The following is a 144,179-nucleotide window of genomic DNA, read 5'->3' on the forward strand; positions in this document are numbered from 1 at the left end:
TCCTGGACATCATTCAGATCTCAGCTTAAATGGCACCTCTCCAGAGTGACCTTCCTAGATGACCTGCCCATCTCAAATATTTCCCTCCTACCCTATGCTAATTTTTTGCACCGTTCAATTCACTAGCTTGTACTTTTCTCATGTACTTATTTTCTGTCTCACCCTCCTAGAATGTAAGCTTCACGAGAACAGGGATCTTTTGTGTCTTCTTCTTGCTGTGTCCCAGGACCTGAGTTGGAGCTTGGCATCTGGTGTGTATTCATTAAAGATTAGTTGGATGGTTGAGTCCCAAACTTACTGTCTTTTGCTCCATGTGTTCTGATATCTTCTTTATTATGGTCTGCTTTGTTGAGTAATGTGTTATGATCATCGAGATTTACTCATAGGCACTGAGTTTCAAAAGATGATGCATATTTAGTGTATGATTCATTTATTTAAAATTCTAGACTTTTGACTGCAGCCTGTGACTCAAATACTGTATTGGTGGAAAAACTTTCAAATCATCAACCACACATATTTGGGTTTTACCAGCTCCATGGCACATACGAAAAATAGCCAGTACTTAGAGAGTGTTCTTATTATCATCCTAGACATTTGTGGATATTAATTTTTAATTCTTATATAACCCTATGAGTATGAAACTCTTATCCCCATTTTGTAAATTGGCTGAATGTGTCAGTTCTCTAATGCTGTGTAACAAATTCCTGCAAATGGAGTGACTTTAAAACAAACCCCATCTATGAGTTCACAGTTCTGTGGGTCAGAAGTCTGGGCAGACTCCACTGGGTTCTCTGCTCAGGGTCACACAAACCAAAATCAAGATGTCAAAGGGGTTGGGTTCATGTCTGGAGGCTTTAGGGGAAAATTGACTTGCAAGCTCATCAGGGTTGTTGGTGGAATCCAATTCCTTCTGGCTATAACCTTGAGGTCTCTGTTTTACTGCTGGCTGTCAGCTGGGGGTTGCTCTTAGTGCTTAAAGACCTTCCGAATTCCTGACACATGACCTTCTCCTGCTTTGAGTCTCTGACTTCCTCTTCTGCTTTCAGCCAGAGAAAACGTGCTGCAACTTTTTTTTTTTTTTTTTTTTTGAGACAAGGTCTCATTCTGTCACCCATGCTGGAGTGCAGTGGCATGATCACAGCTCACTGCAGCCTCTCTGAGTAGCTGGGACTACAGGCATGCACCACCATGTCTGGCTAAATTTTTAATTTTTTTTATAGGTAAGATCTCACCATGTTGCTAGCTGGTCTTGAGCTCCTAGATTCAAGTGATTCTTCCGCCTCAGGCTTCCAAAGTGTTGGGATTTCTGGTGTGAGCCACCACGCCTGGCCAATGCCTTGCTTTTAAAGGGCTCACCTGACTGGGTCAGGCCTACTCATCTATTCTCCTTATTTTGTGGTCAATTAACTTGGACTTTATTATACTTACAAAATCCTCTCACAGTATTACCTATTATTAGTGTTTGACTGAAAAAGCAGAGACAGGAATCTTGGGGAAGTATCTTTAGAATTCTGCCCACTGCCCTGAGGTTCAGAGAAGTTAGGTGATTTATCCAAGGTCATACAACCAGCAGTGGAAACCAGATTCAAATCAAGGCATTCTGGCCCCCAGAGTCTATGACCTTGAATAATACCCTGCAGTGTGACGAGAATCCAGTGCTGCATTGGAAATTCTGCTGGGCAGATTTTCTGACAATCTGATGTAGCCATGCAGGTGAGATGCACTGGGCTACTGTGTTCATAAGGACCGGAACTATCCATGGTGCCTTATCTACTCACTCCCATCACCTCCGATGTAACTGAAGACAGACATGACCAAAGAAGTCAGGACTCTGCTTTTCAATGGATTGAACCCATGGATGCTGCACCATTTTCCACGAGTCAGCAGCACCATTTCCAGGTTTTTGCTGCCCCCAGAACTTGGTTACCCCTCAAATCCTTTCATCATCAGCATGAGTGAAATCAATGTGACTCCCATTAACAAGAATATTATCATTGTGCACATGAGAATTAAGCCCAAAATGCAATCTGTGCTCACACAGGTTTGATGATGGATGGATGCAGTGGTGTGCTGGCAGTGACTTGTTCTGGGTTTTGGAACTAATTTGCTCATCTCTGCCCAACTCACTTTCAGTGAGAGCATGCTGGTAGTTTGCAATTGGCAATTGGGGAGAATTTACACTAGAGAAATCAGCAAACACTACAAATTAGGGTTTGCTTTATTCATTTATATTTGGAGACGTGATTGCTAAACATTTGCCAGCACACCTCTGGATGGATGGATGGTAGATGGAAGCGGTGAGAGCCAAGAGAGCTTGGGGATTCCAGCTTTCATAATCAGAAGCATGGACATTCTTGGAATGCTTATGGGGGTGTGGAGGGAGGACCCCCAGCATCAGCCCAGGAGAATGAGTCTTGTGAGCTGGGAGATGAAGTCTCTAAATAAGTGAGAAGGGAGGTGATTTGAGCTAGGAATCTTGGCAAATAGCCCCAGGGCAGAGGCAGAGGGGAGGAGAAAAAAGAACCATCAGAGCCAGGAAGATCAGTGGAAAACTGGAGCCCTCACAGAAAGCAAGGGGCTTGCTTGAGCAGAATGATGCCTCTTGAGTTTCTTAAAAAGGAAAAGGTAGGGGAAAGGGGCTGTTTAATCTATTAATACTTCAGCCCACTCTCAGCACCCAAATAATAGGGTGGGTGCATCAAATCTTGGTAGCCATATATATAAGAATACTTGTAGGGGTTGTTTAATTTAGGGCCTTATAAAGGCAATAAAATGACTTATTGAGAATCACTAAACCAACACCCAAGTATTTAATGAAAATACTTTTTAGCTCATATAGCTTGAGACACCAAACTATGACTATATAAATAGAGAGCTATACCATGTTTATAGATTGGAAGACTTAATGTAGTAAAGAAGTAGATTCTACCCAAATTCATTGATAGGTTTACTGCAGTTCCTTTCAAAATCCAAGGGGGGGACATTTTGTAGATACAAATGAACTGATACTAGAATTTATATAGAAAAAAACCAAGAATAGCCAAAATAATTTTGAAAAAAGAAGAATAAAGTTGGAGGAAACATACTACCTGATTTTAAGATTTAACATATAGCTGTATTAATCAAGATTGTGGTGTTGGGAAAGGAATAGACTGGTAGATTAATGGAACAGAATTGAAAGTCCAAATATAAATGCACATAATATGGCCAAGTGATTTCTTTTTTTTTTTTTTAGACGGAGTCTTACTCTGTCGCCCAGGTTGGAGCGCAGCGGTACAATCTTGGCTCACTGAAACCTCCCTCTTCCAAGTTCAAGCAATTCTCCTGCCTTGGCCTCCCGAGTAGTTGGGACTACAGGCGTGCACCACCATGCCTGTGTAATTTTTTCTGTTTTAGTAGAGATGGGGTTTCACCATGTTGCCCAGGCTGGTGTCGAACTCCTGACCTCAGGTGATCTGCTTGTCTTGGCCTCCCAAAGTGCTAGGATTACAGGTGTAAGCCACCATGCCCAGCCAGCCAAGTGATTTTTTTTTACAAAGTCCCAAAAACAATTCAATGGAGGAAAGATAGACTTTTTAACAAATGGTGTTTTATTGGATATCCTCAGTCAGAAAACTCCTCAATCTAAACCTCACATATTGTGAAAAATTAACTTAGAATTGATAATATGCCTAAATATAAAATGTAAAACTCTAAAACTTTTAGAATAAAACAGGAGAAAAATCTTCATTACTAGAGTTAGGCAAATATTCCTTAGAAGACCTAAAGCACTATCCATAAAAGAAAGATAACATCAATTGGATTTCATCAAAATACTTTCTGCAAAAGATATTGTTAAAGAGGATGAAAAGACCAGATATAGACTGGGAGAAAATATTTGCAAATTACATATTTGATCTAAAAAGTTGTACCTAGAATGTATAAAGGTGGCTCTAAACTCAACAGTAAGAAAACAAAGAATCCGATTAAAAAGTGGAGAAAAGAATGAGCACACGAAAAGATGCTCAGCATCATTAGTCATTAGGGACATGCAAATTAAAGCTATGAGGAGACACCATGACTCACATGTTAGAGCAGCTAAACTAAAAATACTGACAATACCAGCAGGGGAAAGGATGAGGATCAACTGGTCTCTCATGCATACATTGCTGGCGGAAATGCAAAATGGATTGTATGGTCACTTTGGAGAAAGTTTGACAGTTTCTTATAAGGGTAAGCATACAGTTACCATATCACCCAGCAGTAAATTAGCTATTTACTTTAGACAAAAGAAAAACTTACATCCATACAAAAACATGTACACAAATGTTTACAGCAGTTGTGTTTGTCACAGCCAATGTGGAAAACAAAACAAATTTCCCTCAACAGGTGAATGGATGAACAACCTATGGTATATCCATACAATGGAATAGTTCTCAGACATCAAAATAAATAAAATCCCACAACATCACCAAAGGAGACTTTAATTTCATCTGTAATGTTTTAAGGTTTTAAGTAGACAGACTATTTTCATGTTCTATTTGTTGTTGAGTTTTTAAAATTGATGTTTCTTTTATTACAAAGTATGAAAACTACAAGAGCATACCTCCGTGCCTGGTCAATGTCCTGCCATGTAGATAGATTCTCCCTCACCATAGCCAAACCCTCTCCTTGAGCAGTAGGTTCTAGCCTTCTTTCTACCCCACCAAATTCCTTCTCATTCTCTCTTGCATCATCAATTTTTCTCTTTCTACCAAATTATTTCTATCAACAAGTACACGGATGGGCTATTATTTTTCCCATCTTAACAAATAAGGAAATCTCTCTTGACCTCATTTCCCCCTCCAGCTATAGCTTTATTTCTAGAAAGCAGTGTCTGTTCTGTCTTCAATTTCTTTCCCCTTTCTCTCCTCACTCAATTCAGAGTTTCACCCCCTCTTCCCCAGCAAATCCTTTTTTTGCCAAATCCACGTATGCTTTTCTGTCTCCACCTTACATGACCTTTCAGCAGTGATTATGCAGGTTATCAGTCTCTCCTCCTTGAAGCACCTTCTTCACTTGCCCTTGAGGGTCCTACACTCTCCAGGCTTCCCTCCCACCTCACCAGCCCTTACTTCCCCCACTCCCATCTTTGCTGGCTCCTCCTCACTCCCTGACCTCTTAAAGCTGCAGGGCAGGGCTCAGTTCTTGCTTTCTTTTTCTACATTCATTTCTGTGGTGAACTCATGCAATTTCCTAACTTTACAGACTACATTAGATCCAATTTAAGATGTCCTCAATTATAAGATGCACCATTAAGTTAAAGTTCCACTAAGGAAGAAGAAAGCACTGCCAATTAAACTCTTTTCAAACTTTTTTTTTTTTTTTTTTGATATGGCTCTGTCACCCAGGCTGGAGTGCAGTGACAGTCTTGGGTCACTGCAACCTCCACCTCTCAGGTTCAAGCGATTCTCCTGCCTCAGCCTCCCCAGTAGCTGGGATTACAGGTACTCACCACCATGCCCGGCAAATATTTGTATTTTTAAGTAGAGACAGGGTTTCACCATGTTGGCCAGGCTGGTCTCGATCACCTGACCTTGTGATCCACCCACCTCGGCCTCCCAAAGTGCTGAGATTACAGGTGTGAGCCACTGAGCCCAGCTGCCAATCAAACTCTTACATCCTATCATCCCAATTTCAGATGTCTCTTTGTTCTCAGAGTTCCTAAACTGCTCTGGAGTGAGTGATGATGCTTCTCCTTCCCAGCACCCCTCTTGGGGAACAGGGTTCGCACCCTTCCTTCTATCTCTTTCCTTCTAACTCTCTTCATCACCCAGCCTGTGGAATCCTTATGTGAGCTTGGGATGGTATCGCCTGTTTCTACACCTAGCTTTGCCACATATGGTTGGGCACATCACAACTTGTATGGATTTACTCCATTGGGTTGTGCACTATATAATCTGTACAACTATACATTGTTGCCTGACTTCACCCATTCCTCCAAGGTTTTTTATTTTTCTCTTTATAATACTGTCTTAGTCCATTTTTTGTTGCTATAACTGAACACCTGAGGCTGACTAGTTTATAAAGAAGATAAATTTATTTTTAGCAATTCTGGAGTCTGGGAAGTCCAAGGTTGAGGGGCTGCAACTGGTGAGGGGCTTCTTACTGGTAGGGACTCTCTGCAGAGTCCTGAGATGGCTCAGGGCAACACACGGTGAGAGGACCCACCAGAGACGGCCAAAGTGGCTTTCATATGAGACCCAGTTTTGTGATAACCCATTAATCCATTAATTTATGAATGGGTCCATTCATGAGAGCAGAGCCCTCATGACCCAATCATCTCCGAAAGGCCCCACCTCTCATATTGCTCCATTGGGATCCAAGTTTCCAACACATGAACTTCTGAGGAACACATTTAAACTACAGCAAATACCTTGTCCTGGACTTTTGAAACTTTAAAGCAAGAAGGAGACTCTTTAGTTCTGTGCATTCTTCCCTGTTATTTCTTGCCTGAGGCAATCGCTGTAGCCTTGGGGTTTTTGCTCCAGTTGGGCACCCCTGAGCTTACCACGGTGGCTAGAAAAAACATGCCCTCACTGACATAGGCCTGGGAGCCCATCTAGGAGCCATTCACAGTGGCAAGGGGTGGCCCTTATTTTGCGTAGCCAATGAGAAGGCTCCCCTGGCTATGAGGGTGGAGTCCATCTTAACCAAATGTCAAGGTTGCTGCCAATGGGGGAGGAATGGAATGAATGTGGGGGAACCCATTGGGTCTACTCCACAGGGTCAAAGGCAGGGATAGTGTTACTGGGATGAAAGAGACTTGAGCCTGTGTTTAGGTCTACAGACAGGAAGCGATTAAAGATGTTGGAGGAAAGAGCCTAAATTTGGTTAGGAGCAAAATCCTAGAGAACAAATGAGGTGTAGGGGGGAGGGTCTAGATTTGAAATGAGGGCATGAAACTTCTCCCGGATGGAGGATGATGAAGAGACCTGCTATGAAGGTGTGAGTGAAGGAAGGGATGTGAGGGCCTCTAACAGTCTTGTGTCCTCCAGGTAGGAGGAGCAGCGCAGCTGGAGATATTGGTAGTGTGGACAGCTTCATGGTACTTTCTGGGAAGTGTCCAATGTGTAATTTTAATTGGCTCTTTTCATTAAATCGAATTGATATTATTTTAAGAGATAGATCACTTGAAAATTAGGATTTTGATTCACTTCTCAAATGAAGAGAAAGTGCCTTTGCCTCATGTATGTCTGCAGAATTTGGGAAATACATCATGAGCTCAGGGAATGTGTGTGCGAAGATGTTTGAAAAGTCACTTGTGGGAATTCGCCTGGCTTGGTGGTTAGGAATGTGGACTCTGAAGCCAGGAGGCCTGGGCTCACATCCAGGCTCTGCAACCTTGGGCAGGCTCCTGAACACCTCTGTTTCTTTGCTAAAAAGTGGGCAGGATATCACTATTTTTGGTATAGACCTACCGGAAGGATCAGAAGACTTAATACCTGTGTGTGTTTTGGAGAGTTATTGGCACATATTAGATAGTTTTACTGTGAATCATCATTATTTATAATAATTCTCTGACATGCTGGAATGTACACTGTCTTTAGAAATGAAATTTGTTTTGTTTTCCTAATTTCGTGAAACCTACATTTTTCCAGTGCTATTTTCTTTGGGGAAAGAGCATGCAGATGTTCCGTGTTTTCAATGTAGCGGTGTATAAAATGTCATCATTGTTTCCTTTCTGGTGGAATATTCAGAGCCAGCTTAAAGATAATCTACTCCAGAAAGTTCCATATTAGCAATTATGTGGGGGCTGGTGCTCATATGCCTCAATGAATGATTTATTTATTAGTATATTGGGAATGGCCTCCCTCTTCTCACACTGGCACCTCTTCCCCACTTTCCAGCCCATTTCCAAATGAGAAGGGCTGAAGTCAATCAGGAATTAAGATTTAGCATTTGTGGGATTATCTTCGAATGCGACACTGGTGGGGGGGGACACAGTTTCACTCACTCTCCATGGTGGCAGTCCAAATTGCTCTTTCGGGACCCTGGCTGTGTCTAAAGCCTCAGAATGATCCAGAAGGCTCCTATAACAGTGCCACTGTGGAAGAAACCACTTCTAATATGGCAGGAAGGTGTGGCCCTGCTTGGAGCCCATGTTTTCTAACTATTTCACATTTCTTTCTTTCATCCCTGGTGTTATTTTTTGAAATTAATTTTTATTTTCAGTTCTCCTAGGAATTAATGAGTTAATAAAAGTAAAAGTCTTCATAAAGAAGGTAAAGGCTGGCTTTCCACATAGAGAACAAACATAACAACCCACATCCTCTGCAGAGCTCCTGGTCAATGCATTCTTCTAGTGGGGCTGCCACACCCCTGGGGCCTCAGGCAAGCCCCTTGTGGATGACAGGGGCTGGGCTCAAAGCAGTCTCTGGGGCTGTGCCTCCTTCCTGTTCTCCACTCTTTTCTCTAAAGGAAATGCACTGCAATGAATTGCACAATACAGACATTCCTAAATTCTGGAAAACCAGCAGGCTTTGAACTCTCCTGGGGGAAAAAAACCATAAAAAACAAAACTGCAAGGAATGAGACTACTTGGCCAAATGGCCAATATGCTACAACTTTCATAGGGAACTCACCGCACTTGGTATTGCCTGATGGAAAAAAATGCCCTGAATTTCCCGATAAAAGATTTGAGATGTGGCAAAGGAATAAATATTTTTTCCCTAAGATAAATCTAGCTGTAAATGAAAACTGGGTCTCATGCCTCGGACAAAATATTATTTCCTTATTTACTCTAAGTCTATATCAGAATATAGCCTACATAGCATCAGGTACTAAGCCAAAAAAGGCTCCAAGGGCACCATTGTTCATCCATGACTTTGACTGTGTCACCCCCCAGAAACCTTGAGTTGGGCAAATGCAATCACAGCAGCCTTTGGTGGCTTCTTGAGCAGCTGCTAAGGATCACATGGATTCTGCTCACACCCAGTGCTTCTCATAATTTAAAAATGCTTGAAGCTGTGGGAGGCTGCCCAGCCCTCTGCATTATTCAAAAGAAAACCAGGAGGCAGCGACAATTCTTGATTCTTGCAGATAAACATTCTCCAACAACTATTAAGAGTTGGATTGCTCTACCTTCATTTAATTCCTTGGTGCTTTACTATTTGAATCTAGAATATTCTTGAAGTCTGAAAGATGGATAGAAAAGAGGTAAGTCATGTAAACTTATAAACAAGGCACCAACCCCACTAACAGACAGCTTTGAAGAGATGATGATTTTAGATCTTGTGAATTGTTATGTCAGAGGAATACATGCAGAAGAAAACAGGCACCGAAATAGTTATTACCAGAGCAAAGTAAATCTGAACACCTAAAAGAATAAGAAAATATATTATGCTTCTCTCTACTCTGAACTGCCTTGAAAAGAGCAAGAATTTCATACATGAGCCTGTAGCACATTACAAAATCTGAGTATGTATTTGAAATTCAAATGCACACAAAGTTCATGCATTTTATTTTCCAGTTGTTCTCAAGACTCCTAAATAAAGCATTTCCCCTGTGTGGGCGACCCCTGGGTCCCATGTGGGGTCAGTGTTTGGGTCTCTCTGAGAGGATCAGGAAGGCTGCTCTTCCAGGAAGAGCTGCAGGGACCCTGGGAACCGGACCAGTCCAGCTCACAAGTATGAAGAGAATGTCGGGAGAGGAAGTGGTGGCTATGAGTCAGCATGAGTCATCTCGTTCCAATGAGAATGAAGGCTGAGGTGTGCGCCTTTTTTTTTTTTTCCTTCTTAGTCGTGTGTACATCATTGGGAATGGAGGGAAATAAATGACTGGATGGTCGCTGCTTTTTGAGTTTCAAATTGACATTCTAGACAAGCGGTGCCTGAGCCCGTGCCTGTCTTCAGATCTTCACAGCACAGTTCCTGGGAAGGTGGAGCCACCAGCCTCTCCCTGGTGAGTATGTTTCTGTCATTTTTAGGGTTGCTTCTGCAGTTTGCCTTGGAGTCTGGGCTGTGGGAAAGGCTGCTGCGTCCTGGTGAGGACACTGCGTTTCTTTCAGACTTTGAAGATCTGTCGTTTTAGAAAAGTGGCTGCCTCTGTCACCAGCCCCATGGTTACTGTTCTGTAGTGTGACTGTCAGGAGGTGTTTCTCAGTCCTTCGTTGTAAGAATGTAGATGCCGATTGCACCTTCTGTTGTCTTGGAAGAGACTGCAGTGCTTGGCTGGAAAATAAGCTGCTCGGGACCCCTCTGAGAAGCCAAAGTGAAGCTCAGAGATGGAAGTGGGTATACTTGTGCTAACCCAGGGTTGCTGAGGTTGGGTGAGCTTCCGCTTCTCAGAGGTGGAGGAGAGGCAGCTCCTGAGCCATTTCTGGCCTCGTGGTCAGAGCTGCCCAATTTCAGTGTGAGAAATACCAGAGAGGCAGAACTTTGGCTGCCTTCTCTAAAAGCATATGAATGATTGCAGGAGCGTATTTTACGTCCTTTCCCTTTCCTTAACGTTGAAAGTCACAAACTGTAGTAAAATCAGGAAGAACGTAAAAATGCTGGGGGCTAGCGCTGGGGGTGGGGGACTGGGGAGGACTGAGGAGGGGGCCACTCAGTCTTTGAGGCCTGACTTGATCTTGATAGGTATTTCTCAGGCTGTTAGTATTCCGATGAAGCTTAGCTTTACTGTCAAGTAAAATACAGGAAACATTTTTTTTAATGTTGTTCTAGTTACTGTAAATGAAACGGTTAAAATGTCATAAATACCTTATGATAAACATTTTTCAAATTTGCTTAAAAAGCAACACATCAGTAGGCAGGGTATGACAGGGAGCTTTTTCAGTACAGTCATTTGAGTGTGTGGGCTTCCTGGGTTAATAATGAGTCAGCACCCAATTCTAAAATTGGAGCAGCTAAGAGAATGTTCAATCTGCTCCTCAGCACAGCACGGTGGCTGGCCGGCCCCCCGTAGGAAGGCTTGGCTGGTGGATCTCAGGTTAAAATCGACTTAGGATGCCCCCCTTATGTAAGTGACCAGCTCCCAGCTTGGGTCCCAGCTCCTCTGGGCTACTGCTGAGAGACCCCCCTCTGCTAAGGGATCTGTCTCTGAGGCAGGAGCTAACACATTTGGCTTCCAACCTTTGGCTAATGTTGACGATTTTTAGGTTGTCTTGAGGCAACAGGTTGAACATAGTTTCTGAAATGAGAAATCTAGTGTTTATTAAGGCTAGGGCAGCTGAGGGCTGAGCCTGCATCTGGAGCCTTGAGATGTTCCGCTTGCACGTCACCCTCGCCGAGGGATTGGGCGGGAGAGTCGGTCACCGAGTGAACTTCAAAGTTGGCGCTCTGCATGTGACGTGTAGCGTGGGAAGATTAAGTCAGCTTAAAATGAGAGAACAAGATTCCAAGGAAGAAAACCTCCCCAGAACCTTACTCGTTTATAGATAAAAGAAGATAAATATTGAGAAAATTAAAAAAATAAAACGAAATAGTTGGGCTGCAAACCAGCAGCTCTGGGACCAGATGCAGCCCTGGTGAAGGCATCCCCCGCCAGGTTCTGTTTGGCCTGCTCAGGATTGTTTTTTTGTGTTGAGATAACTGTGGGTGGGGACCACACTCTCCGGATCTCAGGCCCTGCCACACCCTAATGCCACAAAGCTTGGAGAGTGCGATTACAGCGAGGCTCAGAAGCCAGGCTGAGGGCCTGCCAGCCTCGTGGGGCTGCTGTGTGGTCCCCATGGGTTAGCATCTGCCCGGCCGCCGGAACAGGGCCTGGATGGAGAAGGAACTCCATCAGCACTAACTCTGCTAGACTCTCTTATTAATCTGCCCTCTGAAGGCATTTGGGCTTGTGGCCCTTGAGTTAGTTCCATGGCTTTTTCAAGAAAGATCCTGCAGTTCCAATGTGAGCAGCAGTTGTTTCCAAGGCTAACAATTTCACGCCAACTAGAAGCCTCCACAAGTCAGGTGCCAGGCATTTCTAAGCCAGTAGAGCAGCTCCGCTTGTTTCTCTGGGTGAGTCCTCTCAGGGTGAGACCCTGTCTCCTTGTAAGCACTCGGAGACGTGCCACCTTCATGGAGACGGGAGCCAATCAAAGGCAAACTGCATTAGACAGCTCTTCCATGCGGTACGGACACCAACATTCGATCATCCTTGTTTCAGAGAAGGTGCCGGGCCCCAGACATGTGCTTATCACTGGGTCCCCTGGCCTTCAATCCTTTAAAGGGTTTTAAGGTGGCTGATTTTTATCCCAGACATTGATCATGTTTTTTTTCATGCAGAATTTGGGCAGTTGTCTGGACATTAGGAGTTGAGTCACCTCCTACCCATGAGGAACAAGCCTGTGGGGGGACTGATATTATCACTTCTGTCATCAAGAAATAAGGCCACAGGCATCCCTGAATATAGAGCATTTATTAATCGAACTGTGAAAATGAAACACAGACAGTGATGACAGCTGGAAGTTGGCCAATGTCCTGTTGTCATGTTGCCCTTAGCCTAGGGACTGGCCTGTGGCTCACTGACCCTGTCTCCCACTCTCCACCTCTCATCAGCACCTGGACCTGGTGCACCTGGTCTACCTCATGTCCAGTGTTTTCCGCAGTACCTGACTGGTATCCCCACCCTTGGTTGTTGTGTGGTGAGCTCGTCCCTATGTTGGCAAGTTACTTAATTCCTAGGTGTCCCGCCTTCCTCATTGTGAAAAGAGAATAGTCATAGCACGAATGTCATGAGTCCTTGTGAAGATTTTATGATTAGCACACAAGTTACAAGGAGACACGATAACTGTTATGTACATACTCATTCATTCGGAAGTATAACAGACAGCTTAGTATCTCCACCTGGGTCCCTCTGCCCTGTGGGAATCCATAAAGAATTGATTCTCATCCCCCAGAAGTGAGATCCCGCTTGTGTCATCAATTACATGGCATGTTCTGCATTTACAGGACATTTATTTATTAGGTAAGTGGGGAATCCTCCTTGGTTCTCTCCAGGAAAACCTGGAGTTCTAGATATCATCATCATCATCATCATCACTGTCATCATCATTGACATCATCACAATAAGAACTCCCATTGTATTCAGCCCTAACCGTATGGTAGCAACTTTATGGTATTCCCTTTAACCTCCCCCCACCCCAATATCCATCCTGGAAGATGGGAAGGATGATAGGTTTATTGACTCACTCAAGGCGGTGGGACTCTCCAGCAGGTATCAGGCACAGCATCTGCTTCAAAGAACACATCGGCGACAGGGGAGCCCCTTGCACTCACTCAGGACAGGAGAATCAGGAAAAGCAGCAGATCTGCAGGGCTTTGTGTGTAATCCAACCAGACTGATGCCACAGGCCAGGAAACCGAGGACGGTTGGCTTCAGACCTACCCTGGAGTGGAAGCAGCTGGATTCTGTCCTCACGCTTCCTGTCTAAAGCCAGCTAGAGTAAATTTCTAGTCATCTAGATTCTGGTTATTTGGAAATCATCACAGTATCTGGAGATGACTCATATTGAAAAAAATTAAATAAGATACACTTAAAACTTAACCCAGGGTGAACATAACATGGCCTTTCCTTGTCAATTCTGAAGAAGATCATTCAAGTTTGTGCAGTGCCTTAGAAGCCAGATGCTCTCTTCCATTCTGCCAGGGTCCTAAAGAAGTACTACTGTGTCCTTTAGATCACTCTGCCTTGATCACTCTGTCCCGTCACTCTGCTATTTCACCTGTCAGTGAAATACCTGGTATCGTCCTGCCAACGTGAAGCATTGAATGCTTTATACGTCTCCATCCTGATTGTTTAGGCTTTGAATGCTGAGAAGTATCTGCACTTTGTTGGTCAATTGTAGATGGTGCTAATTTGTGGGGAGTTTTTCCTGCAACTTCCCCCTGTGCCATAATCCAGAGGACCTCCCTCTGCCTCCAGTGCTGTAGGCTAGGCAGCTATGGGCCTGGCTCAGGGCTGTCGGGCAAGGATTGGACTCTCTATAGGTTCCGTTGGGTTCTGGTTAGATCACAGAGCTCAGGCAAGGAAAAGCCGACAATAGATCAGAAGGAAGTTGAGCGCTCAGGAAGGAGGAGTGGGCAGGATGCTTGGTGGTGTCAGAGGATTCCTTCGGATTAAAAAAATAGATGTTATTGCACTTTGTGTAATCAGAAAAGCTAAGGTTGACAGCAGATCTTATCCACTGTGGTTTTCCTGCTTATCTTTTGTTTTAGGAGTGATAACCCTGCGAGTGAGGGCTTCTGCTACAGGGTCTTGTAGCTCTTCTCTTCATCCTGCCCTTTAAAACATTTATTGGACTAAAAATCACAGGATTTTTAATGATGACAGAAAATGTATTATTTTAGCTGTTCTCACTGGACAAATCACTTACGGAGTGTTGATTAATACATTGATAAGTTTCTATCAATTCAGCTAGATACAAGGGAAAATGTATAAAATAGCAAGGGCTCCGAAAAGAGTCAGGCTTAATTTCTCTTGCACAGAAAAAGGATTCTATTGCTCTTTCTGTTCCGTCCTCAAACAGGAAGCAGGTTTTCTGGGACAAGGGTCAACAGGCAGCCAGTTCATCCATCTGCCTACTCTGCCATCCTTAGCACTGGCTTCCTTCCTCCAAGTTATCTTATGCTTCAAGAAGGCTGCTGGAGCTCCTGCCATCACTTCTGCATTCCAGACAGAAGAGAGGAAGGAAGTGGGGGGCAAAAGGCAAAACCTCCTAGATGTCAGACTCCTCTGCAGGCCTTTCCTTGAATTCCCAGCTAACCCTTTCAGCCTAGTCTTTCACTGGCCACCCTATCTGTAAAGGAGCTGGAGGAGGAAGATGGAGGAGTGAGGCAAGGCCCTGAGATGATGCAGAGCAAGGGGCACACAAGAGGGGACTCAGGTCCAAGGTGAAATAGCAGCAAGCACTCTCCCTCCAAAACCCACCGCCTCCTTATGAATCCCTTTGGCCTTGATTATGCCAGTAGATAATGGGTATGTGACAGTTTTAGCTTCTCTGGCCTTTGATCAGGTTGATTTATGTGAATAGACTCCATGTCCTTGGAGATGAACCTGTTCTAAAAATTCTAAGCAACCAGCCATTTGGCTCTTTGCTGGAAAGTAGCCTGGCTTTTGAAGCCAAGTCTGGACAGTTTCCTTGCTGCACCTCAGGACTCAAAGGACATGGTCCTGACTCAGGGAGAGCTGGCTTTGAGGGAAGGGGTGAGTCATGAACCCAAGCACAGCAGAGATTCTTGGTGTGTGCTGCAGAAGGTGAGAGTAGCCCCCATCTCCCTGTGCCAGTCTCCTGGGGGAAATTTATGATGGCCTTACATAATTGGGCTTATATGTATTTCACTAGAAAGACAAAAAAAGGTGAGACCTTGTCTGCCAATTCGCTACCACCTCCTTGGGGTCTAAGAGCTAGGCTGTTTGTTCAAAGCTAGGCTCCTTTGTGTATTAACAGTGTGACCCCGGGCATCATCCTTAACCCCTCTCTGTCCCAATTCCACATCTGAATGATGGGGATGATAATGGTAGACTCTGCCACATATGGTTCTGAGGACTAAGGGAGGCCACATGTGCAAAGGATCTGGAACAGTGCCTGGCCCCAAGTCAGCCCTCAGTCAACAGAACAGTGTTTGGATTGTCCTTATTACTTTATTGGATACATGATAAATACTGGTGAAATGCATGAATGAAAAGAAATCCTACTTGATTTTCATACAAAAATCAAACAAGTGACTTCTGTCCCTTTGAATACCCTCCTCCAAGTGGTCCAAAGTCCTTGAAGCTACCATCTCCTTGGTACCCTTCCTGATGCTTCTGGTGTGGGCAATGTGGTTACTTCATCAAGTAGACCCTAGTTACAGAGAAGTTAAATGATTTGTCCCCAGGCCCACTCACAGGAGAGAGTACTATACAATATCAATCTGGTTGTCTTCAGCACTCTGTTGTAGAGACTTCCAGTATGCATTCTCTTCTGCTTCCTCTGTTGTCAACCACAACTCCATGTTGTTAGGGACAACAGTGTGCTCAGTTAAAAAACGGTATTTCCTAGTCTCCTTTACAGATACAGTGGCCAATGAAAGATATAGGCTGAAAGGGTTAGCTAGGGATTCTAGAAAAGCTCTCTAAAGGAGACTGACGTGTAATAGGCTTAGCATTTTGCACCTGAATTCTCTCCTTCCCCCTGTCTGGAATGCAGACGTGATGGCTGGAGGTCCAGCAGCCTTCATGAAGCCATAAGACAATGTGGAGGAAAGAAACCAGTGCTACGGATGGCAGAGCAGGCAGATGGTCACAGGTCTTTGGGTGACCAGCTATTTTGCCTGCCTGGAGATTTGACTATTTTTGAAGCCGGATGCAGAGGGAGGTGGGAAAAATATTCCTGCTGAAATTCAACCTGTAGGAGTATTTTTCAGGGTGTCAGGGTCACCTCTGTGTGGAGCTGTCTTTCAGGTCTCCGGTATAGGGGGCAAGGGTCATGGCCTCATGGTGATGCCCAGGGACCCCAGGTGCTTTGGTCTTTGCAGACCACTTTCTTATGAAAAAGCAGAGTGTGACTGTTCTGGCAGAAAGATAAATGTCATTCAGGCTGATTCATTATTATACATTCATTTTCATTTATTTGTGGTTTTCCTCTGATTTTAAAATAAATCAAAATTAAAACACTTTTGCAGGCCCCTAACAGTATCATGGGCCCCATGCACTGTGCCCAGCATGCCCCATGGACATGTAGGCCCCAAGAGGGCAGAGAGCAATCACAGAAGGACTTGCCCTGGCCAACATAGGCTGGTCTCTCTAGGGGCAGCTTCGGAATTGTGAATTACCCAGAGCTGCGTGCCAGGAAATGTGGACCTAACTCTTGCCTCTGAGGAAGGCAGGCAGGCTTGGTTTCATGTACTGTTGATGAGCCCGACATCCTCAATGCTCACTCGAGCTTTGGAAATGACAAGCAGGATTTTCAGAACAGGATTCTCTGTCCTGTCCCTGTTTTAATTTCAGCCTCCTTATTCCCCATCTAATAATTCCCCATACTGGCTCAATTATTTGTTTAGCGGGTATGAATTCCAGTCTATAATGCCAAGGTATCAAAATGTGACATACCTTTACTCTAGAAATCTCTAAATTATATTAAATCTGCTCCAAGATCGCCCTGCCCTACCTCACCCTCTCTGCCTGGTTATTGGGAGATTCAAATTCTGTCATTATTGGGGATCCTTGCTTGTCATAATGCTCCAGATGTCATCAAACAAACTTGGGCTTAGGTGATGCCAGGAAACCTGGGCGGGAGCATCCATTGTCTGCGGTGGCTGCTACCGTTGCAACTTCGACACCTGCAGTCTCAGTGTGTGGGGGGCTCTGGGAGCTGCTCAGGGCCTGCTCCAGTTGGGGTGGACCCCACACCTCTCGTGATCTGTCCTCTAACCGTAGGCTCTGCTGCTGGAAATGTGTCGCTGCTCTCACGGCCACGGTGTGAGCTCCCAGTCTCAGCAAATGCACCCAGCAATGTCTGATTGATAGGGCACCCTCTGTGGGCCTTGTCCTGCTTGCTGCTAGCTGCTGCTGGGCCTCTCCCAGCCTGGGCCTCTCCCAGCCTGGGCCTCCTGTCTCAGTCTGAAGGCCAAGAGACAGCAGCAACAGCAGAGGAGGCAGAAACAGAAAACTCTCCGAGGACCCGGGGAAGTCACAAGGTGGCTTCCCAAACTCTCTAGTGCAGCACTGTCTGATAGAACCTTCTGCAAGGATGGAAAAGTTCTGTATCTGTGCTGGTCAAAGCAGCGGCCACAAGCCACATGTGGCTCCTAAGCAACTGAAATGTGGCTACTGTGACTAGGAACTGGATTGAAAGTTTTATCTAATTTCAGTTAATTTTAATTTAAATGCCCACAACTGCATGTGGCTACCAGGTTGGACAGCACACATGTGGAACACAGACTCCTGATCTGGGAGCCTTGAAAGATGAGCCGTCACTCTGATGAGGTGGAGGGCCTGAATTGAGCCCTGCGGTGGCACTCGGCAGGTCTTCAGAGGGGCTGGTGACCCCTCCAAGGTGCACAGCCCCTGGGCTACGAGCAGTGGCTAGTCAGGTTGGGGTCCCTGGCCTCTGCCACGAGTGGCCACTAGTGGAAGCCTCAATGTCTCCACCTCCAGTGGGCTCTCAGGCCTCACATGCCCATGCCAGAGTAGGGGTCCTATCGAGGAGGATGCCCTGGCACCCAGAGCTTCTCTGCTGTTTGTCCTGAGGGTTCCCTTGGGCTGGGGGCCTCAGGTGCAGGGCACGTGCAGCCGGACTGTCCAGCCTTGTGGTATTTGCACATGAACTTTGCTGCGTGGGGATAGAGAGCCTTATTCTTGTTTGTGTAAAGCCATTCCAGGAACTATTAATAGTTAGATTGGCATAAATAAGCCTCAGGTTTGGTTCTTGTTAGTGTCCTACAAATCCCTCAAACTTTACTCTTTTGGCTTTTTAAGGGAGAAGCTTTACAGTATGTTCAGGCACAATTGACAAGAAACATACAAGTTGTGCGGAGATGAGCAGACCCAGGGCCCCAGGCCTGAGCCTCTTTTCTCTCCCATGCCCTGCCTGCTCAAGTTACCTTGAGCACAAATGATGTCCTTCTGTGTGTGGGATCACAGACTGAGACATGGGGCTGTTCCTCCCCTGAAGTCACCCCTCAAGTTCCCCACATGATTTTACTCCTGGCTACTCCCCAGTTTGCTGTAGTTTGCTGGACCATGTGACCTTGGAGGGGCTCACAAGGCACAATGATGAAGCCACCGCCAGGGCTGAGCCTCAGCTCAGCCAGCTACTTAATGCATGCATAGCAAGTTACTTAACACCTACTGACCTCAGTTTCCTCACCCGTAAACTAGAAATAGAGGAACAATTACCACAGAGAGTTGTTCTGAGGATGCAAAGAGTTCTTGCATGAAAAATTCTTAGGAAAGTGCTGCACATAGTAGGTATTCAATAGCATTAGCTATTTAGATTGGAATTAGTGGCTTTTTGCCATTTACTCCTGACTGTAGGAGCTGTTCTCTGGGCCCCAGATCTCCATTCCAGCAATGATCTCTCTCCTCCAACTCTGGCATTGGAGGAGTACCACAATCCTGCCTCCACGTTTCATTTGCTGACACCCAGGGGCAGCATTAGGTGTAGAGTGCTGGACATCTAAAGGAAGAGGTTCAAGTGTCCATCTGTTTAGTTATTTACTCATTATTCAATGAATGTTGATTGAGACCAGTCAGGGCAGCTGAGAAGCAGTGCGGTTGTGAGGAGGGCTGTTAGCAGGGGAGATGCAGGTGCTGGTGTGCTTCCCTGTATGAATATGGCAGCTAGTGCAGGGTCATGAAGAGGGAATCAGGGACACTCTGGGGATGTTAAAAACTCTGTTGATGTGGAATCAGAATCCCTGGGCCAGTCCTGCCTTCCTCTTGCTAGCTGTGTGGCCATGATCGAGGGTCCTCTTTGATCCTCCATGATACATGGGCAAGGTGACCCACAGTGGCGGATGCTTAACCATCCAACATGGAGTCATCATCATTACTTAGACACCCTTCATTTGGAATCACGATTCTCAGTGTGAAGGGCACTTCCCACCATAGAAGCCCCTCTCTGTGAGCCCTCAGAGGGCTGTCTAATCCATAAGCCCTTTCCCTCCCAAAGAGGCAGCCCAGCACATCACTGCAAAGCGCCAGCTGAGAAGACGTTCTATACATTATCCAAAGCCTATTCTCTGGCACATCCATATTTTGGACCTAGCTCTGCCCCCGAAGTCATATAAGCATAGCCACGATGGGAAGGATGGTCATAACTCAACATGCCCATTCATATACCTTGAGCACATATCCTGTCCCAGAAACTGCTGAATTATTGCATGAGCCCCAGCTCCTTCCACACCAAAGCCCTTCCGACTGCATGGACCTCACCACTTCTGTTCAAGCTCTTCCTTCTTCTCATGGTTCCTGGAAAGATTCTTTATGTGCTGAGGTGTTCAGCTACCCTTGATCTTGTGCTGCCTTCCACAGCATCTACTTGGCAACTTTCCAATGTCCCACTTCAGGTGGGCACAGTGACCTCCTTTGTCTGGTTTTGGCAACCATACCTATCTGTTGGACCTGGGCACTGCACTGACAGCCAGCTGACCTTCCTGCCTCTCTGTGTGGGAACGTGGTGCAAAGCCACATCTCTCTAATTCTGTGTGTGTGTGTGTATATATATATATATGTATATACATATATGTATGTATATACATATATATATATATCTTTTAGAGACAAGATCTCACTCTGTCACTCAGGCTGGAGTACAGTGAAGCAATCATAGCTCACTGCAGCCTTGAACTTCTGAGCTCAAGTGACCCTTGACCTCAGCCTCCTGAAGAGCTGGGACTACAGGCACGTGGCACCATGCCTGGCTAATTTTAAAATCTTTTTTTTTGGTAGAGACGAGGGTCTCACTGTGTTGTCCAGGCTGGTCTCAAACTCCTGTCCTCCAGTGATCCTCCCACCTCTGCCTCTCAAAGTGCTGGGATCATTCTGAATATGAGGTGGTGACTTTTTTTAAAAAAACTTTTTTTTTAACCTAAGTAGAACTTTGCATTATCGTTGGTGTTGTCTTTTAGATTTAGCCCATGTATTCTCTAATATAAAACATGAAGCTTCATGTCATCTATAACTTGGAGTGGTATCCCCTTTACATCTTCACCAGAAGACCACTTGGATCAGTGAAGACCAAGAGCAGAGACCTGTGACATCCACTAGCGATTGTCTTCACTGTTGCCACTATCCCAGTGCTCTCGGGCACTGCATTGAACACAAATAGCTCCCCTTGCTGCACAAGTTTCACTGATGGGGGTAAAGGGGGTTATGAAACGTATCATATGATCAAATATGTGATAGTGATCGCACAGACAAATGGAGCGTGTGGGGATGATTTAGACGCTCAGCCAGCCTTGTCTTGATGGATACCCATCCTTCTTGCTGTTCCCTCTTTCCTCCATCCTCAAGCACAGGGAGCTTTTGGCGAGGTTAGCTAACTTCAGGGCAGCTGTGAGTTAGATACTGGCTGTAAGTTACCTCCAACATCCAGAGCATTTAAACGCTCGGCTGTCAATGATTGTCATTTTCATTGTTTACACATAGTCACATCCTCAGTTTGTGGGGTGGATGCATTTGATTCAATTCAGATATGCCTTTCAAGCTGGCCCTGCTGAGCTGGGCCTGAAAGGCACATGGCTCATCTCATCTGCATGTGACACAGTCTCTTTGAAGTCCCCAGAAGTGCCTGCTCAGAGTCATGCTCGGGAGGGAAGAGGTAAGGCACAGAATGAGTACAGACTGCCACCCAGCCGCAGGAAAGGTGACTGCACACCAGAGGTTCCTGGTAAGGAGGTGATTCACCCGCGACTGTCTCACCTGTCCAAAGTGTGTGTCACCTGCTCTGTGTTCACCCACTGGGTTCATCAGAGGGGCACTTGAACAAAACAGGAATGTCACTGGAGAGGGGAACAAATGCTGTCCCCAAGTCCTTCCCTGCCCTTTAAAGCAACGCAGCCCCTGTCCGCACATCCTCACCCCCATCTGCCCTCTGCTTGCCAGAATTATCAGAATCTCTCAATTCTAATTTCAGCCATTCTCTGTGAAAATGAAAAGTTAGTGGCAGGCAATGGACACCCTATTGAAATAGAAATTGTTCTTCATATGTCAGAAAAGTCCCAGAGTAATCTGGGAGTAATCTGAGCAAACTGATTCAAAGGATTATTACAATTTCTTAGTCTTCTACTGCTGCAAAAGTGGCACTCTTTGATTCTCATGTTTGAGGTTCTAATTGCTACCTCATGCAGGACTTAGGAGAGATCAGCCATGCTGCTTACACTGTGTGTAGTGAATCAATGTTATTCTGAAGGGCCTCCTGGAAGCAGTAGGGATTGGAGAATGTATGTCTTTTAACATGATCATTCCCATCCTATGGGGGTTGGGCACTCTTAACTCATGTTGCAGATGAGTAAACTGAGGCTTTTGAGAGTTTGAGGGTGCACAGCTTGCTTGAGGCAGAGGTGGAATTCCCAGCTTCATCCAAGAAACCACGAATCTCCAATGGCTTGCACACATCCAGGTTTGCTGGATCCTATTTGCCAAGACCACATGCAGATTAGGAGCCTTCAAACAAATTATTTCCAAGGGAGGGCATCTTTCTCTGTAACCCCTACCCTGGCAATTCTCCATGGCCTCAGGGAGTCCAGCCGGAAGCGCTGCGATGAGTCCTGGGGAACTCTCTTGCCAAGGCAGGTGCTGTAGGTACTCATCTGGAAAAAGGCGCTCATGACAGGTGGTGCCAACCTTCCACGGATGCTTTTCAGCATCTCTTGGGATGAGGATATAGAATTTCTCTTTCACCCTGTAAATGTGGTAAATGAGGGAATAGAATTTCCAGCTTTAATTTTTCTGAATAGGATTCAAAAATGAAATTGTATAAAAAGGTATCCAGTGAAAAACACACACCCATCCCCATCTCCCATCCAGTTCCCTCCGTAACCCTTTTCTTAGTTTCTTATATGTCCTTTCAGAGTTTCTTTATGCAAATACAGCATAAGCAAAAAAGAATGGGCCTTTTTCTTTTCTTCCTTATTTCCCACAAAATCTATCAAAATGGGTTTTTTTTTGTTTTGTTTTGTTTGAGACAGGGTCTCACTCTGTTGCCCAGGCTGGAGTGCAGTGGCACGATCATGGTTCACTGCAGCCTCGACCTCCTCAGGCTCAGGTGATCCTCCCATCTCAGCCCTCTGAGTTGCTGGGACTACAAGCATGCATCACCAGGCCTGGCTAATTTTTCTATTTTTTGTAGGGACAGGGTTTTGCTGTGTTGCCCAGGCTGGTCTCAATCTCCTGGACACAAGCAATCTGCCTGCCTCAGCCTCATAATGTTTTTTTTAATGTTAAACCTCTTCTTGTGTTGAGAGGCCTGGCTTGTGTGTTTGAGCGCAGCTGCCTACCTTTGCAGCTGTAAATGTCAGGGCTCCAGAAGGGCTGGCTGGGTCTCCCCTCCTCCCCTGTTGGGTGGGTGGGGCCCTGAGCTTATCCAGGCATCCCCAGGGGAAGTGTGGATGGATGGGTGGATGGGCAGGCCCTGGCCTTTAGGGAATGCACTGTGTGTGGTCTTCCAGCCCCAGCAAAGTCTCAGGGGGCCCGAGCGGGAAGTCGCCATCCTCAGGGGGTCCGAGTGGGGAGTCGCCATCCTCACGGTCAGCCGTGGTTTCGAATTGAGCTCCCAGGGGCGGAGACTCCATTCCCCCGGGGAACAATCTGATAGCCAGAAATGAGAGCAGTGAGTGACTTGGACGCTGTGTGATTCAGGAGGGTCCCAGTCCCTCAGAGTCGCCTGGACACCAGATTGTATTTACAAAACAGATGGATGAGGAAATGGAGATTGGGTCTTCAAAAGAATTAACCTCAGATTTTATTTATTTATTTATTTTAAAATTTTTAATTTTTCCCAAGGACCCTTTCCAAGTCAACAATTGTTTTAAAAAGAAGCCTGGTGAAGGCAAATGCTGTCTGTGGCAGAAGGCACCGTGAGGAGCTGAGGCTGACTTATGTTTCCCCTCTGGGCTAGGTGCACCTCTAAGGAGTTCACACACTTTAACCCCCTTAGGAACCCTACATGATCATCCTCGTTTCTTAAAGAGGAAGCAGAGCCAGCAAACAAGTGGGGGAGCCACAGTTCCAGCCCAGGTATCACTGGGCCCTGCCTGCCCCAGCCGGCTCCTCGGGAGCACACAGCACCCCACGCGTATGCAGGGGACAGCTGTCCTCACAGGAACAGCCCTGGGACCTACAGGACTTCCTGGGGTTTACCCTCAGAGCACCCATGAGGTTAGAATCACAAAGCCCGGGAGTCAGGAGACACAGGGCAGCTGGAGGGAGGTCTTTACTGAGGCACAGCAGCCCCGTCTAGAGGCCTCCCTGAGAGGCACTTCCTGAGGAGTCTGGTGGATTTTGAGCTGCTTTTTAAACAACCTTCTCCTTAGCATAGACACTGACACTGAAGGGAAAGAAAGCAAATGGTCCGTTCTTAGTGGGAAGGCAACTTGCTTTCAGGGGAACGAGTCTGGGGGAAGAGGACTGGTAGAAGACACGACTAAGAAAGTGAGTAGGAGTCCAGACGTGTGTGATTCATCCTTTAGGGCCTCTGTGTGTGATGGGTTGACTTGTGTCTCCCAAAATTCACATGTGGACGTCCTTGCCCCTGGCAGCTCAGGCGTGACCTTATTTGGAAATAGTGCCATTGCCGATGTAATTAGTTCAAATGAGGTCAGCTGGAGTCGGGTGGGCCCCTCATCCCATACCACTGGTGTCCTTATAAGAAGGGGAAATTTCAAGACAGACACACACTCAGGGAGTACACCATGTGAAGACTGGACTTAAACAGCTACACCACCAGAAGCCGAGAGAGAGGCTGGAACATAGCCTTCCCTTTGGAGGTAGCCTGGCCCGGTGGGCACTGTGATCTCAGACTTCCAGCCTTCAGAACTGTGAGACAATATTTTATTGTTTAAGCCACTTATTTTTTGGTACTTTCTTACGGCAGCCCTAGCAGATGCTAATCCAGCGTGCGTCCTGACAGAGGTTGAAGGGGGCTCCTCAAGTCCCAGGTCCAGCTTGGTGTGGTTCAGCTACTCGAGAGACATCTGCTGCTAATGGATGAGCAGTCAACCTGGACGCAGGAAATCATTTTTTATTTGGGTGAATACAATATTCTCCTTTTGTTTTCACTTTTCCTAAAAGTTAAATCGAGGTTCAAAAGAAAATCGAGGTTCAAAAGAAAAATTTGGTCTTTACATGTGCTAAAAAGAAAAAAAACAAAAAGACTCATTTCATCTTTATATGGGATGGGATCCGTGCTCTGGTGGGCTACAGAGCGTGTCTCTGTGTGGGTCCCTGTACTCCGTGCGAGGTTGGCGGCCGAGCCACGGTTCCCATGTGAGCAGGACAGCACAGTCTCACCTCACACAGAGAACCTCGCCCGAACATGGAACTTTCACCCACGTTGCCATTTTCCCGCTCCCTTTCCCTCCTTTGAGGTTCACACTCGTCTCTCCAAATTAAAATTTACAAAGAGAGGAGATGGAGGCTCCCAAGTGGCCACAAAGTCACATTTTATGTGAGACCTTTTTGCCTCATTTGCTAGTTATTGAACAAAGGTGACTCTGAACCTAGCAGAAGCACGGGTTCAACACACAGTTCAGAAAAACAGGAACCATCAATTCATAAGAACTTCAAGAAAAAAATAGTTTAAAGAACTGAGAAGTTGCCACATTATAGTGAAAGAATGTTGGGTTTTGGAAATGACAAAAACGAGCAATCTTCACCTCGAAAATCCGGTGGAGTCAGTTACACAAGACATAACCGCACACAAACATGGCATTTCTGATAATATAATGGCATTTACAGTCAAGAAGCTTCTTTCAGAGTATTTCATGGAAAGTTATTTTAGTAGCAAGGGTAGCCTTAAGCAGTGAGTATTCGTCAAGAGAGTGAAACCTTGACTTCAAAGTCAAGAGGCGGAGGAGTGAGGACTCAGATCTGGAGGCGACCTGCAGGGCGGGTGCCCACGCACAGGTGTCCCAGCTGTGGACATCCCACGTGCACGGGAGTGGGCCAAAGAGAGGCCCATGGATCCCTGCCCACCTCAGAAATGTGAGCAGGCAGCTGGGGGGCATTTGGACTCTAGCCGGGACAACCTAGTGGCCGGGCAGGGGATGCAGGCACCACAGGTCACAGTAGTTTGCTACGAGCATCAGCTTTTAAAATTTTAAATAATCCTCTTATTGTAAAATTGAGGACATTATTTGAAGCAACGCAAAAACCATGTAAAAAAAATGTCTGTAGGATGTGAATAGCATGTTTCTTTAAGGTAATATCTGAAGAAAATATAAAAGCCCCAGGTGAAAGGCACCCTGGGAGCAGAGGTGCCCCTGAGGGTCGGCTGCCCCAGGACAGAGGAGGGCTCTGCTGGTGCCCAGGTGGCACTGCCTGTCTTGTTGCCAGGTGCAGGGGTTTAAAAGAAAAGACAAGGAAGAAAATAAAACTCACCACCGACATTCCTACCACTAGAGTTACCCACTGTTCCCAATCAGGCATATTTCCTCCCAGTCCTGTCCTCTGTGTGTATTTGGTAATTGCGTAAATCATCTCTCCCATAATTAATCTCCTTTAAAATTTGGAATAATATAGTTGTTAGAATAATATAATAATCATGCAGAATAATTTAGAATAATGTTGTTTAGAACAATTTTTGTAGTCATGTTACCTTGCAGTCATTCATAACTCAGAAGAGCTCTGCATTTAGAAGGTCTATTTAAAATGTGCCCTCTTTGCTGAAGAGTTAGTTTTATGGTAAAAATCCAATAAAATTGTAGCTAAGCACTGAAAAAAAGTAAAGGATTAAGCTCAGCCTCCAGAAATACTGATTTTATATATATTTGCTCTGGGGAAGATTGGTTTAAGAAGACCTATAGCCTGTTAATTGCTCTTTTATAAATTGCCTCCTTATATTTTTTGCCCTCTTTCCCCTTCCCTCCCTCCTTTATTCCCTCTGTCTCTTCCTTTTCCCCTCCCTCCCTTCATTCCTTTCTTCCTTCTCCTTTTCTTCCTTTTTTTTCATTGTTGTTCTGGGGGAACTTTTCTAATATCCTGGATTTTAAGACTTTGATATATATGCTGCAAATACTTTCTCTCAACCTGTCTTAACTTTCTTTACTGTGTCGTTTATATTATGGAACTATTTAACTTTTAAGTAGTTATTATTTTCCTTTTAACACCCAGGTTTTGTCTTGCTTAGAAAGTCTGTTCCTACCCCTAGATTCGAAAAATATCCTCACATTTTTTTCTTCTGATACTTAGTAATTTTATTTTTGGTTTAAAATGTCAAGTCAAGTAGAACTTATTTTTGTTTATGATTTGAAGTAAGGGAGTTTCATTTTACCCTAAATGTGTAGCAAATTTTCCCAGACTATTTATTAAGTCATTCACTTTTTTCCTGCTGAAATTATGATATTTAAGTTGATAAGTTTTATGTGTTGGGGAGGTGTCAAATGGGCAGTTTCCAGTTGGAATGTGGGATTGGGTAGAGCTTTGACACAACGTCTGTGTCTTTCCGACTCCCATGTGACTTCAGCAGAGGAATGGAGCTCAGAGCTTTTAGAGAATATGGGCCAGAAACAGGAAGGAGTCAGGGCCTGATAACGGGAACCAGCGGACAGTGAACGCAGTGGAGGGCCACTGGAGCCGGAGCAGCCGAGAGATTTCAGGAGGTGAGCTTCAGAGAGCCTCGGCATAAATGGATCCAGGGTGAGGTCAGCTCAGGGAAAGACAGACAACCAGGGCTGAGCACAGGCCAGGCCAGGCCAGGCAGGGCCCCCGGAGAATCATGTTTTAGTATCTGCATATTGAGAAAGTTTGACCTTGAGTGTGAAATGTAGACAAGCAACCCAAATAAAAAATAGGCCTGATTGGGGCCAAAAATAAAACAGATTGATGAAAATAATCTCAAGAGTAGGAATGGACACAACCTACAAGAAGGAGACTGAACCCAGCAAGTGTGGAGCTTGAGTCAAATCAAACGATTAGAGGCTGCCAAGTCGGCCCAAACCCCAAGAGCGTGGGAATTTGGGAGGGCACCGAGGGCTGGGCTGAGAGCCTCCTTTCAAGGAAGTCTTTCCAGGATGCTGTACTTCTGTCTTGCCACCTTGCAGGCCTTACAGTGAGACCATGGAGTCCCTGGCACTCTCCCTGCCGGACCCGTGGCCGACGTTGAGATCTGCTCGGCCGGCCTCACAGGTGTGCGCGCCGTGCAGTCGCTTAGGGCCTCCCCTGCGCAGAAGGGCCTGGCTTGGTTTAATGCCCTGCTGTTACCATCTTAAAATTCTTAATGGTTTTTGAACAAAGGCCGCACATGTTCATTTTGCACCGCTTTGTAATTACATAATTAAAAACTCTGTGCTTTTCTCTTCCTTTTTATTAAAAACAAGAATGTCAGAAATCGCCCCTTTAAAACTGTAAAACAAGAAGGCATTAAACTCTTAATATTTCAGGTCAAATTTGACACTGTCTCTGGACATGCAGGTCTGGGTATTGGTGGGCCTTAGCCCCTTTCCTGCTGAGCCCAGAAGATGCTTCTAGTCACCTAGCATAGGTCTCTAGGGGGCCCCTGCCACAAGGCAGGGCCAACGCCAAATGACATGCAGTTGCCTTTGATGAATGGGACTCTCCACCACTGCTTTATGTAAACAGCAGGTCCTGATATATGAAATGTGGCTTAAAAGCAACTTAAAGAAATGAAGGGTCAAGGATAGAATATGTGATGAGATTCTGATCCCATGGAGCCTCCAGCCCCATGGCTTGCTGTGCTTGGGCTGTGTTCTCTGTCCTGGAAGGGTCCACAGAGAGGGCAGGCTGCCAGCAGGAGGCCTGTCTGCTCCACCAGACTGATGACACTTATCCCACTTGGTTCCCAGAACTAAGAGGTCAGGGGCCATGAAGGACTAGTTGCAGGAGAACTCTCTGTCTTAATTTAAGGCATGCTCTGTGGAGTGGGGCTGTTGGGCAGCCTTTTCAATTTATCCACCCATCCCTGGGATCTCTTGGGATTGAGAAACTGAGTTTCTCCAGGGTTCTTCTCTCACCACTCATATCCTGCAACCTTAGGGTCCTCCCTGTGCTGGGTATCAGCCTGGTCTCAGCATTCAGGGACTCAGAGAGAATAATCAGAGGTGCATTTCTATCACTATGAGGACCTTAGGCTCAGGCCTGTAATGCGAAGAAGCACCCTACTTGGGGGAAACGTACTGTCTAGTTGTAAAGAAAGCACCAGGGGGCCATGATGCCCACCCACCCATGTTCCCACCCAAACTCTCCTAAACCCACAGCTCCCAAACAAGTTCTGGATTGCACAGATCAGGCTCCAGCCAAGGTGAGCTCACTGAGGTCAGAGCTTACAGAATCTGGGAGCTCAACCAACATGGTGGCTTCAGAGATGAAATACCCAGCACATCCAGCTGCAGTTGCCCCATAAGGAGCAGAAAGTTTGCTATCACTTCCTCTGTACTGTTTTTATGTTCAGGTGACCTTTGGGTCAGTTGTTCCTAATGTGGTGATGCCTGTAAAGGGAGCACTGGAGGTCAGGGGGTGCCAGTGAGTGGAGGAGACCATTATAAATACTGTGTCCCCAAAGGGTGTACAGTCAAATAAATATAGCATGGGAAAAGCCAGGTTGACCCAAGAGAAACATCTTTTTCTAAAAATCTGCTAGACTTCTCAGAGCCTTTGGTCATGCATTTTAAATATCCAAATATGTGTTTTGAAAATATGTGAAACAGCATAACGTTTGTGGTATATGTTAAATGTAGATGATGGTGGAACTTTCTGTTTTTTTCTTAGAGAATTTCATGGGACCAGGCTTCCAAAAAACACAAATGTTTTGAGGACAAAACATATGAATATTGTAGAAGATTAGAAGCAATAAATTACTATAGGCAGAAGATAAGTGACATTGGATTGAAATTTTTAAAATGGGAAAATAATTACAAATGGAGGAGTGGCATGGTCAGAGGCGGAGTGCAGGTGCCTGTGGCACATCTGGGCTCACTGGCTCAGGCAAGCTGCGGTGGAGCAGGAGGCTGGGGACATGTGTGTAGAGTCCCAACTGTCAGATCGCAGTGTTGGGTTGGGTCTTTCACCTGCAGGGGTGTGTGTGTGTGTGTGTGTGTGTGTGTGTGTGTGTGTGTGTCTGTGTGTCTGTGCACATGTGTGTGTGTGCTGCTTAGAGTTTTTGAGCAAAGTATGGAATGATCAATGTGCAGCTTTAGAATAATGACTTGGTGGGAAGAATTGAAGTGAAGAAACACTGGAGATTTGTAGCCCTCCTAGAAGTCACTTTCAGCATGGATCTTGGTGTGGCGTGGAAGGAAAGGACCTGGCTTGTGGGAGGCAGCAGCAGAATGGACACATGAGAGCCACAATCAAGACAGACGTGGCAGGGTGAATAACTGGCTGAATTGTGAAACTCTAGGCTGCCCATATCACACTGACATTTTGAGAATTCAGAACAGATGGCAACACCTGGGCCCCTGCCTGTGCAGATGGGCCAGAAAAACGTGACACGTGTGAGGGTGGGCATGGGGTGGCAGCAGTTTCTCTCGCCCAAGCATTAAGAGTGTTACAGAGCAGAACTGTTATTACGGAATTGGTGAAGCACCTCTGGGGGACTCCCCCTCCTTCCCCCCAAGTATATGTTGGCTAAGTAGCCACCAATAACAAATGGAGACACCTGCATGCTCCTGCAGCCACTGCAGTGTGGCCAGCTTCTCTGCTGGGCTGTACACGTGGAGATCATGTAAGTGACCAGGGCCAATGTCTCTGGCAGCCATGGAGAAACAGGTGGCCCAGCCAGGCCCTTTCACTGCCCGTGATGGACAGCTTGCCATCGCTGGTCAATAGCTGCACTCCCAGATAGTATTAGGTAATATATAATTAATAAAGAATATTCTAGTTGATCTGGTTCTTTTAAAACAAGGAAACTTCTTGCTATTTGGTACCCACAAATTCCACTACTCCCTGAATTGTATATCCTGAAATCTCACAAATTTGCATGCTGACATTGTTAATAAAGGAACAGGAGATAATTTAAACAGCCCTGTGGTTTGGAAGTCACAGGTTCTGCTGCTTCATGTTCATGCACGAGACTAAGAGCCTTTGAAGAAGATCACTTCCTAGACCAAGGCTTTATGTTTGGATTAAATGCAGCTCCTCCAGATCATCTCCCAAGGAGATTCAGCCAGCCTCTGTTCTCTCTACTATCCCCGTCTTCTTGCCTCATCCCATGCACACATTTATATGTGTTCACATTTATGCATGGACGTGCTCTAGTGTGCCCTCTAGTGCAGACATTTTATGCTTGAAACTTTAACCCCTCTTGCATCAAGGCATATAAGCAGAAGAGATGAGTGGAAAGATTTTAGGGCTTGGAAGGGCAAACGTGATAGTCACTGTACATTATAAAGAACACCAAATGACAGTGTGCTTTGGAATATACTACTAGGAATGTTTCTGCTTTGCAATTAGAAAGTAATGACATTGAAAGGAAGTGAAAAAAATCACAGGTATATAATTCAGCACCGAATTGATGAGGACACAGAGGTGAACTAGAAAGGCATCCCAGTGGAAACCACTTACAGCCCCATAAAAGCAAGATCTAAGCAATGGGGATATAAAAAAGGAAGGGAAATTGATGAAGATGACTTGGGGTGACGTGACCTGGAGTTTAGGGAGGGACAGGGACTTGCCTCGGACTCACTATGGGTGCTCATGAAGGAGGCAGCATTTGGACAAGGCCCTGAGAGGCAGGTGGATTTGGATGTGCAGTGGTGGTCCGGGTGTGTGGAGGGGGGGTCAGCATGTGCAAAGGCATGGGGGTCAGCAAACCAAGGCTGAGAGCACAAGAGGTTCGCTGTGTGTCTTCCAGCTGGCCAGTGAGCACATGGAGGTAAAGGTGCACAACTCGGTAAGCGACAGGAGTTTGTGTGGATCAGGCCTGCTGTGACATAAATATGCAAATGATGTGGTCCCTCGTGGTAGCACCCTCAGGATGACGCACTCTTCTACCAAAACATGGCTGAAAATTTTTGGTGAGGGGGGGTGTACCCTGGGAGCCCATTTAGAAGCTACAGTGAAAAGAGCCCTCATTGCTTCAGCTTTGAGCCATCTGGGCCCTCCCACCTGGCTCATTTCACCTGACAGTTTCTAAAACTTCTCACAAGGAATTTGTCGGTTTATTACACATCCATAGAATGCCCTGAAGAGCTATTCCAAAAGAAGAGCTTGCAAGTCGAACGCTAAGCAGAAAAACAGTGACTTCCAAACCACAGGGTTTGTTCGAATTATCAACTTAGTCCTTTATTAACAACTTCAAGGTGCAAATTTGTGAGATTCCAGACAGGCAGTTCAATGAGCAGCTGGATTTTGCTGGTTCCCAAGAGCAAGGAAAATTCCCTTGTTTTAAAGAGCCAGATCCATTTGGAATAGCCTTTCTTCCCCACATATTACAGCATGAACGTGACTCTAAAGTACCTGCCGAGGGTCTTTCTTTTTGTGACGGTGGGCGCTGTTCCCCACTGTCGTGGACTTCTCACAGCGCCCAGTGCGCATTCGGTTGCTTCTCTCCATAACGCCTCTCAGCTAACTGTGCTGTTTCTGTGCTCCTGGGTTGTTAATGTTCAAGTCTTGGCTCTATACCATTTTCCTTATCATTTAGGATTCCACTGGGAAGACATCACTAAGTTTTGTGAAATCAAACTTCATGAGTTGGCTGAGATCATAGGGTTGGGTGTCCTCTGAGCACTTGCAGGCTGGGGGAAGACAGAAAACCTGGACACCTTGCAATTGTTTGCAACAAAGTGGAAAAACTAAAGTAGTTTTGATATGTGCATTAGTTTGCTTGGACTGCTATAACGAAATACTACTTGGTGGCTTAAACAACAGAAATTTCTTTTCTTACAGTCCTGGAGGCTGGAAGTGCAAGAGGAAGGTGTCGGCAAGATCGTTTTTTTCTGAGAGCTCTCTCCTTGGCTTGCAGATGGCAGCCTTCTCCTGGCACAGTCTTTTCTCTGTACGTGCTCATGTCTGTGTCCTGATTTCCTTTTCCTAGTAGGGCCAGTCAAATTGGATTAGGGCCTAAAGTAATTACGTCATTTTACTTTACTTCTTTAAAGGCCATATGTCCAAATACAGTCACATTCTGGGGTGCTAGAGGTTAAGATTTCAACATATGAATTTGCAGGGGACACAGCTCCACCCATAACAATTTGTTTTTCGTAATACGTTTAAAATACCCATTTCTGGGCTGGACGCAGTGGCTCATGCCTATAATCCCAGCACTGTGGGAGGATCACTTGAGCCCAGGAGTTTGAGACCAGCCTGGGCAACATAGCCAGACTCTATCTATAAAAAAAAAAATACACACACACACAAACTTGGCCAGATACGGCAGTGCACACCTGTAGTCCTAGCTGCTTGGGGGACTGAGGTGGGAGGGTCGCTTGAGCCCAGAAGTTTGAGGTTACAGTGCGCTATGATCATGCCACTGCCCTCCAGCCTGGGCAACAGAGCAAGACTGTGTTACTTAAAAAATAAAATAAAACAAAAAGACCCACTTCCATTTATTTCACCCATGGATAAATTGTGCAGCAAGTGGTTAGGTGAAATGTGAAATGTCTGGCCAATTATTGTCATCATGCTCAATTATAGAGACACAGTATGCTTCCCTTTGCATTCTTCATTGCTGATTCTGTGCTTTACATCTGGCAGCTACAAAAATTTAGTATTTTGCTAGCAGGTGCATCAAACCTATTTTTGGTTTCAAACAATACACTTTTTGTTTTCAACGATTCTGACCAGTAGTCAACAATTGCCAGTATGTGGAATGTGATTCTCCTGCTTTGGGAACAAGGGAGCTCCCAGTTTTCTGGGCGGGATCCGACATTCCCATCATAAGGGCGGCCTCACCTGTCTGTACCTCTGACACCTCAGTCAGAGCCCTTGGAGTCGGCTAGGCCAGTTTTGGCCCTCCTCACGGAGACCTAGTCATTCTGTAGACATACTTCATTGTCCCAGGCTTGGGCTTCTGGTTCAACCCGTGGCTCTGTCATTATCACCAGAAGATATCCATCTGGCCCACCTTCTGTGGCTTTTTTCCCATGCACCTTTCAGACTAAATTGTATACGCTCATCCTCCAAAGGGTTGGCTGTCTTTGGTGGTATTTTGGCCTGAGTTCTGCCTTGGATTTATGTTTTTTGTTACATATATATATATATATATATATATATATATATATATTTTTTTTTTTTTTTTTTTTTTTTTTTTTTTTTTTTTTGAGATGGAGTCTCACTCTGTTGCCCAGGCTGGAGTACAGTGGTGTGATCTAGATTCACTGCTACCTCTGCCTCCTGGGTTCAAGCGATTCTCCTGTCTCAGCCTCCAGAGTAGCTGGGATTACAGGCATGCACCGTCATGCCTGGCTAATTTTTGTATTTTCAGTAGAGACGGGGTTTCACCATGTTGGCCAGGTTGGTCTCAAACTCCTGACCTCAGGCGATCCACTCGCCTAGGCCTCCCAAAGTGCTGGGATTACAGGCGTGAGCCTACCGCGCCCAGCCTTATTTCATAATTTTTGATCGTAATTCCACCCACATGTTCTATTCATGTGAAATTTACTAAGGTGAGACCAAGTGGAGATAAAAACTATCTGAACGAACAACTTAGGTCTCTCTTTCAGACTTTTTTTTGGTTTTATGGTGGTAAATACAACCCACTTGGCCTTTCCCCTGAGACTACTGGTTCTTTTGTCACTGGAGTCCCAGAGATCAGGGTTTGAACTAGCCCACCACTTACTGGTCATGTAACTTTGGGCAATTCAGTTTGCATCCCTAAGCCTCAATGTCTTCATCTGTAGGATGGAGGTAACCATAATGCCTGTCTCAGAGGCTGCTGCTAGTGTTAACTGTGGGACACAACACAGAGTGAGGCACAGACGAGGTGTGCAGAAAACATCAGCTTCGTGGTTTGTTACTCTTCTGCACTTGCTGTAGCATTCTGCAAAGCTATTATTCCTTTCCTAGACTCACGCCCAAAGTTACGGAGGACCCAGCAACCGTCTCCTGCAGCCCCTGGAAACCTCTTGACTCTTCTGTGATGTCCCCAGTGATCCAGCAGCCCCGGCCTTCTTTTGATGGCTGGAACATTTGGTCTTCATTGAACAGTTTGTATATTGGAAACTTGCCAGCCTCCATCCACGTTCCAACCTCCATCTGCATCCCTCGGTACAAAATGGTTCAATCTGTCTACCTCCTTTCACATTCCACCAAGATATTCCAAGGCCCAGGGTTCCTTTGACCACCTCACACCTAACAAGTTCCCTCACCGTCTCACTCTCCCCTGAAGATTCTAAGCTGCCTCTGTCCTGCTAAAACTGTAGACCTGAGAATGAAGTAAGGTGCTTCAGGTGAGGCTTGATCAGCCCAGAGCAGAAAGGGGCCACCTCCTCCCACCCTATAAGACCCTATTAGTGCACCTTGGAGCCCTTTGCTTGGCTGGTGGCTACAATACACTTCTGTTAATGACGGAATTCCATAACATTTTTCCCCATTAATTTCTGCTACAAAACACAAAAGTCTTAGCCAGGTGTGGTGGTGCGCACCTGTTGTCCCAGCTACTCAGGAGTCTGAGGTGAGAGGATCGCTGAGCCTGGGAGGCAGAGGTTACAGTGAGCCAAGATGGCGCCGTTGTACTCCAACCTGGGTGACAGAGGGAGACCCTGTCTCAAAAACAAAAAAACAAACCAAAAAAACAAACCAAATACACACACACCCCCACACATACACACACACACACATAGAAGTCTCATATTTTACACTTATGAAGTTAGGTGGGGTTTTTTTTGTTTGTTTCTTTGTTTTGTTTTGTTTTGTTTGTACCCAAAAGTACATAACCTACTACTACCTACCTTTTTGGTTTTTTTTTTTTGAGATGGAGTCTTGCTCTGTCACCCAGGCTGGAGTGCAATGGCGCTATCTCGGCTTACTGCAACCTCTGCCTCCCAGGTTCAAGCGATTCTCCTGCCTCAGCCTCCCGAGTAGCTGGGATTACAGGCACCTGTCACCACACCTGGCTAGCTTTGTATTTTTAGTAGAGACAGGATTTCACCATGTTGGCCAGGCTGGTTTTGAACTCCTGACCTCAGATGATCCACCTGCCTCAGCCTCCCAAAGTGCTGGGATTACAGGTGTGAGCCACTGCGCCCGGCCCCTTTCCTAAGGTTTTCTAAAGCATGTTTGTGGCAATCTATCTTAGAATCTTGTCAAAGGTAAATACAAGGTTCAGGGTTTACGGAGCCACCTTCTAGCCCTTTAAGCCACCAGAATTGCTGGTGTCTTATGGACTCCTGAGAAGTTTGTGGCGGTGATTCTTAGAGCTCAGCTCCCGACTGCTGGACTGCCAGTCACTGGGCAGAAACAGAACTCAGTTCTCATCACCTGGATGCCGTTTCATACTCTCCACCCTCTCCTGGGCTTCAGTTGCCTCACACAATGTCAGTCTCTTTGTGATGGTTATTTTTATGTGCCAACTTTGCTAGGGCATGGTACCCAGATATTTGGTCAAACATTATCCTGGATGTTTCTGTGAAGGCACTTTTTAGCAGATTAACATTTAAATCAGTAGATTTTGGCAAAGCAGAGTCATAATGTGGGTGGGCCTCATCCAGTCAGTTGAAGGCCTTAATAGAAAATGATGGGCTGGGCGCGGTGGCTCACGCCTGTAATCCCAGTGCTTTGGGAGGCCGAGGCAGGCGGATCATGAGGTCAGGAGATTGAGACCTTCCTGATTAACATGGTGAAACCCCGTCTCTACTAAAAATACAAAAATTAGCCAGGCGTGGTGGCAGGCGCCTGTAGTCCCAGCTACTCGGGAGGCTGAGGCAGGAGAATGGCGTGAACCCGGGAGGCGGAGCTTGCAGTGAGCTGAGATGGCACCACTGCACTCCAGCCTGGGCGACAGAACGAGACTCCGTCTCAAAAAAAAAAAAGAAAAGAAAAGAAAATGACAAACCTCCCCAAAGAAGATTGGATTCTGTCAGCTGACCCGAACTGCAACAGGGACTCCTGGGGTCTCTGCCTGCCAGCCTGCCCTGTGGATTTTGGACTTGCCAGCCCTTACCATTGTGGGAACCTAATCCTTAAACAACTCAATCTCCACTACCCTCCTCGCCCTTCTCTCTCTCTGTCTCTCTCACCCACACACACCCACCCACACACACACACACACACACATACATCCAATTGATTCTGTTTCTTTGGAGAACTCTGACTAACAGAGTCTCCTTCTCAGTATTAATGTTTTTTTCTTGGACAGAAAATATAGATAAAATAGAAGTCTAGAAGTTCTGTTTTCTCTCACGACCAAATTCTGCTATTTCTCTTTTAACCCATTCAGATTTGTGAGTCCCGGAGCGTGCTTTGCCAGGGCTCTGTTGAGTTCCACAGTACACTGAGCACCACTATGTGGGAGGCACTGGCTCCCAACAGGCAGCAGGCACCTTTTCCCTAATGAACTGTCTTTCCAGGTTTCACTCAAGCCCTTTCTATCAGACTTCTACCATGCAGCTCTGCCAATTTCTTTAAGCATCTCTCCCTTCTTCCTGAGTGTCCTGACCAAGAAACTCCCTAATCTCTAATATCTAAAGTCATGAAGCCAATTGCATCATTAGATGTGCAGTATATATAAATAACATTTACTTACAAGAATATTTTTATAGAAATGTATGTAAACATACTTACATACATTTCTATAAATACATTTAAATTCCTAAAGACTTGTTTGAGCAATTTAAAAAAAATGCTCCAGTTTAACTTCCTACTACAATTAGGAATTTGGGGCAGGGTGCAAAATTGCCTAGTGTACTCACAGTGACTGCAATTAGAACGTGCGGCGGAGTCAGAGGAACTGCCTGACAGTGCCAGGCAGTTGACCCTGGGCTGGGTTCAGAGCTCTCCAGTGGCCACTGAGAAGTAGGAGAGTGTTTCCTGCACAATCCTGATTTCTTGGGTGGGGAGGTACTGTTGCACAGTGCTGGGTGGAGCCTCTGAAACTCTCCTGGGCCAGGTCTCCTCCCGTGCTTCCTCTCCCTGAGGCAGCCTCACCTCTTGACGCCTGTCCCCAGCACACCCTTCTGTAGCTTTCCTCTGACTCACCCCTCTGTGTGTCTTTCTCTCCAGCTCGGGGTCCTGTCACCTAGGCCTCTCTCCTTTTTCCTAGGTGGCTGGCAGTTGCTCTTCCCTTGGTTTTCTCTAATTTGATCTCTTTCCCACCCTTCCAGTCTGCCACAGTCACCCTTGACATCCGCAGAATCCACCCTCCTTGGAAGGGATGAGGAAGGGGGTTTATATAACTCAATTTCATTTGTAATGTTTCAAATGGTATTTTTTTTCTGGGAATAATTGGGGCTGGATTCTGAACTATCTTTCCTGTTGCAAAGAATGAAATCCCTTCTAGGTGATGGGGCTTGATCTGCAGCGATGTCCAAAACAATCAACCAGAGGCATTTTCTACCGTACCTGAGCCATTCAGTGGTTTCGACCTCTGCTCCAGATTACCCTGGGTTATCCAGATGGGTTAATGCGAGTCCTTAGAATGGTGTTTCCCACCTTGAGAGTGGGTTGTTGGCTAGGTGTGTGGGGGAGCTGTTTGTCTACACCTCAGAAACGCTCACAACAGCAGGTTCCAGGGAAAGTCCCTGGGTGTCCAGTAAAAGCTGGGTCGCCCTCCCTAGGGGGCTCTGAGACTAGCAGAACTGATGGCCCCATAATTTGAGCACAGGTAATGCATATTTCATAGGGGTTGGTGGGCAGACTCATTCATGTTCCCATCCCAGGGGTGCAGGGGACCCTTCTCCCTTCCCCACATCAGCCCAGGGCTACAGAAGCTCCTCAGGAGGCAAGGAAGGGAATGGAGAGGACAAGAGTGCCTACAGAGTGGGAAGGAGACAAGCATTCTCAGGTATTTATCCAGGGTAAGGGCAAGGGCTTTTCTGCAGTCCAGGACATTAGAAGAGTCCTGAACCAAGAACTCCACCCCTGCCCCGATATCAGCTGTTTTTATTGACTGAGCTGTTGGAGAACAGTTTTGGTGTGCGGAAACAGTGAGATCCCTAACCCTACACCCCTGAACCCAGCAGATATATCCACACTGACCAGAAAGGACTGGCTAACCACAAGCCTGCCTGTGCATGGCAGGGAAAGGAAAGCCATTCTTGAGTAAATGGTGTTCAAAGGTTGGGCAATATATGTATATGGTGTTCTCCTGTGGACATAATTGTGCACAAGGGTCAGAAGAAATTGCTTTCATTGGGCAAGCTGCTTAACCTGTCTAAAGCTTTGTTTTTTTATGATCTATAAATGAAGACAGATCCTATCTCACGGCTCTGCACGTCACACAGCAATAGCAGACAGGTAATTAGGATGCAGGTAGTTAGCAGACAGCCCGGGTGTACTTTAGCTGTTCAAGTTTCCTCAACCTGGCCTCCTAGCCATGACCTTTCACAGAGGTGCAAATCATCTATGAGTTTGCACAGAATCCCCTGCAAGGAAATATGTTCTTGTTCTTGACTTACATTTGAGTTGGTTGGTCTTACAGTTAAGGCGGAGGTCATCACTCTTAATAAAGGCCATTTTAAGTGGAGTGACAAGTCACTAAGGGACTTGTTGGCATTGTTTACTTCTTATCCAGGGCTTTCCGAGAAGGGACAGTGTGTCTGAGTTTTTATCTTATGAAGGTTTCCCACCTGCAGTTTAGTTTACTATTATTTTAAGGGCTGTTCATAAATGAACTAGCTTGTCTTTGCACTCAGGGTAATTCACAGATTTGTCAGTGACTTCATTGCAGCTGTGAGCTTTACACGAACCTTGCAATCTGCCTTGAAAAATGAAACTGAGTATAAGTAGGGACCAAGGAAGAATGTTTTTGAGGGAAATAGAAATTACCATCCTAAAAATGGTTCCTTCTGTGTGTCTGCTGATAGAAACCCTTGACCTCTTTAGAAACACTGCAAAATTATTCACTACGATTATCTGAATCTCATAAATAAAATAATGATTACAGCTGCATGGAATTATTCAGGTCTAAATTCATATAAACATATCCCTAATGAATTTATTTATCATGACAGGAAAGGAAAGCATAGCTTTGTGCACCCCATCCCACACCCTCCACCCCCTACAGATTTTACTAACACTGTTTCTGGGTTCGGAATTTTTTTGCCTGAGTTGGTACCTCAAATCACTTGAGTTAAACTGCAAATGAATCACACATAATGCAGATAAAATGACTTTATGCCCTAATTTCTAGAACGTGACCTGAATGTGAACTAGACATTCGTTTTCCTAAACCCCATGAGACCCAGGTATTCTTGACATGTGTAGCGAGGATTGAAGGGGCCCGAGGCTGTCTGTCCACTCTCCGTGGGCCTGGCTCTCCTTGGACCAAATCCAATGCATGGGAACACGCCCCCCAGTTGTCTTTTTCCTTCGGTTTATATAATTCCTGGCATGTGCCTTTCAACACTCCATTTATGTTAGAAGTTTGGTATTAGCCTCGGGGCTTTACTCTTGACACTGCTACTAATTCTCTACTTTATATTCGTGATTGCCCTTCTGAAAGGAGAATCTTGTTTCAAAATTGCACCTGGGCATTTTAAAGTAAATAGGATGCAAATCCTTAGTTGGCCTCTTGTGTACATTAACTTCAGAGTGAAGAATGAATATGTAAGACAGTGATGGGGGATGGGGAGTTGAGCAAGGAAAATAATTTGCATAATGGTGTTTGCTGCCTGGTGAAACTGAAACCCAGCCTGTGTGGGTGGGGCCTTGTTTCCAAACGTCAGCGCTGCTGCCCACGAAGGCCTGCACCAACGCACGGTGCCCTCCGGGCCACCCACAGAGGCCGGCGTCTGGCCAGGGGCAGGGGCTGGGGACAGCAAGTGTGAAACCAGCTGAAGCACCTGCAGCTCAGGCGGGCTGCAGGCTCCCTGCTCTCCCCCTGTGAAGAAGCACACATTGTTCTTTCTTCCCGCACATTTGAATCTCTCAGTGGGGTCTCATTTTCTGTGACATGGCAAACCTAAAAAAATGGGAGTAAATCATTTCTAAAGAGCTTAGCTAGGCATGGTGGCTCACGCCTGTAATCCCAGCACTTTGGAAGGTCGAAGTGGGATGATTGCTTGAGCCCAGAAGTTTGAGACCGGCCTGGGCAACATAGTGAGACCTCATCTCCACACACACACACGCGCGTACACACACACACGTGTGCATGTGCCTGCACACACACACAAATTAGCCAGGTGTGGTGGCATGGTAATTCCAGCTACTCTGGGGGCTGAGGTTGGGAGGATGGTTTGAGCCAGGGAGGTCGAGGTTGCAGTGAGCTGTGATGGCACTGCTGCCCTCCAGCCTGGGTGACACAGTGAGATCTTATCTCAAGAAAAATAAAAAAATCAAGAATAAAGAGCTCCTGATTTCCATCCCCCACTGAGAATCATTTTCTGAGTCAGCTGGAGTGTTTCAGAGCCCAACACCCAAGGAGCAGTGCAGGGATGGTGCCCAGTTACAGGGGACAGCTCAGCTCTGAATGTTACAAAGGGCACTTCATGGACCACCACCTTCTCTCTGCTTGCTCTGTACCCTAACGTACTACAAGGCATTTTTGGTTAATAATAATTTGAATACTATGTGATCTTGTAGATTCTACTGCGTTTGGCTAGCTAATGTCTCTAAGTAGCAAGATGATTTATTTTTTCTGGACAATACCAGGACTATATGCTGATACAGGACTGGCTTGCTCTAAGGATCAGATTTTCCAGTGTAAAATATATACTCCTTATAGGGTTGTAAGAGCAGAAGCCCTTCATAGCCATGTTTCTTTTTGCTCTCTCTTCAGCCAGCAGTTGGCCTGGATCTTTGCTGGTAGACACAGGGAATGTTCTCCTTGAGGAGTGGTTCCCACCCTGGCAGCCTCAGATCCCACCATGTTGGCAGGGATGCTGAAATCCACCTGCCTATCAGCCTTTGTAAATAACAAAAATCACAAGTGGCTCTAGCATTTATGTATTCTATGATATTGGGACTCTTGTGATATAAATAATACAAATGCTTTTACATGCATAATTCAATTTATACTATGTTTTATCTTTAATTACCAGATAATAAAAACATAACTACTCTCAGGGAGTGTGGGGGATGGTGACTCAGGCTAAGGTGAGCCTCACAGCCTGGAGGCTGGCTTTAGTGCTGGCTGGGAGAGCCACAAGGAGATGGCATATGCTGCCGATGAAGGTGTTCTCCAGGAATTTTCAGTTAGAAGTTTTGATCATCGTTCATTTGGCCTCAGGATGAACATCATGGTACTGCTTTTCATTCTCTATAATTAATATACTTTTCACAGTCAACTTTGCATTTGAAAGTATTTATTTTATGGGAAACAGTGAAAAGTAGATAATTAGCACATGTGCAAATCTGTTTGGCATTTGTGGGGTGTTTGCCCTGAAAACCTATGGATGAAGCCCAAAGACAGGAGCTGGGGGGTTTCATTTAGTTAACTTAAAAGTTTTAATTGGTCTGTGTTACTCTTCTTGTTACATATTTTTTTAAGCCCCTAAGGTGAGCAAGTTACATTTTAAAATAAGGAGGAAAAGCCAGTTTTAAAAGTAGAATTGAGTCATTGCATGTGTTTTTTTTTCCACAAACATTAGCTGTGTGATTATTATGTCCCAGGCACCTAAGGAATAGTGCCCTTGTCCTGGGGAAGTTCACAGTTTGGAAGGGGAGATAGTTGGGAAAGGTAATGTGAATATTAACACTCGTGTTTCCTGGGGGCCAAAAAGTTCCAGCTTCTGGGCCAGGTTAATTATCTGAATTATCTTATTTCATCCTTACATTGGGAACCAGATGCCCCCAATGCCCTTCAGTGATTTTTTTGGTGGCTTTGAGGAAAAATGAGGCCCAGAGAGGTTATATAACTTGTCCAAAGTCACACAGCAGGTAGATTTAAAAGTCAAACAGTTAGCTCCCAATGTGCACACTCTTAATTACCATGCCACTAAACCAGACTCTGAACAAAGCACTCTGGGAGCACAGAGAAGACCTCTGAGAGTCTGTCTGTGTGAGTCTAGGGCATGTTCAAAGTTAAGAGCTGATGTTTAGCTCAGCAGGAAAGGGCTGGGGCACAGTGTTGGATACACATATCAGGTGGCATTTATTGCTGATGACAGTAAAAGTATAAAACAAGATAATTTGTTTACATTTCAAGATACATTAAGTTTTTTTTTTTTTTTTTTTTTTTTTTTTTTTTTTTTTGAGATAAGAGTCTTGCTCGGTTGCCCAGGCTGGAGTGCAGTGGTGCAATCTCAGCTCACTGCAATCTCCGCCTCTCGGGTTCAAGCGATTCTCGTGCCTCAGCCTCCCGAATAGCTGGGACTACAGGCGTGTACCACCACGCCCGGCTAATTTTTGTATTTTTAGTAGAGATGGGGTTTTACCATATCGGTCAGTCTGGTCTTGAACTCCTGGCCTCAAGTGATCCACCCACCTCGGTCTCCCAAAGTGCTGGGATTACAGGCGTGAGCCACTGTGCCCGGCCTCAAGATGCATTAAGTTTTAAAGGCCCCTGGTTATTTCTCGTCTTCTGAGATGTCATTCCAGTGTGACATGGTTAACATCAGTGAGGATGGCATTCCTGTCCCACACAGTAAAATGTCACCTCTCACACACGTAACTCTGGGCGTAAAGCGAGTAAAAATATGAGACTTAGAAGAATATTTCATCATGGTATGCTGATTGGGGATTTCACTTACTGATACTAGAAAGGTTTTGCATTTCAGAACACGATGAAACAGGTCATATTTATCTGAAAGACGCAGACAAGCGGTGGAGGAACCAGACACCCCCAGTGCCGTTTGCTGGCTTTTATCAGACAGAAAGCAGAAAGGAGAAACGTGTTTTATCCCATGTGAAGGAAATATTGGCTTGACGCCTACCATGCCCAGCCTTGCACTAGACATCCAGGTAGCTGCTCCATGGAGAAGTTCACAGGGTGGTCAGGATAGCACAGGGAGGAGGTAATAGCTTGAGGGAAGTCCAGGAGGGACTCAGGGAGTGTAAGCCAGTAGGGGGGTGCTCCTGAGAAAGGGAATGAGGCTGTACCTTGAAAGACTGGTTAGATAGAGGAGGAAGTGAAGCATCAGAGGCCGCCCAACAGAGGCAGGAGCCGGGGCTGGGGTGGGCAAGGAGAAAATCACGCCATCCTCCTGTGTGAACAGTAGAGTTTCATCTGCTGAGGGTAGAGGCCATGTTTTATCCATCTCTGTCCCCTTCTATGTCCCTTTTTCTCCTCCCTTCCCCATTCCCTGGCATCATATTGGGACTTGTTAAGGGCTGAATTGTGTCCCATCCCAAATTCGTATGGTGCCACCCCAACTCCAGTACCTTGGAATGTGACCGTATTTGGAGAAAGGGTCTCTGAAGAGGTAATTAAGGTAAAATGAGGTCATATGGGTGGCCTCTAATTCAATATGACTGGTGTCCTTATAAAAGGAGATTAAGAGTACACCAACATGGTACACGTATACATATGTAACAAACCTGCACATTGTGCACATGTACCCTAGAACTTAAAGTATAATAAAAGAAAAAGAAAAAAAAAGGAGATTAGGATATAGACATACACAGAGGGAAGACCCACGTGACAACATAGCAAGTAGGCGGTCATCTACAAGCCAAGGAGAGAGGGAGGCCTCAGAAGAAACCACCCTGCCAACAACTTGGTCTCAGACTTCCAGCCGTCAGAGCTGTGAGGCAATACATTTCTGTTGTCAGTCTCTAATACTTTGTTATAGTAGCTCAAGCAAACTAATAATCCAGTGCTCAACATATTTTTGTTGAATAAAAGCACAAAGAGATTCATGAGAAGAGGGAAATGTTGCATACTTAGGGTAGGAGCAAACCACAGAGGTCTTTCTCAGCCTTGGCAAAGAATGTCAACTCTGTGTTGGAGCCAGTAGGGAGCTCTGTGGGTCCTCGAGCAGGAAAATCCCATGGCTTAAGCAATGTTTCAGGAAGACTGGGATGTTAGGCTCCGGAGCTCTGAGCAAGTCAGATGGGACTGGGAGTCATAAGAAGGCTTGACTGTGGCTAGTGATAACCAATGGGCACTGGAAACATGGAGGGGAACCTTTCCTCCCTTTTATATCAGGGTTCTCTCCTAGAGGAGCAGATGAGGACCTCTGATGGACCAGGAAATTGGAATTCTGCCTGGGAGGCAAGCCCATGGACGCCCTGATCTGCTTGAACAGAGAGTAGCTCCCTTCACCTGTAAAATGAGAGTGAACGAGCTGGTGTCTAAGGAATTCAGAATCCACACCCATGGAGTTCCACAGGGTATGTGGGATTTTAGGGAGACCACGGTGTCCCCAGTGCAAGAAGGAGGCTCCCACCAAGGGGCTGCAGCACTGCAGATAACCCCCAGGGGTATGAAAAGAGGCTGAACTGGGGGCCTCCACGGTCAGAATCCATCCATTGACCCAGGATGCCAGGAAGGGGGAGGCCCATGGGCAGCAGAGGCTCAACGAACTCCGTGGCCTGACTTGGCCACTAGGTTTCTTCAGCTCTTCAGCCACTGCCTGTAGGAGGCTAGCTGGCATTCCTTCCTTGGCCCTTAGCTTGCATGGATCGGGGTTTCACGTTGAATTCTAAGCCCAATAACATGGCTCTTTTTATTTAAACTCAGTGCTGCACAATGATGAATGAATGAATGAAAGATCAGGGCAGATGAACTGTCAAACCTCAGCAGTTGCCCTTATAGTTAGAGGTGTTTCTGTGAAGCAAATCAAAGCTTATAGTATCAAGAACTTTTTTAAAAAGTACACTTTGATCCAAGTTGGATGTTATTTCTAAGTGTACTCAGGGTGAACACCTCTTAAAACCCCTTATTATGTATGCTGAGCTATTCTGAACCTCAGTGAGAAATCAGTAATGTCAAGAAACCTATACATAATTATTTGTTATAATATAAAAATCCAGAGCTCTTCAAGCATTATTCTATCCTAGTTGGTCATATTCTGCAGGAAAGAACACTGAGCCTGAAGCAAAATAAATTCCTTGAGTTGAAGAAATTTGTGTCTTATAGAAAAGCTGAATGAGAAATAACGTTAAAAATGGAAGGAGGCCTAATGATGATATTATGCCATCTCTTGTCATTACTTAGTACTCTGTTGTTTCAGTCATTTAATCTGGTTTCCTTTCTGGATGCTTTAACTTCCACTTTAATTTTCCTTATAATTGTTGTGCAATTATAAAAGACAATCTGAGGGACCCGCCTTGACAGCCTGGGGTAATATCACTGGGAGTAGGATCTCTCAGAATGCTAAGGAGCAGAGGCACTAAGAGAGCTGCATTTCACTCCATTTTATTGGATCTTTTGGTATATACGTTTCTGTGACTTCAGTTAAATGGGATGGACTGTTGCATAATACTGAGGGCTATATGAAGGAGTCGTCATCTACACTTGTAAAAACCTTCTTCTTTAGGGGTGGGTAGTATATAATTGCAAAGGCATTTCTGATTTAATTAAGAGTTGTTTGGTTGGCCGGGCGTGGTGGCTCACGCTTGTAATCCCAGCACTTTGGGAGGCTGAGGTGGGAGGATCATGAGGTCAGGAGATCGAGACCATCCTGGCTAACACGGTGAAACCCCGTCTCTACTGAAAACACAAAAAATTAGCCAGGCGTGGTGTTGGGTGCCTGTAGTCCCAGCTACTTGGGAGGCTGAGGCAGGAGAATGGCGTGAACCCGGGAGGCGGAGCTTGCAGCGAGCCCAGATCGTGCCACTGCCCTCCAGCCTGGGCGACAGAGCGAGACTCCGTCTCAGAAAAAAAAAAAAAAAAAAAAAAAGAGTTTTTTGATTACAAGTGACGGAAAACTCAATTCAAAGTGGTTTAAGCAAAATCCAGAGTTTTACCATCTCATGTAAGTGAACAATCTAGGAAAAGGGCGTCATACATACAGCTCAAAATAAAGTCAAGATATTTCAGCTCTGTCTTCTCCTCCTGGCCCAGTTTTTAATGCTTTGACCCCATTCTCAAATAAACTCAACCCTCATGATCCCGAGGTGGCTGCCATTTGTCCTTTCAGTTCCAAATCCAGCAGGAAAAACTTTTGTCACAGCATTCCTGTAAAAGGTATGAGGTTCGCCCTGATTGGACCAGCCGAGGTCACATGCCTACACATGAGCCAATCACAGTGGATAAAGGACTGTGATGTACTCATTAATTTACCCGCCATTATCTCCACTCCTGTCCTGAGGGTGGAGTTATGAAGCTTGCTAATGGGGCACTAGGATGTCCACTAGGTTTTACTCAGTGACATAGGTGACCCACTAAATTTAAGCATATTGGTGTGCAAAGGAGGCATTTGTTGACTTGCAAGTAGACACCTCTCACTTATTTGTCACACTCGCTCTTCCTTTTGTAAGCTTCCTGGGAGAGGGATCTCAGTGGCTTTCAAGATCACGCCTTGCAAATTAGGCATCATGCCCATCATTCCATCCCCTGTGTGAGATGGTGGCAGAACAGTTCCTATTCAGACACCTGCCCTCATGCCTCTTCCCCCGTCCTCCCAGCAGCCCCAGCTCCTGGTTCCCAGCATCTAGCTCCTTCCTTATCAGCACAGGGAGTTGCTTTTTGTTTGTTTGTGTTTGAGAAAGACTTCTTATTTCGTGCATGCACATTTCCTTTCTGTGAAGCAGACTCGGGAGCTTTGCCTTTCTGACTTATTCTGTGCATCCTATCAGTGAAGTCAGTGAGTGGCTTCAAAAATGCTTTCTTTCTTTTTCTTTTCTTTTCTTTTCTTTTTTTTTTTTTTGAGACGGAGTTTCGCTCTTGTTGCCCTGGCTGGAGTGCAATGGTGCGACCTCGGCTCACTGCAACCTCCGCCTCCCGGGTTCAAGCGATTCTCTTGCCTCAGCCTCCCGAGTAGCTGGGATTACAGGTGCCTGCCACTGTGCCCAGCTAATTTTTGGTATTTTTAGTAGAGACAGGATTTCACCATGTTGGCCAGGCTGGTCTGGAACTCCTGACCTCAGGTGATCCACCCGCCTCGGTCTCCCAAAGTGTTGGGATTACAGGCGTGAGCCACCGCTCCTGGCCCAAAATACCTTTTTTTTTTTTTTTTTTTTTTTTTTTTTTTTGAGACGGAGTCTCGTTCTGTCGCCCAGGCAGGAGTGCAGTGGCTCGATCTGGGCTCACTGCAAGCTCCGCCTCCTGGGTTCACGCCATTCTCCTGCCTCAGCCTCCCGAGTAGCTGGGACTACAGGCGTCCGCCACCACACCCGGCTAATTTTTTTTTGTATTTTTAGTAGAGACGGGGTTTCACCGTGTTAGCCAGGATGGTCTCGATCTCCTGACCTCGTGATCCACCTGCCTCAGCCTCCCGAAGTGCTGGGATTACAGGTGTGAGCCACTGCTCCCGGCCCCAAAATACTTTCTGATGCTGATAAAATGTTTTGTCTACTCTTATGCCCAAGGAACAGTTCCTCCCTTAGCAGAAGTTAGTGGTTAAAGCTTCCTCTATGTTTGCCAGTCAAGAATGCCACAGGGCCAGCCTAAGTGTCCATGAGTGGATGAGTGGATAAAGAAATGCAGCACACACACGTATATACACAATGGAATACTATTCAGCTTTTAAAATGAGGAAATCCTGACATTTGCAACAACATGGATGAACCTGGAGGACATCATGTTAAGTGAAATAAATTAGGCACAGAAAGACAACACATGATCTCACTTATACGTGATATAGAAAAAAGTTGAACTTACAGAAGTAGAGAGTCGAATCGTGGTTACCAGGCATTGGCAGGGATAGGGTAATGGGGAGATATTGTTCAAAGGATACAAAAGTTCAGATAGATAGGCGAAATAAACTTAAGAGATCTACTGTACAACATGTGACTCTAGTTAATAGCAATGTATTGTATTCTGAAATTATTGAGAGTAAATTTTAATTGTCTTCACCATAAAAGATAAGTATATGTGAATTAGCTCAGTTGAGCCATTCCTTAATGCTTATTTCCAAACATCATGTTACACAGTAAATGTAATAGAGTTTTTGTCAATTAAAAAAATTACCAAAAAATAAAAAATGAATTCCATAGAGACGTTCTCTCCAGGAAGGGTCCCCTTCCTAGATCTGACTGCTGGTTAGGGTTAATCAATGCCCCTTGGCAAAACAAAACCAACCCCACATTTCTTCATCTCCCATGTCCAAGACACATGCAGTGAGTTCTCAGAGTGTTTACTACCAGCACACAAATGATGGCTGCTTTATTATTTGGTGACCTTTGTTGTTTGTTGTGATTGTTCTGTTCAGTTTTAATCCCTCACAGCACTTTCGGCCATTTAGAAAGACAGTATTTGTTCTGCTAGAGCATTTGCAATCTGTTTCTGATTAGCTTAACTGGTCTTGACCAGTGCTAAGTTCACATTTCAGCTTTGATTTATGCCGTCTCTATCTGCAGATATGTTTCTTGTTACGCTATACAAGAGGAGGCCTCTTCTTATTGACTTCTTATTTTCATGTGAACGAGGTAATAGGTATCAGGAATAATTAGACAAGGCCATACGCGCTAATGTCATAGGAGACTGAGATATGGAGGGTAAATAATAACAAAATTCCTGATTACTAGGGCATAGAAAAAAAATCTTAGGCAATTCCCCAAGTTGATAATCCCAAATGTCTAGGTGTCCTTCTCAAATAGGGAAACATGACGTTAAAACTACTCAAAATAAATGAGACTCAGTGGTATTTATAACCATAGATAAAAAAGAGCAAGGGTCCTAGGGAACTGTGCCAAGGCCCAGCCCTTTGATTCACAAGTATCCACAAAAACAGACTGTACGGGCTGCTTTCAAGAGAAAATGTGGCCATCAAGGTCAACACTGGAAGCCCTGTGGCCACTCATTCATTCCGTCTCATTGGCCCTGAGCCTTTCGAAAAGTAGGCAGAGAAGAAGCCCAAAGAACAACATGGCCGGCAGGTTAAGGAAGAAAAGCAGAGTTCACAGACATCACTAACAATTTCGTAATGACCTCATGACTTCGCTGGAAGGATTCCAGTGGAGGCGTCACCAGCCCTTTGTCCACCTCTTAGGCTGAGAACCTCAAAGGTTGCCCACACCTTGACCACATACTTTCTTCCTTTTCTTACACAATCAAGCTCTGCACCAAACATTAGGGGGACATTTGCATTTTCATGATATTCATGCGTATTTCTAGCAAAATACAAATTCTTACTGATAAGATGTTGACTTGTACAGTGTAGCAAGGAATACTGTCATACAGTTGTGCCGAAAACAAGCCCATTTACTTATTTTTTTAAAAATTAATTATATATAATTCTTATAACAAATTCCATTTATTTCCTCTTGATCTCTGTCATCAGAGACATTTGAAGGTCTGAGGTGGGTTCAATTAAAGGACATAATGCACTTGACAAGTTGTTGTATGTGTGCATTGTGAATAGGCCTTAACAGTGCATTCATTTGTTTTATTTTCTCCCATTTATACAGACTTTTGTTCTGCTCTTAGATAAAATACTAATAAACAGGAAGTTGAAAAAAAAAATGTGGTGCAATTGTTCTGAATGTTGTTTTTCTTGCAAGGCTTTATGGGCCACACCACACCATCCTATTCAAAGCAGTCCCTGTAGGTGGTGGTGTTAATAAAGAAATGAGGCTGCCCAGGGCCGCCTGCCTGAGCCTCTCTGCAGCTGCTCACCTCCTGCTGAGGCCTCTGCCTTCAGAGCTAGTGGGGCCTGCTCACACATTCCAGTAGTTTCCTCTTTATTTGTCCTGAAGCAAGTTGTAGAATTTAAAGGAGGTGAAGTAAGGCGATTTCTATGGAAAATATATTTTTCTTCTTTACTCCTCATGCTGAGTGCATAAGAATTTATTATTTCCCCTGAATGTTCAAAGTGGTGTGTGTGTGTGTGTAAAAGAACCAGGAGCAAACAATCTTAATAGGAATGTGCGATCTTGTGTTTATCTTTAGCACACTTAATTAGCTACAACCCGGGACTGTTGCCATTTGAACAAGTTGTTAAGAAAATCTGCCATGTTTTGCTCTTTTTTAAAAGGAATGACTTTAATAACCATAGCAACACTTACTCAGTTTTGTGATCCACTCCAAGATTATGGGAGCAAGAACAGATACTCCTGAAAGCAACCCTCACCTCCTCCCCCGCCCCCTGCCCTCAGCAAGTCCTGGCCTGTGTGAACTGAAGGGTTTTGAAGCTCTGGTTTCTAGGAGTGCCCAGAAGCTAGAAAGACTAGGGTGTACTAGTTATTGAGGGGTAGTTGTCAGTGGCAGTGTGGGGGCACCCCAGTTGTTATTCGAGGCACTGCGTTGCTTTTTTGTCTCCTCTGTAAGCATCCTGCCTCTGTGTCAGGGCTCGCAGAACTAGGCCTGGAGTTATGCCCCCTACCCAACCAAGGCTTTGCCTTTTGCCCCCCACTATGGTGCCACCTACTTGGGTTTCCCACAGTTGGTAGTGCCAGGCAGGAAGCAGGAGTGCAGGTTGCAGGAAGGGAGAGCAGAGGAAACAGAAGTTGCTTAGGAGGGAGTTGGGCAGGCTCTGTCCCCAGCAGATCCAAGGGTCCCTGACAAAGAGAACACCTCACCTCCGCCCCTCCCCAGAGGCACACAGAATGCCCCCTCCCACCACCTCCAGGCTGTTAATTCACACCCACCCAGGCTGCCCCCAGGCTCCCCAGACCTGTGCCAGTCAAGCCTGGCCTGTGGCTGTGACACCTGCATTACCCCAGACGGTTGCCTGACCTAGGCCTGTCCTTCTATCTGCTTTGTTTTTATGTTGATTACTAGGTGAAGCACAGTGTTAAAAACGGGAAGAAAAGGCTAGGAATGCAGTTATGGGAGTGTGAGGCTGGGTTGGAATAGGTGGGAGAAAGTCCAGGGCTGAGTGTGTGGACCCTGCTCCAGGGATCTGACCGGCTCAAGCTCCCAGGCCATTAAACAAAGTTGTTAATGTCAAAAAAAAAAGGGAGAGAGTAAACAAATCTCTCCTCTGTTATTCTGCACCTGGAGAAAAGTAAACCCCTTGGGCATAATAGGCTGTCACCAATTAGACATCCAGGAAAGGCTTTTCTGGGTTTAGCCCTTTTGGGGAAGCATGGGGGTAGATGTAAGTGTGTGAACCTTCACCCAAGTTCTGGAGAAGGATTCCGGAGTGAAAGAGGTTTCCATGCTGAGTCTTGCGTTTAAGGGACCTTCCATGGCATAGCTGCAAAGAAACCTGAATTGCCCAGGATTAACCACCTTTCCTTTAGACGGTGAGCAGTGCGTTTCATGAACACATGACACATTTTAGGGTTGTCTATGGAGGTATCGGCACTCTCATTACTATTTTTAACATTTTATTCTCTGTTCAGGGTTAAGAACTTCACCCACCTAAGTCAGCTCCTGATACAACATGGAATATTCCAGCAATGAAATGTGAACTTAAGATATTTGGATTAAAACCCCAAAGTTGAGTCAGGTTTAAATATTCTGCAAGAAGCAGTGAGCTCCTTTTGTCTATTTGGGCACAGTTTTCGTGAATTATTTAGGCTTTTCTTAGATGCCTGAGCTCCGTGGTTAGACAGCAGATAAGTTATTTTTCCCTTTAATGCTGAGGCATTTTCACTGATTTCAGTCTTACTCATTAGAAAATTCTGTGCTCACCCACAGCTGCCAGGGTTTCTAGAACACAACACCCTACCTTCTCCTGTAGACATTTTAGTCCGTCCTTGCTCCTGCACTGTGGCTTTCACAGTCAAATGTGAGTTGACCAGCCGTCATTTGTGAGCTGTGAGCGGTATTTTTGGAACTTGCCCACCCCCATTCCCCCAGAGTCCTGTGGAGGTCATGCTCATGGGTTCTGCCACCGGGACAGGAAAGTTTGGACATTACTACCAAAAAAATGCAACGTGACTAAGCACCGTTTAAAATAGCCTTTCTTATTCTCTTGTAAAATTGCAGGGATTTCCATGACAGATGTCGTTTTAGTCATTTTAAAACTTCAGCGCGCTGAGCCTCATCAGCATATTTTTATTTTTGACATTTCATATTTTAGAGTGGATTGAAAACTAATTTGATCCGTTTCAATTTGGAACATCCCTCAAGGTCATTTTTACCAGCATTTAGGCCAGTGTTGATCTTGCTTTCATTTTAAACATAGTTATTTTCTCTCTGTGAAGTGATTACTCCTTGCTTGGTGTGTGGTCTGGTGGCTTGTTAATTTCAAAATTCTACGATGCAAGCGGGTTTGGACGTGGAGCCTGGCCCGGTGTGGCCAGGCTGTGGCTTTGCCCATCGCAACGGCTGCCTTTGCCTCAAATGGCTCGAGGCTGGCACCTGGTCAATATTTGCTTTTGTCCAAAAGAAGGAAACAGTAGAGGACTTGGGTGGTGTAATTTTAGAACTTCAGTGTTGGGTTGTTGGCTTGAAAGATCCATTCTCTTCTATAAATACAGATATTTATATTTACTCCTCCAACCTTTCCCTCCACACAGTTAAGAAACCCTACAATTAATTATGCCAAATCAAGATTTGCTTTTCTACATGATTTTTTCCCTTTTCCCTAGGAAGTCTGTAATGAATTTTCTTCTTTATTGTAATATTTTATGTTTTTATATACACTTGTATATTCTTATAGCATATATATGTACATATGCAAACTTTCTGAGGCTTCTAAAAAAGAGAAATAATATTGGTTGATTAACCTCAATTTCTTTTCAATATCAAATGTGTAACAATAACCCCAAAAGGAGAGGTTTCAGAAATTAAAACAAGTTGACATTTGCCCACTTCTGAATTAAAATGCAGCATTTGACTTTTGTACTGTTGTGGCTGTCAAGCCTTAGTTTTTTCACACTATCAGGTATTTTCAGATCAAAGGTAAATATGATTTAGAATTATATTTCAAATTAGAACTGTCATATGCCCACACATACATTTTGCTGATATACTTACAAACTGGTAAACAATGCTCTTTAATCAACAATTCATAATCTGGGTCAGCAATTTTTATCTCCATATTTGCTCATACTGTATGACATCAATATTTTATATTGGCTTGCCCATAACTTAATATTTTATAAAAGCCTACCTATGAAATTCATATTTCATATTTGCTTGGCTATGAAATTAATTTTTGTGATGCTGCAGTTCAGCTTGTAGCATACAAATTGAGGAAATTAGCAAGCTGCATGCAGTTCCTTGCTGTACAAAAACAAATGACACATGGTGTCTTTATCACTTGTTTTGTATTTACAGATAAATTTTAAAAATAAAACTTGCCATTTCTGTTAACATGGAAAACTCCCCACCCCACTCCCATTCTTGTTGACTCTTTTTTATTTTTAAACAACAAATACATAATCAACTTCAGTCATCTCATTTTCAGGGGAATTACTCATTGTATTTTCTACTTACAGTCACCGGGGCTGATGTTGGGATCTGTGATCAGTTTCCTGTTGTTACGCATAGCTTTTCTCAGTGGTGAGAGAGACATCATGTACAGAGTACACACGGAGGGTTGAGATAGCAGCCTGGTTTATCTTACTTCTGATATGACTTTTAAAATATTGATTTTAAAAGTGTGTCTTTGAGTGTACCAAAATAGTATGTCCCTGATGCTTCTCACTGGATGCAATCCCTGCTCAAATGCTTTCTATGCAATTAGATTTTGGGGCTCAGCTTCCATTTTTTAAATCTGTGAAAGCATTGCTCATGCCAACGGCCCTGGAGAGGGCCACTCTGTTTTAGTGCCATTTACATGTATCAGGACAGGACAGAAAAGGGACAGCATATTACAAACAAAATAAAACTGTAATCTTGTTCAATCCTTGTCATGCTGAGGATGTTTGTAAACATAAAAAAAATTGTATGGATTCCACTTACATGAGATAACTGGAGGGGTTAGATTCATAGAGAAAGAAATTAGAGTAGTGGTTACTAGTGGCTGGAGGCAAGGGGGAATGAAGAGTTATTGTTTAATGGGAACAGAGTTTCTGTTTGGGAAGATGAAAAAGCTCTGGAGATGGATGGTGGTGATAGCTACACCACAGTGAGTGTACTTAATACCACTGAAGAGTACACTTAAAAAATGGTTAAAATAGTAAATTTTATGCTATGCCTATTTTAGCACAATAAAAGAATACACATTCATGGAAACAGGGCTTTTAAATCATTATGCGTAATAAAGTGAGAAGCTAGTTGTGATTTGCAAAGAATTATAGAAATTATAGGGAGAAACACAATCTCAAGAGCCACCCTGGAGTCCAGAGCTCTCGTTTTACAGATTCAGGAGTGGAGGCTCAAAGAATATGTGCTTTCTTAATGACTGGAACCCAGACGGCAGGACCCCCACACAGGGCTCCTTGCTGACCCTTTGCTGCCTTCCCCCCTCCCTTAGAGGGGCCATTCTTTATTCTGAGTAAACGTGCCACTGATTAGATGGACTTCATGATAAAGACCTGCAGTAAGGACGTTTTAATCCTTTAATCTAGACGGTTCACGAGTTCCACTGGTGTGTCTCTGGGGGCAGGCTCCCAGATCACAGACTGGTTCCACCGTGCCCCGTGACCTCAGCGTGCCATTAGATGGGAGGCCTTTATTTCAGGGGAAAAATCATGTTTGAAACTAAGTGGGTCCCCGGCAGTTTGCAGCAACACTGGCTGCTCAAAAGGACAGCACGAGGCTTTTCACAGCATGTAGATACCGTGGCTTTATGAGAGCTTTGAGCTTGGGAGGTTCTACTTGTGCTTTTGCAACCTTAGTTCAGATTTCATTTGCATCTACTATTTGTAAGTGCACCATTTTTCTAAGGGAAGTATGTATGTGAGAATTATCTACATGATTTTTGTAGGTGGCTCACAAAACAAATGTCAGCAGCCATTCTATGGCCTTGGAGTATCATTTCCCACACCTTTTCTGTGGGCTGTCTTTATTTTTGACTCTAATACGTATCCCTTATCATACAAAAAGTTCTTGAGCATATTTGATGTATTTTAAAACTTCCACCCCGGTGGAATTAACACTAATTATATTTAATTCCACACAAACTTCTGTCCCAGTTGTAGACCATTTACCTACTTCCTGACAGCAAACACTACACCGCTGTGAAATTTTATTTTAACACATTTGTGCCCATTTTCAGCATTAATAATCGTGTGTGGAAGTGGCAGCAAAATGAAGATATCGCCTGAGCATGGAACCACAAATGCCTGAACGTGTGATGGCATCTCAGTGAAACAAAAGCATGACATACTTTTTCTTTCCAAATGAGGCAGTGCCACAACTAAAAAAGCCAGTTCGCCTTTCACTTTCTAAAATCATCTTGCTGGAGAAAACGGTTATCAAATCCCATCCACTGCCCACGTAAAATAAATACCATTCAGAAAAGCGTGGCATGGATGGCCATATTTCTGATGGGTTTATAACTGTAGATTGCATGCGATCCCAACGTGAAGCCTGAAATACGACATTCAACGTCAGGCTTATTCCAGGCTATTGCTGTGGCTACTTTTGTAATTCAACCAGTGGGGCATTTTAGGCTAACGTATATTTCCTCTAAGCTGATAAGCATTTTCCTGATCCCAGGTCCCTTCTAAAATTGAACACACACGTTCAGCTGGGGACACCTAGATGGAAGGAAGGGAAAGAGGAGAACCCGAAGTGAAGGAGAAGTCACCAAGAACAGTTTCGTGGAAAAAAAAAAAGCTCTCAAGAATTAAGAATGTTGAGTTGCTTGAGTGGAGCTTGAGCAGGAAAAAGACCATAACTCTCACACATGTGAAGGTTACTGATACCCAGGAGGTAAAAGAAGTATCTAACATGCTCTAAAGAAGGGTAACCAGAGTAATGGGGCGAAACCAAGAGAGGACGTCCTGGAATGTAATATTAGAAATAAACTTCCAGACAGGGAAGTGTCCATCCCAGTGTGAAATGGGTGTATCGGAAACAAGCTGCATGCCAGTTTCATCGACATTGCAAAGAAGGTTAGAATAAAAAGCTAATGAACAGAAAGAAGAAAGAGGCAAACAGGGTGTGTGTTGAGAGTGGTGGAATATGAAGGATGGTGCATTTGTCCAGGCTGGGGCTGCTGGCCTGAGGAATGGTGGTGGAGTTTTTTTACAGAGCATCTTCTGAGCACCAGGAGAGTCCCGGAAGCTGAGTTTGACACTAGCAAGACCTGCCCTGAACTGGGGACTGCTGGATGCCCGGAAGCTCCCCTACACTTATGTTCCTGAAGTTGGGCTTTTTATCACCTTAGGGCTATGGCTTCCCAAACTTGGCAGTCAGTGTCCCGGCAAAAGCCTCTCTATTACTGCGAGGTAGTGTTTATGGAGTCACAGCTAAGAAATACAGAGAAAATCATAATAGGTGAATCTTTTTTTAAAAAAAAAACATTTTTTGACTTTGCAAATAAATTGCAGAATTATCACCATTGTTGAAATATTTTCCATTAAAACTAGAGTTTATTACAAGTGCCTGGAAGGATGCCCCCTGCTGCCTCCCTGAGTCATCGCTTTGGATTTGTTCTTCAGAGGCAGAGATTTATTTCCATAGCAGGGGTTTTCAGTTTTGTGCTTACAGTCCTGCAGAAAGTCATACTGGCTTCATCTTCTGACCTGCTTTTAAAACAGTCCTCCACCCTGCTAGGTACACAAAGCGATACTTTTTGGGTTTTTTCGAGACAAAGTCTCGCTCTGTCACCCGGGCTGGAGTGCAGTGGTGTGATCTCAGCTCACTGCAACTTCTGCCTCCCGGGTTCAAACAATTCTAGTGCCTCAGTCTCCCGAGTAGCTAGGACTACAGGTACGCATCACCACACCTGACTAAATTTTTTTTTTTTTTGTATTTTTGGTAGAAACAGGGTTTTGCCATGTTGGCCAGACTGGCCTCAAACTCCTGACCTCAGGTGATCTGCCTGTCTCGGCCTCCCAAAGTGCTGGGATTATAGGCGTGAACCACTGTGCTGGGCCCAAAGTGAAACTATTATAACAAGGTAAGAGCAACTTTTCCCAGAGTTAAAGGATGGTGCTCCATGGAATAGTGAAAGTCTGGGACCAAAGCACCTTTTCCCTTTAATTTCTCCAATTGCTTTTAAAATATTCTATGCAATAAGCATCTGAGTCCAAAGGGAGGCTGTGTCTTTCTCTAGGGTCTCTCTGAATGAGGTCAGTTTCTACGTTAACTTTTACCCTGCCTTTTTTGTCTCATCCCAAACCATTTCTCCTCTTGTCATCCTCTTTTTCCTCTTCCTTTTCCTTCTTATTTCTCCTGTTGCCTTTTTTCTACCTTTTTATTTTTTGCCAATATACATAAAATTGCTTGTTAAAAAAAGATCAAAGACAGCATTTTTATATTTTTTTCTTAAAAAACAATATGAAGGGCTGGGCATGGTGGCTCATGCCTGTAATCCCAGCACTTTGGGAGGCCAAGGCAGGTGGATCATGAGCTCAGGGGTTCAAGACCAGCCTGGCCAACATACTGAAACCCCGTCTCTACTAAAAATAAAAAAATTAGCTGGGCATGGTGGCGCACACCTGTAGTCCCAGCTACTCGGGAGGCTGAGGCAGGAGAATTGCTTGAACCTGGGAGGCGGAGGTTGCAGTGAGCTGAGATCGCTCCACTGCACTCCAGTTTGGGCAACAGAGCGAGACTTCGTCTCAAAAAAAAAAAAAAAGAAGTTACACAATGAAACCACCCATAATATATTAGTCTTCAGAAAGAAAAGAAAACCAAGGTAAGATGCAAATAACAGAAGTACAACTTTTATTTTTCTAATTGTGGAGTGACTCCAAGAGGATTCTGCTCCCACCAGGTGGGCGATAGGCGTCCTGTTGGTGGCGTGTAAAGGAATGGAAAGCTACAACGACCTGGGGGGCCCAAGAGGGGCTGCTGCAGGTAGCCCACCCACCCAGCCTTCCCCATGACCACGGCCACCCACTCCCTCAAAGTGGGACTTCAGGCCAAGCAGGGGAAGATCTCAGGCGAGGAGAAACAGTCCATCCGAGAGCTCCCTGGGAGAATCTTGTAGGCTACACGCTAATGAGATAGGCCTGTCGCCAAAGGTCACCTCCGCACTGCCTTGGCCAGAATTGAGGCCTGAAATCCTGCTATTAGAGTTGCACACACACAGGAGCCCCCTCTGGGAGTTCTGTTAACCACTGGTCTGGGAGAAGAGACGGCTCAGATGGCCTCCCCAGTCTTTCCAGGGCAGAGCGGTGGGGGCGGGAAGGAAAGGAAGTGCCGAGTAGTTCAGGAGAGGGGGTGGGCATGGGGTTGGGGGGCAGCCTGGGGACACTATGGCCCCATCCTAGCCTGGTGGGAGCTAGAGGAACAGGGAAAGTAAGTCTAAAGTAAGCTAGACTCAGGAAAGGGAAAGAAAACTCTGCGTGTCTTTTCTTCTTTCTTTCTTTTCCTGACACACATAGTCTTGTGCTCTCTCTGGGCTGGTTCCACTAGTGCAGCGATGCTATGGGGGAGGGGCCCAGGGCCCTGATAACAGGTGGGCGTGTGTCAAATAGCAACTCAACCAATGAATGAATGAATCTGCCTCTCCTACCTTTCCGGACAGTTTTGAAGTTTAGGTGAAACCATGTGTACAAAAGCTCCTGTGAACTGGGAGACACTTTGCAATCCCAAAGTGGTTAATAATAAAAATAGTAATACTTTTAAAAAATCATAACAAATAATAATAATGCTATTGGAACCATCAATCTAATACACTTTTTTTCTGTGAAAGACTTATTGGATTATTTCCTTGGCATGAAAGCCTTGCTTCTCCCAACACAGGCAGGCTCCCTCTGGCACAGGGTGATTGCATCATAGACCTGACCCAACGTGACAGAGAAGCGGTTCTTTCTGAGTTACCAATGGCCATCCATCTTTCAGCAGGCGTGCCTTCCCATTTTCCTTGCTCTGCCCATGAGAATTTTCAGCAGAACCTTGGATTAGGTGTGCCAGACATGTTCTACTCTTGATTGTGAAGATTATACACACTCTCACCTTCTGAGATAAATGTTATTAAATTGGATAAACAACCTTGTGTAGTTTTGCTTTTCTGTTTTATCTCAAGATCCTGCTGACACGGCTAACAGGGCAACTGTGAAAAGATTTTTATTCGTGTCTACATCAGTGTGAAAGGCTTCATCCTGGTGTGTACTAATCACTCAGACAGTGGTATGAATAAATGAAGGAATGCATTGACAAACTAATATACAAGGTGATTCCAGAAAGGCGTACCTCCTGGGATAAATATGGTGACAGTGGTGAGTCTGCTCTAGGTCTACGAAGGTCTTGCTCTTAGTAGAGATCCAGACACCCAATGTTGAAGACAGTTCCTCTTTGCTTTAGAAAGCTTTGTGTGCAAGAGATGGCAAACTACATATTAAAAACTGAGAGTCCCGTAAACATATGCCAAGGTCCACGGTGCTCCAGGCAGGGTGCTTGGTGCCAGAGAGACAGAGTGAACTGAGCTGGCCATGGCATCTGTCCTGGAGAAATCACACTCCAATCAGGAAGGCAGGAATGTGGGCCAGACCTACAGCCTCTGGGGAAGGGTGTCCATAAGCTGTGAGGTGGTGGCCACTGACTCCAATGGCAGAGAAGGTGTGGTAAAAAGGCAAGGACATCTGCAGTCCTTCTCTAACTCTTGACTTATTGTTATCTGCAGCAGGTTAACCACCCCTCTGTTAACTTCCTTCTCTCTAATGAGGATATTAAGAGTAGTTGCCTCAGAAGGTTGAGCAAATTTGGTAATTTACACAATGTGTAGTTGTCCCTTGGTATCCATGGGGAATTGATTCTAGGATCTCCTATGGATATCAAACTCCAAGGATGCTCAAGTCTCTGATACAAACTGGCATAATATTTGCCTGTAACCTACACAGATCCTCTTGTGTACTTTAAATAATCTCTAGATTACTTATAATATCTAATGCAACATAAATACTATGTAAACACTTGTTATGATATTTTTATTGGCATTATTTTTATTGTTTTATTATTTTTAAATATTTCAATCCTTAGTGGGTTGAATCCAGTAATGTGGAACCCACAGATATAGAGGCCAAGATACCTCAATGAGTGGCAGTTCCAGCATTGCCCATCTCCCTGTACCAATCTGTGCCAACCTCGGAACTGTGGTTGAGTCCCAAGCTAGGGGGTCGGTTCACACCATCCATCCCACCACTGCAGCAGATGCTCACCCAGCGTCAACTCTGAACCAAACACCATTCTGGGCAGGGGCGAAGGTGAGAAGCACAGACGTTGGCCCTGCCCTCCCCTCCTTGGGAGCCCAGCAGAGCCAGTCCCCACAGGTGGGACTCCACTACCCAAGGGAAGCCTGAGGCATGAGGCCTGTGTGTTGCTCAGTGACCGGGTCCATCCTCCCAGTGCCAGAGGAAAGGAGGTGCCCCTCGAACCACAAAGTAACCCTTGGACTTCTCTTTAGCTGGGGTGGTGGCTGCTGGAGAGGGCCCTGCTTGCTCATCTCTGCCAGCTTCCCAGTCCCTGCAACCAGCAGTGGCCAGCCTCTGGCCACCCCCATGAAAGCACATAAAAGGGTTGGGGAAGCCGCAACCCCAGAATTGAGGTGAACTGGAGTTTGAGGACATAGGTTGCTTTTCACTTATCTCCAGCAAGCACCATGTTATAGATCATTGGTACAGTGACGATTTTATGCTTCTAATTGAACACTGATGAAAAATGGCAATGGTTTCTCAGTTACTTCTTGGAAATAAATTGTGGGTAAATAACATCTGCTTAAAGCTTGGAAACCCAGTTTCCTTTGGTTTGTGTTTTTAAATGCTTTGACGATGCGGTTTGCTTTTTTACTCCAAGAAAAGAAAAAAAAAAACAATTAAATAGAGGCTGACAACTAGGTGAGATCCACAGCCAAGCTATTGTAAGAGCCCGAAGTCACCCTGGACACCCAGCTTGATGACAAAGGGCAGAAATTCAATATGGAAATAGGATCCACTCCAAATGCACCATCTCCGACATTATGATGAAGAGAATATGTATTTCATGACAGGGCAAATGTTGCCATCCTTCTGAGGGAAGATGTAAATGAGGATGCTTTTAGGGATGATTTCTACATTGTCACTAAACTGAGACATTTGTGCTTGCTCGTGCCAAGTGAAGATTGCTGTTGCTGTTGTTCTCTCGCAGTGATTAGGGTTCATTCCCTAGCAACAGGCAGCAGCAGAAAGGAAGCTTTGCAGGCAGAGTCACCGAATAAACGCAGTGGGAACAGTATCAACAACAAACCCAGTGATGAAGGGAGGGGCATGTGGGGCACACCACATTGCCTCTCTGGCTTCTTGTCTGCACCTGGGGCCAGAGGCAGGTGGGAAGGAGACCTTGACAATGTGGGAAGTCCCTTTGATTTGCTGAAATGGAGGAGTTCACATTTTACTGTGCAGTCTAACATTGCCCATTCTGGATTAGCTCCATCAGACACGCTTTTGTGCTTTACTGTAACTCTTTCTTTATTTGTCCTCCTCGAAACTGATCCATAATGCCAATTTGCTGATCAGCTGTCCCTGGGACTTCGGTGTACTGGGCTAGAACCTCAGTCTAGTGTTCAAAGGAGCTGGCAGAATGGGTTGTCTCGGCATGGAGGACCCAAAAGCAGAGCTCCCTGGTGCTTTGGGGGAGAGTGAAGCCCTTCATTCCACTCCTCATTGCAGACCAGCTTTCCTGGTATTCATGCACTGCTTTTTGTAACGCCTCAAATGAAAGCCACAGCTCAGCCAAGTAGAAGAGAGCTCCTAATAAATGAAGTCTGGTTGCCTTTGAATTTATAAAATAATCAAAGTTGCTATTTCCTGCTAAGGAGACAGGTACAGAACAGGTGATAGGCCACAGTCCTTACTGTCCCCTGCTTGTTCCCTGAGCCCCTGGCCTTCTACCTTTTCTAACTGCTGTCAGAACCCTGGTTGGGGACTTCCTTTTGCCTGGTTCTCCTGGGCTTGAATGGCAACCTATATCGACAGATTTCATGCCACAGTTTTTTTTCAAACAAGATGATTAACAATGGAATAATTGGGTTTGGGAAGAAGGCCTTTTTAAAGCAAACTATGGAAAATAATTGATGAGTAGCGCAGTTTTATAAAACTTTTTTTTCTATTACCCTTTAAAAACTATGTTGCTAACTGCACATCACACTGCATTCATATCCTGGGACTAATACCCCTTGACCTCTGCCATATGAATTAAGGTGGAAGAAGGGTCATAAGTAACAAAGTTTCGAAGTTGAATGAACCTTTTTTTCCTGTAACTTTACTGACCATTTCCCTTTCTGTTTGAGAGATCTGTGCGGTCCTGTTGCTGAGGTTCTGTGGTTCAGGGGTGTTATCGGCGACAGAGTGCTGATTTCACTTGGGTCTGTTCTGGTTTGTCTTAATTTCTCTTTTAGAGCTTAATTTTCATTTCCAACGAATTAGGCAAGACAGAAAGTGACATTTGGAAAAGAGTGAATGGATGACTAAACATTCACCAGACGTCATTCTTGTAACAGTTCAATGGTAGTGATTCATGTCTCCATCTCTTGATAAAATATAAAGCATTAAATCTTGATTGCTAAACACACTGACAAAACTACCGAACCATGTTCCTGGTTGAGGATACCTGAAGGTCGACATTTATCTGGGATCTTTTGCTGCTGCTTTGGTATGACTTCTATCAAGATAGCTTTCGACGAGGTAGAACGTTTGCTTTCACTCTGGGTTTTCCTTGGTTTCGACAATTTTTAAGTGTTAACTGAAGGAAATCCCGTCTTGTCAGAATGTTCTTTTCAATACAAATCGCAGTGAAATAACGGGCTAGAAAGATGTGGATCCTTCTTGATTTTAGGAAGCACACACCTATCGGCAACTCTCTCTGCCTGGCCTGTGTTCACGGCGGTATTTTTGCCTCTGTCACCATCCTTGGGACTAGGTACAAAAATAGGCTTATGTTCCACGTGTCACCCACCACTTCACTTCCTTTTTAATAGATCATGGGTAAGGAGGTGAGAGGACATCAGAAGGATTGGTATGAAGTAAATAACAGTTAAATCTTTTCAGCCAGGGGTGGTGGCTCACGCCTGTAATCCTGGCACTTTGGGAGGCCGAGGCGGGCGGATCACCTGAGGTCAGGAGTGCGAGCCCACCCTAGCCAACGTGGTGAGACCCCGTCTCTACTGAAAAATACAAAAATTAGCCGGGTGTGGTGGTGGATGCCTGTAATCCCAGCTACTCAGGAGGCTGAGACAGGAGAATTGCTTGAACCTGGGAGGCAGAGGTTGCGGTGAGCTGAGATCGCGCTATTGCACTCCAGCCTGGGCGACAGAGTGAGACTCCGTCTCAAAAAAAAAAAAAAAGAGTTAAATCTTTTCAGATTTCTAGGCTGGAAATCAACAGAACAAGATCTGCTAGCAGAAGTTGTTACATCTCAACTAAGTATAGACTGGAGATGAATCTGACAACCTGTGACATCTTTAAATGTCAAACCCACCGCACATCACAGATGACATCGTACCTAATGATCAAACTCCCTTTAAAATATACTTCATGTAAATACATTTTTGCGAAACCACAAGCTGTTTCTCTCAGTTTTGTTTTCAGCTGGCTTTGATAAGGAGATTGGTTGGCAGCCTACAGCTAATTAAGCAGCTTTCAAGCCAACATCAATGAAAGGTTTTAGGTGACTATCAGAAATACATTCCACTCTTCATGGTCCACCGGTATCCACTATGCCTTTTAACTGTGCCAACAGATCCTGTCAGAAGAGAATGGTTTTGCACTAATCCAAGTTTACAGCCAAAATCATCCTGTTTTCAGTGGTGTAGATCCAGTGTCTGCATCTGTCTTGTCAACTCACAATAGCATTAGCACAGGGGGCTGGATGTATGCTCTAAGAAATGCAATTTACCTTTCTAAGCTCACTTATATATATTTGTATCTAGCATATTGTAAATTTCTTAAACTTGTTACACATTTAATTTTATAACTAGAAATCAATTTTTAGTTATTTATATTTATTTATTTATTTATTTAGTGGAAAACAGAAAATGAAGTGCAAGAGACCCTCATTTCCGGGGCAAGAATTCTGAGTTCCTTGGCTTCTTTCATTCTTGTCTGACTTTCCCCCCTCCAGTTGCAGTTATTTCTAGATTTTGGTAAATTATTCATTGCTTTTAAAAGAGAAAAAGCTCGATTTTCTAAATCTACAGTTAGCTAGCCCTAACCTCTAAAGCCAGATTGCTTTAACAAAATTGTCATCATTTTATACATGACAGATTGGCTTCAAATAAAATGGTAAATGGGAGGAAAAGTATATTTTGCTTACACTTAGGAATGCCTGTAAATGTAACAGAGTTTAAAAAAATATCTTGGTGTTTTAACAAATGCATATTGTGAAAAAGAGGAAGAAAAAATTAGCTGGTTGCCTGTGAAGTAATTGTGCTAAAAACATTCATTTTTAATATATAAGAGTTCACATTTTAATTCATGTACTTGCAAAAGAAAAGTGGGGTTTTTTTTCTTAATGCTTTGACTATTTAAGGAAAGCTTTTGTGCTGTGCCAGTCTGCTTTTAAGAAATTCCAGAGTTACAGATACAATTGAGGGTGAACTTGAATTTGTTCCGTGGGCACGGCCTTTTCTGTTGTGGTAAAACAAAGTTAAAATGACAACGGTTCTGAAGAAAGTGCTTCAAGACCATGTCCTGTTTCACTCTTTCCAGATGACTAAAATCACCCTCATTTCCCAAGTCTTACATCGGAGGATATGTGGTTTAAAAGAGTGGCAAGTACTAGTTAAGGTCAGGCTTTTTCTGAATGTGAACATTCAGTTATGCTGCATGAAGATAGGGGCAGGTATTGCAGAGTAAAATTCTCATACAGAAAATGTCTGAAAGTAACAAATTAGGTGATTACCACGGTCTCCTTATCCACTGTCATCTTTAATCGTCGTGGTTTTTTTTCAAGGCTGTTTTGTCTGTTTTTAAATGCTGTTGTCTTATATAAATCAGGCTATTTGCTTTAAAGTACCAGAAGAATCCTATAATACTGAAAAAATTGAAATATAAAAAAGTGAAGTAAGAATTCTGAGTCACGTGTTTTAGATACGGTGTTAAACAACATAACACATTATCTTGAATGGAAGATGTTATTACCTTGGTGCTCTCATCAGTTCAGCTTGCCCAGAAGCAATGCCAACCTTTCACTGAGAATCTTTTAAACTGACCACAAATGTCCCTATTCTTCTCAATGATTTAAAATGTCCTGTGCTAACTTTTCTATCAGTCAATATGTATTTTTCAGTGTTCTTACTGAGTTTTGTTATTTGCTTTTAGTTCTTTTCACTGTTTATTTGCTGGTTTATGTTTTATGAAGAAATCCACTTTCAGAAGAAATGATGACTTATTTTCTGTGGGTGTTTCCTTTCTTCACTACTTTAAGAATTTTCAAGTATAAATAAATTGTGAGAATACATATGTGTGCAAGGAGTGTGGGGAAGAGTTAACTAATTTTTAAATTGAAATGAGGGAAATACTGGGCTGACTCTACTGGTGTTTTTCAGAGTGTTCCTCAATTTAACAAAGCAAAGCACTGAGTAGTATTTCTTTCTAATATAGATGTTTAAAAACATCTTCCAAAGTAAGTAGCAAGAACTAATGCTCAAAGTGTTGTCTGAAAAATCTAGAAATATCTGCATGCTGTTATGAACAATTCTGTTTCTTTATGGAGAGTTGTTTGGGCTTTTTAGAAACTCATTAATTTGATTGTAAGCGCCTCACTGTTATCAGGAAAAGAAGCTTTAGAAAATGGTTTCAGAATGTGTCATTTTCTCCTTGTTTTAATCTGAGACAGTGTGTGGGCATGCTGGTATTTTAAAAGGCTAAAAATGTTGTACATATTGCTGTGTCTTCAAATATGAGGGAAGATTACAAACAGAAGTTTTCTTCAAGCCTCTGTCTGAAATTCTGCTTTTCTTCTCAGTAGTGATTCTTAAATTTTTACAGAGAGATCTTTCATTCTTTTTTTTTTCATTTTCAATCTGTTGTTGAAATTCAGCAAAACAAATATTTTAAAAGCCAAGTCAGCTTTCTACCGTTTTGATCTGAATATTTAATGCTTTATAAAATAAAACCCTGTGTTTTAATTTTAACTAGTTTCATTCTTTTTTTTATGAAATGATTTGCGGTATTAGCCTGTCATTTGGTTTCAATATTAATATATAACATGAACTACGTGGGTGTCACTTATTTTCAGTAGTAAATAACTGCTTAACCGATTACTTTACTTTAACATAGTTCTACTGTTCTCCTTGAGCCTCGTGATCTGCATCTTCAAACAATATTTGGTGTGTGTTTTTGCAAAATAGCATTTACATACTGTGTCATTAAAAACTAGTTTCATGGTGTCATGGTGGTCGGAATCAGGGAATGTCGTGTAGTTGGTTTCAAAATCCATCAGTAGGTTAATCATTAATTATTCTTTTTCCAGGAAAAAACTGATGAGGTTGTTTCAGAATTTGAGTTTACTAGAATTCCTTTTTTTTTGCATTAAAAAAAAACTTTTGCATTTTAAGCTTAAAGGGGGTTAATTTGGTAAGAAAAGTTACCTTTTCTGTTTGTATTGTGGCTTGTTCATTTTCTCATAAACTGTATTTGGTAGCTAAAATGTTGAAAGCAGTTTGGGAACAAAATGTCTGCTCAAACCATGACAAAATTGGCCACAATTTGCCGATTGGGCTGATAACAAAAGCCAGCAACACAAAATAGGTAGAAAAACAGTTTGTTCGGTGATGTGAGACCACTGAAGCTCTTTTTTGCATGTTTTTTTTTTTTCATTCTGATGCTTATGTTGTGATGGAAATACATGAAGTCTCTGCTTACCCATTGTTTCTGATTAACTATTTCATCTTTGGATTTCTTTTAAAACTTCAGAAAACAAGCTGCCCCCTGGGCATCTGAGACAAATTTGAAATAAGAGCCAGCTCTGCACCTAAACATTGTGTTTTCTCTAGACCCCACTTGGTTGTAAATGTCCCAAAGCTCTTGTTTTGATCGTTTAAAGCAGCATTTAAATTCCATTTCCCCCACCACCCCAATGTTCAACATTGAATTGTATGGCTTTTACTACACTTTTGCAAGTGTAAAACAAAAATTCTAGTTTGCAGTTTAAAAGAAAAGTTCTCCACCTGGGTATAGAGTTGACAAAAATGTCAACAGCTAAAAGTACACATTGACTCTCATATTATCTTCGCAGACTGTAAGCAACTATTAATGTTTTACATGAGACAATACATTTTTTTCAAATGACAGAACGAGATAACAGCCTCCTCTCCCTTGCCTCTGCTGTTGTAACTTCTCATACCTTGTGTTGCCTCTGTGTGTGTGATGGTCTTATTTTTTTGGTCTTAAAAATCAGATCCTCCAGGACAATAATTAGGATGAGGTTTATGTTTCTACTTATCTAATCTTTGTTTTCACAAATAAATACAAATAACTCAAACTGAAACTTGATGGCTTTGGTGATAATATAATAGCAGCCACGGGGAAATTTTCTTCATTTTAATGTTCTTTCACAACCCACATTCAGTTTCGGTAGGAAAATTATTAACCTTTTCAACAGCATGCTGAAATATGGGTTCACAATAGACTCCTGAGTATGATTTGCAGGTTTTGGTTCTATTTTGAGATTTTGGTGTACAGTTTTTCTCTTTTTTTCTCTCTTTCTTTCGTTCGTTCATTCTCTCATACCAATTGCTTTCTTTGACACCAATCGCAATGACTTAAAATCCTTCAGTTGATATCTTTTTAATGTGTGCACGTTATACAGTGTTTGCATTTATTTTTTTATTATGAGAAGGGAGAATTCCTATTTCCTTCTCTCCTACTGATTGGTTCTATGAAAGAGGACATACTCTTTATTCTCACTGTTTTTCTCCACTCTAATCCTCACGTGGAGGTTGTGAGTCCTCCAGCCCCATTTAAAAAAATCCAGTTGAGCCACATTTCCCCGAGGGCACCTGGCTCCATGTCAGGCATCAGATCTGACTCCTGTCTGCCTCCAGTTGCCTCGTGTCTGTGTCCATCACACCAAAGCAAGTCCGCCCGTTTGGGCTTGCTGTCCTGAAGGTCTGCACGGCCTCAGGCTTCCAAGGAAGGCCTGGGTGGCAGTGTCTCCATAGCTGACTGCTGCTGGGGCTGCAGGTCTGGAAGGGCTATTGGAGGGAGGTGATCATGATTTTGTAACTCTGGCTTCTTCACCTGAAACACACACGAGGGCAGGACCTGGGGCCAGAGAGGCAGGTGAGTAGGAGGATCTCGGATAACAGTTTCTGTTTTAGGCATCCCCTTCTCCAAATCTGGCTGGGACAGCCACACCTGCAGAGAGGGCCCTGATTGGGGTCGTGGTCCTGCCCCACATCTGGCAAGCCTGTGCCTCATGTACTCACAGTCACCTTTTTTATTTGATCCCCATCCATCCTAAGTGCCCACCCCCCCGCAGTGCCCTACCCTACCTGTTCCCACCGTCCCTGCAAAGTTGAATATGGAAACTGAGAAACACATATTTTATCTGTAACAAATGTGGACATTTCCAGTATTTTAGCCTGGGTTTTTTTCTTCTTCTTCTTCTGCTTCTCATACTTCCTGTATGAGGTTAGTTTTTTTAAAATGATAAACAAACTATTTTTTTTTCAACTTTTTTGGGAGGCCTGGTTGTCTAGTGCCTCCTACCTGTGTTGTTGTGAGCCTTTTGCTGGTGCTCTCTACCTGGGCACAGAGGTCGGTGTGAGCAGAGCCTGAAAGTGGGAGTGGGGGATGTGGTGTTTTGCACAGGGTTGCAGTGAGGAGGGTTGAGCTGGTGAAAACACTTCTGCTCTCCTATTTGAGAGAGATGCAGCAGAATTCATGGCTGTCGTGTTCTGTGCAGGCAAAATGAGCAGAAGGATGGAAGGCAAGGGAGCAGGGGTGGAGCATGGCTAGAAGAGACATTTGATGTTTAGGGAGAGAACACTGGTGCAGATTGAATATCCCACAGTGCTCAGTCCCACGCTGTGCAGATGAGCAACATCTGGAAAAGAAGATTAAGGGATGAAGCATGCCAACATTTCTCCCCAGGTCACCCCAAAAATGAGTTGAAAATTCTGGATGGCTTCTGAGCTGCTTGCTCTTTCCGCCCCCAGTCGGGATCTCAGGAGAGAGCGTCCGGCAAGTAGCTTGGGTACAGTTGACTAAGTGTGAACATCAGTAGCCAGCCGCATAGCCAACCTGCAGTCACCCATGGCCCTGCATACAAGAGTGTCACTAGGAGCAGATATCACTTGCCACTGGTGGTTGTGTGTATCTGAATCACCTGGGCACTGTGAAACACACATTCCTAGGCCCCAGCCCCAGGGTTTCCTTCTTAGAATATGTGAGGTGAGGCCGGAGAATTTGCATTTCTAACAACTCTCAGGTAATGAGAGCTGCCAGTGCTGAGACTCCCATTGAGAACCGCAGCCTAGAGACAGGGTGCTTGAAATGCCTAAAAACCATGTCTACTGGAGTCTGCAAGTTGTCTCCACTTTTTTCCTAATGTCCCTTTGTGTGTCCTACCACAAACTTAAAATCCACACCAGCCTCTCAGAAGGCCTTTTGCATTTCTCAGTAACTGCACAGCAAGGTTACCTGTCATCTTGGCCTTTTACCGTGTCCATCAGACTATAAAGTGGCTAAAATGTTTTTGAGGTTTGGTTCTCTGAAAAATGGGTTGTATTTTACAGATAGTGAAAGGGTCAAGCTGTAGTGTATGGTATCACTAGACTAGGAAACAATCTACCAAGGGCCAACCCTTGGGTTGCTGCCCCTTGACAATTTCTGCCTTTATTATAAACTAAGGGAGCTGTCATAGGTTCTTCCCTATATAGAGCACTCTTGACGTAAGTGACACCATCTTAGAAAAAGACTCCATCTTACATGTCAAAAGGCATCATGCCAACAGGGAACAGATGGCCACCTAATCAATAAAGACCACACCCAACCAGACAGGGACATCACCAGCCCTCTTCTCCTATCAGTCCTTGCCAGAGGTCTCAGGGCTATAAGAAGAGCAGGATTTCACCAGCTTGAGATGGTCGTCTTAACAGAGCCTTGCTCTGTTGTTGCTCGTGATCAGCACCCGGCATCTGCTGCCAAAGACTCTGCCCACATCAAAGACTCTTGATGTCTGTCCGGAACAGGCCAGGACACTCTCATCCACGTTGCTCTCATTGGATTGGCTCATTAACCCTTTCTTCTATCCCCTTCTCACTCTTTTTTTTTTCAAAGCCACACTTATGCTCTGTTATCCCCTTTGTCTCGATGTTAAATGTTACTGTTCCATGTGGAATGTTTAATATAGCATTTATATATTGATTAAGTTAAGGACACTGCTGTGTATGGTTTGCAATATTGACTGACTTGCAGAGTGGCTTGAGCCTGAGTGCTCACAGCTCTGACTACCAGTTGAACAGGACGTACTAAGGAGAATCACTTCCTTGGGAACTCCATGTAACTTGTGGCTTTTGTGATTGAAATAGCATCAGTAAAAGTCTGACCCTGTGGAAAGACACAAATGTGCGTGGACCCGGCTATGTCTGACTTTGTGCTGCTCAGGACACTCTCTGTAACCAAAAGTGAGAGAGCCTGGAAGACCTCAGGGGGTCAGATGTTTGAAGGGGCTGCTGAGTATCCTGGCAGGCAGCAGAGCCTCACCATCAGTTTGCTGCATGGAAGGCTGTGTGCCTCTATTTCCCTGCTATTTGTTGAACTCCCTTGAGCTCCAGTCCTTCCTAAGTGAGAGAGATGATCCCAACAGCACCAACCTGAGAGGGCTGGGGAGATGTTTGAAGGAACGCTTGGCTGGGGAGCTGTAGCTGGCCTGTGGTACATGCTCGGTAAATGGTGGCCAGGAGACCCGGGTGTGTGTCCTGGGACTGTCACACTCTGCTGACGGGGGTATTGAAAGTCCCCACTCAAAGACACAGACTCTTCCTGACCAAGTGTAGGTCTGTAATGACGTGTGGAGCACTTTGCAGAAATTGCTTCTCAGGGGGGGTCCCCTTGAAAAGGTGCTAAGTCTGCTCAGAGATACGTGGCTGAAGCTCTAGACGCGGGAGCCTCTGTCAGAGACACGGGCAGGGGGACTCAAGTGCTGCTGCCTGGCTCCCCTGCCCTGACAGCTCTAGCAGCACACGAGTCTGATTTATACAAAGAACCCATCTCATATCTCCCTAAAATTAGTCTGTGATAAGCAATATACATTTCCTGAGTGTGCGGTCTAGGTTTTAATATTCTGAAAAATAAAAACAGTGGACTCTTGAGAGCTGAACAGTTTGGTAGTTACTGAGCAGGCTCCATCCTCCTTGGCAATTCTTTTGAAATCTCAAAAAGTTGGCTTCCTATACTGTTAGAATCTGATGTGAGTCAAGAATGGACAGGGTGTGAGTTCCTCACTCGTCCCTTTTCTATGCATTGAGGAAGACCTCGGTGCTGCCATGGGGCAGAGGAAGCTCAAGTGTGTTTTTGCATGAGGCTGGCTGGAAGCTCTGGCTTGGGCTCTCAGCAGTGAGGTACTGGCAGTTCCTTGGATGTCACAGCAAATCGAAGCTTGTGGTCTTCACTTCCTCCTACCTTGAGACTTACTGCGCAGAAAGTAGAGGCTTGGATGGTTCAACTTCAGGGGCAAAACAGCCTGCCTTGGGGGTGGGACTGGGGGTATGCATCTGTGCCACTGCTTCTCTCCCTTTGTCAGTTTACCATGCCAGCAGCCTTCTGTCTGCTATCAGGAACAGAAAGAGCATGATTTGGGAGCTAGCTGGGGAGCTTCCTGAAGGTTGCCTGAGCTGCATTTGGGGCCCCTGATGAGGGCTTCTATTCAGGGTGATGTGTGTGACCCTGAGGCCATCTCTCAGATCTGGGGGGAAGTGAGGTTGTGTACCCACAGTGGGGAGACCTGCCTGGCGGCTCATCAATATTAGACACCTGCAGGAACAGCAGGTCAGCCAAGCCAAAGAGTAAGAGTGGCCCTGTCTGTGACTAGACGCTTCTTCAGGGTTGCCTCAACACTGGAGTGGCGCTGGTGGTCTCCACCCACTCCCAGTGTGCGCTGGCGTCTAGGAAGCCATGTGTGTGATCGGCTCTGAATTAGGGGCAAAACTTTTAGTTCTCAGATGAACTGTCGTGCGTTTCTTCAGTGATAGCTAGACAGCCAGGCCAACATAGAGTTGATTCATCCATGCAAAACCTCCCAGACAAGGCCTTGCAGTGGAGAACTGGAATTCACAGTCTTCTCAGCTTTGGCCAGAAGCCAAAGGTAGGAGAGGTAGGAGAGACCCAGGTCCTGGTCCCAGCTGTGTCCCATCCAGAGTGACCTTGGGAAGGTTGCCAACTTCCTTTTTCGGTGAGCCTTGCTTTCTTCACCTGCAAGGTGAAGGGTTGGTTGGATGATCCGTAAGGGCCGGCCACCTCTCACTCTGTGACTTTGGCCCAAGGTCCACATGGCTGGGTGTTCCATACTGTAGCCCTCCTGGGCTATTACATTTTGGTTTTTCATTGCACTCAAAAATGGGGGTAACTGGTGAGGGGCACGGGTTGGTAAACCACCTCTCTATTTCAGTGATGAAACTAAAGAAACCAGGTTTCCCCTTCCACCCCTACAGGCCACTGATGCATTACTTAGTTCCTGTTTCTCTTTGCCCACCCAGGAAGACACTGCGTATGAAATCCTGGGCCCAGATGCTGGACTTTAAGCCACATTAGAAAATGCTAGCTCATAGGACTCAAAACGGGAAGCTGGCTTTCCCAACAGATTCATCTGGGCAGTGTTCTTCCCAGAATGTGTAGGAATCATGGGGCCAGGTTCGTCAAGGCTCAGGAAGCTCGTTTTTTCACTGTCACTAGCCAATGAGGCCTTTAAGGAAAAAACAGATAAGACTGTAGGAGTTTATATGGATCCGTTAACTCACTTGTACAAGACATTGGGAAAGATACTGGGGGTGGGGGGGAAACAATACAGAGTTTCAAAAGATAAATAGAGACTCTCATAATCACCACATGTCCTGGCAGCCAGGGCTACGGGGTCAGGAGAAGCTTTATTCCCTGGCCTGCAGCACTGCAAGAGACCCTAGGAGGAGGAGAGCTCCGCCAGGCCCTGCAGGCTGGGCAGCCTGCATTCGGCCACATTTCCTAACACCACTCAGCAGAACCCTGCCAGCAAAGGCCAGTGTGCGAAAAATGTTATGCCCCATATATGTTCGGGAAGTGCACAATAATTTAAACAGCTTTCTTATTTCTTAACTTCTCTGGGTATTTTGTGTGCTACTGTATCTTGTGAATGAATCTCAAGAGGAAGGACGAAGCTTTTCCAAAATCACATGCCTTCATCTCATTTTACAGAAAAATTTGTGCCTAATATTAACCAAAGGAAATGGGGAGCGGCAGGGCCAGTGGGTTTTCATGGTGAACTGAGGGTTGCATCTTGGACAGGTTGCATGTGGAAGGGACAGCAGGGTTCCCAAGGAAGCTTTGCACGGTCATGGGTAGAGCCATCTCTTCTTCATCCATAGTGAATATGGCTGGAAATAGCGGGTAGTCTTGGATTTGACCTCCCTCCCGTGGAAGTGCTGTCTCCAGCTCACTCCTGGAAAAACTGCTTTCTCCCCAAAGTGTGTCTGAGCAACAGATTTAAGCATGAAGTTGGTTTTGTGGGGCTACAGTATGGACTTTGGGAAGATGGTGCCATCTGTATTTCTGATTCTACCGTCCCTCTGTCTGTCTTTGGAAGTATCCTTTCACTTGTTTGGGAGACTGAGAATGATTTTCTGCAAACAGTGAGCCAGACCATGCTGGTCTCAAGCAGCAGAGCAGTTATTAACAGAATCACAGTCTTTCTGGAGCTGCTGTCAGTCCTGTGCTGTCCTCAGGGCCTTTGCTTGGTCAGGGGCCCCACTTCTTATCCACCCTTCCCTCTACCTCACCGAGGCTGCTAGGCCCAGGTGTATTGTGATTATTTGATGTACCTGGGAGGCCATGTCTCCCGGGGAGGCTCAGGACCTCATTGGGCTGGAATTCCACGGGGATCTCTCATTGGGTCTCTTTGGGCCTTTGGAGAGGGGAGTGCAGGGCACCACCTGGGCGAACACCTGTGCCATCCTGTAAGTCCTTGTGTGACTCTTCATCCAAGTCAACAGGGGCATGTAGGGGAAGAGCCTCAGGGCCCATCAGGAGTCAGACCCTGACCAGGAAGTCAGAACTGAATCAACTTTTCAATAAACACACAGGCTGGCCCCAAACAAAGCAGCAGGCTTTTGGGAACGTCTGCCTTTTCAGTCTCTTCTGAATTCTGTTTATGTGGACACCCCATGTCCCACACCACCATTGCCGCCAGCAATGTTTGTTGCTTGTCAATATTTGAATAGATGCTGATAAATTTGATTCTCTGGCTTATTGTGGCATTCATGATATGTCTTTCCCTTTTCAGTTTCCATGTACTAGAGCGACTGTCAGTGTGGTTGGCAGTGACCTGTGTTTTTCATGCATGTTTTTGTTTCAGAATAACTGGGAGATGAAACAGGAAGCTCTATGACACACTTGATCGAATATGACAGACACCGAAAATCACGACTCAGCCCCCTCCAGCACCTCTACCTGTTGCCCGCCGATCACAGCCGGAATGCAGCTGAAAGATTCCCTGGGGCCTGGTTCCAACCGCCCACTGTGGACTCTGAGGCCTCTGCATTTGCGGGTGGTCTGCCTGTGATATTTTGGTCATGGGCTGGTCTGGTCGGTTTCCCATTTGTCTGGCCAGTCTCTATGTGTCTTAATCCCTTGTCCTTCATTAAAAGCAAAACTAAAGAAAACAGAATTGTTTGCTTATTAGCTATCTTTAAACGCTGATTGAAAGGATATCGAATAGTGTTTGAGGGAACCCTGGCACGTCCACACAGCTCATCTGACATCTTTAAATGTGTGTTGGGCTTGACTCTCTCATAACTCAGCCACGCTTGCCTTGCTGCTTCTCATACCTCTCCAGATTGCTGTAGAGTCAGTGTGGTCAGACTGACATTTGAGAGAAACGTCGGGCTTCATCTGGAAGCCTCTTTCCACACCCACCCTGATCGTGGCCTGTAAACTGTGACCCCAAGATCTCCATTAACCTTGGGCTTTCCACTAGAGACATCTGCCATCTCTGCTGCCTCCCTCCCCTCACACATCCTTTACTGCTTCACTTATTCATCCCATAAGGATTTCTTAGGGGCCTGCTGTGTGCTGGTTCTGGAGACAAAACAGTGGATGGGACCAACTCAGCCCCGGTCCCCACCCAGCACCTCTAGCCAAGTCTGAGTGGGCTCTGCTGAAGAGGTGTTGGGTGCACTGCACAGTTCATCATGGTCGATGGCTCCGTCCCATTTCACTTAGATGCCCCGATTTCCTAAATGCTTTCTTGAACTCTGACACTCTGGGACTGGCACCTGAACAGTCTATAAAACGGTGAAATGTCGAAGCATTCCTGCTGTGTAATCCCACTCTCTTCCCCAACCTCAAGCAGGACAATTTGACCCCCTCCTGAGGACATGGCCAGACAGGCCATTAGTAGAAGCCTTCCAGAACTTTCTGGCAATCTTCACTTTTAAGTTTAGCAAACATCTAAGAATAATTTTAAATGACCACGTTTACTCTTTTGTACTTGTTGGAATTAGTTTACCAATAGGCCATGATGGTGATCACAAAACCCCCTATGTACCTGCACAGTGTTCATTGCAATGCATATCCAGGTCTCAACCCAAATGTCCCCTTCTCAAGGAGAATTCCCTGAGCACCATGTCCTGAGAGAACCCTCCTTCCTCCCCACCATTTCTCTCTATCTCGTGATTTTATTTTATTTTATTCATAGACTTATCATTATCAGCAGTTATCCTGAATGTTCAATTATCATCTGTCTGTCTCTCGCTCCACTCCCAAAAGGCAGACTGTGGTCTGTCTTATTTCCCGGTCTGTCCCCGGCGTTTGAGATCTGAGCCTCATCAACAACTATGTGCTGACTGGGTTCATCCTCTTATTACTTCGCAGGCACACCGAGATGCTGAGCAGCCCAGTGCTCTGACCATGTTTGGTGGATAAGGAAACTGATCTGAGTCTGGTGAATGGCCTCACTAGGGTGAGGACCCAGGCTTTCCTCTGGGACATCACCCAGCAGAAAAGGGTGATTGTGAACTCTCTACTGTCTGGACAGTCAGGTTCTCATCAGAAACCAAGCTTTGCCCTGCTGATGAACTTCCTAAAGTTTACGTAATTTGCCCCCATCCTGGAAGATAAAGATCACTGTGTTGTGGAGGGAAATAGCCTCAGCTGGGCATCTCTGGATGCTACTTTCTCCAGCAGAACACTAAGAAGATCAGATGAGATGAATACAAAGATTCCACCCTGCCCTGAGTTTCTGCTGGTTCTACCTGGCTAGGTTCTAGCAGAAGAGAAGGAAGTATACAAGGGTAACATGTGCAAGGGCAGTGTACAAGGGTAACATGGGCATCAGGGACAGTCCTCCTGAGGATGTGAGGAGCCAGGCCCAACTGTGGGCTGGCAGCCTGCCCCAGGGGTTGCTCACACACACCTAACTCCGGCCCCTCTGGACACACCCTTGCCCAGGTGCAAGGGGCTCCACTGGGAAGAACATCTCCACCCAAGTGATCACTCTTCCTCTGCGTTTTTGAGCAGGATGAAACCACATTCTCTACCCATTTCGCAGTCTTACCCCCAGGATTATTTACGACCTCAAAAAGATGAAAGTCACAGGTGCAGGGAGGACCAGACGTAACCCATATGATGCCTGCAGGATAGTTAGTTCACAAGGATATTAGGAGAAAGAGCAAAAGAGAAGTGACCACACAATTCTAGATGGTTAAGGCAATAGTTCTGACCCTGGCCAGACATTAGAATTACCCAGAGGTTATAAAAAATCCAGACACCCAGGATCCACTTGGACCAATCACATCAGAATCTGGGGATTGAGGGGGTATAGACATCAGTATTTTTTACAACTCTGCCGGTAATTTCAATGCATAGCCAAGACTGAGAAACATTGGTCTCTCAACGTACCATCCAATGTGGTAGCTGTTAGCCACAGATATCTATGGAACATTTAAAATGTGGCTTGTACAACCAAGGGACTGAATTTTTAAATTCCTTTTTATTTTAAATTTAAATATCCACATGTGACTTGTGGCTGCCATATTGGACTGTGCAGGTACAGAACATGTCTACGGTCACAGGAAGTTCTACTGGCTAGTGTGGTCCAGGGGAACCTGGAGTCCTATAACTGCCAAGGGAAATCCTGCTGATCCTGAAGGGACTTTAAGGTAATTCTGTCTGTTAACTTCACTAACAAGCCCTCCTGTCTTGGGTTTGCTGTATATTTTTCATCTATGTTTCAAGCCAGGGCTTGTGCAGCAGCAAGGGTGACAAACTTTCAAAGCACTGCACTGTAGGATTGAAAAGCATTGAAAATACAGTTATGCACTCACTAATGTCTCAGTCAACAATGGACTGCATATACAATAGTGGTCCCATAAGATTATAATGGAGCTGAAAAATTCCTATCACCTAGTGATGTTGCAACTGTCATAATGTTGTAGCACAGTGCATTATCTTTTCTGTGTGAAGACATGTTTAGATGCACATATTCTTACTGTTGTGTTACAATTGCCTGCAGTATTTAGTGCACTGAAATGACGTACAAGTGTGTAGCCTAGAAGCAATAGGCCATACCATATAGCCTAGGCAGGTAGTAGGCTATGCCATCTAGGATTGTGTAAGTATACTCTGTGATATTCGCATCACAAAGAAATTGCCTAACGATGCATTTCTCAGACTGTATCCCTCTCATTAGCAATGCATGATTGTATCTGTAAAAATCTAAGGCCCAGACCTCAGTCTTTTGGTGTTCATTCTGCTGGTTTACTCAGTTTGCATCTTTGAAGACCCAGTCCTAGAAAGGAGCTTTCTAAATTATTGTTTAATTAGTGTAATCCAAGAATTTATGAGACTTTTGGAAAAGCAGAGCGCTAGAAGTGCCACCTTTCGGAGGTCACGGATTTAGTCAGGTGGCCCAGCAAACTCAACTCGTTGGGGTTAGAGATGGAGAATTAGAACCAAAGCTGAATCACTTTCTGCTTATCACTCATAGACTGCCAGATTTTCTTTTTTTGTTGGAGGGAAAGCACCTTACAACAAATAATAATACTATTTTGAATTTCAGAGCTTTCCCTTTTTCAAAGCACTTTACCACCTCTGACTTATTTTGTCCTCCTAACAAGGCCATAAGATAAGGAAGGGAGGGCTTTTTAGAGCCTGTCTAACACCCTAAGACAGAGCTTAATATTGCTGAAGGCATTGAAAAGCATAGGTTTTGTTCTCTCATCCCTGGCCACACTCAAGTACTTAGTGGCACAACTTGAAGCAAATTGACATAGATTTTTAATCCTACAGTGGACTGTGTTTTTAATAGACACTAGAGCTTCACATTTGTTCTCTTTGGTTCCATCCCAGGTTTCTAACTTGTGCCTAAATTTTTGGGGGCTCTTTCTTCCTCAGAGCTTTGTGTGATCTGCAAATTTGGTAAATATGCCTTCATTTACCATGTCTCCTTCCAAGGTGGGTTTCACCATGTTGGCCAGGATGGTCTTGATCTCTTGACCTCGTGATCCACCCGCCTCAGCCTCCCAAAGTGCTAGGATTATAGGCGTGAGCCACCGCACCCAACCTCCAAGGTGTTTTTTAAATGGTGAATGGGACAGAACACAGGACAGAGTCCCATGGCTCTCCATGAAGAAAGTCCTGTGTCACTCCAAAGGATGTCCCCTGTGCAGAACCAACCACGCTAGGCTGACATCCTCACTTTTGGGTCCCCAACTTTCTCATGGGTAGAGCTGCAGAGAATCATTTCAAACCACACTTGCCTGTGGGCAGAAAGCATGGAATTGTCTGTCCAAGTGGGGACTCAGGAGCAGCCTGGCTGTCTGCAGCAGCTGCAAAGGGAGCAAAGGCAGGCAGGACTTCCATGAGCTAGGAGGTGGCCTTCTTTGGAGATGAGTGTCCTGCCAATTGCAAGTCCTCCTGGTCACACCATCATCTGGCCCATCTTTTGTATCTTAGATCGGATAGGGTGAGAGGTTTTCAAAGGCTTTACTGAAATCAAGACACACTTTCTGGGGCATTCCCCTAATCGACTGTTCTGGTGAAGCTCGTCAAAACAGGAAATGAGGTTAGCATGGAATGACTTTCTCTTAGAGAACTTATGTTGCTTCCTTGAGACCACCAATTTCTTCCCAAAAGCTTGTGAGCCTTATTTCGTGTCTCTTTTGGGTTTTCTTGGAACTTGGAGGAAGTCTGTTCTGTAGTTTTTAGAATCCATTCCTCTGGAAAATGGTGGTGGTATTTGCTTATTCCCAGCCTTCCAGACTCTCTCCCTTTTTCTCCAGTATCTCTAAGATGTTTGCAAGTTTGTCTGAAGTGAGATCTGCACATACTTAAACTACAGCAAGAATGGGATTGACCCACATGCTCTGTGCCCACGACCAGGCTGACAGGGCCGCATGTGGGCTCTCTGGCATGGGCTTTAGGCAGCTCCTTCCCCTGAGAAGCTGTTGGATCCACATGTTCTCACGGTATCAAAAACGGCAGGAAGAGAAAACTAACCTGGTAGAGATGAAACTTAGTGGGAACACTCCGCTTTCCTCCCCTGCTCCGTGTGTGAGCACTTGGCTCAGAAATGCACTGTGGCTGAGACAGCCCTATCTGGCTTCACCTAAGCCTACCCCCGTGTTGAGTTCCTTAACTTAGTTATCAAAGCGGCAAGGGTTTCAGATCTAGACAAGCTGCATCATGCTTATTTTTGCTGAGGTTTTCTGACAAATGGCTCTACTTGAAATTTCCAGATTTAAATGTCTGTTTTATTAAAACTAAAGTAGTTTTGAGTCATATTTGCTTTTATGTAGTAGAAGCAAGTAGAAGAGAGTCCATGGGAAGGAATAGCTGGCTTTGCCTCACAGATGTTTAGGGAGGACTGCTGTCTCCAGTGCAAGACCTGGATTACCGTTTAGAGATCCACCTACCCCTCATGATGCTCTTGTTGCTGGAATCATGGTCTGTTTCATGCTTTACGTGACTTAGCAGGACCTTGAAAGCTGTCCTGAGTGCCCATGCTGGAATGGGGTAGATTTCAGTTCCCTCTCCCTCACTCCCACGTGAACCTCAGCCTCACTCTACTCAGGTCTAGGGTACTTAGTGTGTTCAGTGATGATTGTCTACGTAGATGGATTAATACATATGCACCTTTATAATCATCCCAGCTACCATCTAAGGTTCTAGCTTTCTCTGGAGACATTTTTGGTGGTTTACAATGTTATTTTCCAGTGCGCATAGCAGGCCCCAGAGGCAAGGTGATCACCCCTTTGTTTCAGTTAAGAAAACTGAGTTTTAGTGAGGACAATCAATTTTTCCCATATCACAAAACTGGTCATGTGATGCTGCATCCCATATTTAAGTCCAGAGCAGTGAGCTTCTCCCTATCCCTCTATTATGCTGCCATTTTGTATTTTGTAGGTGTGTAAAATCAAATGTCATTCTTCCTTAAAAAGGACTGTGAATGGTAAGCAACAGTTGGGAAGGGTGACACCAGACAATGGCTGAAAACAGGGCGACTGGAAGTTGACTGATGGGTGCTGAGCGCTTGGCATCCCTTCCTGCTGCAGACCCCACTGGAGTCTCCTCAGAAGGGGACGCTGGTGGCTTCCATTGGCCCTGCCTACTGCCAGGGCTGTGTGAGGATCCACATGGGCTGGGATGAGGGTGGATGTTGTTCTCTGAAAACTGTCCACTACTCAAAAGTGATGTTGTGGCCGGGCATGGTGGCTCACAACTATAATCCCAGCACTTTGGGAGGCTGAGGCCGGTGGATCACGAGGTCAGGAGTTCAAGACCAGCCTGGCCAACATGGTGAAACCCTGTCTCTACTAAAGATACAAAAAATTAGCCAGGCGTGGTGGCGTGTGCCTGTAATCCCAGCTACTTGGGAGGCTAAGGCAGGAGAATCACTTGAACCCAGGAGGTGGAGGTTGCAGTGAGCCGAGATTATGCCATTGCACTCCAGCCTGGGTGACAGGGGAGACTCCATCTCAAAAAAATTTAAATAAATAAATAAATAAATAAATAGATGTTGCCGGGTCAAAAAGGGAGAGGCCTCACCCTGACCCCCTAGCACCAGAATCTGCATTTCAGCAAGATCCCAGGGGGCTGTCACAGTTGCTAGCTCTGCTCTTTATGCTCACCTCAGCTAGGTGCTGAGTACCTGCTAGAGGAGTGAATTCGGTCTTTATTCTTCAGAGGCACTGGTCAGAGGGTGGAAACATCAGACAGGGACTCCTGGGCCCCCAGGCAGGACTCCATGGGGATGGAGCGGGGGATGGAACATTTGAGAATCACCAACATGCAGCAAGGACATTAGTGAGAAATGAATTCCACCTGCCAGAAGGGAATCTGAGAAGGGAATGCACAAATCAGGAAAATATACCATCAAAAACTACAACTCTTCTACCTCCAGCCCTCGCCACCAATTCCTATCCCATTATTTTATATCCGAGAGGGTTGATAGGCAGCAGACACACTGATTCTGTAAGCATTGTCCCTAGTCCCTGTAGGCGAGGTGACCATGTACCCAAGTTCACTCAAGGTGGTCCTGTCCATGCCTATTAGAAATGAGTTCATAATTCCTTTCAGCTCCGCCTTTCACTCTCGAGCGTGCCCTTGCTTGATGATTCCTATCTGGCTTGGATACCCTCACTTATATTACCTTATATCTGCTATTATATTTCCCCAAGAAGTTGCTTTACAAACACTGACTCCTCAACACACGGTCATCTCTAAAAGAAAGGGTGTTTGGCAGTTCCTCGACAGTTCTGGAAAGGCTGCCTTACTAGAAGCAGAGTCAGCCATGAGGGGGTGAGAACGAAAGTGTGCACTCAAGCATGTGTGTGTTCGGGGTGTGTGGGTATGGGTGTGAGACATGGTCATATGGGTTCTGTTTACCTGCATGTATGACACAGGTGTGGGTGCAGAAGAGGACACGGGGTGTCTGGTGCATGGGTGCCTGTATGCACGTGGGGTGGTTGCATGCATCTGTGAGTGCACATCTATGGTATGTGTGTATGCTTGTGCATACATGCCTGTGTGTTTGCATGTGTGGTGTGGTATGGTGTGCGGGAATGCATGGGCGGATATAAGTGTGGGTGTCTTAGTGGATGTGTGCATGGATGTAGTATGTGATGTGGCTGGATGTGGGTATGACGTGTGCAGTATGAGAGTAGGGTTCTGTAGCACGTGTGTGTATGCAGTATGTATGTTTGTGGTACATGTGCATTGTGTGTGGCTGGGGGTGGGTTGCATATGTTGCATATGGAGTGAGGTGTTTGTGATGTGTGTGGGTGTGTGCAGTGGATATATGCTGGTACCTGTGTGCATGTGTGTTGGTGTGTGGAGTGGCTATAGGTGACATGTGATGCCATGTGTGCTTCCTGAGCTTGTTTGTGGTTGTTCCCAGACCCACTGCAGACTCAAGCATGGCTCCACATGGCACCACCACAGGATAAGCCTCTATGGGTATGCAGTATGTATGTTTGTGGTATGTCTGTGCCTTGGGAGCTGGTGGGGAGGAGGGTCTCACCCTTGTCTGTCCCTGGGCATCCACTATGGCTGCACTGGGAAGCCACTGGGTGCAATGGTGTTGCTGTGTGGGACGGGGCCTCAGGCCCACAGGCAGCAAGCATAGACCAGATCCACCCAGCACCCTGACTGTTGAGGATGGGCCCTGGCTGTGTCTCTCTAGCCCAGCTAGCTCCTGCTGCATAGTCAGGCCTTGGGAGGGAGGAATCACTGAATGGATTTCCTTCCTCCTGCCCTGCTTGGATAGGGGCACTTGTGGATGCTTCTGGCTCCAACTTTTGTGTGCAGTGACTGTGCTGGAGAAGCGATGAGCTCCCTCTCCAGCCTTCTGGGCTGCTGGCATCCCCAGTATGTTTCTCCCTGGAGACACTCTCAGTGAGGCCAATTCCAGGCTGCTGGGGGCTTTTCCTTCTGTCACTGTCGGGCCTCCGCAGGGATCTGCCTGGCTGCAAGATGCTGATGGGTGGAGGGGTGGCCCACCTGGCCTCCAGAAGCAGGAGCTCCCTGCCTACTGCCCGCATGGCCCTCAGCCCTGGCCCTCACCTGTTGCCCCTCTGGAAGAACGTTGCTCTTGTTAGCTAAGAACCACCTGACTTTCCTTGATCTGTCTCTCCCTGAGGCAAGAATGACCTAGGTCTGAAGACTGAAGACCAGTGCTGGGGCCCCTCTTGGAAGGCCGAGGAAGTGGAGAAGTGCCCAGGTCTGGTCTGCTTAGCCTCCTGCTAGTTGTTGGAGCTCTTTGAGCCTTGGTTTCCAAACCCATAAACTGGGAGAATGACACCTACCCCAGCAGCACAGAGGGATCTTTGCAATAATGAGCGTTCTGAACCCACTCAGCATGATGCGTGGCACAAAGCACAAACCCAATAAATGGTGGCTATTATCACTATTATTTTATTTCATAGATTCAAATATTGAGAATGAAATAAATATATCAGAAAGTAGTAGCATCGTGCCATCAGAAAAATACTCTGATGGGGTCCTAGCGATCTTATCCATGAAAATAAAATATCAAAAGAAAGACAAGACGATCTAGAAAGAAGGGATGCCGGCAGTCTTAGAAAAAACAAATAAACAAAAACAAACAAACAACAAAAAACAAAACTGGTGGCAGAGAGTGAGACAACAGGAGCAAATATAGGGCCAGCCAGACAGACACTGCTTCCTCTCCCTTTGACAGGCAGGACAGCGGCCCGCTCCCAAATCTGCAGGGTCAGACGCGGTAGATGAACAGTGATTTGCCTGAGTGTAAATATTGTGATGTCTTTCTTTTCTTGAACTTTTAACCTTGCTGGTAAACAGGGTGCATCCAGAATTGTTTTTCTGAGAACTGAGTTTTGAGGAAATAGGGGGGAAAAGGGTTTTTATTAGCTAATTTTCAGTCTTGTGCGTGACTCAAAACCTTCTTATTCTGTTTCTTAACTTTGCTTCAGGAGACACTCGGCCAAAAAATAGCTTTGTTTTTAATTGATGAAAGAAAAATCATTACAATGTGTAAGTATGCCAATTCAAACATGGCAAAACTTTCAAAGACAAAGCAGGGGTGGGGAGGTCATTCTGAAGAAGATTTCTGAGACAAGAAAAACAGCCAATCCAAATCCCCATTTGTGTTTTCTAATGAGAAACTCCTCACACGCCATTGCCCTGCTGACCCCGGTCTTACCTTGACCACCTCGCCCCATCTTCATCTGTTATAACTTCTGAGATATTGTAATGGAAGTATAGAGTAAGCCTGAGATACACTCTCAGCATTCAAGGTGCTGCCTTCCTTTCTCCAAGCAGGAGGCTGACACAGCCGCCTTTATTTACAAATGCCGTAAATTGACTGCAGGATCCCTTCGTGAGAAAGGAGAATAACGGCAGGGAACCATCCCAGCAAAATGAAGTTCTGGGCTCCACCGCCAGCTTTTCCCTCGAAGGTCATATTTCACCTCTGCCCTGTAATTTCATGAATTGTTCAATGAAGATGTGACTTCTTGGCTTCCAAGCTTCATGGAGGTGTTGTCCAAATACAAGGTCCATAAAGTGCTTTGGAAGGTTTGGAGGAACAAAGAAACACTCTTGATCTGAGGTTGTGATGGAGTCTCCTCAACATTGTAGCCGATGATGGCGAGTGCTGGAGGGTTCATCAGACCTGACAGCAACCCCAGCCTTCAAACCACTCTCTCCCCTCACTATTCACACCTGCATTTGTGTCTGTTCAGTTGAATGCTGGCAGACCGTCTTTCAAATAATGCTCCAGTTGGAAAGTAAACTGAGGACATTGAGAATAAATATCTCCAGTCTTCTAAGCTATACGGCAGTGTTGCTGGGACCTGTGAGAAAGTTTCTCCCTGCCATCTTAGAAGAAGGAGGAAGAGGAGAAGGAAGCAGGAAAATGGAACAAATTGCCGTACCTTTGTAAAAGATGAGATTGAAATAAATCACAGAGAGTGTTAAAACAGGCAGCTTGCGGGAAGCCAATTGCTAACACTCTCAGGCCCCATCCTTTCCTCCTCCTCTTCCTTTCAGAATAAATTAAAGAATGGGCCCAAGTCCAAGTTGTGTGTATGGTATCTTTATCTGATTGACCTCGTACTCCTAATAATATCTTATCTTCGCTTGTAAATCATTAGCACCCTTTTCCGTTCTCCCGGCATGTTACTTCTTTAAATGTTATGAACGCTCACAGGAGTCCGCTCTGCAGACAGACAAAGCTACTGCAAGGGTCCTCTGTCATTCATTTGGCTATTTGGTCCCGAAGGCCTCAGCTGGCTTTACTAGCAAAGTGTTTCACAAATTCCCATAGCCCTGCAAACAGCCACTCCCCCAAAGCAAACAACCTGAGACATCAGGTAAACACTGAAGAATGGAAATTTCATTCATTTTCCTGCCTGCATCCTCTCTAGTTGACAGAGAATATCAGTCAATGCAAGATTTGTTGAGAGTGGTACATTTGAGGATTTATTTGTAGGCTGTGTTAATATACTTTCGAGAAATTCAGTTGTATCTAATTAATGCTTTTTTCCCTTTGATTCATTCCAAATTATTTAAATTGGAAAATTGTGTGCTATTTCAAGATGCACTTTAAAACTCCTTTTGTTGTCATGGTGCCTGTTGTCACTGCTTTTTGTTGGTTGGTTCTTGTTTCTACAGGGCCCCTCCTCTTTGGGATCATGTGGGTACAGATGAGACTCACAGTTCCCTAGCCAGATGATCTATAGAAGTTTTTCAAAGACTGCATAGGTAGTGTTACTGAACATAGTTCATATGTGTGTGTGTGTTTCTAACCTTGCAAGCTCCTTGCAAAACTACATAAATACTTGTATTTAAGTTGTGCTGTGCATATGAGCATACCTTATTATGAGAAAGGTAGATTTTAAAATATTCCTTCCATGGGTAAATAAGTCTTCCCTGATGATAAATCATTACAGTTGCTTTCACCTCCCAAACTCCTTTAGCTCTCCTCTCCCATTCAGGCCCTGTAGAAAAGGGCTCCCTTTATTTACTGCCCCACTTGTTGCAAGTTGGGGGCTATTTCTTTAAGTCTAACTTAATATTCCTTGTATTTAGTTCAAACTGAAAAATTCTCATGTGTAACCGCTGGGCAGGGCAGAGGGAAGTACTGTCTACTTTAAATCTGTTGCAGCACATGAACTTAAATGACAAAACAAACACAGAAGACTGAAAAGTCAGAGACCCTCTTAAAGAAAAGCTTACAAAATTATAGTGTCCACTCTAGGCAGGACTTTCATATCCTTTATCTAACTGTCACATGATGGGGTGACATGTTGATCCCCCCACAGCCTGGATGATAGAAATATTTGTGGTTTGATATGCGTCAGCGCTTATGACTTTGGCATAAAATACAATCTCCTTTGTTTCTTCCCCAAATTCAAGAAGTGCATCTTTCCATAATATTGAGAATAGAACCTAACATTTATTGAAAATCTACTAGCATATTTTGTCTTAAAAAAAAAAAAAAAAGCACTTCCACATACTCAGCAATGGCCCAGTGAGGCAGATAATAGCTTCATCCCATCTCACAATGGTGAAATAAAGATCAGAGGGAGCCAGTAACTTACCAAAATGACTCCCTTAGGAGGTGGCAGAGCCCATACTCAAAGTCGATTTGTTTAACCAAACTGCTTAAAATGTCAACTTAGTTTGCAAAACAGCCCTATGTGGTTGGTGGTATTATCTGCAATTCATCACCAACACACCAGGCCCAGGGCAAAGCTAAAAGCAAAGCTAACAGCCAGAGTGACCAGAACTGGGTCTCACCTCTGCTACACCTGTGCCAGGGAGAGGAGATGAACACTCTAAAGTGCTTTCATGCACTTGGGGGCCTTCCTGTCCAAGTGCAGTATAAATGTTCTTTGTGCCACATCTTAGAGGAATCCTCTTACAGAAAGGGCTTCCCATCTGAGTGGCAAGACCCAAGGCTAGGCTGATGCCTCTTCCTTTGCTATGTGAGACCTGAAGGCAAAGTCTGCCTGGACTGACAGAGATGGATGTGGCCTCTGTCTGTCTGTGTGTCATGACAGAAAGGAGGTGGGAAAACTTGGAAAATGGGAACCCTCACTTTCCTGAAATTCCCAGCAATCAGTTCCAAGAATTGTAACCTTGAAGCACAGGAAAGCAAGACCCTCAGCCGGGAACATGAAAGCTTTTGTCGGGAATTCTTTGAGGTCCTGATGAGGTAACACAGTGGCCAGATGTTCCAGATTCAACATCAAGGCCGGTGGGGGTGGCACTGCACCAGTCACGTCAGGAAGAGCAGTGTAGTCAGAGAGCGTGGCAACCACCATTCACCTGGTAGACAGCTCATTCCATCTGCCTTGCATATTTTCCTACTTCCGCTGAGCTCAGAATGGAGAAGATCGAATACAGTCTGCTCTTATCACCCTGAAGAGTTTTAAAAAGACTCTGCATACTCACACAAAAATCGGGAACTTGATCACTGTGGCCTGACAATGTGTTTTGAAAAGGCGGGGGTTGGGGGCGGTCAGTCTTTCCCTGAAAGTTCCCATCCATTGTTGAGTAAACATCATAAATCTATCGCAGAGAGACAGGCTGCCTGTACTCAAATTACCGCCTGCTACAATTTTAGCTTCAAGTTTTAATGCCCTAAACATGAATAACGTCGTATCCCAGCACAGGTCTGATTAATGAGGCAACTTTGCCAACTTCAGGGTCGGAGAGTGGCTCCCCACCTCCTTCCTTTTTTTCCCCCTGTGGCTTAGTAACCATTTCAGCAAATTTCCTCATTAAATATACAAGGCGACTGAGTGCAATAAAAACTAAAGGATGTGGCAGATAAACACCAGCGTCTCTCTGGGCAGACCTCGCTGCCCAACAGAGCAGGCCAGCTCAGGTTTGCTGGGAGGAATCCAGAATGTTCCATCATGAATTCCAGCATAAAAATCATGCACGCATTGCCCTTTGCCATGGGTCATTTTCAGTCTGTGGGTTACACTTACAGGACCATCTGCTTTCCGAGCTGTCACGTGGTTTATACATGGAATGCCACTCATGCCCTACTTGCACGTAAGGTGACCAGTGGCTGGCTGAAGGTCACACTCAGGAGATGACCCAAATTAGCACATAATGTCCAACCTTGAAAGGAAAGAGGGAAGTTTTATCTTGCCCAGATATTGTCTGTTCCCCAAATAAGATTGTGTGTCGCTTGAGTAATTCCCGAATAGGAGCCCATTTGTTGAGCACTTAATGCACCCTGGGCACTGAAGAAGAAATGCGGAGGAGTCCCCAGGACTTGCTGAGTCTCCTAGAGACAGCAGAGGTGCTCTGCTCACAGGAGCTCATTTTCTGCCCACAACAACCCTGTGCCATCAGCTACATTATCTCCAGGTTTCTCATACAACCAAAGCTGAGGCTTATAGGGTGGCACAACTTCCCCTGCTCTGGCTCCGAATTCAATATTCCTAAGCCATAAAGTATTTCTCTTTCCTCCCCATCCTGTTCCCATTCCCAGTCTCTCCATGAACACACACACACACACACACACACACACACACACACACACACACACACCCTTGTCTACACTTGAGCTGTAGTCTGGGCCCGTTACATCAACAACACAACCACGGCAGAACGTGGATTGGTCCAAATTGCAGAGATTTTAAATCTAAATTTCCCATGCTATTGAGACTTTACAGAACCAGTCCTTCAGGTGAGTTTTGATTTTCTGTTTAAGCCAGGGTTCAGCAAACATTTTTTCTAAAGGCCAGAGAGTAAACATTTTAGGCTTTGCTGGGCTGCATGGTCTCTATCACAACGGCTCAACTCTGCCATTGTAGCATGAAGCAGCCACCGGTAATACATAGAGGAATGGCAGAAGGTGTGTTTTAATACAACTTTATTTTTAAAAACAGGCAGAGGGCCAGATTTGGCCTACGGGCCATAGTTTGAGACCCCATAGTTTGAGATCTAAGTCATCACTAAAAGTGTTATCAGTAATCGAGGGTTTTAGACATTGCATCTGTCTAACCTATCAGAAGTAAGATTGGGGGCCAGGGCCATTGCAGTGAGGCTGTGGAAGTTCACAGCTGCTTAAGAAGCACTGTGACCAACATCGCTCCTTACCCCAGATGGGCCAGGCCAGCAGTCACAACATGTGCTCCATGGGGAGACAGCAATAGGCATTTCGCTAGAAAAGAGTTCTCTGGACTAGTAAGTTTAGAAAACCTTTGGCTATTATTATCATTATTATTATATTATTCCATGACTGCAGGACTTCTCAGGGCTTTCATTATGCTGATGAACATGAATCTTCCTAGATATTCTGGATCTCTAGGAAGGGAAGGTTTGTGTGCAGAGCATGTCTGCACGATATTCTTTGGGAAGACTGCGCTGGCTCCCGTCCTAGAGATTCTCATGCTGTCTTTTCTTTCTACCTGTTTTCCCAACTGTTCCCACTTGAGAGTACTGGCCTGAGTTGCTGCCAACCTTACAATATCCAGCTCCGTCCTCAGAGCCACACTGCGGTCCCACTGGGGACTTTGGTGGCCCTGCCTCCCTGCAACCCCAGGTACTCAGTTTGGAGGGTGTGGAGAGGGCAGGGTTGAAATGCAGGCTGCTGTGTCTCTTTCCTTCAATTTTATCACCAGCTGCTGACCATGCTTGCTTAAAGGTCTGGTATTTATGGTCTCCTAGAATCTCCCAGAACCTCACAAATACCCCCGGGCTCCTGGTTTGAGGGACTAGATGGGAAGCCCCCCTCCCTGGGAGAACACAGGCCTAGAGCTTCCTGGAACTTAGGCAGCTTGGTCAGGGAGTGTGAGGACTCTGACAGGAGCACGGGTGTGGGACATTCATGCCTGCAAGGCCCTCGCCACCTGAGACCTCGGTGTGGAGGTGGGACTTGGAGGAAAGGAGTCCCTGCTATAGTGGAAAAACCAGCCAGGGTAGGTAGTTTTGTATAAGACTCTTAACTCTGTGAAGACTTCTGTTCATTATCTGCAAAATAGAAATGTGTATCCCAGCAGCCTAGGCTTAGACTGTGGAGGACTAGCTGAGGGGTGTGTGAGAAAGTTTTGCTAACATGGCTGGGCACAGAAGGCTGAGCTATTGTCTGGAGGAAAACTCTCAGGGCAATTCAGACCTTTCTGGGCCCTTCTGAGGCGAGAGGCATTGAGGCAAAGTTTGAGATTTGACTTCAGGGACACTGTTCTCTAAGCATATGCTTCAGTCACGAGCACTGAACCCACTCTCAAAAGCTAAGTAGTAGCAATGAAATGCTTAAAAAGTTCGACCCAGACTGCAAAGACCCACAGAAAATAGAGCACAGTGGCTGGCTTGGGGAGGGACCCTCGGTCCAGACAGCAGCCAAGGAGTCTTGAGCCTTATTTATCACGTTGTAGTATTTTACAAGGAGGGCTATGCATTATTTCTCTAATTGAACGTTACTTTTAAAAACAGACAAAGAGAATCAGGAAAAATGATGTGAGGACTTTAGGCCCAGATCTGTTTCCGTTTCAACAAGATGTGTCAGGATGATGAAAATGTCGTTTGGTTGAGCCGTGGTCATCACCCCGCATTGTTGTTCTTTCATGTGTGTGTGTGTGTGTGTGTGTGTGTGTGTGTGTGTGTATGTGTTTCCCTCTGAGTTTCCCAGCAGTCATTACTAAAAAAACTCCTAAACTGACTCAAAACAACAATGACAAAAACAAAAGCAAACAAAAAGACCCAATCACCACAGGCGCCATTCAGGCCCTCTTGCCTGACGGTGTTCACAGACTGTGCTTGTGTTTCTGGATGTACCCGCTTCCTTTTCTCTCTTACTCACCAGATATCACTGTGAATCCCTCCTTCTTGCTCCAGGACCCTAAAGGAGACACTGGGGTAAGACTCATGTGGGTCTTGGGGCAGCCCATTTCCAGGAGAGCATGACCCCCACCCCGCACGCCCCAGGAGGACGGACCCTTCCCAGCTGAGGCCTCCTCTGCATCCGGACCAGGGCCCTGGGCCTGAAGCCAGGTTTTAGAGAAGGCCTTTTGTGGGTGCCTCTCTTGCCCAGGAAACACAAGGTCTTTAAGCTAAGCCTGTTTGTGGGGAGAGCAACCCATTTCTTAGAGGGACTCAATCCATAGGGAGGACACTAGTCCATCAGGGGGCCCTTGTATTTTCATCCTGGAAAGCACAGTCCCCTGTTTCCTTCTGGGACATAAGAAGTTGCTTCTAATGGTTCATCCTCACAACCTCACTTCCCCATCCTTGATTTGCAAATGGGTCCATAGAGAGGTCCCAGGCGGCTACTTGACCCAGGCAGAAGAGCAAGCGAAACAGCTAAGAACCAGACAGGCCAGAGTTCAGGTTGCAGCTCTGAACCTGACTAAGCTGTGTGACCCAAGGCAACTCACCCAACCTCTCTGAGCCTCAGTTTCCCCACTTAAAGTAGAAACAAGACCAGCCCCTGCCTCATGGAATTGTCATGAGGAAGAGTGAAGTGGTGCTCGTGCAGAGCTGGTGCCCAGGGAAGGGGCTCCGGTGCCAGGCCTGACAGCTCGTCAGGGAAGCCTGCTGCCGGCCATCCCAGGGAGACAGTGCCAGATCAGAGGGAAGCTCAGCAAGCCACTTAAAAGGGACCTTGACTCATTTTGTGGTAACCGAATGTGCAGTTCAGGAAGTGCTTCGCAAAAGCGAACTGGGCTCCAGCCGCCCCCTCGTCCCCCTGCCCTCTGCTCAGGATTCACTGTGCGAGGACCCACCTGACACCACCTGATGCATGCCAGCAGCATGGATGGCAGGCCCCACGTGTTCTCAAGCCCACCAAAGGCTGGTGGGTGTCGGCTCTCGGAAAGACAGCCTGACCTCCTGGACTGAAATTCCACTCCTCTCTTTAGTCAAGGTGCTCAATCTCCCTGAGCCTCCGTTTCCTCCTCTGTAACTGGCACTACCGCATACTAGGGCCGGTGCAAAGCCCTTGGCAACTAGGTATCATTTAATCCCCACAAGCATCTCTAAAGGCAAGTACGAAACCTTGCCATTTAAGGATGGGGAAGCTGAGGGCACCTTGAGTTATGCCAGGGCACACGCAGGGTGAGTCTTGGAGCTGGAATTTGAACCTGGGGAATGGCACTCCTGGGCCTTCCCTCCTAACTCGTAGTATCTACAACCTGGATTGTAGACCTAGCTAGTAGGTCTTGGGGGTCCTTCCCTCCTAACCCCTGGTATCTAGAACCTGGATCGTAAACCTAGCTAGTAGGTCTTGGTGGTTCCTCACATGGATGGAAGAGATGCCAATTTCCATTAACCATGCACACTGCTGCTTGGTGGGCAGGTGAGGAAGTGGTCTGAGTGTGGAGGAAGCCCAGGACAGGACCCTCTTTGCCTCCCCGTGGGATGTTCTGGCTGCCCCGGGAGGATATGTGTGGTGTTCTCTACACCCACCTGAACCTCTAGCTCCCCAGAGCCTCTGACTGCATGTTCTGAGGGCAGTGGCATCGGGAACCCATGGGCGCAGTGTGCAGAGACTGGCCGAGGAGAGCTGTAGGGGTTACCTATTAAGGAGGCAGGTCCCAGCAGGTACTAGGGACTGAAGAGGGTGGAGGGAGACCCGAGGGAGGAAGAGGCTGCCCTCGTCATTAGCCCAGATCCATCCCACCCACTTCTTCCCATCTCCCTGTACTTGCCCCATAGGGGTTCCCAAAGAGAGGGAAATAGAGGGGGAGAGGAGTACATGGACACAGGAGAGCGGGTGAGCACCCCACCCCACAACAGTGTCCTGAGGAAGGCCCCTCTTTTGTCCCCTGCTTCACAAGCCTTGGGAACGGGGAACTCTGCAGGCTGAGCGGCATCCCTGCTGGGAAATGAAGGCCTGTCTTAGTTCCTCATTTAAGGCACCCACCCTCATTCCCAAGGCAGTTAAAAGCCCCAAGTTGCCCAACTCGGTCAGAGGAAGCCTGTCCCATCAGTCTCACACACCCAGAACTTGATTCTCTGGCCTCCGAGACTGGGCAGGGACCAGCTCTGTGTCCCCGAGCCCACATGTAGAGGAGGGAGCCGCGAAGCTGATAGCCCAGGAACATCTATTCCCCACTTGTCATTGTCAAACTCTGATGTCTTTGGGGACTAAATCTGAAGGACAGTTTTTACTGTTGTAACCAAAAAAGCAAAAGGAACCAAACAATTAACAGGCCCCCTTCTTTTCGGGACTTTTTTCTTTGTCAGTAGAAAGCCATCTCAGTAAACAAGAGCTGTTACGAAATGTACCTCACCCCACACTATGCCTGTAAAGCATCTCCCTTCCCCCCGCTGCACAACCCATTGTACAAGAAATATTGTGATAGATACCTTTGGGTTGAGGCTGGAACAAAATGAGCCATCAGGAAGCATTCCATTTTCAGCTGGACTTGTTTCTGCATCTTTTGGAGGATTTCTGCAAACCCACAGCCCAGTATGGCATTTCCCATACTCTGTGATAAGAACCTCCAGGATAACGTTGGCTGCTCAGGATCATCTGAGCCTTGAGCAGCTTCCATTCTGATCTGAATGTCTCTGATGTGTGCTTGTTCAAGCAATCGATGAGCCAGTCATGGGCCCCAGACTCATGGGAACTGGGGGAGTGCCCAGGTCAACCCTGCTTGCTTTTACAGCTTTCCTATAAAAGCTTCTCCACTCTTTGCCTGGGCAAGCCCATGCCCAGATCTCCAGCACACACTCCAGCTGCCAGAGGGGGTGGGGGGGCTCCCTACTGCGTCTGGAACCCATTCAGCCAGCCTGAGATTCAGAAGGGCCTACCTGCTGGAGCTGAGGGTGGGTGAACCCACCCACTTGGGGCTAGCGAAAGATTGCATTTTGTCCCAAGGCTCTGCTGGACCTCGGAGGATTCCCACCATTGTCTTTTTGGGATTTGAGGGAGGTGTTTCAGACTGGGAGACTGGGAGAATGTTTCCCAGCAAAAGGCAGAGGTTGGGGTTCCTGGGATGTGGCTCCCCACAGACCAGGTGGCTGACACAGTTCCTCTCTCTGTCTTCCTGCTTTTCTCATGCAAACAGCACCCCTTTCCCATGGCTGCTCTAACATCCTTGGTAGCTTAACACAAAACACAAATGTATTCTCTCACAGTTCCCAAAGGCCAGAAGCCTGAAATCTGTTTCAATGGGCTAAAGTCAAGGTTTCGGCAGGGCTTTGGGGAGATCAGCTTCCTTGTCTGTTCCGGCTTTTAGACATGGCCAACGTTCCTTGGCTTGTGGACCCTTCCTCCACTTAAAGTCCATCACTCCAGTGTCTGCCCCATCGTCACATGGCTATCCCTTCTTTAACCTTCTTGCCTCCTTCATATAAGGACCCCAGTGGTTACGTTAAGGGCCCACTCAGATAATCCAGGACTACCTCTCTATCTCAAGATCTTCAAATTAATCACATCTGCAAAGTCCCTTTTGCCGTGTAAGGTAACATTCTCAGGTTCCAGGGATTTGTGGATGTCTTTGGGAGCCATTATTCAGACTCAGATAGTTATAGTTAAGACCTATGAGACAGTCTTCTACATCCCTGAGTGATACTTGAAGCAGCCTAGCAACAAAAAAAGCCACAAAACTTTGTCAGGAGAGCTGTTTTTGGGGCCACCCCACATTGACCCTTACCTCTGCAGCCCCTGGTTTCCTCTGGCCCCTGCACTTGTGTGATACCTTGAGAAGGGGTAGATCCACATGCCAGCCTACGCAGGAGCAAGAGGACCAGTGCTTCCTCTCCTTTCTTGGTACATGCCAGCACGGTCTGTGGCTGGGATGCTGCTCTCTGAGACTTGGGAGCTTACTTGTTCACCTCAGCAATGAACTCTGACCACATTTTGCCATTCCTATTCTCAGGCCCCTAGCAATCTCATTCCCCAACTCGATGACCCAGTCTTTTGCATGGCTCAGAGAACTGCCAGAACTGTTAGCACCTAGGCCCTCTGCTGGAGTTCACAGATGCAAATTCTGTTGCTTGCACTCCAAATCTGTGATGCAGGATTGTCTGCTGTGTGGAATTAATTCAGGACTTGAGGAATCCTTGTAGTGCCACCTTACAAATGGGTTGGTGTCTTGGAAACCCAGTCCTGGCATCAAGGCCTTGGCATCTGTCAAGCAGAAGTGTGCCTGGGGTGTATTGGGGGAGGGGCAGTGTTGGAGCCGATTTCACCGATTTCTGTCCCTGGCTCTCTATTGTGCAACAACAGGCTCTTCTATTCCTTAAGATGGCAGCATTATTGCCAGGTCCTTCTGTTTGCTCATAAAACTCCCATTTACACAGCAGTTTGCAGGACACATCAAATACAAAAATGGATGTGAGGTTTAGTACAGGGAGACCACAGCCATAATGAATCCTGGCAGGGTTTTTATTTTGGTTGCAACTCAGAAGCACTTTGCCAAGCAATGTATATGTGTTGAATGAATGAATGAATAAATGAATGAATGCCGGTGGACTGACATGGCCGTATAGAACTGTAGTCACCCTTCAGAGAGAAGCCTCTGCAATGCACCTGAAAAGCAATGACCATCTACATGTTCTTCCTTTTCTTGTTACTATGTTTTACCCCACCAGGATGCCCACTGACCAGAAACTAAACAAAAAAACTCATGTTCCTGAATTCATCTTTTACTTGAGGGTAAAAGCTTGGGGTAGTGAAGTGAATGTTGGTGCCATATCATGTTCAAGCATTTTGAAATTATATAGCTCTAATTTAGACAACAGCAACAACAAAGAAAAGAGACTCCATCATCAGAATTGATAGGTTAGTAAATTTACAGATCACTCAAAGATGTTAAAACAAAAAAACAAAAAACTTTCTAAACTCTCGGTGTTCTTGGGAAGTAGCCTGCTGTCGTTGGGCTAGAGATACCAAGAAGAGCCAAGGCAGCAGATTGTGGTTGAAATTTAACACGGTGTGGGGGTGGTAGGCTGGCGGCACAGGGGCTGCCGTCAGAGATAACACACAGCCCGGAGAACCAGGGTGTAGATCAGTGCATCAGAGCCCTTTCCAACGGTCAGGAGAGGAGGCAGCTGCCCTGGGGGCAGGGAGGACCTCTGACCCACAAGTCTTGACCTACTGGCAGGAGAACCATTCCTGGTTTGCTTGCTGGGTCTGAGACATTTCCGGAGATGTGGGACTTTCAGTGTTAACACCCAAATAGCCCTGGGGAAACTGGGATGGTTGCTCACCCAAGCTCCAACTTGTCTATAGAATTATCTGGCTTTGAAAGAATGTCACGTGCTTTTATCTTGAATCTAAGGTCACTGGCATGCCCCTCTCATCCACTGGTTATTCTTGATGGTAAGGGGGCGGGGTGGGTAGGGTGAGGGGAGGGTGAAGGGGAGGTTCCTCCTGCCATTCCTTCTTGGAGAAGAGACCAGGGCCTTTCCAGGATTTTGGACTCTGACATGGAAGGAAAACACTTAAAGACCTTCAGGATTTCGTGAGAATAACAAGATTTTATTTTAACCATAAATTGTAATATTTGAGAAAATGCAGACATATTGTTTCTCAGAGCCCATACTAAGTCAGTGTGGAAAACAGCCTTTCTCTGGAGGCAAAATTGCACTGATTAACTTGAATTACAAAGGGAGCATTGCTTACCTTAAGCTAAGACAGCTCAATGAGACCTGCTGTAGCATTTTTATTACATGTGCAATTGTGCACATGTACCCTAGAACTTAAAAGTATTATAATAATAATAATAGGAACCTGAAAATCTAGACGTGGAGTGCTTGCGGTCTCTGGACACTCAGGTCTCTCCTCTTACCTCCTTTCACCTCCTCTCAGAGCCCATCGCTGACATTTAGATCCTCTAGAAACACAAGCGTAGCTCAGCTGCATGTCAGAAGTGCAAAAATATTTAACTTTAATTTTTTTATGTATATGTCTAAACTCGTCTTACACTTAAGGTCCCTGTATTAGTCTGTTTTCACACTGCTAATAAAGACATACCTGAGAATGGGTAATTTATAAAGGATAGGGGTTTATTGGACTCACAGTTCCACATGGCTGGGGAGGCCTCACAATCATGGCAGAAGACGAAGGAAGAGCAAAGGGACTTCTTACATGGCGGCAGGCAAGAGGCATGTACAGGGGAGCTCCCCTTCATAAAACCATCAGATCTCATGAGACTTATTCACTACTACAAGAATGCCATGGTGAAAACCTGCCCCCAAGATTCAGTTACCTCCCACTGGGTCCCTCCTATGACACATGGGGATTATCACAATTCAAGGTGAGATTTGGGTGGGGACACAGAACCAAACCATATCAGCCCCTTTCTATTGGTGGCAACAAAATATTTCATTTTACTAACTAAAGATCAGTAATCTCTAGTGTATTAAAACTTACATTCATTAAGGTTCTAAGTTTCTGATGCCACTCAAGGATTCCCCACTCCCCTTCTTTCCCAAAATGCAGCCCAGGTGCCAGGAGAAGTGGGTGTGTGTGCCCTGTGGCATCTGGGGAGAAGGGGCTGGCCTCCCAAGGAAGCAGAGCTTCTCCCTCCTGGTCTTCAGGTGCCACCCTCATGGGGTCCCTGCCTAGGTGTCTATGGCTGGGGTTGCTCATGACCTGTTCTCACCACAGGCACAGCATTAAGGTCCGAGGTGACTTGTATGTGTCCCCAGATTGGCTGAGAAGTAATTCATTGTATGATTATAGCACAGTTTGTTTAGTCATTCACCTGCTGATGGCCATTTGGGCTATTTCCAATTTTGTAGTACAGTAGTCCCCCTCCTATCCACAGGATAGGTTCCAAGATTCCCCAGTAGATGCCTAAAACTGTGGACAGTACTGACCCCTATATACACTGACTGTGGATAGTATTGACACTATCCGTGGAGTTGATAACTGAGAGGGCTACTAAGTGACAAATGCGTGGGAAGTGTATATGGCGTGGAGACACTGGACAGAGGGAGTATCCCTGTCCCTGGTGGAATAAAACAGGACATCACGAGATTTCATCATGATACTGAGAAGAAGGCACAATTTAAAACTTATGAATTGTTTACTTCTGGAATTTTCCATTTAATAATTTTGGACCATGATTAACCACAGGTAGCAAAAACCATGGAAAACAAAACTGTGGAAAAGCGGGGACTACTGTATCATGAATAAAGCTGGTAAGAACAAGTACAGGTCATTTTGTGGACAAGTGTTTTTACTTCTCTTTGGAAAGTAGAAGTATTGCTAAACCATACATAAGTGGATGTTTAATGTATAAGTAACTACTAAATAGTTTTCCAAAGTGGTGTATGTTCCCACTAACAAAGTATGAGAATTGCTTCACGTCCTCACCAACATTTTGTGTCTTTAGTCTCTATAATTTGAGCTGTTCTAGTACATGGGAAACGGCATTTAGTTCTGGTTTTAATTTGCATTTCCCCAATTACTCATTATGTTGACTACCTTTGCAAGTGCTTATTGACCATTTGCAAAGTGTCTGTTTTAGGCCTTTTATTAGACCTATCTCTAGGCTGTTTCAGGCCTATTTTTATATTTGGCCATGTATTTTTTATTACGGATTTATAGAAATTCTTCATGTATACTTGATACAAGTCCTTTGCCAAATAAATATATTGTGAATATTTTCTCCTAGTCTTTGGCTTATCTCTTTTTCATTTTCTTTCTTTCAAAGAGAAGAATTTCATGAAAATAAATTTATTACTAAAATAAATGTATAATTAATGTATGATTAGTGTTTTTTGTATCCTAAGAAATCTTTGCCTAACCCAAGATAGCAGAGATCGTTTATGCTTTCTTCCACAAGTTTTATAGTTTTAGGCTTTTATTTTTAAGTCTATACTGATAAGCCTAAAAGTGTGTTACTTAATTTTTGCATGAAAATTTTTAAGATATTATATGGTTGTTGATTTCTAATACCCACTGAGTTAGAGAATACACTTTGCATAACATGACATAGACAACAGGGATAAGCAATGGGCAATTATTTTTTAAAGAAATTAGAGAAAGACAAAGAGAGTAGTCTTTTATGGTTATGCACATATTTTACCTATCCACGGTTGTTAACATCTTGGTATCTGCTTTCCATTCTCAATACCCAAGTTTCCATCTGATGTCATTTCTCTTCAACCTGAAGAACTTTCTTTCATATATCCTGGTGATGAATTCTCTCAGCTTCACTTAACTGAAAATGTCTACATTACCTTCATTTTTTGAACGATATATTTTACTGGACATAGAATTTCAGCATTTATTATTTCATTACCATAAAATTTTGTCATCTCTGACCTCATTGCTTCTGATAAAAAAACCGATATGATTTATATCATTGGCCCCACGCATGTAATGTGCCTCTGGCTGCTCAAGATTTTTCTCTTTCTCTTAATTTTTCAACAGTTTGACTGTGTTGTGCATGTGTGTGTGAGTGTGTGTGTGTGTGTGTGTGTTCATCTTCTTTGGAGTGTTTTGAGATCCTTGGGTTTATAAGTTAGTGCTTTTCATCAAATATAAGACATTTTCAATTACATTTTCTCTCTATTCCTCTTCTGAAATTATAATTACACATATGTTAAACTATGTGATATTATGCCAGATGTCGCTGATACTCTTTTATTAAAAAATATTTTCTATATGTTCTTAAGATTGGATAGCGTATATTGACCTCTCTGCCAGTTCACTGACCTTTTCTTCTGTTGCCTCCAATCTAATGTTAGGCTTATCCACTGAAATTTTCATTTCTGAGTTCTAGAAGCTCTATTTGTTTTTGTTTTTTGTTTTACCCCAAGTTGTTGCTATTTTCTTCTCTGATTTTCTATCTGTTCCTTCATTATGAAAATATTTTCCTTTATGTCCTTGAACATATTTATAATAGCTACTCAAAAATTCTTGTCTACTAATTCCAACACCTAGAGTACCTTGGAGTTTGTTGCTATTAACTTTTTTTTTCTTTCGAGTATGAGTCACTTTTTTCTGTTTCTTTGCATGTTTATAAGTTTTTATTATATACTGTGTTTTGTGGATAATAGATTTAGAGATTCTGGATTCTATTGTTTTCCTTTGGCAACATCAATCAGTTAATTATGGAATGTCACCTTAAAGTTGCAGAACCTTGGTTTTATACTCTTTAGGGTAGGCCTATTTAGATTTTTCCTTAGTCTTAGGGAGGATCTTTAATCCTGGGGGCATAGTTATTACTCTTAGGTATGACCCCTTCCTAGGATTTTAGTGAAATGCCCAAGATGTTTCCAAACAGCTCTTTTGGAAAAATTGATAGGATTTAAACTCCAAAATCTGTCTCCCAATCATTGAGCAATGGGCAATTGGTTGAAATCATTATTCAGCTTTAAAAACTTTAGCTCTTTCCAGGATTTATCCTCCTCAATTTCCAGTCACTCTGGCAGCCCCAAACTCTGTCCTCTGACACCTCAAGCAATAAGATCACAGCTTTCTGCCTGGCGGACTAGAGAGAGCCCTTAGATAAAAACAGGGTAAGCATAGGAAGCACGGGTGCAGTTCCTTCTTTCAAAGGTCAAACTCCAGTTTCTCTCTGCCAGTGCTTTCAATTTTTTAAAAATATTTTGTTCAGAGTTTATAAATCTTATCTGCAGGAGGATTGGGCCAGTGGAGGATACTCCATCATCATTAAAACTAGAACTTCTTCTATACCCACTTTATGGTTCTTAAAATGTATTCCAAAATTGACCTTCACAAAGATTAGACATTCTCACTGGCAAGAAATGAGAGTCCCTGATATCCTTTCCCCTTGGCAGCCAGAATTTCTTAGACCAAATTGCACAGAATGCCAGAACCTTAGAAAACACCAGACCCAGTACTTCCCAGCTCAAGGCTCCTGAATCCCAAAAGCGTTTATGAGGGTAGCACAGGGTCAAATGGCAGCTTCTATAAGTTATAAGCACTATGTATTTTTCCAAGCATAAAATATACAGTTATTCATAACACAAATCTTAAATGTCATTACTTTTGGTTGGAATTACATCATAGTTTTCCTGCAGACCTAGGTTTTCTCTTGCTCATCAGAAGCACTGCTTTATAGTTAAGTACATTTTTGGTCAACCTCAAATGGCAAGGTGTATTATTATTATTGATAAGTGACATGTGGCTTTTAGGACATAGGAACCTCAGAAAGAAAGTTTATTAGAAGAATTCTTGGTGGCCCTGGGCACTTTGAATAGTAATGAGTGTTTCTGGTTGATGAATTTAGATTTAATCATTGGATCTATCTTTGTTTATAAGAGCTGCTATAGCTTTAGCTTCATTATTTGCTGAGGCCCCAAGACATGAAAGCACTTGCCTGGAGTGACACAGACTGACACCCCTTGTGGGTTCAGAGATCAGAAACTAAGATCAGACTTTGTTCTGAACACAGCAGCATTTATAACTGTGAAGGACTAATTCTGATACCTACCATGTTTCAGAGACAAAATATAAAACGGTAAACTTAGAGAAGAGCACTTTAGAGAGGCATCCAGAGAGAATGTTGATGATTGGATGGACATGACCTTTTGAAATGCCTGTGATTTCTGTTCCATTTCTTACCCCGGCAAGAATAAACCAATTGGAATTCAGGTGAATGAATTTTGATTGAGCACAGATTCATCATATCTTGCCAGGTTTGTCCTTTATTTGTCTCCAATGCTGATGCATCTGGATTCACATCAACTCCATCCACTACACTTACAAAGGCAAATGCTTCCCCACCTTCTGTAATCATGGAGGAAATGTATGGTATAGGGCAAGCACATAGGTGGCTTTTTCTTTATAACTCCTGTAATATCCAGGCCAATGTTACATATTCCTTAATGTATATTTACTGCAGCAAAATTTAGATTTATTTCACCATATTTTTCCCCAGAAAAGTCAGCATCCCCATTTACAGAAGCAATCACAGAAACATGGAGAAATTCATTACAGTCTTAGTGCCTCAGAAGGACATAAATCAACTTTTAATTACCTCTACCTGGAGATGCTTGGTGCAATGTGCTGTGTGTGTGAGACTGAATGTGTGTGTGTGTGTCGGAGATTGAGTGTGTGAGTGTCTGAGAAGTGTGTGAGGGTGTGAGGTGGGTGTATGTGAGATTGTGTGTGAGAGTTAGCTACGCATCTCCTCTGTCTCCTCAGAGCCATTTCTTTTCTAATTGTGCTCTCAGACAACCAGCCAGCTAAGCAGGGTCTGGCGAGTCTGAGACATTCATGCTGGGGTTTGCATGAAGCTTGTCTCCAGGAATCCAGGACACAGTTTAGATTTGCTCAGACCCGTCTCAGCAGCCTGGAGTTAGGATGACCAGATCCTTTGAAAGGTAAAGAAGCTGCTGCATAGGAAACAGAAATGAGTCAATTTCTGGGAAGTTGCTAGAGTTTGAATATTTGTCCCCTCCAAAACATGTGTTGAAATTTAATTCTCAGTGTGTCAGTATTGAGAGACAGTGCCTTTAACAGGTAACTGAGTCATGAAGGTTCTTCCCTTATGAATCACAGGGTTATCATAGGAGTGGGACTGATGTCTTCATAAAAAAGGAAGCGAGACCTGAGCTAGCAGGTGAGCATGCTCAGCCCCCTTGCCATTTGATGCTCTGTGCTGCCTCAGGACTCTATAGAGAGTCCCCACCAGCAAGACAGCCCCACTAGATGTGGCCCCTCCACCTTGGATTTCTTGGCCTCCAGAAGAAAATAATAAATGCCTGGTTTCGAGTGCTCTGTTATATGCCACAGAAAAAGACAGGAGTGGAGAGGCTTATAACCCCCAGGATGGCCACAGGCTTATATCCCTTTTATCCTCAGGGGCGAACCCTTGCCTACCTGTTTTTCCATCCAGCCAGGCCAGCACTGTAGCAGAGGGAAAACCCAAGGGCCCCATATCCTGGCAATGCAGCCAGGACTAGTGTCCAAAAATATACTGGGAATGGTGCTGTGACTACATGCTGTGAATGGAAACAGCCTGACTGCAGAGGGAGGAGTCAGGAGGGGCTTCCCAGAGGACAGGGTGGGGTGGGGTTCACCCCTAGTGCAGCCTCAGCAGGAGACTGGGGGGTTGTTCTCTCTCCACTGTGAACCTGGTGTTCTTCCCTTCTCTGGGGTCTGGCTCTTCTACTGGGAGAACAAGGTGGGCAACAGAAGTCACCAAAACCTCCTCCAGTTGTGCAATGCTAACCTTGAGAGCAGGGCCAGGCTGAGACAAACACAGAACCCAGCTTCTTGCAGATAAGATGTGAAAAGAGTCTGTTACTCATTCCAGGTCCTGTGGCACTTTTAGCAGAGATGGATGTTTCCAGCTGGGGCTTGCCTTAGTTTACTAGAGACACTGTAACAGAACACCTTAGACTGGGTAATTTATAGGTAATAGACATTTATTTCTCAATTTTGGAGGCTGGAAGTCCAAGGTCAAGGCGCAGGCAGATTTGGCGTCTGGTGAGGGCCCACTCTGTGCTTCATAGATGGTGCCCCTTGCTGTGTCCTCACAAGGTGGAAGGGGCAAGCAAGCTCTGCTGCAGCTGTTTTATAAGGGCACTAATCCCATCTAGGAGACCTCCACCCTCATGACTTAATCATCTCCTAAAGGCCCACCTCTTAATACTATTACACTGGTAGTTGTCTCAACATATACATTTCAAGGGGACACATTCAGGCCTTGCAGGGCTTTGGATCCCACCACTTCATCTTATCCTCTTTCTTGTCCCTTCTCCCTTCTCCTGAAGCTTGAACTGAAAGATGCTTGATTTTGGCCTCTACTTTGTTCTCATTGCCATTTGTGACAAATGAAGAAATTCTATGTATGGTGAGGACAGCACCATGGAGCCCCTTAGACTTTAGACCTGTCCATTTGGCTCTGTGGATATGGGTTGTATTTTCTCTACTTTTCTTTGAGCTCTCCAAATAAAAAGAGTTGATAATCTGAATATATTGACCATGTATTCTAGAGGTATACAGTAACATGTGTGGACTCTGAAGCCAAACTTTCTGGTTTAGTCCTAACTTCAACACATATTAGAAGTATGACTTGGGCATAAATTATCTGGGTCTCAGTTTTCTCGTCTGTTAAAAAAGACAGTGATACAGCCAGCTGCGGTGGCTCACGCCTGTAATCCCAGCACTTTGGGAGGCTGAGGAGGGCAGATCACTTGAGGTCAGGAGTTTGAGACCAGCCTGGCCAACATGGCAAAACCCCGTCTCTACTAAAAATACAAAAATTAGCCCGGCGTGGTGGCTGGTGCCTGTAATCCCAGATACTCTGGAGGCTGAGGTGGGAGGCAGAGGTTGCAGTGAGCTGAGATTGCCGCCACTGCACCCAAGCCTGGGCGACAGAGCAAGACTCCATCTCAAAAAAAAAAGAAAGAAAAGAAAAGAAAAGAAAAGAAAAGAAAAGAAAAACAAGACAGTTATATAATAGCAAAGACATGGAATCAACTTAAATGCCCATCAATGATAGACTGGACAAAGAAAATGTGGTACATATACACCATGGAATACTATGAAGCCATAAAAAGAATGAGATCGTTTCCTTTGCAGGCACATGGATGGAGCTAGAGGCCATTGTCCTTAGCAAATTAATGCAGGAACAGAAAACCAAGTATCACATGTTCTCACTTACAAGTGGGAACAAAATGATGAAAACATGGATACTTAGGGGGAACAACACACATTGGGGTCTGTTGGGTGAGTAGGGGATGGAAGGAGGGAGAAGATCAGGAAAAATAACTAATGGGTACTAGTCTTAATACCTGGGTGATAAAATAATCTGTACAACAAACCCCCATGACATAAGTTTACCTATGTAACAAACCTGCACATGTACCCGTGAACTTAAAATAAAAATGAAAAAAAACAGTGATAGTACCTATCTCATAGTATTGTTCTTGGAATTATGTTAGCCATTATATAATTCTTAAATAGTTCCTGGCATGTAGAAAGTACTATGTAAGTGACAGCCATCGTTGCTTTTGTAATGATTATTTTGCTTCCTTTCTTTTTGTTCATTGCACATTTAAATTTCTAAAAGAGATTCCAATGTCTTTATTATTAAGGTGAGAGGAAAGCCTGAATTTACCTTCCCCCTCTTCCCAGCTCTGCCCCTCACAGCCCCAGACCTTTGCTTTGCTTGCTGGACCCAAAGACACACAATTCTTGTCCCTGTGCCTGGGAAGGGGTGTTGGGATTCAGGGCAGATGTATTTACCAGACTGTGGTTTGGGCCCCTGTGTTGTCTTTTAACTTATAAAATATCTGTATAATTATTTTTCATTACTAGCCACCACATTCCTTTGTTATAACTGCTTTTTTGAAAATGAATACATGCACATTGTAAACAATTTCAAGTGAAACCCCCTCCCCATCCCTTGTCTGATGGCCAGTCTCCCTCCCCTGAGGGCCGACGCCACTGCTTGCCAATTTTGACATAAGGCTTGAAACCAATGAGTGTCAAGTGGCTGGGTGAGTTTGATTCCTCCTACTTGTCTTGGCAATCCCAAACAGTTCCAGGAGAAGATTGTTTCTTGGAGAGTGGGTGGCAATGAAATAATAGCAATGGTGGTCAACCTTTATTGAGCAGGAATTGTCTGCCAGGTACCTTTCCAGGAGCTTGGCCTGAGGGATCTCGTGATCTTTGTGATGAGCTATCGAGGCGGCTACTGCTGTGACCTGGGATGGAGATGTCCAGGTGGAGGCCCAGAGGACGGAAGTGTCCTTCTAAGTCCTAACTAACAGATAGGGGACTTCCATCTGCTCCAAGGATATCTAGTTCCAGAGTCCACACTCTTGGAATCTAGAAAACTCCATCAGGACTAATTTATGAGCATCTTAGAACCACTTTCCCTGAAATTTCCTTTCTACAAACCTAGGAAGGGTTTTTTCTCCCTTCTTCCTAGCAAGTTCTTAGCTTTTTATGGAATAAGAAAATGCACAGAGTGGTCTTCATCCTGGACAGGCTCCTTTGATGTGAGCCACGAGGCATCTAGGGCTGGGTCATCTGTGGCCTCTGCAGGTGGCCACCACGTGTCCTTGGGCTTCCCCATCTGCTCCAGGCTTTGGTCTTTTCATTTCAAAAGCAGGGAAAGAGCAGGCTCACCTGAACCTTCTCCAGAGTTCTTTCTATTACTCAGAGTCCATCTAGCTAAACATGTTTTTAAAAATATTTATTTGCACTGGTGAGCCCATGGCCATGGTGGAAGTGGGGACATGGGTGAGCAAGAGTCCACCCTGCCCCACGGAGCTGACGTTCCGCAGGAGTGGAACACACAGCAGCCCTGGGCAAGGCACCTCTGGCCTGTCCCTCACCTGCTTTGCACCTGGTTATGCTTCCCTTACTCCCAGTAGCAAGTGCCCCAGGAACCCCGTGGGTGACCTACTGAGTGGTAGGCTGTGCCTGCTTGCAGGAGGGACCAGAAGGCTACCTGGGGTTACTTCTCAGGCATGAGCCAAGGGTCACGTTATAAAAGCTATGCCAGATTCCCCATAGATGATCCTCTATCCAAAAATTAGGAGCTCTTAAGTCATAAGACGAGTCAAATCTTCCCCCTTAGGACTCAACATAGCTATGTTCAGTTTTACTGGAAAATAAGTCACTTTTTATTATTTTAGTGGAAATATAAAATAAAATAAAATAATATAAATATATATAAATATATTTATTTATATATATAAATATATATATAAATATATATAAATATAAAATAATATAAATAAATATAAAATAAAAAGTGGAAAGCACTTTTTATTGTTTTCTAAATCTCTCTTATGCCCAAAGAAGTGGTTCAGCCCTGGTCTAAGGCACTGCTCACTTACTCTGATTGCCATCTTCAGCATCATCGTGATGATGATAATGATGATGATGGTGATGATATAACAAGATAGTAGCAATAACAAGAGCTGCCTCCTCCCAGTTGTGAAATTATGTTTATGGATATCTGGGGCTCACTGTTCTCTTTAGGAATGACCCCTGAGGGCTCGTGGCTCCCAGCCCCCAGTACTGCAGGTAAAGCAGTGACCCTATCTCCAGAAACGTGGGTACCACCACCACAGTCATAGCTTAGATGGGGCAAAGAGTGCTGACTCCAGAAGCCACCATCATCACCGACTGTGTCGAATTTGGAAATGGGGACAGAAATGTACACATACCCATGGGCTTTGCAGAGAGGCGATCAAATCTACTGTTTCTTTTTGGTTGTAAAACCCCGAGGATCTCTCTGCATTTCTTCCCTTCCCACCCCCATTGTTTAAGCCTCAGTTTCTCCTTTGAGCTACCTGGGATTCTGATGGGCAGGATTGCTCTGTAAGCGCTAAGCTCTGTCCACAACTCAGCCATTTTGTGTCTCTGGTTTGCTTTGGATGGCAGTTTTCCCCTTATCCTGCCCAGATTTCTAGTATCCAAGCCCGTTATTTTCTTATTTTCTTCTCTATGACCTGTATTTTTCCAAAGATTGGGAAGCAAAAATGTCAAGGTGATAGATGCATATAGATAGGTAAAAAGATGACAGTCAGTTTTAATCTTCATTTTGCTTTTCTGTATTTCCAAAATTTCTACAAGGAACATCTATTGTATTTGTAATAAGAAAAATAGTCTAATGAGGCCGGGCGTGGTGGCTCACGCCTGTAATCACAGCACTTTGGGAGGCCGAGGGGGCGGATCACGAGGTCAGGAGATCGAGACCATCCTGGCTAACACGGTGAAACCCCGCCTCTACTAAAAATACAAAAAAATTAGCCAGGCGTGGTAGCGGGCGCCTGTAGTCCCAGCTACTCGGGAGGCTGAGGCAGGAGAGTGGCGTGAACCCGGGAGGTGGAGCTTGCAGTGAGCTGAGACTGCGCCACTGCACTCCAGCCTGGGTGACAGAGCGAGACTCCGTCTCAAAAAAAAAAAAAAAAAAAAAAAAAAAAAGAGAAAATAGTCTAATGAAAAGCAAGTTGGTGCCTTGAAGTTGAGTGTTTTGGTTGAATGTTGGCTAAGGATCCAGTCCCCCAGAGGTTAGTTAAAAGCTTTTCCTCCAGCCCTATGACCACGGGGGTAACAACTCAACTCCTCAGGCCATGAAATTTCAGAGGGTTATCTTTGTCCTGAGCCTCAGACTTCTGTGGATCCAACAAGGGAAGGGCTGTCCGGCAGTGGAGACTTGACATCTCACTGGCTCCCAATACTTGCAGCTGCAGTGTTTCTTGAGCACTACTGTGTCACGCACGGCCTGAGTGCCTGCCCCCATCTTCAGAGAATGGCACCCCGGTCTGGTTGGCTCACCTCACTCAAAGTGGCAGGACCGTCTCTACTGCATGCATTTTCTGTGTGGTATGTTTTTCTTTCTTTGGTAGCTCATAAAATTCCCCTATCTGTGCTGGGCCTCTTGGTCTTTAATCTTCAACCTCTGCTGCAGCTGTCCCTATTTCTTTTTAATTATGCCTCTTTTTTTTATGGAAGTTTCCTATTAAATTTTTATGACTATATAGAGCTGTGGATAGACTCCAACAAAAATGAAATCTTTATGGAATAGTCATTTCTCTCCAGGAGCCCCTGATAGATGTTCCTCTGTGGATAGACACACATGTGTGGTGGGGGTGGGGAAAGTCCCTCTGGTCTTGGCTGCAGCTCGGCAGGATGCGGGAGAGGCAGCTGAGCTGCTTATTCCTCAGCGTGAGGGCTGCTGGGAGCGTGGGGTGCAGCTCAGCTGCGGGGGTGGGGGTGACGTGGGATGCAGAGGATAAGAAGTAAATCTTCCCTAGGTGTAATTTCTTTGCCTTGGTGTCTGCTGAATTAGCACTGCTCCCTAATCCCAAGCCATCAAGCTACATGGCTGCATATGAGTGGAGACATGCCCCGTTACTCCTTATTCAGAACCTTCATGGCCAAGCACGATGGCTCATGCCCGTAATCCCATCACTTTGGGAGGCCAAGTGGCAGATCGCTTGAGCCCAGGAGTTCGAGACCAGCCTGGGCAAAATAGTGAGACCCTTCTCTATATAATATAAAAATTAAAAAAAAAAAAAAAAAAAAGAAGAGAAGAAAAGAATCTCCTGCCCAGGTCTGCCAGCTGAGCTTGCAAAAATGTTATCCTTGGGGCTAACATTCTGTATTAGTTCATTTTCTCGCTGCTGATAAAGACATACCTGAAACTGGGAACAAAAAGAGGTTTAATTGGACTTACAGTTCCACATGGCTGTGGAGGCCTCAGAATCATGGCAGGAGATGAAAGGCGCTTCTTACATGGCAGCGGCAAGAGAATAATGAGGAAAAAGCAAAAGTGGAAACCCCTGATAAACCCATCAGATCTCGTGAGACTTATAAACTATCACGAGAATAACACAGGAAAGACCGGCCCCCGTGATTCAATTGCCTCACCCCTGGGTCCCTCCCACAACACGTGGGAATTCTGGGAGATACAATTCAAGTTGAGATTTGGATGGGGACACAGCCAAACCATATCACATCCTAAGTGACTGTCTGGGGTCACTGGACCCTGGCATGCTTCCCCCTGTGCCAGCTACCAGCTATGTGGTCTGGGAATGGCTTGGGATCCACAGATAGCTCTCCAGGGGGGTCAGGGACCAGAGTTGCTGTTGCAGGGTGTGAGTCCCCTTGCCAGGGAGGGAAGGGACAGTCATTCATTTATAAACAGATGTTGGGACTCACCCAAATTGAGTGCTGGGCCTAGATCAGGGCACCAGGGATTTCTCAGTCTTAGTCCCATGGAGCTGATGTTCCTGAAGGAGGAAATGGAGAAAACTCAAGAAAGCATGTAAATGAGTGAGGTGGTTTTAGATTGTGGTGAATGCTGGGGGGCAAACGGAGAAATTAAGAGGGCTGCCAAGGGAGGAGGAGGGAGGGATTCTCCTTTCAACAGTGTTCAGGGAAGGCTGCCTGCTGGGGCGATCCTGGAGCTGGGACAGGATGATGAGGGGCTTGCATACTCAGATCAGGGGCAGAGCCTTCCAGCAGCAGGACCAACAAGTGCAAAGGCCCTGAGGTGGAATGAGTTTGTCAAGTTGAGAAACTTGTCAAGATGAGCATGGCTGGGACAGTGTAAGCCGTGGGGAGAGTGGAGAGACAGGAGGCTGGGTCAGGCATGGGAGCTTTTTAATCCTTGCTAACTTATTTTAAATGTCTAAAGACACCATTTTGACTGCTGGACAAAGAATGGACTATGGAATTGCATTAAAGTCCAGAGGTCCAGTTTTTGGAACCACCAGGAAGGCAACACAATGCGCCCACTCTCAAAGGGATTTGGGGAATGGAAGAAGGTGGGGTTATTGTTTCATCAGGCTGCTTGGATTTAGACCTGTTTTCTTAAGCTGCAAGATCTCCTACAAAACTGGATCCTCACCTAAGTTTGGAGGACAACTGAGAAGTGATAGTTATGTTTGCCTCCCTGCAGAGAATAAACTCTCAGGAGAGGATGGAGCACTGCAGCTCTTACCTATGAAAGTTGATAAGGAAGGGAGTCTCCGATGTGAGTGTGGCAACTGTCTACTCACTGGAAGGAACAGTGATACATATCATAATAGGGAAGGAAATGAACAGCATCCATTATGTGATGGCGTCTATCCCATGTGTTAGGTCCTGTAACTGACAACAGCCGCCCTGAAAAGTATTATTGCATATGAGACTGGAGACCAGAGAGGTTAAGTAAACTGCCCAAGATCACATAGCTACTAAGAGGCAGAGCTGGGGTTTGGACTCACGTCGGCCTGACTCCAATGCCCTTGCATCTGTCACTCGTGCCCATAGCCCTAGTCAACACCCACATGCTAAAGGCGTCAGTGGTTCCCTCTAACAAAAGCTGTTATGGCTTCTCAGAGAGACTGGAGTCCATGGCTGGGAGAGGCAGGGGTACCCTGGGAGAACCATGTGTCATCAGGGTTCTTTCCAGGCCCTTCCAGCCACCCACCCATGGGCATAAGGCCTACCCCAGCTCTGCAAGGTTTCAAAAAAACATGCTTGACACTTGAACAAAAATTGGCTCCAAAACATAAGAAGAAAGCTGCAAAACCATAATTAGTAATTTAGATCAATAAAGAATAAGGACTATAAAGAAGAGAGTAGGGCTAAGTAGGGAAAAAAAGGAACACAATGTATTTATTACCATTGAACAATACACTTAAAATGGTAAAGATGGTAAATCATATATGTGTATTTTACCTCAATAAAAAAAGAATTAAATTAAAAAAATAAGCAAAACAAACAATCTTATTTTACCTTCATTTATGCTTTCTCTGCCCTGCATCTCTGCCTGATGCTGACCCCGGTTTCTGACTAATAAGGTTTTCCTTCTGCCTGAAGAGCTTCTGCAAAGCTGTCCTTAGGACAGATCTACTCGCTAGGAATTCCCTCAGTTTTTGTTTGAGAAAAATATTTATTTCTGTCTCACTTTTTAAAAATTAAGCTTTGTTTTGTTTTGTTTTGTTTTGTTTACTATAATTATCTTTTTGTTTGTTTGTTTGTTTTGAGACACGGTTTGACTCTCCCACCCAGGCTGAAGTTCAGTGGCTCAAACATGGCTCACTGCAGCCTCAACCATCTGGGCTTAAGCAATCCTCCCAACTCAGCCTCTCAAGTTGCTGGAACCAGAGGCACACGCCAATACATCATGCTATTTTTTTTTTTTTTTTTTTACTTTTGTAGAGGTAATGTCTTGCTGTGTTGCCCAGGCTTGTCTCAAACTCCTGGGCTCAAGCGATCCTCCTGCCTTGGCCTCCCAAAGTGCTGGGATTACAGGCGTGAACCACCACACCCAGGCCAAAATTAAGCTTTTTTATCTGGAGATCATTGTAAATTATTCTGCAGTTTTAGGAAATAAATCAGAAAATATATTGTGTGCCCTTTATCCAGTTTCCCCTAAAGATAACATCTTATATGATAGTATAATAGCACTGCCAGAATATTGGCATTGATATACTTTTACTTGTCCTCATTGTGTGTATGTGCACACATGCATGTGTATTTAGTTCCATGCAATCTTATCCCACATGTAGGGTCTGTGTATCCATCACCACAGGGTTCCTCTTGCTGCCTTTTTATAGCCATACCTCCTTCCATCCTCTTCTCCTTAACCCCTGGCAACCAATAATCTGTTCTTCATTTTTATAATGTTGTCATTTCAGGAATAATAGACTCATGGTGTGCATGTCTTTTTTGCTCAGCACAATTCTCTGGAGATTTGTCCACACTGTTGGGCACATCATTATCCAATGCCCCCTTTTCTTGCTGAGTAGGACTCTATGGAGTGGATGCTCCACAGTTTATTTAATCAGTCACCGACCACACAGAGTGAGGCTGGAGAGAATGGCAGATGAGAGAGGGGAGGGGTCGGGACAGGGAAAGAAAACCCTCTCAAAGACGTCTCACGATACCTGCAGTAAAACCTATACTCTCAAACAAAAACTTTCTTGGTGGACTCTTTTCTTCTTCTGGGAAAAGAGGCAACATAAATGGACGCAGATCACCTGCCACATACACATGTGCATACTGATATGTCCCCTCGTGTGCTCATGTGTACACATTTTTGCACATGCATACACACACACACACACATGCCTGTGAAGAGGCCAACCCCAGTGTGCAGCAGCTGTGAGGGGGCTCTGCCCCTCCTCTCCTAGAGTGGAACATACGTTCTTGTGAACATAGAGAGTGGCATTTTCTTATGTCGATGTAATGTGAACAACTCCTGGTCACCAGCCCCCTGGACCACTGATGCCTCTTCATGGGTCCGTGAGTGAGGGAGACACAGCCATTTATTCCTGGCATCTTGAATTAAACTTGAAATTACTGCCCACTAGAAATAAGGCCTGGGGCATAGAGTCTTATTATTAAAATCTTTTGTGGAAAGTCACAGGGCTCCAATCACCCCAAAAACATTGTGTCTATGGGAAAATGCACCTTGAGTTCCATCTTACCAATGGATTTGTAACAGTTTAGGTTTCATGTAAGCTGTTCACAGTATCCTAGTGATACATGTTTATGGTAAAAAATCTTGGAGGGTAAAGAACAAACACTGCCCATAATTTTTTACTGTATACACTTTTTTTCTTATAAAGATGTTACTCTATTGCACATAGTGTTTTGAATCATGCCAATTTTTATTTGGCAATTGTATAAAGGCAGAACTTTAAATATCACCCCCAACATTCTGTGCCTACGCCTCAGAGCCTATGCTTAAAGAGCAATCATATTCATGACTACGTATTTAATGCAACATTAGAAAACTAATGCAGTCATAACCCACAAGCGTTTTCCATGCCAATGACCTTTTTGCCATCTGGTTTAGTGACTGCAGAGTATCCCATTACATGGTTGTCTCACACCTTGGCAAGCATCCCTTAAGGATGGACACTAAATCATCATGGGTTTTAACACTCTCATCCACAGAAGGGACTCCCAAGCCAGTCCTCACATATCTTGCTCTCATTACTAGGGCAGAGTGTTCTAAGAATTTTCCTCTTATGGGCCACCGCCAGAGCAGACCAGACTCACTGTTTCCATGCCTGCTGGCTCTTGCTGCCACCATGCCCTGATTTCAAATAACCACTCCATCCATGAGCTAACTGACCTTAGAAACATATACTTTTAAAAAGCATCTCCTCCTAATTTTCAATTAAGGCCAAAAGGAGTAGTAGAGACCAAATATATCCTCTTTCATGAAACAAACAAAAAATGGCAAAAATATGTGAATCTACGAAAAGATACTAGAACTCTTAAGTGAATTTAGAAAGGGTACAAGCTGTTATATCAATATTTAAAAAGTCAATTTCATTTATATGATTAACAATGAACAATCAGAAAGTGAAATAGAGAGTGCCATTTATAATAGTATCAGAAATATGAAATACTTAGGATAAACCTGACAAAGGATGACGAAGACCTGTATACTGAAAACTACAAAGTATTCCTGAGAGGAATTAAATAAAACTTAAATAACATACCACAGTCATGTGTTCAGGCTGAATTACAATGTCTAAAGTTAAAAATACTGACCACACCCAGTGTTGGTGTGGATGTGGAGGAACTGGAACTCTTATATGTTGCTGGTAAGAATGCAACATGGTACCTCCACTTTGGAGAACAGATAGGCAGTTTCTTAAAAGTTAAACATACATTTACTATATTACTCAGCCATTCCACTCCTAAGTATTTACTCAAGAGAAATGAAAGCATTTGTCCACACAAACATTATTACATGATTGTTAATAACAGCTTTATTTTCAATCACTTAAAACTGAAAATGATCCAAAGGTATAGCAACAGATAAATGGACTGTGGCATATCCATATAATGGAGTACTATCAAGCAATAAGAAGAAACAGACAGCTGGGCAGTGGCTCAGATCTGTAATACCAGCACTTTGGGAGGTTGAGGCAGATCACTTGAGCTCAGGAGTTTGAGACCAGTCTGGGCAACACGGTGAAACCCCATCTCTACTAAAAATACAAAAAATTAGCCAGGTGTGGTGGCACACACTTGTAATCCCAGCTACTGGGAAGGCTGAGGCAGGAAAATTGCTTGAACCCAGGAGGTGGAGGTTTCAGTGAGCCGAGATCACGCCACTGCACTCCAGCCTGGGCGGGCGACAGAGACAGACTGTGTCTCAAAAAAAAAAAAAAAAAAAAAAAAAAAAAAAAAAAAAAAAAAAGAAAGAAAGAAAGAAAGAAAAAAGAAAAGAAAAAAAATTAGCAGGGTGTGGAGGTGCACACCTGTAGTCCCAGCTACTCAGGAGGCCAAGGTGGGAGGATTGCTTGAGCACAGGAGTTCAAGGCTGCAGTGAGTTGTGATTACATCACTGCACTCCAGCTTGGGTGACAGATTGAGACTCTATCTAAAAAAGAAAGAAAAGAAAGACTATTGATACGTGCAAGGATATGGATGAATCCGAGAACAATTTTGCTGAGCGAAAGAAAGCAGAGGAAAAAACATACAAGCAGCATGATTTCATTTACATAAAATTTTTAAAAATGCAAACTAACCTGTAGTGACAAAAAGCAGAACAATGGGAATTTATAATGTTAAACACATATATTTATTAGAAAAAAAAGATCTACAGTCAATCATTCAGGTTTCCATCTTAGGAAACTAAAGAAAGAGGCCTAATTTAATTTAAGCCTAAAGCAAGGAAAATAAGATAAGTAATTAAAAATTAGAACAGAAATTAATAAAATTGTAAACAGGAAAACAGTAGAGAAAAATCATAAAACAAAAGCTGGTTCTTGGAAAAGATCAATAAAATTGATAAACATTTAGTCAGGCCAATGAAGAGAGAAAAGACACAAATTATTAACATTAGAAACAAAAGAGAGGTCATCACAACTGATCCCATAGACATTAAAAGGTTAATTAAGTAATACAACAAACGACTTTATGCTCATAAATATAATTAAGGTGAAGTGCAACAATTCCTTGAAAGACACAAACTATTAAAACCCCCCAAAGAGAGTAGTCTTATATTCGAAGAGATTGAATAATTTAAAACCTTCCAGAAAAGAGAGCACTAGGCTCAGACAGTTTCACTGGTACTTTCAACAGAATACTTAAAGAGGAAATAATAACAATTCTCCACAATATCTTCCAAAAAATAGAGGCAGAGGCATTTCTTCCAAACTCATTTTATGAGGCCAGTTATCTTAGTCTATTTAGGCGGCTGTAACAGAACACCACACAAACTGGGTGGCTCATAAACAATAGAAATTTATTTTTCACAATTCTGAAGGTTGGGAGGTCCATGAGCAAGGCACTGGCAGATTTGGTATCCAGTGAGGGCCTGCTCTCTGCTTCATAAATGGTTCCTTCTAGCTGTGTCCTCACATGGTGGAGGGGATGAGGAGTCTCCCTTAGGCCTCTACTATAAGGGCATTTAGGTCTCTTCTACAAGGGATCACCCATTCATGAGGGCTCTGCCCTCATGATCTAATTACTTCCCAAAGGCCCCACTTCTTAATACAATCACCTTGGAAGTTAGAATTCCAACATATGAATTTGGGGGAACACAAACATTCAGACCATAGCACAGTATATTACCCTAACACTAAAACCTGCTAATGACATTTTAAGAAAGGAAAAACTACAGACCAATATCTCTCATAATCATACATACAAAAAAATCTTTGAAAAAATTATTGAATCATATTCAGTAATATTATATAACATAACCAAGTGGGATTCATTCCATGTATACAAAGCTGATTTGACATTCAAAAATCAACGTAATTTACCATATCAATGGGCTAAAGAAGATAAATCACATGACTATATCAACTGCTAGAGAAAGTATTTGAAAAAAATCAATACCTATCTACAATAAAATCTCTCGGCAAACTAGAAACAGAGGGGATTTCTTCAACTTGATAAAGAACATGTACAAAAAGCCTGCACTAAACGTCATACTTATTGGTGAGAGGCTGGGCACTTTCCCCCTAAAATCAAGAATAAGGCAAGGATGTCCTCTCTCACCACTCCTATCAAACATCATACTGGAAGTCCCAGCTACAGCAATAAGAAAAAGAATTAAAAGAAAGATATACAGACTGGACAAAAAGAAACAAAAATGGTCTTTATTAGTAGATACACTGTCTATGTAGGAAATGCCAAATAATCTGTGCACACAAAAAAAGGTGAAAACCTCATTGGAAAAGGTGAGTATAACAAGGACACAGCATACAAAGAAAATATACCAAAGTCAATTGCTTTCCCATATACAGTGAACAATTAGAATTTGAAATGAAATTTACATTACCATTTACAATAGCATCCCCCCAAATCAGTATTTAGTTATAAATTTGACACAATCTATGGAAACTGTAGGCAAAAGGCTAGAAAATACTGGCAAAATAAAATAATCTAAATAAATGGCAAGATAGTCCCTGCTTATCTGTTGGAAGACTTGGTATTGTTAAGATGTGAAGTATTTATAACTTGATCAGAGCAGTCCAATTCAAAATCCCAGCAGGTTATTTTTTAGATATTGATAAACTGATTCTAAAATTAATATAAACAAGCAGAAGGCCTAGAATAGCTAACACAATACTGAAGAAGATCAAAGTTGGAGTACTCAGAGTCCTTCATTTCAAGAATTACTATAAAGCTATAATAATCAAGATGGTGTGGTATTGGCAAAAAAAGGACACATAAATCAACAAATGGAGATGCCAGAAATAGACCCCCCCGCACAATATAATAACCTGACTTTTGACAGAGGCGCAAAGGCAACTCAATGGAGCAAGTGAAGTCTTTTCACCAAGTGGTGCTGGAACAATTGGATGTTCATAGGCTAAATGAATCTGGACACAGAACTTGCAACTTACACAAAAAATAACTCTAAATGGATCATAAACCTAAATTTAAAATGCAAATTTATAAAACTTTTAGAAGAAAACATAAGAAAAAAATTTATGTGACCTTGGGTTTGGTGAGGAATTTTTAGATACACGACCAAAAGCATGAACCATGAAAGAAAAAAAAATAGAGAAGTTGGACTTTATTAAAATTAAAAACTTCTGCTCTATGAACGATTCTGTTAAGATAATGAAAACACAAGCTGCAGACTGAAAAGAAATATTTGCAAAACATGAACCTGATAAGAAACTTGTATCCAAAATATTTTAAGAAATCTTAAAAGTCAACAAAAAGACAATAAGTAATCCAATTGAAAAAATGAATAAATCTGAACAGACACCTCCAAATCACCACCAAAGATGATATTTGTGTGTGTGTATACATATGACATATACATATGTACATATATGTATATATATATATCTTACAAATGGGAAATAAGCATGTGAAACATCATCTGTCATTAAAGAAATGCAAATGAATACAACAATGAGCTTTCACCACACACTTATTAGAATGGCTAGTATACAAAAAACCAACAATACCAATTGCTATGAGAATTTAGAAGAATAAGAACCCACATGCGTTTCTAGTGGGAAGGCAAAATAGTACAGCTACTTTAAAAGATGTTTGGAAGTTTCTTAAAAAGTTAAACATTATTTTACTGTATGAACCAGCAAGCATACTCCTAGATGTTTACCCAATTTATTGAAAACTACGTCCACAAAATATCTGCATGCAAATGTGTGTAGCAACGTTATTCATAACCGCCAATATCTGGAAAACCAGGATGTCTTTCAGTAGGTGAATAGATTAATAAACTGTAGTACACGCATATAAAGGAATACTATTCAGAGATATAAAGAAATGAACTATCAGGCTATGTAAAAACATAGATAAAACTTAAATGGATATTGTTTACTGAAAAAAGCTTATCCATTTATATTATGTTCTAGAAAAGGTAGAATTATCGAGATGGTAAACGGATCAGTGGTTTCCAGGGGCCTGTAGAGATGGAAGAGTAGAGTCAGCAAAGCACAAGAGATTTTTTTTTAGAATGGTAAAATTGTTGTGTATGATACTGTGGTGGTGAATACATAACACTGCATTTTTCAAAACCCATGGAATTTTACATCACAAAGAGTGAACCTTAACATATGCAAATTAAAAAAATAATTAAAGATGTTGGGGGATTCCAAGATGGGATGCTGAGTATGACAGAAGACTAACTGTATTACAAATGTATAAAATAATTCCACTGAAGGGGTGGGAGGAAAACGTGCTGACCAAGTGGCATTGGAAGTGAGTGGAGACTGTAAGACTAAAAACATAAGGAACTGTTCACAACCCTGTATTCTAGTAGATAAAGCTCTTTCCCAAAAGGATATAAATTCTGAAGCCACTAGTCACACACTCTGAAATGTGAAGTCACTGGATGGAAGATGGTGGGAGCCAGGTTTCTCTTTGTTGGAGGGGAGGCTACCAACAAGCAAGCAGGAAAGGTTGCAGTGATTCATATGGCAGTGGTTAGTGTTGGGGACATCAACGTGGAATCGAGTTCAGCTCAAAATAGATGCAGATGGATATGTACAATACACTTACAGATATGGATTGGTATATATTTCCTTGTTCTGTCTCCTGACAGGGCCTGAATAAGTGTCATCCCAGTAGCAATGAGCACACCTACTGTTTACGTCTTAGTTTTTGATGCTGTTCTTTTTTTTTCTTTGTAACATTTAATAAGCTCAATCTACATCCAGAATAATTTACATGAAAGGACAATATTTATTTAAACAGAGCTCAGTGGGGTAGCCATGGTATCATCAGAGTGCATCCAGAGGAAAAGAGGGAGGAGGGGCCGAAGGAGACGCAATCAACGGCACTCCCACACTTTTACTGTTTGAGCTACGCTGCCAGTGACCACATAGGGTGCCGTCTTGTGGAAATCCAAGGAGGTAACAAAGTGTTCATGCGCATTGAGGGTCTTCATGCATCGCTTGTTCTTGTAATCCCATACGTGTAGGGTCTTGTCATCAGCACAACTCAAAATAAATTTCCCCCCAGAACTGAACAGAACTTCACGTACCCAGTTACCATGACCCACGAGCGTCATGAGGCACGTGCCAGTACTGACATCCCACATCTTAATAGTCTTGTCCCTGGATCCAGACAGCAAGAATGGCCCAGATTTACCACTTTTTTTTAGTCTCAGAGCCTGTTGCTTCAGAGATGGAAGAATATGAGCTTTCTGGAGCCCAGGAAATGCATTCTACCACATGCTCATGTTCTCGGAGCTCAGCCTTGCATTGCATTGTTGCTACGACCCATACACGCACAGTCTGGTCATTGGAACAGCTGGCTATCAGAGTGCCATCTTGATTTGGTTGTACCATATGTACCCATTCTCTCTGTCCTGTGAACATCTTCACACAGTAGCCAGTTTGCACTTCCCACATTTTTATAGTTTCATCCCTTGAGGCGGACACTATATGATCTCCACTGGCCATGATGACTACTGAGGAAACATTATGGTCATGGGGAACCATGACTATGCATGGTTCTGATGCATTCAAAGTCCTGAAAATCTCATAGTTTAATGGTCATAGCTGCAGAACAGGAAGCCAGAAACTTGCCACTGTGGTCAAATGAAATGTCCTGTACAGAGTCTGTATGTCCTTCCTTTAAGAGTTCTTTCAAAATCTCCAGTCTCATAATCCCACGCCTTAATTGTAGCATCCTCTGAAGCAGAGACCATAACACTGAACACAGGATGGAAAATGACTCGAGTGATTGGACTCCTGTGACCACTCAATGTGTATTTTTCTGGCAGAAAATACCCATTCTTTTGGGTCTTGTTTCTGACCAAGAGGTCCACCTGACGTAAATTCTTCTTTTGCTTCATTTAGCGTTGATTCTAATTCCATAAACTTCTTTTGTAATCTAATAACAGATGTCCATTTTTTTCCCCAAAACACCAGCCTACTTTAATTCTTCATTCATATCTAATTCAGCTTCCTTTTTAAAAACTGAATATGCCTCTTCATAGCCATTTGAACGAAGATAATCTGCTTTAGCTTGATTTAGTTCATCTCGTTGTCTCTGGGACAGCACCATCTTGGCTGTAATGTCAAGCTTATCTCATATAGTGATATGTCCCTCCTTTGGGAAATCAAAAAGCTTTTTGATCCGTGGACGTATAATATAAATATGACACTAAGTGTCTTCCACACAGCGGAAAATGATTCTTTTACAAATGAATCCAGCTAGTAACCAGAAGATATTCAACAAGTAAGATTCATTCCACTCTCCCGGCCGCTGGATTCTGCCGCCGCCCCGCCGCTCCAGCTCTGTCTGTCACAGGAGCTGCCCCAACGCCCTGACATCACTGTGCCGCCACCGCCACCGCCCCCGCTGTTCTTAATACCATTTAATAAAAGGAAGTAAGCCTTCCTGGAGAAATGACTGATTCTAGGACAGGCGGGGAATGTACAAAATGAGCCTGGAGGAGCATTTTACAGGGCCAGAAAGTAAGAACGTGCTCAGAAGAACAAACAATAACACACAGGTCAAGGGGACACAGTGACCACTTGAAAAAGCTTTCAATGGCCTAAGCTGGAACAATTTGAGCAATAGAGTAGTATTGGATTATAAATAACCCAAGTATAAAATAAATATGCATGATTCCATACTGATTTACATTTATATATTTAATCACATACATATGAATAAGTAAATGGCAGAGAATAGGCACATCTCCAGAGTGGTGGAATTTCAGGTAATTTATGTAATACTGCACCCCCAAGGAGGTGGAGCATAATTCCCCCCTCCTTAAATATGGGCTGCACACAGTGACTTCCTTTCAAAGCGTACAGTGTGGAAAGGGGGCAGGGGAGAAACTTCACAGTGGAGACGTCCAACAAACACTGCCTCAGCCAGATGATCATGGTCAACATCAAGAGTGACGTCATGTTGATAGGATGTGCTCCTGATAGAATGTGATGAAAGTAGCACTTTACTTCTGTGGTCTTCTCCCAATAATCACAGGAGAAAACACCAGGCAAATCCCAATGTTGGGACATTCTACGAAATACCTGACTAGTGTTCCTCAAAACTGTCAAGGTCATCAAAAACAAGGAAAGTCTAAGAAATTGTCACAGCCAAGAGAAGCCTAAGGAGATGGGACAACTCAGTGTAACATGGTGTTCTATGGTGGAAGAAGGACAGCTGGGTCAACTAAGGATATCTGAATGAAGGGTGACTTTAGTTAATATGCATCAACACTGGCCGTTAATTGTGACAAAGGTACCTCATTAATGTAAGATAGTAACAATGAGAGAAACTGGGTGTGATATCTAGGGAAACTCTCTGGACTATTCTCAACTTTTCTGGAAATTTAAAACTATTCTAAAATAAAAAGTTTATTTTTTTAAAAAGGCAATCCCCTTTCTCTCTCCCTCTTTCTCCTTTCCCTCTCTTTCCTCATTTCTCCCTTTTCCTTCCTCCTCTTCCTCCTGCCCCCTCCTCTTTTCCTTTAACAATAACAATAATGTGTAGTCCATTCTCACACTGTGATAAAGAACTACCTGCAACTGGGTAATTTATGAAGGAAAGAGGTTTAATTGACTTGCAGTTCCACAGGCTTTACAGGCCGCATGGCTGGGAGGTCTCAGGAAACTTGCAATCATGGCGGAAGGCGAAGGGGGAAGCTAACACATCTTCACGCCGGAGAGAGAGAGAGATAAGGGGGAAGTGCTACACACTTTCAAACAGCCAGACCTCGTGAACTCTATCACGAGCACAGCAAGGCGGAAGTCCACCCCCGTGATTCACTTACCTCCCACTAGGCCCCTCCTCCAACGAACTCTATCACGAGCACAGCAAGGCGGAAGTCCACCCCCGTGATTCACTTACCTCCCACTAGGCCCCTCCTCCAACACTGGGAATTGTAATTCAACATGAGATTTGAGGGGGGACACAGAGCCAAACCACATCAAATGGCATCACACATGTGACCAGTACGTTGTCGTTTCCAGCTCTCTTCCCTTGCATTATTCTGCAGGAGCCCTTGCCACAGTGCGGTGCTGGATGTGGTATTCTTGAATTCACGGTTGGGCCAGGGAGGTGAAATGACCCACCTAGGAGGTAGCAGAGGTGCTAGCAGCACTCCCAAGACTCATAGTGAATTCTCCTGGGCCTGTCCGTCACCCTGTTATGCCACTTTTCAGTTTCCCTCTGATCACAAATGACTCAGCACACAGTGTAAGTGCTACAATTTTACTCCAGAATTTGACTTGTATTGTCCTACAGACTGCAGGTACCCTCTTGTTGCTCCTTTCCCTTGAAAAAAAATACATCATCTCAAAAGAACGCAATCAGGAGCTGGCAATGGCACTGGAATCCCTTCCTGGTCACAGAATTGATGCTCATCTGCCCTGTGCACAGCACTTTTACAAGAAATCTTATTTGGTCAACCCCCCAAATATCATAGAAGGACATTATTATTATCTCCAGTCTGCAGTTGAGCATGCTGAGGCTAGAAAGTGGTTACCACTAAAAGCAAACCTTTTCTCTCTTTCCCATTGCCTATCCACCCTGACTCTGGGCTCTGACCTATACCCACCTGCTCAAGGTCCCAGGTAGGAGTTGCCCATTCCTTTAAGTATGAGTTCATTCATACACATCACCATGTGAGGCTTGATGTGACCTCACTAACAAGCAGGTCTCACCTGCCCTGTGCATGTGAATGTGCCTTAGGAAGCTTATCAAATCCCAAAGGAGAAATTACATCCTCTAGGAAAAATACAGTGAGGTGACTGTCCCGTTTCCTTTACTGGCTCTGGACCACAGCTGAGTTCCCACGCACGCACTGTGGCACCTGAGAGTGTGGGCAGAGGCACTTCTGCTGAGTGGGATGAAACATCTTAAGTGCTCTGAGGGTTGAAACTTTGAAGAGGTTGAGATCTGTGAGAGCTGAAGAACCTTTGAATCTCCCTTCAGCTCTCCCTACCCCAACCACAGCCCTTCTCTTGATGTAAAACATGTGTTCAGATAGAAAACAAATGAGGCTTACTTCTATGCCAGTAGGACTGTTTGGCTTCCCCAGTGGTTGAAAACAGCAATCTCTGAGATTTGCCCAAAACTTTAAATGGAAGTCACTCCCATGGGTCACATCCATGGATTTGTGAGATAGGGCAGGAGGCTGTGTCTCTGCTACCCAGCGGTGGGAGCAGGGGTCTGTGCAGCCTGGTTGTATTGGGGGTGGGCCCCTCGTCCAGTTGCCTATGAGGATAACCTGCGGAGAAGATCAGATGGAGATACCTGGACTTATGCAGAGGCGTGTTTGGGTTAAATAGAAATGCCCAGGGTCCAATAGAGGGAACCTTCCAACAAGTGTATGAGTTGGCCTCTCACCCGACGCTGGCCACCCAGATGACAGCTTCTTGGACATGATGAATGGCCTCACTTCCACCAGAACATCTTCCTGCCAGGCCCTGCTGCTGCTTCCCCAGCTGTGTGGCCTTGGATGAGTAACATGGCCTCTTATTAAAGAAATGGATGAAATACTTTCTAAAGAATCTTCCAACTCTGAAGATCTGTGACATCTTTTGTCACTGAATTAATAGGAAATCAGCTCCGTATAGATTTGGTGTATGTTACGAGACAACCTCTGTTGATGGGCTGACTGAATGTCTGAAGTGGGAAGGATTTGGGGACCAAAACAGGTAACAAGAGTAGATGAACACAAGAAATTCAGGTTGAATTAACCTTCAACAGATATTTATTGAGTAACTTCTACATGTAAGTCACCAAAGTCTGGGAAGGGGAAATGGATAAAAGTACGATTCTCTCTCTGGAAAGCCTATAGTCTAATTAATTGATGTATTAAGTAATGCTGGGTGGAGGAACAATAACCCAGGACTTGTATAAACAATAGGAAACTCTGGGGGAAGAGCAAGGCTAGAAGAGACATTATCTGGGAGGCAATTCTAGAGCAGGTAGATTTCAGGAACAGGACAATCAAAGAAAAGGAGAGTGGCATTCACACATCAAGTCTAATAATATGGCCTTATTTTATGGTCCACCTGAGTACTGCAGAATTTAGCCCTAGGTACTACCAGGTCCAAAGCTGCTTCTTTAAGCTACACTTTAAGCTCCTGTCACTAGAAGGGGCTGTCAGGGTGCCAGGGATGTTGGTAGGTTCCGTGCGAACTTCCCTGGTCCTAGAGGACATTGGAGTCACTGGGGTGTGAGGACATTGGAGAGACAGGAATAGAGTTCCACACTGCGATGAGGAGATGGAGCCTGATGCAAAGCCACAGGGAGGCTGGCGTTGATGGGGTGGGAGGAATTCCCACCCAGTGGGAGAGTTTTACATTGAGGACTACAAACCTGGTCAGGGTATAAGGCAAAGTGGGCTCCCACTCCTGACATGTGCCTCTTTACCGATGTTCCTTGTGAGCTTATTCCCCACCTAGGACAGCTAACACTTTAAGCTCTTGACTGTCATTTATACTTTATTCATGTGAGTGAGTTTTTAGTTTTCTCTTGAAAGCAAGTTGGGATACTAGGAAAGTTGACAAGAGTTTGAGTTTCTATGTTGGTTGGGAAAGAGTGATGTCTCCACATGTAATTTGTAGAGGGTCCCATCAGTTTCCAAAAGAGGAAGTGGGTGTTTGTCTTGCTTTTGAGACATTTTGGGAGACTTAGACACAATATAATTTCTATTGAGAACAAAGTAGGGTTAGGATTTGGAGAAGGAAGACAGATATTTCCTTCTCTCTGCTAAAGAGATGGTCTAGAGTAGAAAACTTGTGGACTGTGTTTACAATTGTGGAGTACTACTCTTGGTTCAAACAATAAAGCAGAATCGATGTCTGTAGAACAGAGCTGGAAGGGGCCTCATGGTTGGTTTTCAAGGTAAACTAACCACAGACATCAGTTTTCCACTCCTCAGCCTTTTTGGCATCTGGGTTCATCTTCCAGGAAGGCCATAACAAAGCTCCACAATCTGAGGATCTTAACAACTGAAATTGATTGCCTGGAAGTTCTGGAGGATGAAAGTCCAAGGTCAGCTTGGGCAGCGTAGGTTTCTTCCGAGTGCCGTGAGGGAGAATCATTCGTGCTTCTGGTGTTTGCTGGCAGCCGCTGGTGTTCCTTGGCTGGCAGAAGCACCACCCCAACCTCTCTCTGCATCTTCACAGGGCATTCTCCCTGTCTGTGTGTGTGTCTGAATTTCCCCCTTTTATAAGGACACCAGTCATGTTGGATTAGGGGCCCACCCTACTCTAGTATAATCTCATCTTAACTAATTACACCGGCAATGGTCCTAGTTCCAGATAAGGTCACATCCTGAGGAACTGAAGGTTCAGACTTAAACACGTGAATTTGGGGGAGGAGACGCAACTCAGCCCATAACCACATTCTTTCTACACAGGGAGTTCAAGTTAGAGAGCCCATCAAATCATGCAGGGAAAGGAGATGAAATCCTCTGGGTCCGTCACTGTTTGAGGCAGCCCTAGACACATGCTGAGCTATTGTCCCCACTTTGCCAATGCAGACTAAGCTTGTGTCCATGGAAAAGCCCAGTGTGAACTAAGATCACTGGATGCCCACCTTGGTGCTAGGGGCCGGGGCCCACACAGAAGTCCCAGGCCCAACCTGAGGGGAGCAGGCTATACCAGGCCGAGGATGGCCCCCTTGATTTGGGTGCACACTCAAATGTACAAACTACTGCCTGCACCACAGAGACTGGCCCGGAGGTGTTACCTTCCCAGAGGGCTGGGCAAAGGGCTATCTTTGAACCAGCTGTTCCCACTCAGGCAAGAGTGGCTTTGCTGGGCCTCCACTTCCTCCACTGTAAAACGAGGGTGATGCTCTGCCCTGCCCGACCCATCTAGGGTCAGGTGAAGATCAAATGGGATAATAAGATAGAATGTCTTTTGAAAGACCCACACACGAAGGTGGCATGAGGGATTGTCTTTATGACTATCATGTTCTATGCAGCCCTGACTGTTACGTGCTAGCTGGCTGCCTCATCTCCTCGAGGTGTCCTGCGTGCCTGCTGATGGGGACGATTCCAATGACTAAAAGGTACCTGGCCTTCTCCATGCCCAGCTTTACATCCGGTAGAGGCTCAGGCCACCCTCGATGGCAGCCTGCCCGCTGCGGGCCTGCTTGTCTGCTCAAAGCAGAGGTTGACTTGCGCCCAGGTTGCATTCCAGAAGTCCTGGCCTGCTTTCTCCACATGGTTAGCTTCGAGCAGTGAGCTTGGGAGCAGCCTTTCTGCTGAGTTCTGCCAGGTGAGCCAGCCCGCAGGAGTAGGGGGTATCCCAGGCACGCACCTGTGGCTCAGGTTTCTCCCTTGTGGCCCGCTCTCTCCCCACTGCTGTTTTCCAGAGCACCTCCATCCTGCAAGATTGACAGCTCACTCTTGGTAGGGAACAGAGTGTAGGAAGTGATCGTTTCAAACTTCTCTTGCAGCTCCATCTGCCAAAAGCCCCTCTACCAGTTGCCGTATTTACCCTGGCTGCCAGGCCTCTCTCAGCTGCCCTAAGAAAACAGATTACCGTCCAGAGCAAAGTCCTCGTGTGTTTCCTTTCTGGAGATGAATCAAGTTCTGAAAGAAAGGTTTCCTGTAGCCCATTACACCATTTCAGTTTGTTTTATCTGTCTCCACCTGCGGAGCAGGGAATTAACCTGCTGCCCAGGGCCGGGCCAGCGAATGCTTGGAAGGAAAGCAAAGCGCACGGGTGTGCGTTTTTCGACAACACACCATGGCCTTGTTCTCCTCAGCAGAGCATTGTCCCCGTGAGGCCCAGGCCCAAATGTGAATAGGACTTTGTGTAACTCGATCTGTTTTCCTTCTTGGCTATAGTCTCTGTGCCAAATTTAACTGTGGTCTGTATATATAGTGTTGTGGGAGGGTGGGGGTAGACCAGGGAAGGTTGGGGGAGGGGAGTATATCCATGCAGTTTTTTTTCCTGTCTTCCTTTTTTTGTGCTTGCCTGCTTTGCTCACTGTTTGCTATATATAACTCAACATGACTGTCCTCGCATCTCCAGTCATTAACCCTTTAGGGATAACTAATGCGCCTCTTTATGTAGGCCCCTGGCTGGGAAGCGCTGGCACTGTTGGAGTTAACGACTGGCCCCTGGAAAGTGAACTTCCCCAGAAGTGCTTGTGAAGCAATTAACAGGGCCCCACTCAGATAGTAAAAATATCCCCTGGCTTACAAACAAGCAGAGAAGCGCCTCCAAGCCAAGAGTCACCGCTGTGCCCCAGGCATGTAGTGGGCGCTCCCTCTTTGAAAGTCTTGTATCTTAGACTTTGCAGAAATGCTACGAAAGCTGGTGATGCAGCAACGATTTCAGGGGAGACTGAAATCTATTGTCCAACTGAAAGCCTGTCGGGGCTGGGCCTCTCTCAGGAGGTGAACCATCCCAAGGGTCATGGAAAGAGCTACTCATTGTGGGCCTGGGGTGACAGTGACCCATCCTGGGGGAACAGAAGCCTCACTTCACTTTGCCAGAGGGAGACAGTAGGCTGACAAAATATTGTAGAATCTCCTAACATTGGTTGCTAAAGGGAGCTTCTCACCAGGGCCGGCTTGCCTGGGCTCTTCTTTCAAAGGGTGGAGTGTTGTCTGCCAGTCCCCACGCTCAGGGGATGCAAGTGAAAGGGCTTCGGGCTTTACTGTTCATTTCCTCAGAATCATAGAAGTGCTGAAAATTACAAAACTGCGGTCTCCCTGCAAGGGACTCAAGATGTCTTGGGTCATCTTAGGCTATATTTAGAATGGAAAATGTGTTGGCTCTGAGGAAACAGGGTGTGTGTCCTTCTCCAAGCAGGATGCTATGAACCTTGCCCCATAGGCCCTCCTACCCATCCTCACAGAGCCCTGAAACTCCTCCTCCAGGAACCCTTCCAGCCAGTGGGAAGACCCCACAGATAGGGCCCAGTTTCCCCTGTGAATCAACTTCTCTAGCACTTCCCACTGCCCAGGGCTGGGAAGGTCCAGTGTGCCCAGTGTGGCACTGTTTTCCAGGGCTGGATGCATGTTTGGTCCTCCAGTGGGAACTCTGCTATCGTCCCTGCTTCACCAGGAGTGATGATGGGGACAGGCACGGCAGAGAGTGGACACAGGGATCCTGGCCTTAGGGGGCAGTCACTCATCCAGCTCACTTGTACATACGTCACCATGGACACAGAGGTTTTCAGTATGGTAACGATTTGCACAGTCCACATCAGCATCCCGTTAACTTTCTTTTTGTAACCCTCAGCATGGTTTTAAGAACCTGGAAGTTTATTGCGTAACTGTTTTGCTTGTGAAGTTGCACGTGATTTCTCAGAAAGATCAATTCAAACCCGCCTTGTCACCCCTCTCCACCCAGGCCCCACTTCCTGCTTTGCTGGGGCTGGGGGGTCAGAAGTAACATAGCTAGAGACAGATGTCCATCATCTGTGCTTGTGATGACAAAAGGAGGTAATAGGAGCACAGTCAGACCCTCACTCCTTGGAGACCTGTTGTGAGCCGCTCATGGCATGCACCATTCTCTGTCCTCACAACAGCTCAGATGGGTAGGAATTATTGGATTCTTTCTCTAAATGGGAAACCAGGGGTTTTAGGTGCCTTATCCATGGACCCTGCCCTCACCTTCCTCACCCAGTGCCTCTCTGTGCCTTGCTGGCTCTATCTGTGAAATGTCTCAAGAGTCCATCCTGTTGTCTCCCATCCCATGTCTCCCACTTGGCCCACAGTCCAGACTCTTACCTGTCCAGACTCCTACTCCAGAGAGAGCCGGCAAGATCTTTGGGAAAGGCACATTGAGCCATGTCCTTCTCCCCCTTGGAACTCAACAGTGGCTTCCTGTCACTCTGAGAACAGAATGCAGCCTCCTCCCTGTGCATGACAAGCACCTCCCTGAGGTCACAGCTGTGGCTCCCTGACTCTGCACTGGTCCAGTCCAGCCTCAAGGCCTTAAATTTGCCACTCCAGACCCCTGGTTTGGACCCTGGACTCTGAATACATTCTGGTCTTTTCCTCAAGGAGGTCAAGGCACTGTCCTAGCTTGTGACCTGCTCCCATACCTATTTTCTCAGGGTGGAAGCAGACGCTCCAACTCCCACACTGTGAGGCTGGTACCATTACCTCCAAGACCCAAAGCCTGTAGGAAGTATAGCAGGCCTCACTCAATACCCTGCAGTTCCCTCACTTGCTCCAAGTGGGAGGTGGGTCTTCACGGGTCCCCAAGATGAGGGCCTGTGGCTTTCCTCTTTCACAGGCTACAGTGGGAGCGAGTCTTCCACCATGGGACCTCTGGCCAGATCTCAGGGCTCTGTGGTTGGGGGAAAATGGCTCTCTTTTATGGGGCTTTAAGACATGAACTGACATGACATGTCCTAGAGACTATCCAGAGAGCATGTGGATCACTTTCTGCTGCTTTAGATCACCTTCTTTAAAATCAATGCATTGACGTACTTTCAGCACTTAAATTTTCGTATTCTATTATCGCATCATCTCAGAAGAAAAGTCTTTCATAATTAATGAATCTCAGGCTGGGTTAAATATTCAGTGGCTGCCCACACACCACTTACTCTATTGCTTCAAAATAATTGGCTTTCACTTATCAGGTCTACTAGAATGACTGTCTTAAACCAGTCACGTGGTGGAAGCATCACCATGTTTCTTGCTCAGAAAAATACCCTTTCAAGGGCTTTTCTAGGGGAGCCTGAACAGTAGCCAATTCTAGTGGGAGCTTTAAGAAACAACTTTGCCCAGGATGATATTTGAGCCCCCTAAAGGGCCAATAGGGGTCCCTCTATTCAACTTTCCCTCCGAGTCCCACCAACCTCCCCACTTTGGTTCCATACAGCTTGGATTATTGCCCTACTAGTTCAAAACTGAAAGTTTCAAATAAAAACCAAAAGACAAATGTTAAGTCACGTTGAATTGATAACTGAGACAATCTGTCAAGCATATTTTGCTTTCCTGATTTTTCAAAAAAACCCTAATGTTGCACCTTCCTTGTTGTCAGTTTAGTACGTTAACATTTTTTTAATGAAACTTCAGTATCATTGAACAGGTCATAGAGTGTGAGCAATATTGTCTTTGTTCCAAAACTCCAAATGTAATGAAGCTGCCATTCACAATTGTTTTCTGCTGGGCTGCTTATTTTTAAAAAATGATTTTGATTGATAAAAATAGGTGCATTTTCACAGCGTGGGGTCCAGCAAGAATGAAAACCTTACGGATCACAGCCCGGCCCCTGGGGGTGCGGGAGGAGGTGTTTTCAGATGTCAATTTTGGCTGATTGTTTTTGAGGCCATGAGACTGCCATTCCTGTGTCCCGTGGTGCATTTTAGAGACTGATGTCACTTTTCTGAGATAAATTATTAGAGAAATGTTTATAGATGAATATACATTTCACAGTGTGCCAGAGTTGAGGAGTCTAATGAAGTTTAGAAGGGACACTGGGATGAGGGTGCTGAGCTGCGGTGCCTGTGGCCTGTGACAGACACCTCCTGCACCAGGAGGCAAGGATCCTGATGGTCAGATGCTCAGTCCCCAACAAGAGGGGGTTCAAAGCCAGTGCAGCCCCTTCCTCCCACCGCTGGGGGCAGCAAAGGACCCACAGTGGAGACTGCAAACTATAGCAGGGGCTGTGTTTTGTGTTTGTTTTCAATATTTGAGCCATCATACAAAAATCTAGTGATTTCTCATTCTCTATACAAAAACCAGAAGATCTGGGCCACAGGGTCTGCATTTTCCCCAGTATCAGTCTGCTATGGCCCCATATTAGCTGCCTAGGGCCCCTGACTCCTGCTCCTGCTAGACCCTGTGGATATTTGAGTCATGACCTTGCCTCAAGGCTTATTCACGTATTATTTGTTTATTTATTTTTAATATAGGAAGGGTCTTGCTCTGTTGCCCAGGCTGGAGTGCAGTGGCACAATCATAGCTCACTGCAGCCTTGAACTCCTGGGCTCAAGTGATGCTCCTGTTAAGGCATATTTAGATGGGAGGAAACATCTTTCTTCCTTTAGAGCATCTAATTATCGGCATGGCCCTGGACAAATTATCCTAGAGCCTGGAGCCTCAATTTGCTCATCTCTGTAAGGGGGGTGACAATGCAACCTCATAGGGTGGTTGTGAGTACTACATAGAAAAAGACTCCAGAAAGAGCACAGGGCCTCCATTGGGAGCCCCTCAGCCAACACTCCCTCCTTGCTGCCTGCACAACCTCAAGAGAACATGGTGTCCTTTGGGATGCTGAAAACTGTAAGGAAGACAACTGTGCATTCTCTGTGTAAGCAGTGTGCACACTGTCTTCCTCCTAAATGGCTAGTTGGAGGAGTAAAGACAGACTCACTCAGAAATGGGTGATTCCCTGGCTGCAGTCTCCTCTCTGATAACAAAGGACTGGGCCCAGATTAGAGACGAGGCAGGAATTATGTGCTGCAGAAAGGCGGTGGGGACATCTTGAGTTTGTTTGTAGCTAATCTCAAATAATTCAGGTCTTTTCCATTTGCAGCAAATCTGATTCCCTCAACACATCTGTGGTAAAATGTTATGAGTGCATGCGGAGACCAAGTGTGGAGGGGATTTTTTTTTTTCCACCACCAAATCCATAGTTACCCTCCAAGTTGTAATCTTATCATATTTAACTGGTTCCACATAAACAGATCTATGTATATTTTCAGTAGTTTCAGCTGAAACCTGTTAAGAACAGATGTGCAAATGGTTCCCTGGCACTGATCCATTTAAATATATTTTTTCCACGAACGGTTTTTTCTCTCTCCCTTTCCTTAGAGGGGAGAAAAAATATGAAAGTGGAACCACCATTATAGTGGATATTACATGCTTCTGTGTTCTCTGCAACCGGTGTTTGCCATTGGCTTTCAAACAGCAATTTGGCACATGAGGCTATGAACACAGAGTGTGCATTTGATGGACAGTATTTGCTCTGAGACTGTGTGGCTGGGAGAATGGGCTGAGAGCTCTGTAGTTGCTACCTAAGCTAGGGTCAGCCGGGGTTAGTTTTTCCCTGCTGCTGCTGCTAAGCAGCCCCTGGGCAAAGGCTTCAGCAGGCCGTCTGCCTCTTTGAGCCTTTAGTTTTTCAGTTGCAAACAAAAAAAAAAAAGGTCCAGGTAGTGGGAACATAAAGAACTCCTATAACTCAGCAACAACAACCTGATTAGAAAATGGGCAAAGGACTTAAATAGACATTTCTACAGAGATGAAATATATTAATAAATGGCCAAAAAGCACGTGAAAAGATGACTGGCATCACTAATGATTAGAGAAAAGCAAATACAAACTAAAATGAGACACCACCCCCACACCATTAGAATGGCTAATAGCAATAAAACGGAAAATATCAAGTGTTGGCAAGGTTGTGGGGAAATTGGAACCCTTCTGCACTTTTGGTGGGAATATGAAATGCTACAGCCACTGTGGAAAACAGGATGGCACTTCTTCAAAAAATTAAAAAGAGAACAACCATATGACCCAGAAGTTCCACTTCTAGGTGTGTATTAAAAAAAATTGAAAGCAAGATCTCAAATAAATATTTGCACACCCTTATTCCAATATAGCAGCATTGTTTGCCATATCCAAAAGGTAGAAACAACCCGAGTGTGTACAGATGGATGAATAAACAAAATGTGGTCTATACATACAGTGGAATATTATTCAGCCTTAGAAGGAAAAGAAACAGTGCTATATGCTACAGTATGGAAGAACCTGGAAGGCTTTATGCTAAGCGACTGAAGCCAGACAAAAAAGGACAAATACACGATAGTTCCACTTATATGAGGTACCTAGAGTAGTCCACTGCATAGAGATGGAAAGCAGAATGGGGGGCTAGGCACGGTGGCTCACGCCTATAATCCTAGCCCTTTGGGAGGCCGAGGCAGGCAGATCACTTGAGGTCAAGAGTTCGAGACCAGCCTGGCCAACATAGTGAAACCCCTCTCTACTAAAAATACAAAAATTAGCCAGGTGTGGTGGTGTGCACCTATAATCCCAGCTACTCGGGGGGCTGAGGTATAAGAATCGGTTGAACCCAGGAGGCAGAAGTTGTGGTGAGCTGAGATCGCACCACTGCACTCCAGCCTGGGTGATAGAGACTCTGTCTCAAAAAAGAATGGTGGCTTCCAGGACTGGGGAATGGAGAGTTGTTTAATGCATAAGAATTTCAGTTTTGGGGGATGAAATGAGTTTTGGAGATTGGTCACATAACAATGTGAATGTACATAACACTACTGAACTGTACACTTAAAATGGTTAAGATTGTTGAAAAGAAGAAAATAGGGGAGAGGGTCTAATTTGTGACACCAACCTCATCGATGGGGGAGGGATTCGAAAGAGAGGTGCACATTCAGCCAGACACTGAGCCTGTTGCCCGTGGGGATTATGCCTAAGAGGAATGAGATAGGAGGGGTTAGGTTTTCTCAGCTTTGAATTTCTTTCTCAAGAACACTCCTCTGTCCACCTTCCCATTGCCCACCCGACAGAGTTCACCAGGCCTCCTAGCTCTCTACCAGCCTATAGCCATCTGCAGGAATGTCCTCACTGGGCCCCGTGGGCCATGCCCTGTGTCTGTGACTCTGGGGCCTAGCACTCTGACCCACTGGCCTGTGTTCCCCTCTGGTTGGAAGACAGTGCAAAAGGGACCTATTCCACCTTCAGTGGCCTCCGAGTAACCCACCTGCTCCAGTGTGCAGATTTCCATCTCACTGACTTTGCCCTGGCACTGGGAGGGGGGAAGTGAGGGCTGCAGGTAGGAGTTTGATGGCAGATGAGCCTCAGGGGTTCAATGTCAGCTGGGAGAAGCAAGGCCACTTCCAGACTCAGTTCTGCCACTGTCTGGCAGTGAGGCTCTGGGCAAACCATTTTGCTTTGTCTCTGGTAAAAGAAGTCTGTGGGCAGGATTGGGCTTTGTAATTGCTAAAGATTCCAGATCTTTGAGGGGCTCTGTCTTCCTAAATTCTGTGCAGCCTGCTAGCCTCTGCAGGACAGTATCAGGGAAAATTAACATGCCTGTGTTTCGTAGTGAACAGGATATCTAGGGTTGAGAATTACTGCAAACACCGTTATGTTGTCACGAGAGCTGGGGCTCCATGGTGATGCACCCTGGGCTCCCAGAACAATGTGAGGCACTGAGATGCCCTGCACCTGGGCCTGGGTCAGAATCCTGGTAGAGGGGTCTTTGGCAAGGACAGGAGAGGACCTCCTTGGGATTGGACTCAGCTGAGCAGCAGGATGCCTGGTTGGCTTGGGAGGTGAGATTAGCTTCCTGGGGGCAAAAAGGAGCCACATTTGTCTTAATGAGGAGAAAAGAGCAAAATCAAAGCATTCGTTAACACTTCAAAGAGGATAAAAGAACATGTTCGGTTCACAATTACTGCCTCCCTAACCAGGCAAGTGTATGATGGAGAATCCTGTTATCGTAATTCAAGAGGACGATGCCAAAGGCTTCTCTTGCTGGCTGAGAATTGTTGGGGAGCTCCCTGCCCACGGAGGGCCTGTTTGCCAGATCCCCAGCCCCCTGCAGACCTCTGATCTGTGAGGAGCTGGTTCTAGTGATTCACACTTGTTTGTGAAAACCTTGATCTTCATCAAGCTTTTAAAAAAATCTCATCCGTATTTTTTCCCAATTATTTTCCTGCCTGCTCTTTTTTTTTTTTTCAAAAGTAAACACTCAAAAGCCTTCATTTCTATAACTAATTCTGGAGTTTACAGAAGCAAAAATCAATAGGCTCAAAACTCCATTCCTTTATTCACTTGGCTCAGACTGGCTTGGGGCAGCACCTCTGAGCCCAAGCCAGAAACTGCCAAAAGGGGGTTCCTGTCGGAATCTTGGAGCTCATCCCCCAAACTTGAGATTACTGAGCAAGTGAGCAAGATGTCTCTGTCTGGTCCAGGAAGATGTCAGCCCCACACTGCCCCTCCCAGATAAAGAGATCAACACGGGACAGGTCAGACTCTCCCATTCTGTCTCCACCTTTGCCAGTCTGCTTCTAGATCCCCTTCATGTACTCATGTTGCTGCCCTCCATTCACTAGATTTTCAGAATCTATTTACATCCATCCACCACATCCACCACTCTGTTTTCCAAATATTATCACAATCAGCACAGTAGTGCTTCCCCCCGAATGACTGGCAGCTCTCTGACCTTTCTTTTCAGCTACAGATGAAAGGGGACTTAAAAGCTGTGTGTGCATGTGTGTGCACACGCCTGACTAATGGACACACTCCTCATGAAAAACAGGATAAATTACAGAGAATGGCAAAGTAATGATTACAGAAAGGTATATGAGGCAGAACCCATTAGTGAGCTGCATTTTGTTCAAAACCGAGATACTGGCAGGCAGAATAACATGCCTTTGTACCAGAACGCATTCAGCTGTAGCAATGACTAATAAAGTAGTGAGGATCTGGGCACATTTTCCCCCTTTTGTGCCTATTTTCATAAGTTAGTAACTCAAGCATGAAAATTGTTTTAAGGCTGAAGACTGGTGGTAAGATCTGGTCAAACTGTGTGGGAAACAACTTTTGTTGTTGTTGTTACTTAATTTAGTTTGGCTGTTTTTAAGTTAGAGGAGTGGAAATGTCAATGTCAATGTGAGTCTTGCAATGTGTTTTTGTTAAGCCCAAGAGCATTTGGGATTGCATCATACAGAGCACATTTTTAATGACTAGAGATCATAGTTTCTCTTCCTACAGGTGTATGTTCCTATTTGGTACAGGTTGGGATTGTTGGGGAGGGAGGAGGAGATGGAAGCAAAATCTTATAAATGACATCATCCTGGGCTTACCCTTCTTCAGCTAGAAAATTCCTATCCCACCAGCAAATCAGCCCGGTGAGCAAACAGCTGCCTTAGACAAATGGGGTTGAGTGTAGGGCTGAAACCTGCTGCAGGATTTTAGTAAATTCTCAGAGCGATGGAAGGAACAGAAATATCATGCATAATTGTCATACCTCTCATTCCTACAGGACTCAGGTTTCGTGAGCATTTTCCTGTCCATAGAACCAGAGAAAGTCTAAGTTAAGGAGATTTTGCATAACTCCTCTTTCTTCTTGCCTCTTCTTTTCTTTTTATTGGATGAGAAGACTTTGAAAGACACAGAAAAACACAGAGAATAACATAAATACCTGTGTAGCCACATTCTAGAAGTAACAACTGTAATATTTTATAATGCTTACTGCAATTTATTTTTTAAAAATAAAATAAGTGAAGCATTACTGATAAAGATGTATCATCTCCTTTATCTCACAGACAAGCAAAGTGGATCAGCAAAGGCTGCAGTCACCAGCATCTTTTCCAACCTTAATGAACTGTATCCTCAAAAGAACACTATCAGACTGGTAAGACAAGCATTATTGTCCCACTTCACAGATGAAGAGCTTGGGGGCCCTGTGGATGTGTAGGAGAGTCGGCCTTCCTTTTTATAGGCCTTTTGCTGAGCTCAGAGGACAGAGCAGAAGACAAAGCCGAACGCAGCCCTAAGCAGACACTATCCCAGCCCAAGGAGCTATGCAGACAGCTCCTGCCTAGAGGAGAAACAATTCTCTCCTTCAGCCAGGCATGTGGCACAGAGGTGAACAGGAAATGCTTAGGGAGACAGTTCACAGATATATATGTACTTCACAGGGCACAATTTAATCCATAAATCAATCATGGATCACTGCTAAAGAAAACAAAATATGCTGCCACTAATTTGCCACCCTGTGAGCATGATCGGATGATGTTTATTTTGATTAGGAGATTGCTCCATTTATAAATCTTCAATACATCCTGTCCCCCTAAAACGGCATCTGGATCTTTTGAGGGTTAAAAAAAAAAAGTGAAATTGGATGAGGGATGAGAGCTGGACTTCTGTGTGTCCCGGGGTTTCTGGATCCACGGCCTGGTGCCTAGCATCAGTTAAGCCCACGCTGGGGTTGCATCACGTCCCGCAAAGCCACGTGCTCTGTGAGGCCAACAGGAGCCCCGCCGGGTCGACCAGCTGGAATCTCAGAGAGCGCTGACTCTGAAAATACCCGGCTCTGCAGAAGCACGCTGGGCCCAGGGGGCTTCTAGACTGACTGCTCCATTTATCACCTACCTATTGGTTTTACAAATTGGAGTGTCTTTTCCGCGTTGACTGATTTTGGCTCTAAGAGATTTCGCTGGTCATTTCAGAGTGACTGAAACTCCCCTCTAACAGATCTCGGGAATTGTTTTTAGGAAAGGTAAAAGGCAGCCTTTTCTGTTACCACGCAAAGCTGAGCCGGCAGCCTGGCTTTGTCAGCATCTGGGGCTCCAGCGCCCGAGAAGCCCAGCCTCGCCGGCGGTCAAGTTCACAGCGAGGCCACGCGCTGCCTGCGCTGCGCTCCCGGGCCCACACCGACCGCACCGCGCGCCGCCGGTGCTTCTCCCACCCCGGCCTAGAAGCTGCCTCGCTCCGCCTATCCCTGCAGGAGAAGAAGCCCGAGGAGGCGGAGCATGGACCTCGACAGTTAAAACATTTAAGAGAGAAAACTTAGTGTCTTGTTGGCCTGAAATCGAGTACGCAGCCCGGGGTGATCAGGGTCTCCCGGCCCGGATGTGTGAGACTTGCTTCCCCTGGGCAATAGGCGATACGATGCTTTAGGAGGAAGGTCTCTCTCCTCCTAAGCCCCGGAGGGGAGAACTTCCAAAGACAGAAAACCACAGGGCTCCTGGCACAGAGCTTTCCCTTTATCAGCTAAAGCAGAATCTTTTCTGGCCTTAACCTGGCCCCTTCCTCTAACTGTAGGCAGAGAGGCAGACAGAAAAGCACTTGCTGAAACACAAAGTTTTGTTCTGTCCTCAACGAACTGTCTAGAGTTGATTGCTGATAGTCGTGGTGCATTATGCCTTCCTGGTTTTCGTTTAATTGGGCACCACGCTGCCTTTCAAGACACCTTAAAGGAACCAACAACCAAATCCAAGAGAGCTGGACAGACCATTGAACACACAGTAGGCTGTGTCTCGTGGCTTTCGTTGTCTGGTGCCTCAAAGAAAACATCAGAAAGATTGTTTCTAAGCTAGAGCCACCCCAGATTGCTTAAAGTGCAAAGCTCACTGCTGTTGGGGGTACCCTTGTGAGACACTGGAAAGCTGGTTTTACCGTGGTCCTATGAAGAGGAAGACTGAAATTTAGACAGTAATACCTTTACTAGGATTGGAAAAGATTTGGTTAATGACAGCCCTGTCATTTCTAAAACCCATTATCACTGTATGAGAGATTCCTTTGCGCTGCATCCTCGACAGTGCTTCCTAAGGTCAGTCTTTTCTATTGTATTCATTTTAATGGGTGCATAGCGGTATCTCGTTGTGATTTTAATGTGCATCTCCCTAGTGACTAATAATGATGGGACGCTTTTCATATACTTGTTTGTCATTCATAACTCTTCCTTGGTGAAATGTCTGTTTAGATATTTTGTCCATTTTTTTTATTTGGATTGTTTGATTTCTTATTATTGAGTTTTGGGAGTTCTTTATGTATTCTGGATACAAGTTCCTTATTAGGTATATGATTGGCAAATATTTTCTTCAAGCCTGTAGCTTGTTCTTTCATTTTCTTAACAATGTCTTTTGTTTTTAATTTTAAAGAAATCCAATTTGTCAATATTTTCTTTTACAGATTATGCTTTTGATGTAAGAAATCTTTGCCTAACCTAAGTCACAACAATTTTCTCCTAGAAGCTGTAGAAATTTCAATCTGTAATGATCAATTTTGAACTCATTTTTATATTTATTTATTTATTTATTTTTTGAGATGGAGTCTCACTCTGTCGCCCAGGCTGGAGTGCAATGGCACTATCTTGGCTCACTGCAACTTCCACCTCCCAGGTTCAAGCGAGTCTCCTGTCTCAGCTTCCCGAGTAGCTGGGATTACAGGTGTGTGCCATCACGCCCGGCTAATTTTTTGTATTTTAGTAGAGACGGAGTTCCACCGTGTTGCCCAGGCTGGTCTCGAATTCCTGAGCTCAGGCCATCCACCCGCCTGGGCCTCCCAAGGTGCTGGGATTGCAGGCGTGAGCCACCATGCCCGGCCCAGAACTTATTTTTAAACATGGTGTGAGGCATGGAGCAAAGTTTACTTTTTTACATGTGTTTACCCAATTGTTCCCTCAACATTTGTTGAAAAGACATTTCTCCACTGCATTGTTTTATGTCTTTGTTGAAAATCAGTGTATTTTTGGACTCTTGATTCTAACGTTCCATTGATGTTTGTCTTGATTTATTTTTTGGCCTTGAAACAACAATTTATTATCATTTCTCACGATATTGGAGGTTGGCGAGGTTCAGCTGGGCAATTCTTACTTGGGGTCTCTCATGCATTTGCAGTTGGATGATAGCTGGAGCAGCAATCTGGAGGCTCAAGGAGGCTGAAGGCCCCATATGACTCCTTCATTTCCATATCTAGCACCTCAGTGGAGTAGGCTGGAACAGCTGGGGAATGATTGAGCTTCTAATTCTTTCCCTACCTCCTATCTATGTATCTAGTTTTCACTTCTTCACAGTACGGCATTCTCAGGAAAGTCAGACTTCTTAGCAGTGGCTTACCCTAGAATGGCTTTTCCAAAAGCACATGTTTCAAGAGACCCAGGCAGAAGCTGCAAAGTTTTCTGTGACCTAGCTTACACATCCTATAGTTTCTTTTGCCATATTCTGTAAGGAAAGCAAGTTGCTATAGCCAGACCAGGTTCAAGGAGAAGAGTATGAGACTCTACCTCTCAATTTCAGGAGCATTATTATGGAGAGGGAAGGATTGTTGGTTGCTTCTGTATAAGCAATGCCAACAATAGAAGGCTCCACTGTCCTGATTAATGTAGCTTTATAACGAGTCTCAAAATCAAGCAATGTTAGTCCTTCAACTTTGTTCTTCCTTTACAAAGTTGTTTTGACTGTGCTAGGTCCCTTCCATTTACATTCGAATTTTAGAATCAGTTTGTCAATTTCTACCAAAAAGAAAGCCCTTATGAAATTTTGATCAAGATTGCATTGAATTTATGGATCAATTTAATGAGAACTTACAATTCAAATTATTTTAAGATCAATTTGGTGAAAATTTACACCTTAAAAATATTGAGTCTTTTGACCTATGAACCTACTTAGGTTTTCTTTAATTTATTTTAGCAATTACATTATAATTCTCAATGTATAGATCTTTCTATCTTTCATCACATTTGCCCTATTTTATAAGTTTTGACCCGTTATAAATGGTATTTTTAAAATTTCCATTTCCGGTTGTTCATTGCAAGTATATAGAAACATAATTGATTTCTGTACATTAGCCTTATATTCTATATTTTTGCTACAGTCACATTTTTAGTTCTAGTAGTCTTTTTTTCACAGGATTTTCTGCATACACACTCATGTCATCTACAAATAAAGATGGCTTTTCTTCTTTATTTCCAATCTCAATCTCTTTTGTTTCCATTTCTTGCTGTTGCACTGGATAGCACCTTCAGTACAATGTTGAATTTGTGAGAGTTTCTGATCTTAAGAGGAAAACACTCAGTCTTTCACCATTAAGAATGATGTTATCTATAGGCTTTTCATAGATGTTCCCTTAGCAGGTTGAAGAAGTTTCCATCTATTCTTAGTTTGCTAGACTTTTTATCAGGAACGTTTGTTGAGTTTTATCACATTTTTTTCTGCATCTATTGAGACATGCGATCTTCTAGTGCCATCATTTTACAAGCTCAAGCGAAGTGTAGGGCACTTACCTTTCTTTACGTCCTACTATCCTCTCTGTTTATAATATAATTGCTTAAATATTTTCTCTGCATATATTTAGGATCACATTAGATAGTTATAATTTTTACTTCAACTGTCAACATAATTTAGAAAAGTCCAGTGAAGAAGGAAAGTCTATTATACATACCAATATTTTTGCTTACTGTTATGTAGCAAAATGTTAATATGTTCTTTCTTCCTTACTGATGCTCCAATATTCCTTCCTTTATTGTTTGCTTTTTGTTTAGAAAGCTTTTTTTAGCTGTTCATTTATAGTATGTCTGCTGGTGGCAGATACTTTTAATTTTCCCTCTCCTGAGAATGCCTTTATTTCCATTTTATTCCTGAAGGACCTGTGATTGGGGTGGGGCTGTGGTATTTTAAGTGGTGTTTGGCTAGAGTGGAGCGGTTATTGCCCAAAGCTTTTCTGTCTTACTGGGCTGCCACTGTCCAGCTCCTTAGGCTGGAGAGAGCAGGCTTTTGTTGGGGCCTTCTTGGTCTCATTTGGAATTTCTGAGTTCAGCTTCTTCAACTATGTATCTGGGATATACAAGACAGAAGGAAACCAGGGCACTCTCCACCATGTTGTTCCTCCAGTCTCAAGATCTCTAGACAGTCTGTCTTCTCTCCATCTTTCAGAGTCTTCTTGTGCATGTTTTTTATGTAACATCTACACTTTTTAGTGGCGCTTAGCAGAAGCAATGGGACAAGTATGTCTACTGCAGCTTTCTGGAAGAGAAGCTCCTCATTTCTTTTTTTGGATACATTTCAAAAGAAGTTGCAAATATATGACCCTACACATTTCAGTATGCATATCATTAACTACAGCTCAACATTTGTTTATATTTTTCTTTTTCTTGTGTGAGATGAAAACTATACATACATTGCCGTCAGGCTTTGCCCAGGCATCAGAACTCACTAGACAGCAGAATATACATCTTTGAGAGGAACCACAGAAATGTAATGTGCATGCTGAGGCTTTTACCTGAACATCAAAATGGAAACATCAGAGTATTCATATTAGAGAGCAACCTTACAATTATAATGGATGTGGTAAGGCTTTTTAAAAAATCAAATGTTCAAAGACATAGAATCAACCAAAATGGCCATCAGTGATAGACTGGATAAAGAAAACGTGGTACATATACACCATGGAATACTATGCAGCCGTAGAAAGGAACGAGATCATGTCCATTGCAGGGACATGGACGGAGCTGGAAGCCATTATCCTCAGAAAACTAACCCAGGAACAGAAAAGCAAACACCACATGTTCTCACTCATAAGTGGGAGCTGAACACTGAGAACACATGGAACCAGGGAGAGGAACAACACACACTGAGGCCTGCCACTGCAGGTGGGGGTTCAGGGGAGGGAGAGCATCAGGAAAAGAGCTAATGCATGTCAGGCTTAGTAAGTAGGTGATTGGCTGATAGGTGCAGCAAACTGCCATGGCACATGTTTACCTATGTAACAAACCTACAAATCCTACACATGTACCCCAGAACTAAAAGTAAAATAAAAGAAAACAAATTTCAAAAAATAAAAAGAAAATTCTATGTACGTTGAAATATACAATTCTGACATGCACCATTTGATGAGTACCACCCACCCCTCTGTCAAGATACAGAACTCATCCATCACCCCACAAGTTCCTTCTTCCTCCTTCACAGTCTAATCCCTTCCCCAGCCACCTCGCGGGGACATTGTTTTGTTTTGTTTTTTACACCTCCTAGATTAGTTTCATCTTTTCTAGAATGCAGTATGAATAGAAGGGATATCATGCACTCTTTTCTGTCTGGCTTCTTTGTTTCAGCCTAATGTTTTTCATATTTACCAAGTTTTATAAGTCATTTGTTTCTGTTGCTGAGTAGTATTCCATTGTGTGCATATACCACAGCTTGTTGATCCATTCTTCTATTGATGGATATCTGAGCTGTTTCCAGGTTTTGGCTAGTATGAATAAAGCCAAAGAGAGCCATTTTAATTTGGGGCATTTAAAAAATGGTGTGAATAAACTTTCACCTGAACACAGGGTTCCGTGGTAATAATGTTTGAAAATATCACCTCCAGCTCTGACATGCCGAGTTTGTAATTTTCGTAAATGATATAAAAAGTCATTTCTTCATCCATTCATTTGTTCACTCAACCCTTATTTAGTGGGCCTATTCCCTGTGCCAGGAATCATTCAAGGCTCAGTGGGGAAGAGAACAAATGTAAGTCGGCCTGGTGCAGTTGACATGCTAGTGAGGGAAAAGACAAAAACATCAGTTAGTGAATACCTGTTATGATGGAAAAGAAGCC

The 144,179-nt window shown here is 44.6% G+C and overlaps 1 long non-coding RNA gene and 1 pseudogene across 1 annotated transcript; one reads left to right on the top strand and one right to left on the bottom strand.

Moving 5' to 3' along the window:
* The first annotated feature begins 9,499 nt into the window (after positions 1-9,499).
* Positions 9,500-75,538, top strand: LOC134807861 (uncharacterized). Its single transcript, XR_010149246.1, has 2 exons — positions 9,500-9,921; positions 75,227-75,538. It is a non-coding gene; the product is annotated as an uncharacterized LOC134807861 (long non-coding RNA).
* Positions 75,539-119,885: 44,347 nt separating this feature from the next.
* Positions 119,886-121,435, bottom strand: LOC737248 (platelet-activating factor acetylhydrolase IB subunit beta-like; annotated as a pseudogene).
* Between the last annotated feature and the right edge of the window lie 22,744 nt (positions 121,436-144,179).

Source organism: Pan troglodytes, chromosome 12, assembly GCF_028858775.2.
Source record: "Pan troglodytes isolate AG18354 chromosome 12, NHGRI_mPanTro3-v2.0_pri, whole genome shotgun sequence".
Lineage (NCBI taxonomy): Eukaryota > Metazoa > Chordata > Mammalia > Primates > Hominidae > Pan > Pan troglodytes.